This window comes from Cebidichthys violaceus, unplaced genomic scaffold, assembly GCF_023349555.1.
Source record: "Cebidichthys violaceus isolate CVI_PGR_0920_01 unplaced genomic scaffold, fCebVio1.0.p SCAF_10, whole genome shotgun sequence".
Classification (NCBI taxonomy): Eukaryota; Metazoa; Chordata; class Actinopteri; order Perciformes; family Stichaeidae; genus Cebidichthys; species Cebidichthys violaceus.
Genome location: NW_027176263.1, coordinates 3734113 through 3838033, shown reverse-complemented (window position 1 = coordinate 3838033; position 103921 = coordinate 3734113). Strand labels below are relative to the sequence as shown.

The window sequence follows — 103921 nt, the reverse complement described above, 5'->3', positions numbered from 1 at the left end:
AAAAAGCTTGTCGGTGGAAATGCTGATTCATTCTTGTGGTATGACAAGACTAAATGTTGTTGGTAGGGATGCCATTGTTTTGGCAGGCATGTTATTCTCAACCTCTCACACCCCAAGATTCGCCCCTACAGTGTAAAGGTGTGTACATGTGTGGACACGCGTAAACTTGTTTGTATATGTAATCACCGCGAGGTGGCATGTGGGGACACGATTGTGTGCGTCTGTTATCGTGGATGCAGTTGTTGTTACTGTTGTTTCACTCGAGTCCACTAAATGTACCGTAGCTGTTTGTGTGTGTGTGTGTGTGTGTGTGTGTGTGTGTGTGTGTGTGTATGAGACACACACCCTGGCCTTGCTGGAGTTAGGGCACATGCCTGTGGCCTGTGTTAGCCTGTGGTTGGTGTAATGATGACAGGCTCACACACACACACACACACACACACACACACACACACACACACATACACACACGCAGATTCCAGGACCCCCACAAACATGACTTGGCCGAGCCTGCATGGTATATTGTACTGCTGACAATGCTCCCATTACTCTTAATTACTCTGAAGAATGGACACTAAATTGTTTAAATGGAGTGTGTCTCTGTATGTCTGCCTGCCTCTTTGTCAATGCATCGCTCTTCAACAGTGGAACAAGTATTCAGATCCACTATTTCAGTAACAATTTCAATAACACAGTGTAAAAATACTCTATTAAAAGTAAAAGTCCCATATGTAACTTCAGTGATAGTTTTTAAGTATATTCAGCAAAATTATAAGTACCATTCTCAGGTAGATACGCAGGTAGAATGGCTCCTGGCAGTGTTATATTTTCATATATTATAATGGTGTGTTATTATTACACATATACTTACATGTAAACAGCAAATTTCAACTATTACTATTATTACTGTTGGGTAGTTTAATGTGCTGTTATACAATACATTGTATTTTATATGCTCATTATGACTTTTCGAAAAAATCTTTATCTGCTATGTAACCGGTAGTAGCAGCCGCCAGATAAATGTTGTGGTGAAAAAAAAGTACACGGTGTCCCTCTGCAAAGTAGTTAATTAAGAAGTATAAAGTAGCTTAAATAGGAAATACACAAGTTAAGTACAAGTACCTCTGAATTATACTTAATTAAAGCACTTGAGTACATGACATGAGTTACTTTTAAACACTGATCCTCAGATTCAACCACACCATGTCTTCCTTTGACAAACTTAAAATTAATGTCTATGGAAGTAAACAGAAGAAGAGGTTATCTGGCTCGGTCAGATATCAACAGCATCTTGTGTTCCTTTTGATCTGACATGAGAATCAAGAAGAAAGTACAGTAATTTCCTCGCCATCTTCTAATCTAAACCGGTCTAATTACAGACACCATGGTGTATTTGGGTGGATTCATAGCCTACACATTAGAACACAGCCGTCGCACAACAGCCAGGAAATGGGGTGTGCTGAGCAATTGGATCGACTGAGAACCAAGATCCTTTTTTTTTTGTTGCATCACAAAAACTGCGGTGCACCTCATTTCATGAATCCTTGTGTAGATTGAGTAAGATGAAGTAATTAGAGGCTTTAGTTTGGATAGCTAGCTATCTGCTCAAGCACATGAAGGCAGGGAAGTAATAGTATAATTAGAAACTAGCCAGCAACACCAAAGGGTTAGGTGGCAAACACTGGCCAGGACACACATACTTTGTTATTACCCCTTTGCAGTTATCATTAGATATGGCAGCATCCTGTCCTGTTTTTTTTTTTTATCTTTGTCTGATGACATAGCCCTGATGGACCATCGTCTGTTTCTATAGCAGGATGAGGCCGGTTGAGGCTCCAGTAATGACTCATCAAAGTTTGTTGTAAGTATCTTTTTGGAGTGTTTGTCTGCACATATTCCAGCAGCTGTGTGTAATGAGTCTGAGAAGCATATCTGGGCCAAACATTTAAACCATCCACTCAGCCTCAACCACTGATTTGAGAATTCTGGGCTACGAGTTAAACACCACCAAGTGATTGTTCAAATAACTCTTGCTTTCCAGAAAGGGGGGGGGGGGGGTTATTATTTTGCAAGAAACATTTCCCACTTGTACCAACTGACTATTTCGACTAAATGGTTTGGAGCCTAACTGCTGCAGAAGACTTTATATTCAATACATTTTGAGTGAAACCTGAAATAATTTCCCAAAAGAAATTTCTTTTGTTATTGCTTTTTTTTGTAACACAGTAGATCCAAAATCTATTGCCAATAAATGATGGGCAGAAAGAAGGAGTACGGTTATCACATGATGTTTAATAAAAACAAATATATTCAAATTTTCTATTTATAACATTTCTTATAAAAAACAATATACATAACACATTTACAAAGCATGCAGCACCATGTGTTTATAATACTAGTGTTGACAGAATGTAATAGCTCAATTAAGTGCCACCTTCAGGATAATATTTACAATACAGTAATTTACTGCAATAACTGAGGCTTGAAGTTCCATAAAAAGAAACAAAACAGCTCTGCCATTACCGACGACTTGTATCGATCTTCCCAAGACTTCTGAAATGTCACTTCCTAACTTCCGACTCCTCATTTGTTGATGGGGAATTGGATCAGTTCGTCTTGCACTGTTGCATCCCTCTGGGTGTATCACTTTTCCAGGAATCATGTCTATCCTTCCGGGTGCTGTTTGTGTCAGCAACTTTGGCAGGAAAGAATGTCTTAGGTGTTGGGTGTCTATGCGTGTGTGTGTGTCAGCATCTCTGGTGTGTGGAAGGCTAAAAAGTGTTTGTCAGTGTCTGTGACTGATTTGCGGGTTTGCTGAATGTGTGTGAGTGTGTATTTCTGTCTGTGTGTGTGTGTGCACGCTTTGGTGTCAGCGTCTCTGACAGGTGTGTAGGTTCCGGGCTGCTGTCCTGCTGACACTGTGGTCTTGCTCTACTTTCTCTGGTCGGCAGGCCAGACCGTCGCCACAGTCACAGCGCTGGAACAGCTCCAGGCCGTGGGTGCCTTTCCTGCGGTGGCGCGTACACACCTGGCCCACCGTCAGCACGGGCTTACAAATGCGAGACCAGAAGTGTCTGGCGCAGCACAGACTCTCAGAGCAGTCAGCAGATCTCAGGCAAGTATCCCCCTCCTGGCCTGGAGATAGAGGGAGATGAAAGAATGTTACATGATACAGACTTTACTAAAAAAACTGCTTGTGCTGTTTAAAAAAAAAAAAAATGGAATAAAGACTGATAATTCTTAACAGGACACTCACCTTTTGAAGCATGAGGCTGATTGCTATGGGCAGTAGTGGGCTTCTTGGCGGGACGCTCCAGAGTGTTGTTGTGTTTCTGCCAACCAGTGATGATGGATGCATCTGTACCATCAATGTCATTTGCCTGGCAAACACCTAGAATGGTCAAAAGAAAGAAATTCAGTTAGGCTCTGTATTTACCAGTCACTAACATACAGACAGTATGACTGCAAGTAAACTATTCCCAACAATCAGAATTATCATCAACAACTTGGTAGATTATAAATGTCAGTAATTATTTCAAATGGGATGCCTCTGCTCACCGTTGCTGCAGCGGTTTCCTGCACAACACATGGAGTCCCGTGCGCAACGCTTCCGGCTCTTACGGCAGGGCAGACAGGCGCCGCGGGCGTCGTTGCAGAATTCATCACCTCCACAGTCTTCATCATCAGTGCAAACACTTGACTGCTAAAGTTTGATAGAAACAAAAGCAGCGTGTCATTGGATATTAGATATAAAACGTTACACAAGCGTTAACGTTTGTCACTGCGCGCAGAACTGACTTTTACGCACGGAAAAGCGAATTACCTGCAAGGTGTCCACGGGTAATTTCTGTGCCATGCTACCGGAGGGTGAGGTGCGCGGACTCGGACTGACGGTTTCGGCGCCTTTGCCAACCGAGGCACCGGGCAAGTTTTTGATGGCATTGGAGTTCACCAGGACTGTCCCCGCGTAAGCGTCCCCAAGATATCCAAACAGCGTGAGACACACAGCCAAGAAGCGATGCGCTGACGGTAACTGCATGATTCTCCTGTTAAATTCTGCTGTGTTGCCAAAACACGGAGAAAAAAAGATCCCGTCTGTTTTGTTTAAAAAAAAAAGTGGCTGAGTGACAAAGTCCAACGGGCCCTTGAATCCTGAATCACAACGTTTCCAGAGAGTTTTCGGCACGATGCTGTCGGAGCCTCCTGCCTCACAGTCCTGGGATGATCTCTTTATACATGTGGACCTGTTTGTCTTCCCGCCCCTCGCTGAGCACAACAAAGGCGGAGGGGTGGAATTTCAAAGAGAGCTCCCCGTACAGGACTGCGTTTCACAATGTGTGTGTGTGTGTGTGTGTGTGTGTGTGTGTGTGTGTAATGAAAATGACCTGCAAAGTCTGTATTACCATCACTAAGTAAAAAAAAAAAGGTATTTCTACAAAAAATTAAAAAAAATTGTCATGGTCCACCAGTTTTGTGCCTTCTGCTCTGTTTCAACACTGACTTAAGAGCAGGAAAACAAATGCGATAGTCTCACCGCATTGATATAACTCCTATAATATACTATGGTTTTGTTTCCGAATAAACCATTCATGAGACAAAAATATCACGTATTCAGATGACGAGTTTTCATTTGTTTTTCCAAAAACATTGGAGCCAACAGTTCGCCATTTATTAATTATACTTTATTTGAATGACTTTCTGACTAAATTAACTTAAAACAACAAATGCATTTGCTGCAAAATATTGCAGCACAATTTATCTGACACGTGATTTCTCTTTACAGCTGTCACAGAAACTCAAAATGAGGGATGGTTTCTTTCTTCATGAGCTCCGTTGCTCTTCTTTATAAAACGCTGTTTGGTTATTCTTTGACATTCAAGTAGCCTGCTACCCTTCGGCTGTGTGAAGACAGCGATTGAAGTTCCTCGCGTCGATTAACTGGGTCTACTTCATTTGATCCTTCTGATTGCAAAGGGGGCAATTATTCTCCAAAGTGTGCTTGATTACACCAGTGGCGGACATCAATGTGTGGGATATGCAGACCATTAAGGGGTGTGAAAAGTTTACCGAATTAATGGACTTCCGTGGCGAGGCCTTTCAGGGTTGACTGGCACTTTGAGATTAAAGGCAACTCTGATCTGTCCCGCTCTCTGGCCCTTCGGGCTCCTCGGCTGGAAGAAATGCGCACCCTGAAATATTCAAAATAAGTCTTAAAAGTGTTTGTTTCACTTCAGTCCACCAACCACCATCCAAGTCATATAATTCCTCCCTTTTATGTTCTCTTGAATTAAGTCACATTTTGCTTAAGCAGTGATGTTGAATCTCTGAATTTGCTCCTGGGAAGTGAAACTGCATTCTAGGACTCACTTTGTTTTTGTTTTTTTAGTTTCCGATATCCAGGTGCTGAAGTTCGTGATGGGAAACGAGTCCTTTAGTGTATCTATGAAGATTTCTTGGCACTTGGACGTCATCTGCTGGTCACGTAGCTTACGTTTGAGTGTGAGGATGTGTGTGTTTGTGTGTGAGTGTGTGTGCGAGAGAGAGAGCGAAGAGAGAGAGAGAGAGAGAGAGAGAGAGAGAGAGAGAGAGAGAGAGAGAGAGAGAGCGCGCGCGCGAGAGAGAGAGAGAGAGATAGAGAGAGAGAGAGAGAGAGAGAGAGAGAGAGAGATGCGCCATAGACACCTGACAAACGGCACTTTGCACGTTTGAATTGCTGTATGTCTTTTGAAGTGGAGCTTTTATCTCCACTTTACTAAATGTCAGTGCTGGTAAGGTGAGCTTCTTTGATGCACTTTGATCCCCTTTGATCTCGCAGAGGTGTCACCCTGTTGTTATGACTGAAGCCACTTCCCTGCCCCCCCCCCCCCTCTCCAAACAGATTTGTTGTGCGAATAACACCGCGACCAGAGAAGCTGAATCATCTCCACTTACCAGTAAGTGGATGACATTAACCCAAGCACCGATTACTAGATCTCAGGCAACCTTAACCGGTTCACATCAGGCTGAGCTGGTTGAAGGGAGATCCGTCTTACCTGCAGCTCCCTCTAGTGGCAACGAGCAAACTGTAACGTCTCCACAGCACCCACTTTCAGTCACTCATCCGAGTTGTTTAAAATAACGTAAGAGACAGACAGCACTCAAAAGTATTGTTTTTTACTCTATAATTTCAAAAATCTTACAGGTGGCACTCTGCAAAATGAATTTACAGCAGAATAAACAACATAACACAAGGCAAATATCAGGTAACATTGCAGAAGGCGGTCAATATCAGACTCAAAACCAGTGGTTTGTAAAATGATGGCATACATAAGGCTTTGTGATAAACATAACCTGCCCTTAATACAGCAAAAATACTTATGGTATACCCACAGAACTAAGATTCCTTAGCTCTCCATCGACATCATTCAATGAGTTATATCATGTAAATGTAAGTGTGTCGGTCTGTTTGGCTTCCTGGGATGAAATACGAGTTGAAGCTGTTATAGAATGAGGATTTGGATGATGATACATTACGATTAATGCCATCATGCCGTCAATGATTGTCAACAGTGGTAAAGAGGAATGATGCTTTTCCAATCTATGAAGTGTTCCAAACTGCAAATCATTCTCGCTTTCTCTACATGCTCAGATTTCATGACTGAAACAGGTGATGGATGGATGGTCCCTCCAAGCTTTGATTTACAGTTCACTTTATATCAGGCCAGTAGTGGTCGACTTCATGAGACCATTTTAGAATGTAGAGACAAGCATGTCATTGCAGGCGTATCAGGTATGATCTATTTTTTTCCCATAATCTAATATAATAATGTTCCTGTGAGAGAAATCAAAAGCAGGAATTGTATTTCATATGCAGTTTTGTCAGCCATCAAATGAAATTCTCTTTCCATGGTGAATAATGTATTTATTAGATATAACAAAAGGATGAGAAGCAGCCATTTAAGAGGACACACGTTTTTTGAGGTGTATATGTGTTCATGCAGCATCGAATAGGACTTGCGATGTTAATTTTGTATGCCATTGATTTAAGGCACTTACATTTATTTAGATTTAATGCTCTGATTTTTGGACATGAGAGGTGATGAGCTGGGTGAGAGATTGTGGAGCTAATGGTCAAAGTTGTGAGTTTAAAACAATATAATCATTATTTCTTCTTTGTTTTTAGGAGACATTTTTTTAAATATCCGTAAAATGAAGTTAAGTCAAGATAGTCTTAAGATTATGTGAATCTGGTCTTTCGCCTCTCAAAATGAGGATTGTTAATTTATATGGATGAACTCAACCTGTTTAAAAACCTCGAGAATACCACTTAGCACAATGTAACATGGTGTCAAGTGATTTCAAACAAATCTTCACTCAAGTTTACAAATTGACACAAAGTCTCCAATTTTCTAAAGAGGGAAGTCAAGTACGTCACAAAGGAATCGAGCACAAAAAAACACTTTACAAAACAAAAGCTAGTACTGTCATTTCACCATTGCTTACTATAATTTATCAACAGCACCAAATACATTGAAACCATGTTCACAGTTATGTCAGAACTATACAGGGGCGAACTGAGGACGAGGCATTTGGGTGATTTAAGAGAAGCATTCATATGAGTGATTAAAAGCATATTAAATAACAAAAAAAGAGTGTAACTTCATTCAATGAAGTTTCAAATTAGCTGTAACTGCTAATTTATTTTTCAGTTAATGGTCTTAAGTGCATAATGACACATTGCTTCATGGAAATACCAGCTGCTATTTAATGTATGTTGGTGTGTGTTTCATTAAATATTAAGCAGGGCACTTTTAAGAGTCTCTTTCCACTGAATGCACAGTGTTTGTGCTTTTCAAGGTTAATCTCATAGAAAGTATTTAATTTCGCTGTGGTCCTGTGTGTGAATGCAAATTCAAATACAAGGTTCCGTGCATGCTGTATGCCACGAGGATGTTAAATTAGAAGATAATCAGAGACATTCAGGTTAGTCTTGAGCACTTGATACCAGTTTTACTTGCAAACTGTGGTGTGTAGACCTCTGGAAAGTATCGGAGATTGCAGCAAGCAGCTGCACGTCAGAAACCAGGGAGCAACTGCAGTGACATCTTAAACGCTCCACACATTTCATCAAATATTGCGGAGAAACAAACACAGAAAAAAAAAAAAATCTATCATCGGCCTCCTCTCTTTTTGAGCAGTCCACATTTTTCACACTCTTATTTATCCTTGAACCAAAACTTAGACAAACTATCGAACATTCATCCACCCGCTAAACATCTTTTCCCGTTTCAAAGGGAAAACTTGGCTCCATTATCAGCCTATGTTGTGTGTATATGTGTGTATCCCTGCACTTTCTTTGCCTTTAGAGCCGAGTGTAAGACAACACTGAAGAAGTGCTACAGCAGTTCCATTATAAATGCTTGTTCCAGAGCCACAGTGAAATAAAGGCATATCGGTGACCCAGAGGGTTTGCCATCCATCCGTTTATCTTCTTTTCCATATCCTCTCTTTTTAAAGCAGTTTTCTTTATTTTTTTACAACACAACCATGTCCTCAAGACAGCCTCCAAGCCAACAAAAGAAGAGTTTCTTTTGGTTTTAAGTCGAGAGGAGGACTTCAAAAATCAACGTCCCAGCCAGAGTTGTCATCAGGAGGCGGGTCCTCGTTGTCCTCTGGGAAGCTGTCAAAGTTACTTGTGTCGACAGCTGATGTGACCTGATGGAAAGACAGAAGAATTGTAAACAGAATGACTAAACAAGCAAAACATTTTTTTATTTTGAATGTGAGATTAATTACAAAAGAGCAACTAGAAAGAAAATGATGTGGAGTATCAGCAGTGTGCACTTACATTAGGGATGATAGGAGGTGTCAATGTCCCCTTCTTTAAGCCCTCCCAGTTAAAGCCCTCAAACCATCTAAAGGAAAAACAGCATTGCTTCTGAATTCCATGTTTTATTACAGTTATACTGGGAGAAATGAATAAATAAGATGATTATAATAATTTAAAGAAAGGCTTACTTGTGCTTTTGAATGTCTTTGACACCATTTTTCAAGTTTCCCAGTCGTTCAGAGGGATTATCCCTGCAATGGAAAAAAACAAAAAAAAACATATGATGATTCAGCGCACAGACCAATTAAGTGAATTACTCTGAGCTTCAACTATAGCTGGAAGCGCCGACACTCACCTGCATAGCTTTTTAATTAGGTTGGCAGCATTTTTGGTAATTTTCTTTGGAAATTCGATCATGTCGATGCCTCTCAAGATGATGTTGTAGGTTTTCATTGGATCAGGGCCAGAGAATGGAGGGCTACATAACAGAGGCAAAGATTGTTGTCTTCTTAATAGTATTTCATTTGTTGTAGATTTCTATGGTGTTGTGTATGATATTGAAACCATATATACCGTCACAGGGAACACTTAAAGGAGCAGTGTGTAGGATTTGGTGGCATCTAGTGGTGAGGTTGCAGATTGTTAACATGACATGGTTTGTCAGCTCTTGGCTACTGTAGAAACATGGCGGCTCAACACAACGGACTAAGTGAAGAGGACCTGCTTGCTATGTAGATGTAAACGGCTCATTCTGAGCTACAGAAAACTCGACGGTTATTAGTTTCACGAGATTATACACTAATGAAAAAATCGTTATCAATACAATTTTATTTCTGCAAATCCCCCTAAATCCTACACACTGTTTCTTTAAGATATTAGTTTTATGGACATGCCCAGGCTTGTGTATACCTGCCAGTTAAGAGCTCAAACATGAGGATTCCTAGAGACCAGTAGTCGGCTGAGATGTCATGGCCCTTGTTCAGAATGATCTCTGGTGCTACATACTCCGGCGTCCCACAGAAGGTCCACGTTTTCTTTCCAAATCCAATCTTCTTGGCAAAGCCAAAGTCAACCTAAGAAGAGGAAAGGTTTTGTTCCGTCAGTCAGATGAAGTTGAACAAGATTATGAATTCATGTCATAACAATTTCTTCCTAATTTGTATCAGATCATGTACATGCTTGTGTCTAATAATGGCAAAGTTGGAAATGGTGTAATTATTTCAGTGTTGCAGTTTTCACTTGATGCTTTGACATGATGGATATAAAGAGTTGAGCAGCTGGTTGCTGCTCTGCCAAAAGCAACAAACTGGTTTCTCCAGCAGGAGAGAAGGGAGTGGCGGCCCCCCAAAAGCCACAGAACTCGACTAAACCTCAATTATACTTTTCTTTATACTTTAATTATACTTGTATTTACTGCCAACATGAGGCAAGTGTACATATTTCATTTGATCCTTCATGGTAACATTATAGGAAGATGAAATTTATCTCACAAAAGACACAGAAAAGGCAATTTCTTTGGGTGGTAATCCTTTAATGGTCTCTTACCAGTTTGGCATATCCCCTGTGGTCCAAAATAAGGTTCTCTGGTTTGAGGTCTCTGTAGATGATTCCTTTGGAATGCAGGTAGGCGAAGGCCTCCACCACACAAGCTGTGTAAAACCTGGTGGTTGAGTCCTCAAATGAACCCCTGGCAACACAGCAGGACAACAGATACTTGAGGTTTTAGTACTATTAGTGTCACTGAAACTCTATTCATGTTGCGGTACTCACGGATAGCATCACTCGCATGAACAGAAATATGACACAGCTAAAACAATTCACTTATATTTGACCCGGTGAAAAAGAAGCTTACCGGTCTCGAAGAATGGTCCACAACTCTCCTCCTAAACAAGCCTCCATCAACATGTAGAGGTACTTGCTGTCCTTGAATGTTCTATAGAGTCTGGAAACACAAAAGCCAATGTTACCTAAAACAGCTTTTAAATGCCAAAAAAAAGATATGGTAATTGCACTTATCTTTGGATAAGTGCAATTAATTAATATTCCAAAGTTAAACTCTTACAAAATGATTGCTGACACTAGTATGTGCACAGTACATTTAAATAAAAAATCTGTATGAATGCTTTTGAATGTAATTATTTTATTAACACAAATGCAACCTCCAGTCAAAGGCCTCAGGTACCTCTCTTTTTATGGCCAGAAATAGAGCCGTTTTATTAATACTACTAGACCTTTATATACCTTTAACTGTATAGCGTGTAGAATAACAACAACTCTCATGTGCTTTCTTATTTTCTTTAAGGGTCACAAGAGATTCAAGCATCTTCCAGCATACACAGAGAAGACAACACAAAGCATGAGCATCACAGTTAGACACACAAGCACTCAAAGAATCAGGTCCTCTGAGGCAAAAAAGCATTGATTCTTGTGACATGAATGGAGAAAAAAAACAGTCAATGAAGCTGCTCAGGGGGTGTACCTAACAATGAAGTCAGAGTGGGCCTCTTGCATGATGAGTTTCTCTGAACGGATGTGCTCCTGCTGTCTTGTGTCGACAATGTGCCGCTTCTTCAGGATCTTCATGGCGAAGGTTTTGTTCTCATCGCTCTTGAGCTGAACCTGCAGTGAGGAAAAGAAAGACATTGAAACACAAAGATGGGCTGCACATTAACCTGCACAGCTTGTTAAGATGACTGTGAAGATGTTACTGTCAATGTGCAGCGCTCCCCCACCAGCTCAACGCGGCCAAATCCACCAACTCCCAGTGTGTCGATGATGTTGAAGTCAGCTAGGTTGAGGTTGAAGAAAAATGCATTCTCTGCTTCATATCTGTGGTGCCGGGAAAAGACGGGGGAAAAAAGACAGAATAGGAAAAGGATTAGAGATGAAAGAAGAGATAATCCACTTTCAACAACCTGAGACAAAATATCTGTGTGCTCATTTGTTTGCAAATCTTAGAGGGTTTAACTCAGAGTAATCTAACAAGGATGTTATTGAGGATGTGGGTTGTATCAATAGGAACAGGATGTGTTTGAGTTTAGTCCTCTGGTAAACCATTTTGACCTCTCTTTAAACACATACTGTCTGTCCCCAGGTTTGATAGAAAAAAACAAAGATGGATCGTCCGGCACACAAGCTCACTACTCATCTGGCTCTGAAGACATGCGTCGGCTCTGCTACCGAACACCCCAACGTGGCACTGCAGACCTGCACATGTCGGCATTAAAAGATTGCTACCTCGTGTCCGACCCGTATCCCCAGATGCCCTGTGTCTTTCTCTGGTTATTGTTTGATGCCGACAGAGTTTCATCAGCTCAGTCTCTGGATCAGTGGGCTTACGACAGTTCTGAGCCCGGACAGCCTTTTCTGGGTCAGTCAGAACAGACTATCGCCCTCAACATCAGGCCTTTTCTTAACCAAAAGCAGCACAGCTGTATTCCACTGGTGGACATTTACCAAAAATACCTCTACAAGGAATACTTGTTTCGGTAAGTCAGAAGTCTTCCTCCATGCTGCGGCAGGGATTAAGTTTATTGACATAAAAGTTAAACAATGACTCAGTTCTGGGTTCGAATTTGATAAATAAAATGGCAAATGAGACTTTACTCTAAGCTCATGTGGCCATTTGAGATGTGGAAAGAGGATTTTACTCAGATCCACCTGATACATCGGTTACACTGCAAGCCAGGACAACAAAACCCTTTCCCTAAGCTGCATACCAGCGGGCACCGTGAGGGCATGTGTTGGCAGGTCACTGAGCCACGGTTTTCTCAGAAACACATCGGGTTTCTAGGACAGTCACTGTGTATTTGTGTTTAAATAGGCACTAATACTAGCATGTAAGATTTGCAGGTGATCCTTTTATCTTTTTCTCCCCTCCCATCACCTGGAAGCAGGCCCAGAAAACACTCCAAATCCACAAATCTGCTCTGCTTAACGAAAGGATGGAGAGATGCAACCGAGAGTACATGCATTCCTACGTGTGGAACAGGATGATTAATAAGATCGTGATGCCTGACACGTGCGCATACATGGACTTACGAGCGCCCATAATGAGGAAGGTCTCCTAAATTCTGTCTCGATATAAAAGGGTCAGGAATGAGGGGATCATTTTACATCATGCAGGCCATTAAAAAGGTTTTAAAGTAATAGTACAATCTGGCCAACAGATGGCAGCATTGCTCCATAAGGAGCATCACGGTAAGGACCAAATACTCATTCTATCTCTGCTAAGGATGAACTCTTCCTTAAGTGAATACAATGTGACAACCTTGAAACCAGCTGGTGAAGTTATCAGAGCACTGCAATAAATGGAAATGAATAGTTTTGTTACAGGAAAAAGATTTCTCTTAGCTCAACGTCTCAGCCGAGGACACAGAGGCTCTCTGGTAGTCGATGTATTGTGGAGATATCTAGAAAACACTTGTATAGATTTTTTTAAGATAGACACAGAACCTCACTTGTCTATGTCCATGGCTGAAGAGGCACTATGGAATATGATACTGGCAAGTAGATCCAGTGTCACTGAAACCATACAGAAATAGATGTAACCATGACCTTGTAAAACTAACACAGAACTCAGCTGCATCCTACAATAATGTAATTTTATGTAGTATGTTTTTTACTATTGTACATACTGTATATTTTAATTATTATTCTAGGATTCCTAACAACATCAGACAAAGTAACTGCAAATGAAAACTAGCCTTTCAGCTAACTCGTGTACATTTACATTTGTATGAATGTTGATTAATGCACATTGTCCCTTTTCAAATAAAGACGTTAGAATTGAACCCTAGTAGGTTACACATAGGCCTTTGTGTATTCTGAGGTGCCTTGCATGAAGTTGAACTGTAACTTATTACTGTTAGGTGGAAAATCTGTTACTAACACTGCATTACAAAGTGTTCCTATGCAGGTCAAATAGCACCCCGGTGGGTGATAATCTGTATCAGTGAACGGATGAGATCATAAAAAATGATGCAATCCTCATGTGTCAAGTGTGTGAGAGTGTATTTGGGAGTGTGTGTGTGTGTGTGTGTGTGTGTGTGTGTGTGTGTGTATGTGTATGTGTGCTATTGTCCTCATTTCCTTCGGTCTAGCCTGACTCAAGAGAGAGGAGAAGACAACATCTCTGACCTTAAAGCTGACTCTCATTAAATGTCATTTTTATTTACCAGTAATTCTCGCTTATTGAACTGCTACACCTGCTCAACAGACACTGGACGTGGTGAGTCATACTGGGTTCATATTTTATCATCAATCTTCATCATGCTGGACGGGCCATGATTAGCAGTGAGTGGAAAGTAAAGTATTTATACTAAATACAGGACGTTCTGCAAGTTTCATAAACTTAGATTTGAGACATTTCATTGACAGTTTGAAAGGAAAACAAGATTAAGTTCATCACAAAAGTAGCTGTTGACCTATCAGAGGATAGTTTAAATTACTTTTTGAATTTGAGAACCAGAAGTTTTAAGGAATGAAATGCAACAGTATCCCTGACCGGATGCAAACCAGGGATGTTGCTGTTTGAGGTCGGAGAAGCTATAACCCACGGCCCAAAGTTTTAAAGACTTTTGCAACTGTATTCAAGACGAGGTGAATTTAGATAAGATAACGTAATATATTTTTCTCTCACCTACAGACTCTCCACTAAACAAAATATTAAAATCTATGCTTTATGCATGCAGAAATACATGTAAAGCATTTCAACAGAGACTGATGTATTGGCTGTACTTTATGCAGCGTGGAGCTCCTCCTACAGAGAGAAGCAGCGACTTGATCAAAAGCAATGTGCACATATAGCATAGCAGTGAGGTAGTCTTTGAAGAAAAGACCTGTCAACCTCACAGAGAGCAGCTGTAGTAGCTTACTGTGTAGTTAGAATACTGCTGCTTGGTGCTCATCCGCTGTGACCAATTAGAGATAGTTTCCATCACTATGGGATCCTGACTCAGGCTTTCCTCACTAAGAAACAAATGTGCTCTGTTGGGCGGGGAGCACCAGCAAGAGACGACACACACACAGCACGCGGCAGGGAAAGATACCTTAATCAGGGTGGAAACGTCTTTGATGTGACATATTTTAGGGAGTAGAGGGAGAGAGTGGCTTTTTTTTTCTTTTTCTGATGAACTTCTGTAGCAAATAGGGTTGATTATAAGGTTACAAATGGCCATGATGTGTTTCTCATTTGCATGAAATCAGTCCTAAATTACCTCTCCTACAGGCCTGGAGAGGGATGGGGTAGAGAATGCACATTGCAAGTCACTTTCTATCACACATATTTGCTGGCAATCATCGGTGGTAGTGAGCCATAAGGGGGACCTGGTCAGGGCTGAATGCCACAGGCAAAAACCAATGCGACCTCTTCCATAATACCCGTCCCCCATTGTCTTCTCTCTTTCCTAAGTGCCTCTGTCCAACACACTAGGGTGTTATGTTCCGCTCTTTGCTGACTAAATTCCACTGACTTGCAAAAGATGACTGACACTCTCTGCAGTCAGCTAGAAATCGTCGGACAGAAGTCTGATCTGCTTTGTCCCCCGTGTTGTTCTCTCCTCCCTTAGTCCCTCCATCTACGCCTCTCTTTTCCTCTCTGGGGCGATAAGCTGTTCCTTCTCTCTCGCTCTCTGTAATCTGTCTTTACCGGGTTCTTGTTTCTCCTCACCTTGACTCACGACATAGCACCGAGTGAGCGAGGTATCAGATTATGCCAATATGTATAGCTGCATCTACCCCAAGATGCCCACCTCATTGCCAAGGTGCCTTCTATAGGGCTATTCTCTTGTTTCCATAGCGACGATAAATAGAGTACATATCAATTCCTCCAGAAATAGAGGCGAAGGTCATAGCCTCTGCTTTCTGGCCTGCCACATGGGTATTGTCTTGTTATATAAGACACAATGCATTAACAGTTGGCCTTGAGCGTGTTTCTTTATAAAATGTTGCCGCCGGTGGGCAGTCACAGTGTGGTACAATGTTTTAAGGGTTTATTGAATCTAAAAATTACTCAAGCATGCCCAAAGTAAAAAGATATATTTGCATAGTGGGTATTTTAATTAATTCATGCACACCAATAAATTATAACTGCCTTACTTGGCTTTGGCATCAGCATCCTCATGGCCTTTAGTGGACACATCCTCCAAACCTCCAATCAGGTGCTTGAATGAACTGAAACACAGACAGCAAATGTTAAAACAGCAAACTTTTATGATTTGTTTTGTTCGAGAATTTATAGTAATTATTCAATGTCGGTTGTACACTACAGGCGATCTGTATTAGTAGCTGGTGCAATATATGGCCAGACTGTCATTAAAAACACTGCCAGTCACTATTAAATATTCATCAGTCTGCATTTACTGTGGAAGAGATGAGAAGACGGAGCAACCTCGAAGAGGTGTAAAATAGTATGATAGCAGACATGGGATGAGTGGGTGTGTCAGAGACAAGAAATGTTTTAATGAACGAATTATAGAATAGAAAACATACCCTGCTGGAGGATAAAAAAAGTCACTGGGTATTATGACCAATAGACATAAAATCCCATGACAATATTTTCTGTTCTTTACATTATTTTACTGAAAGAAACCATGTTCTTTTCAGGCCACAATAATACAGCTACAATAGTGAATAAAACAATTTTCGCGCTGGATATACCAGAACTAAATTAATTATTAGTATGACGACAGAGGATACAAACATTAAAGAAAGTTTACGATTAGAGGTTGACTGCAGAATAACAAGCTACATAATAAGCTAATTTGCTGAAATAAAATCCTCCAAAGTTGCACTTCTGGGGAGATCTTGTACATGAAAAATAATAACTACGCTTGGGCTCATTTCTATCTGAAGTATGGCTGCCTAGAAGAACAAATAACTAAGACAGTTTTCATGCAAGGCTCATCAAGCTGTCAGCCAGACGATGTAATACATCTGTTTTTTTCTCCTGTTGAGACCGTAATGCCTGTAAGCTGGGACTGCTTCCACGCTGAGCTTTTCCTTAAAGTGTTTGGCTGCTTACAGTTTCTATTGCAGTAGCAAATCGGCGACTCCCTGCCTTTTGTTTTCATTCCCCATCTCTTTCCAACTGTCTCCATCTCCTCCGTTTTCTCCCGTAATTATCCTCATCTTACCTCTTAGGCTGCACCGTTTCGTTTTGATGCATGCACGGACATAAAGAAAACAAATACATGCACACAGAAGGTTTAAATACTGTAACTTAGAATCTGCACCAAAGGTCTCTTGGCTGGGGGACACAAACACACACAATGAGCTAGTTTTGGGGGCAGTGAGAGCATTAGCTGCTCGTATGACAGGCAGAGTGAAAGGCAGTGATAATCACCTGTGCTAGATGACTCACTCACTCACTATCCCCTCTGCTAGCCCTGAGGATGCCGTGATCCCTGAGGCTAGAGGGAGGCCCTGGGTAAACTGATACCATCTCCTCCCTGCGCCCAATCCATCTGTCTCTCTATTCTCACCACAGGACTTAATCCCTAGATAGTGACCGGAGATAAACTTCTAAAGGATCTACATTTTTAAGTATAACAACATGATAAGCATTGTACTAAAATACCACACCATGCCACTGCAATGCAAAGCTAAAAATGTGGTTTTGCTCTTTGATAATCTCCTGACAAACACCAGTGGAAAATCAGCCCTTGTGAGTCATTCCTGCACACATTTGGCATAAACTGAAATTCTTTGCTGAAGTTGATTTAGGATTTAACTCACATGACTTCTTGGCATCACTTGAAAAGCACATCTATTCATTTTAGCTGTTTGTGTGATAAGAAAACTTGCATGAGAAAATTTGAATGAGAATTCGGTGAGTCCTGAACATAGAAGCTGGTCATGACGTGATTGCCTGTTAGGACTCCCAAATGTTGTGAGCAGACACTCAAACAAGACACTGGAGGTGAAGCTAAAGGTGATCCTGGAAAATGCACAATTCATGTCTCACATCACGTTTATTTAATTTGTAGAAATATAACGTATTTCACGAAAGCTTGATGTTTTTTGAGTTTGAAAATTGAAAGTAGTGACAACTAAATGTATGCCATGTCCATCCATAAGGTGCAGAAGTGGGTTTATGTTGGTGTCTCAGTAAAGGTACCACCAAGAAATTGTCCTTGCATAATCATTATAAGCAAAGCAGAGTTCATGGGCTTGTTTTGCATGGCTGCTCATGGCAGACCACTTTAATGCTAATGAAACAAAAGGATCAATAATGTATAACAGTCATTATGTTTCTTGAGGGAAAACTTTAGTGATACTCACTCTCTGTCGATGACTAGACAGGTGACTGCCTCTGCTGCAATGACGTTGGCTGTCCTGATGTCCTCCCTGAACAAACAGATCATACAACACAATCAGACATGAATACACACTGTGCGGCTGTTATTAAATCACATTATTATTGGTTTTAAATGTTTTATCACAGCTGTGATGATGGAAACAGTCAAAACCCTCAACACCTCCATATCAATGATGTCCTATTCAACTCCATTCACTCCATAAATGCCACTGGCACACAATGAAAGCATTACTCTCAACGGGCAACACACATCGCTGCATGATTGGCATTACTCTTTATTATATTTGACATCAAGTTCATCTTCCTCTGATGACGATGACGATGCTTCTTCAGAGGAGTCGCCCCAACCGCACGAGTCCTCAGAGTCTGTATCCCAAGAATCCATCCTTCAATGTGAAAGATTTTCCCACGAGGGATGAGCTCTAACTCTGAACCAGCGCACTGCCCAGGGCAGCCCTCCAACGAAAGACACGTCTGTCGTACTCGTACATTAATCTCCAATCCAATTGTAGTGTTATCCACTTTACCGCAGACTAAAATATTACAAAAAGACAGGAAATTCTTCAGGGGATGTCCCACAAGCAGATTATTCCGTGCCCCATTTTCTATTAAAAAGAAATATAAGATCATACTCTGTATGAATTTATTATCCCATTGGGGAGCAAATAAAAAGCCAAAACAGACTCTGCTCTAGATTCGCAAAAGTTGATTCAATTAAATTGAATTGCTGACAGTAGCTGACAATCACTCTCTGCGTCTGAACTGAACTCAGACACATGGCAGCCTATTTCAATGAGCTGAGGTGACAATTCCTCCTCATGCCATGTCAACCGCCTCTGCCTTCCCTCCTCCAAACACACCCCCTTCTCGAGCACAAACTCACACACATACCCTCTGCCTCACTCTTTCGGCTGACCCCTTTGAATAAAAGGGCACAGCTGGTGGGGGAACAACACATTTTGAAAGGTGAGGACTACAGAGGAGACGAGTGGAGAGGAGTGTTTGTCAAGGGGCAAAGGATACATTGGGGCCCTCGCGCTATCATCGCTAATACAGTATTTCATTCATGTCTGATAAGCTCCTATGGCCGGCATCCATGCTCTTAAAACACAATACTCTGGCAAACACCGCTCCACCTGTTCTTCTGTTTGCACACAACAGGATTCAAAACCATTTGAATGAGCACAATTACAGTATAACCAGGCTAATGGGTGAAAGCACTTGATGTCCCCGTTTGGATGAAGACACTGTGTTACACAACGGGGTTGTCACTATTGATTATGTGTTGATTTGTTTGAGGAACAATAGTCATGATGATTGACAGTCAGGGGGAATGATTTTTCAAGACTGAGGTGGGAAGAGAAGATGTGAAGAAAAGTTCTTGGATTTGTGTTATTCATAAAGGGAGGCATAAGAAACCCTCATAAACGTTGGTCTAACTGTATATTGGAGTTGAATATTGTATCCCTTTTATCCAGATATAGGTCCTTTCATAACTTTTCTGGTAGTTCAATAAATAGTCTATATGAAATAACCACAAGCAATTGACAAATGAAAAGTGATGACTATTTTCTCACTTAACTAAGAACTTTAGTGCAAAATGAACACGAATGAATTGTAGAGAAACAATAAATAAATATTTCCAGCCATACACTAACTATGTTTACATGTATGCACAAAAATACAGAGTAATCAGGTTAAGATAATAGTTTGATTTAAGTACACTGAGCTAATCCAATAAGCAGAATTTTTTGAACAATAAAGCTGAATTAATGAACGTAAAAGAACTGCTCACTGCCGTTGGAAAACACTCGCAATTTAATTTAACCAACATTTGCGTTCACAGTGGGACTTCACACATTATTCTCTACTATTACCATTATGTCCTTAGCTGTATGCACTACTGTATTGTGGGGTAATGAAGCTGAGAGGTTGGAGAAGCTAATGAGTGGAAGGTGCCAGTTGGAATCCATTTTGTTAATTGCATTGAACTGAGTGGGAATGTAATGTGTGACCAAAACCGAAATCTTCAAATGCTATACCCTCAAACTATTTCACCAGCTGAATTCCTAGCCGTGTGGTAATGAAAGCAACTAAATAAAAGAAACAATATTAGTTTAATTGGATGATTATTCAAATATTCAGAAGCTGAATAAGGGGTCAACTTGCTCTGGCTGTGTCCCAGCTGTGAATCAGCCTGCTGTGTCAAAAGCTTTCGACCCTACTTCTACAAATTGACTTGCCTGTCGAGTAACTTGAAGAAGCTTTTTAATTCATGTCAAATACTGTATGTATCCAAGGACAGAACAAAATTGCTTATTCAATTCTGAGAATTTATTAGTCAATAATTCAAGCATGCCATGGATTTAAATAATTTTAAATAAGTTTTGTCATAACTTTAAGTTTAAGAAGCTTATGCAACATATTTTCTAAATGGCCGATATTTAAACAAGAGTCAAGTCATCAGACACAAACGCATCCGTTTTCTCATGATAATGAGCTACAACTACAGTAACAATCTGTTACACAAGTTAATTTGTCTCATAAAAGAAAGCGTACAGTATTTGTGTAATTCACTTACCATGGTGATGGAACAAGACAACACAACACAACACTTGAGCTATATTGAAATAGTGATTAAGCATGAATTATCCTTTAGAGACCGCAAGGGTTTCATGTTAGAGAGCAGCTTGTTACACCTGTCCCCTGCTGCTCGAGTGTGGCTGAGGAATAGAACTTAGTGTGCCATTGCGTTGATGCTAGCGATGTTCTATGGGAAACACAATCGCTAAACAATATGTGTCAGAATGATTAATTGCATGCTTCTGAGCCTAAGTCATCTACTAAGCCAAAGAAGGCTCTGCAAGTGTTAATTGCAGCACAACAAGGAACGCATTTGAAAACAGACACGCACTCGCACACAGATGCACAAGCAAAGGCGCACTAAAAGCAGCTGCATGCTGTGTCTGGAATGTCCTTTGGACGTACACAGGAGGGAGCCTGTGGTGTTGATTTCCAGTAGATAGTTGAAATGAATCTGGTAATTGGACAGTGATCTGGTGTTCCGGGAAGGGGGTTATCAAAATAACGTACAGGCTTGGAGGCTGAGAGTGGGGCAGTAGCTACGGGACTGCAGTGAGGGAAGTAACGCCGGGGTCAGGACTGGGGCAAGAACAAGAGGTGGCTGGGACACACAGCCAATAATTTGTGCTTCAACTCTGTGACTGGCAGGTATTCAGGTGGGCCTGAATAGTTGTGTCACAGATTTCTATTAAAGCACTTACCGTGCCAGTGCTTTTGTGCAGCCTTTTTCCATTAACTACAAAATTGCGCATTTTACACATAATTGCAAAGTATGACCACTTTCCAATTTTTCCATACCAGACATTTTTACATATATGAATATATTTATCCTCCTCTTTCAGGCAGCCACTGTCACACTGGTTGGAAATGATTCATTAAGAACAACCCCTTGATATGCACCATCTCATTTTCAAAGGTGCCTCAACAACAATACAACATGAGCACAATTAGACAAAACATTAACACAAAACAAAACAAGATATTCAAAAGATACGAATGTGACAAAAACATACAAAGTAAACAGAAATTAAGTAATAAGACAAAACAAATTAGGAGGTCAAACTGAGAATAGACCATTTATTCATAGATTAGTATGTAATAAAGAGAGTATTAAAGTCATTGATCCCATTAAGTAATAAAGTTATAAAACAGTTATAGAGACGTTATTACTGAAATATGTACAACTGATCCAATAATAAGAAGACAGGGTATTTTTTAACATGTGGACAGATGATTTTGATCGGATATTCACAGGTAGATTATTCCAATCAGAGGGAGCTTGAAACCTCCTGATTGGTGCATTTGTGTTGTTTTTTTCTTCCACATCCAAGACTTAAGTGTTAGCTGCTGAAGATTATTTCAGTCACACGTTATGCTGTCGATTAACCAAACACACTACAAACTGATAATGTGGAATGGTTACTCTTGAGTTTCGAGATGTCTGAGCTTGCCACAGACACATGAAAACACTAACTGGGAACCAGTGTTTCTCCTGTATGGAAATTGTTTCAGTCTGACATAATGGGGCATACTTGTGAAACTGTTAGTTATTTTGTAAATTCAAGTCTCCAGCTGAAGCTGTTTTCAGCTCTCCCCCCTCCTCCATCCCCATCTTCACTTGGGTTCCAACATCTGAAATCCATTTTTGGTCTGCGAGAAAGACTGAATAAATAGTGCCTGTTCATACCTGCATATCAACACAACAATTGTGCATGCAATAAAAAAGGCGCAACATGGAATTCACTTTGACAAAGTACTTCTCTAGCTGTCTCAAAAAAGCTTCAATTCTTTGTTGGTTTATTTGCATTCTGTAATGGTATGAACTGTGAGCAGTAGCTGTATAAAATAACAAATGTCTTCAGTATAGAAATCTATGGTATGCTTTAGAGCAAACTAAAATATACAGAGTATACAGACAGGAACATACAGCAGCAATGACAAATATACAGATTTGTAGTTAATAGCAGATGGCAGAAGGTAATGCTTTGACTCGTGGGGGATGAGCTATTAAAAGACTGAGGGTATGGCTTGGAGTGAAGAGAGATGGGTGATTCTACAAAGCAGCATGTAGACCAATCAGCACTTCATCACTTCAAAATGTAGCATTGATTTCAATGAGACCATTGTGTTGCAGATTGCCCTGGCCAAAATTATGTGCAAGGCGCGGACCAGGTGTAATGATACCCTACAGTTATGGTAGCACTTCTATTGTGCTGAGCTAAATGTTAACATAAGCATGCTAACATGTTTAAAATGACAATATTTACATGCCAAGGTTTAACAGGTTCATCATCTTAGTTTAGCGTGCTGTGATAATATTTGCAAATTAGCACAAAACATAAAGTACAGCCAAGGCCGAGCCAATTTGAATTAATGATGGCACTAGATAATAAGTTTAATAGGCAGTGTGTGTGGGACTTGGTGGTTTCTAGCCATGTGTTGGCAGATTGCAACCAACTGAATTCCCCTTCGCTCACTCCTCCCTTTCCAAGACAGCGGTAACATGAGCTGCAGAGTGTAAAACCTCTAAGGTCCTTTAAGAGATTGCCGAAGTGATTACAAGTTATCTTGAGAGGGACATGAATGTTAGTGCCAAATTTCGAGAGTTTATTCAAAACCCCAATATGAATCTCATGACGGCAGTACAGGAAAAGTCAGGGGGTCACTTAATACAGTAGGATACATCGTCTTGAAACCATAAATGTCTGTACTCAATTTTAGGGCAATACATCCACTAGATAGTTTAGTCTGGACCAAAGTGATGGACTCACCAACACTGATTGTATGGAAGTCTACGAGAAAATGACCATACTCCTAACTTGATTTATTACCTCAGTAAACATTGTAAACATGTGTTTATGTCTCAGTCGCTAGTTTCAAGTCTTCTTCAAAATGAAGAAGACAGCATGAAGTTCATTTAGTAAATTATGGTCCCATTTAGAGTAAAATAGACAGAAAAACAGGGTATGCTTTAGGGCGGGCTACCTTGTGATTGACAGGTCATTACCAGAGCTGTATGCGGCGTTTCTACCACGACATAACTCCTCCGCAGTCCAAATACGGTCACTTCCATTCACTAGTTACAAAAAAACCCAAGTGGCAAAGGGAGGCTACAAAACCGCAGTCCACAGACCAATGGGTGACGTCACAACGATTATGTCCACTTCTTAGCCACTGTCTATGGTATCAACAATGTATGTCTCATCTTCTCACCAGTACCTTTAGCAACATGCCCACACTAGCACAGCCTCTCAGGGTGATTTATCAGAGGGCTATATTGTTTGTCTTAAAGTGGTCTGACACTGACACCAATCACATTTCTGTCTGTGACATTACACTTTTTTTTTATCTCTCACTCTCTATTAAAACATCCCCACAAACACACACACACACACACACACACACACACACACACACACACACACACACACACACACATACACACACACACACACACACACACACACACACACACACCAAGTACACTTGGGTGAGGAGGTCAGGGCACATATTGTCTGTGCTGTAGATGGATCTACACCTCAACTGGGAGTTCACACTTCACCATGACAGGAAGAATGTGACACGAGATATGCTGTTGATCCATCTTTTCCTGGAACATCCACCAACTGTACTGAAGCATTCATTAAGGGCTAACCCTGCAGATAAGACATGTAATGTGATATTTTCTTCGGCTGTTATAATGTACACACAAGCCCGAACAAAATCATTATGTCTGGCACTGGCAGGAGAACAGACTTTGATTTGTAAATATGTTGTTCTCACAGATCAAAGGCAAAGTCTTCAGATGGACACAGTAGCCTTTGAGTAGGGGCTATTGAGTTTCATGAGCAAGGGCACACACAGTTAACTTCTGATTACAAAGATGGCCCTGCAGAAGAGCCCTGTGATCAAAAGCCTACTTCGAAGATAGCCAGCACCTCAATGATGTAAATTTACCAGACATGCTTGACCATCAAAGGTGGAGTTGAATGGGCTTCTCTCGCTCAAGACACTCCAAGACAAAAGGCGGTCAGGCCAAAAGAGGATAACAATACCAAGCAGATGCAGAGGTGGAGAGAGATCTTTGTTTTAGTGGGATGTAGAAAAGGTACAGTTTTCTTGAATAAAAAAGCAAAGCATGAGATGCTCTTGAAGGTGCTTTGAAAAGCTTTTCAAAACGGCACACTACTATTCTGGGAAACACTAAATGTATTGATATATTCACGGAGATGCGTGACATGGCATGTATTTATATAGAGTTGTATGTGTGTTGTGTGTGTGTGTGTGTGTGTGTGTGTGTGTGTGTGTGGACATACAAAATCATCAGCGTGATACATCAAGATTTTTTGCAGTCTTTCTTTTTAAATAACAATTAAGTGAAATCACTGAATTCCTTGAAAATTCAAACAGTTCAACACAAAAGTAGCAGAGCTGTTAAATCCATAATAGATTAGTACTTGGTGTCATGATCTCATAAATCCAACAGCAATTTTTTTTTTTTTTTTACATCTCATCAGTGTAAAGTTTTGAAAGTCTGTTTGGAACAACCTACTCCTCCCACTGCCAAGAGATCAAGCTTCCCGTGCCTCACATGTTCTGCATGCATATTAATGCTCTGTCGTATTTTATATCCTACGGTTGTTAGCTTTAACATACGGGAAGAAGCCCAACCATCTGTGCAATTCCAGCTGTCGCCCGAACCTCACATCTAACATCTGGAATGTACTTCTTAAAAAATCAAAAAATTATTGTTTTACAGTTTCGACAACACATGCTGGCATTTATTTTTCACAGGACACTGCTTTGGTTCAATTTAAGTCTCTTTGTGTTTGAAGGCGTTAATATATGCTCTCGAGATGTGATTGTTAAGGGCTTGAGATCTAAGATCAGGAGGCTTTCACATTCATCAGCCACAAGATGGCAACATCTACATTTTTTTCATGTTGACACTGTTGGCCGTGTGCTTGCACGCATTCAAATGTTCTCTCATGAGTGCATATGCTCTCTGTTTCTACCTGAGCCCCCACAGGTATAATACACTTTTCTCTCCGATCCCTCTGTTTTAATAAAACATTGTGCACAGAGGCACACAGTATAAGACAGGACAAACTGCAGGGTAAAAATATCCCGTCGGGGCACGGTGCTTTGATGCCAGAAGCCACATCAAATGTTTTTATTACACTGAAGTGTCCTTTCAGTGAAAGTATTCGAGAGCTTGGATGCTACTGAATGTTAGCAGTACGGCAGCAGTGAGTCATCTGATCCCGACAGTCTATAAAGCCTGGTTACTTCAAACTTGCCTCAGTACATCTTCAGAGCTAGACATTTCTGGCCGAGGTGTCTAAAGTATATGATGTTTGTATTACATGTTTTAGTTTACTAACTGTGTTAGTAACAGCCACAATGCTCACATACTTAACACTCGTGTTCATCAAAGAGAGGGATTGTTACAATCAGGGACACCAAGAAGATGTCCATGGCCCAATACCAATGTCCACCCAAAGGCCTTAAGCCCTGGACCCTCAGGAACTTGACTGACGTCACCTGGTAAATGGTGTGTGGCATGAATTTCATCAGAGGCATGAAATGGTTTGAATGCTTGTGGGACCGCACTTTGCAGCAACATATCCAGTACCTTGACAACACCATAACATGTTCTGTACAACTGTGGGTTTTTATTTGATCTTTTTTGATGCCTGATTTCAACGTCTTCCATGTGCCTGCCTTATGAGACGAGAGTTAATTGTCAAATAATCTATTTACTTGTTTTTGTCAAAACAGCTTCAATAAGCAAAATTATAAGAAATGGTTGATATAATATAATAATAATAAACCAGGTGTGTAATATAGCTTCTGCTAACATTCCAATGATTTCAAGTCTTTTATATGTACTATCTTATATTCTTAATGTTAATGTTTCTGTCTAAATTTAATGTTACAGGCTGAACACCCATGTGCCATCCTCTTTGTTTACCTTTATTTTTTCTATGCTTTCTACGTTCCCCCTAGTAACCCGGTGATTAACGTCACAATACTATGAATTGTGGGTAATTCTCACAGGCAAAGGCTGCACAAATGCGGACTGAGGGCTCAAGATGTCTGTGAGAGAGCCCTCAAGCACCTGACGATTTGACAGTGGGACAACTCTAAGCCCTCAGGGACTTTGCGGCAACACGCCTCAAAGTCTGAGTCTGTGAGTGTGGAGATTGGGATTGGGCCCTTGATATGGCAACCAAGACAAGGAATGAGAAGAAAAGACAAAAGAATCTAAGAGACATATATATATATATACATTATTGTCTAAATGAAAAAAGTCTCCAGCTAAGAGCACACTATATGACAGACACAAAAATCCACTCAAAATAACGACTTTTACCGTGTAGTTTCTGTGTGACTAGCTGTTTGCAAAATATAGCACAGACGGGTTGTGACTTGATGTGGTTGTGAGGGATCTCCACTGTCCGCTGAACATTCACACTGTTTTTTTCATTTGATTTGGGCAAAAATAGAGCTTGAGAAAGAGGAGCATGCATCAGTAATTTGCTCTCATTTTTACTTTATGCAAAGGGCCTTGGAGGTAAAATAGCTACATCTTTATGCATGCTGTTTATATAGTTTTAGCAAGGAATACAATTCCATAGCGAATCATTTGTAAATGTTTGCGGCTCAAAGTGTATCTTAACGTATTTTCAGTTGCAGAATATATACTATATATATATATTTTTTTTAAGTTTATTTCAGTGACTGCCTCGGTCTGATCAGGTCAGACTAGACATATTTTACGTGATTCAGAGACAGATAAAATGTGACTGGAATAGCTACAGTAAATCAGGGCTGAAGTTGTGTAATGTGTGGCTTGGGCTTTAATATCCAGACACTTAGCAAGTTATCATGCCACTCAGGACGAGTGAGTGGTGTGAAAAATAGGGACAGACAAGAGCTGGAGGCTGATGATAGCAAATTAAAAAGGATAAATGCACGTTAAGTACAAGAGGGAGGATATTAAAGAAAGGTTGCGAGCGAAAACTAGAAGGGAAGAGGGTGACAGAGAAGCAGACAGAAACAGCGGGAGAACAGAAGATTTAAATTGGAAGAGGCATTGTTATTAGGAACAATCTTACCCTTGCAGTGCTTTCTCTCCAAACCAGTCTCCTTTTCCGAGGCTGCGCAGGTAGACAGGCTCTCCATTGGGCAAGTCTTCCCTGGTCACATTAACCTGGCGAAAGGAGGAAAATGCAGGCGGAGGAGAGTTAAACAGAAGAGTAGTGTGACAGGGAGGAAGATGTGAAAAAAGAAAAGTGATGAAAGAAGGGTTGATGTATAACAGTATGTGTGGCAAGTAAAAGAGAGAGAGGACATTTCATTTACACATCGCTCCAAAAGAAAGTGATAGTATATGACTTCTCAATATGGCAGGTTAATCACACTATTACAAACAGGATGAGGGGCGCTGGTGTGACGGATATCTCTGTTCATGGATGGTTTGTTACAAATAGGTGACTGTGAGCATCTGGAAGACGCCGCTGACCACTTCATTAGCCAGACGACATGTGAGTGATGGCACTGTGCCGTGCCGGTTGTCTTTACAAATCAAAGTGATGGTAAGTAGATTTTTAGAGGAAGAGAATGGAGACAGTCGTTTTGCCAAATGTTTTGCCAAATGAAGGATCTCGTCTTCATCCATTAGCCAGTTCTGCACAGGTGTAGCAGCATATCCAGCACCAGCAAACTGTCACAACACCAGAGTAACAGTGTTAATATTCAGGATTTAATAAGATCGTGTGGGGGCAGGGGAGAAAAAAGCAAAAAGAAACAAAAGATGGTAAAAGGTGTAGTCCGAATAGCAGGTTTTGTGTTTGTTGTGAGATGCCAAAATGTTGAGGCATGTCCTCTAGTGTCTGTGGTTTGGCTGGAGACAGTTGTGTGGTGAGTGATGTGGAAATAGCCAAAAATAGCGAAAAGCATTGATAAGATCAGGAGCGTGTCCGCTCATGTCTGCGTCAATGTGTGTGTTTTCTTTTTTTGATGTAGTTGTACTTTGTGAAGTGGGATCTGTTTGGGGTCAAATGTAAGTAAAAAAAGACAGGAAACATAATGTATCTTCATCCTTTACAATGACAGGTACATCCTGGAGATGTCAACTGTTAGAAAATAGTACATAATAACTGTGAATTGTCCCATTCACTGGGATTTGTGAGGGAATTTGATACATATATATTAAAAGTAAGACATGTTCAAATTTTAGCATATGTGGATTTAAGAGACTGAGAGAATTATGTTGTTAACAAATCCACATAATGATGATGAGGAGGAAGGATACATGAACAGTGTAAGGAGCATCAGAAGGAGGATAAACAAGATGAGGACGAAGAGCAGAGAGAAAACAAAGGAGGAAGAGTAGCTGCATCAAAACATGTTAACAATACAAGCACATGAAAGCCCACCAACGGTGTTGATGCCGGACGAGTCAGTGTGTCATCTGTGCTCAGTGTAAAAGCCAGTGTTGATGACAGAAAGGTGAAATGAAAGTGACTCCATCCTCCTTTCTAGATGCTCCAAGAGCATCTGCAGGAGATGATGACAGAGGCGGCCTCTCTCCCTTATCTCCAGATGATTGATGACAGCCAACTTTCACCCAAAAATACTAGCATTTTGCTCCAAAAGAGAGGTGCCTGTTGCCATGTGTGCCACAAGACCCTCCGTTGCGATGTCATGATGATTATTTTGTTGGTAGGCTAGAAGGACAGTTCTCACCTTTCCCTTACTGATGATGAAGAAGGTGTCTCCTCTGGCCCCTTGTCTGATGATGTACTCTCCATCTCCATAATGTGTCTGTCAGAAGAGAAGACCAGAGAAGAGACGTGTTATTCAGGCACACTATCATTCTTTTGTCTCCCTTCTCACATAGGGAGTGAGACCTCTCACTCCACGGACCAAAATATACCCTTCAGAGGAAGCGAGGCTGAATTGGCTGCAGTGAGCAAAATAACAATTAGATGCTTTTCCTTGTTAATAGCAGAGGCTGGCCAGCTGTCCAGGTGGGTTCTCTGCTTTCCACCCACTGCTTTCTTGGAAATGCACCGTGACCTTGAATGAGCATGTACAGAAAACGAGTAAATAGAATTAATAGTACTGCATCAAATCTGAAGGCAAATCCCACCTCCTTCCCAAGAGCAAAACTGATATATCCATCCATCAATCCATTTTCTACACCAAGTATTCCTGTTGAGGGTGGCTGGTGCCGGAGCGTATCCCAGCATTCATTGGTTGAGCAAAGAAAAACACTTTCACAAAGACATTCCCTTCTTGCGTTGAAAATAACCTTTAGTGCCAGATAAGAAATGCATTTGCTTGCCTGATGCGTGAGATGTGACACAACTTCATATGATGTGAAAAACCTCTTGTGCCATGGAGAAAACTGGATACCGAGGTATAACATGATTTATAGAACCAAGGCACAAGAAGCTAAAGGAGTCACTAAAACCCTTATAGGGGATCTAAGGTTAACAAGCATCAGTTTTTGATTTTCATAATGCATGTTCTGGTGGAATTTTGACGTTACCAGCAAACTGTATACACACAATATGCTGCACTAAGTCTAGACTGAAGACAGAGCTCACTATTTCCTGTACGATCATAAGCAGACTCCACACTGCAGTTGACATTTGCCAGGTTTCTATTCTCACACTATTTCACCTACGGTACCTCACATCTTACTTCACACAAAGCACTGAGTGTAGGATTAATTTCCGCTGTGCGTCACTCAAGAGTAGAGCTTCTTTTTGATAGTAGGTTGCAGTTATGATGTTTAGTTCAGGTTTATCTATTTATATCAGGCGCCCCCTTTTCTCAAGCATGTCCTCAAGGAGAAGAAAGCTGAAGTAAAAAAAATGACTGCTCTATCTAATCAAAAATCAATCACAGACTGACAATGAGTTATTATAGTAGAGGACAAGACATATGACAGCATGATGGATTTAGTCATATGTGGACCACAAACCTATAGGACCTCTGCTTGTAGAGGGAAAAACGCAGACTCTTATTTAAAGATAGAAGAAACATTGGACGTGCATGGGCCAAGTCAAATGCATGCACCCCTGCTTGATTGTTTATGGGATGACAGCGATCAAAAGTCTATAAATCTGATAAATACAAATTCAATCAACTACCCGACACTAATATCTCCCTCAGTCAACAGTGCAAACACATTAATCAGAGTACATTTAATAGTCATTTTTAGAATGCCATGCAAAACATCTCATTTTCACAGGGTTAACATGGTGTGTTCTCCCAGCTCACTCACACATGTCGTCCCTGTACCAAGCCAAAAATGATTATCTCATTAATTGTATTGCTGGCAAAATAGTTTGCACTCTGGCTGTGAAAGATTTGATTACGGAAATGTGAAGGTTGTCAGACAAGACTGTGGGTCACTAGCCATACATCGCCACACAGGCTTGTTTTAGGTAGACAGAGATCTTGAAAATCCCAAATCTGTGAAACCATTTTATGTTTGCTTGCATTCCCCAAAGTTCCTTATAGCTGTGTTTCTCCCATTTAACACTTTATAATTCAGCCGTTCACACTGTTTTGATGTGGGTGGCATAGCTTGCAGCCTCCCCCCAATGATGTACTTTCCCACAACCTCTTTCTTTTCCTTCATGGAGTTGTCCTTTGCTATAGAAGTCGTTGTGTGAAAGCTCATAGATTTCCTTTTCTTGCTTCTCTTGGCCATCAACACCCCTGCTAACCCTTCTATGACACTGACAATTACAGCAGTTTAAGTCAAACCATAGCAGTATGTTCATATGCAGTAAATTTTGCAGTGATGCATTATTGATTAGTGGACAATTGACAATTGGTTACATGACTTTATGTATGTTACATGACTTTATGTATGTTTATCAAGTTGCTGTAAACAGGTAAACTATTTACACTATTACCTACATTACATTACAGTCATTTAGCAGACTTTTATCCAAAGCGACTTACAATTCAGTATCTATCTACACACCTATCTATCTACGGGAGCAATTTTGGGGTTAAGTGTCTTGCTCAAGAACACATTGCATGAGACTATTGAAGCAGGAGCCGGGGATCGAACCGCCGACCCTCTGATTGAAAGGCGGCCCTGCTCTCCACTTATCCACACCTAGTCCACCACCCTAGTCAAACCTAGTTTCATTATTTGTATATAATCCCACCTGATGGCAGTAAAAAAATTGTAGTTCCAGTGATACTGAGTAATTTAGTAATTCTGTATCAAAGCATGACATAGTTAATAAATCCTCAGATCCTTTTTATTTATCATTTTTCTACAATCTAAAAAATTGTGTTTTAATTGCACTTGACTCAAGAGGCCGATATGAGTGGATAGTCTCCCACGCAATGTCAAGTGCCCCCGAGTGTGTGAAAACAACAACATGTCCAAAGCCATAGACAAAGAAAGCTCTTGCCACAAATTTGAAGCTATTGGGCTTATTTGATAGCCTACTGTTGTCGTCACTGGCAGTGGCACGTTGTAGTTAGAAGTTAGAATTTATTTCAAAGAAGGTATTTACTGCAATCACCATAAACTATGTGGATAATCTTCTAAAGCACAAATATGAAAGTCTGCATTTTAAAGTACTACACAACTATAAACTCCTAAAAACCAGCGTGAACATTACATAGTTATCCTCTGGATGAGTCTATAATTACAAAATTCTGTCACAGATTGACTAATCAATGACCTTTATCTTTTCTTAAAAGCAAAAGGATCTGGAACAGATTCATCTTACATAATTGATTGCACATATACAAACATCGACATTGAATAACATAAAAAAAGTAAGCAAAGGCCATCTTTTAATGCAATTCAACATATTGAAAGCCTCAATGTTAGCAGCACACATCAAAAGTGTAAATGAGAATGTGTTTGCATAACTAAAATATGTTGGCAAAAACATCAAACGAACATGCACATGGGTGGAAAATGTGATATTGAGAAACATCTCATAACACACATTGAAATCAGCATGAAAAAAACAGAGGACGTACTAATTATTTGGCATATCTTAGACATATTTCAACTGTTGTCCATTTGAAAAACATGCTGAAGTGTTTCAGGTCTTTCTTTGAGAATTGGTTTACATTACATTATAAAATACATTGTTCACTTTGTGCCTATTAAGTGGTTAAAGTAGGTTACCATGGTGACATTTAATGGATGTCTTACATTATCAAATAAAATGGATTACGATGTGCCTCAGCTTGCTTAGATTGTTTGCCCCTCCCCGCCCTCATTGAAACCTGAAATGGCTTCTGGCAGCAGTATACTGACTTCTTGTACAGGTTCATGAAATTAACTGTCAGTTAGTAGGTGGACTATTCGGTTTAACATCAGCACACTGAGCACATACTGAAAGAGCAACAATTACTCTGAAATCCCAACTATGCACACTTCCTTTCTTTAATTCCTCTCCAAAACCTGCACCTGCCTTCACCCAGAGCTCACTATCTGGATTATGTCCTCATTCTCCTTCTGGCTCACCGCTCTCTCTGCAATAATGGAAAGGGCATGTATGGAAATCTATTAAGATGTGTGGAGTAGGCTTGTGACATCTGCTTTGTGCTGCAGGTGTCACAGGCTTTGGAACAATGCACTTACCTCCTCAAGGACATCGGCAAGCTTGCTCAGAATATCTTCCTGCAGGTCGTGGAATGTGGGAACGCTGCAGGAGAAAAAAAATAAAGCCTTTAGATCGAAAGGTTCCTACATATGACGTATATTTCTGATTAAGACTTTTGTTGTTGTTGTTGGAAAAAAAAGATGTAGAAAGCAGCGTGGATGGCAGCTTAGTATAGGTATTGGCTTTGAAAGCGTTGACGAGAATCAAAGCAGACCCTTGATCTGTAGAGAATAGCATAAAAACTGGCAACAAGAAGACATCAAAATCAATATTATGCTATGGCAGTTGGCCTGTATATTGTATTACAGATGGTGCATATAAATATTTCAGCATAAGCTAGGCAACGTGTCTAGTTACTCAGCAGGGAATCAGATCCTAGGTTGAATACACCAGTATGAGGCCCTAATGTTTGTTCAGCTTGCTTCCCGGCAGCCTAAATGAACCCTATCTGCCTGTTATCAAGCCTACTAAATAAAACTGGCCCAGTGTTTATCAAGGAGTAAAATAACCCCTGTTGGTGAACAAAGGGCATATCTCCCTATATCATCTCTCACTCTGTGTGTTCCTCCATCTCCCTCTTCCCCCTCATTTTCCATGCTTTATTACAGTAATCTCAACCATCTTGCCTTGGCCCCCAACCCGGGCCCAAGCCGCTGTGTTCATCCTCGGGTTGTTGCTTCCTCCACAGAGGCTCTAGTTAATCAGCTGACCCTACTTCACATGAAACATATGGAGTTTCGATCCCTTGAGCTGCGAAGCTGTTGTCACAAACAAAAAGCCTCTGTTGTAGTAAAATTCCAATCCAACAACTTAATTGTGTTGCAGGAAATTAATTAATTATACAAGGCCAGCGGGGAAGTGCCGTTTCGCTAATTTTCTTTTTGATCATTTGAAAACATGCTAACATCACTACACTCATGGCACTGTGCCATTGTGAGTAAAGCATAGGACAACCTGAAATAATTTCTCTTGCAATCCTGGGAACGCCGAGAGAAACCAGCACTTCTTTGAGGTCTGATTAATGCTTTCCCATGCTCATTTCATGCGCCTTTTCACATATTGTTTAGCGGATGGCTGTCTGCTTTTATTCCATGCCCCATAGCTAGACTTTTACCTAAAGTGGAAGGGCCAGAGGGTAGATTAATAGCCCACCAACCTTTTAAAAATATCAATTTACAGCAATATGCAATTTTGTGAATCTAGGTGGTGTTTGTCAGTTCATCACACACTACCCCCGCAGTTGCTCTTCTCGGAGCAATGTGCTGGAGCGATTTCTAATACATGCTAGAAAGAGGTAATGAAAAAGGTCTTCCCAAGCACACTCATTTCCTGTATGTAATATCATGTGGGATTTCCCCGTCAGTTTTTCATGTGTTCCTCCTCCACAACTTGTGAGAGCAAATATACAGTTGGACAATTTACCAGTGGGTAGAAGACTTAGGGACCAGCGTGTTTGTTCTTACGCATGAATTAAGGACAGCTCTTTTATTAGATTTGCTTCTCGGAAGCAGCACATATAATTATTCACATTACAATAACAAATGATGCTATAAATATCTGATTGCCCCCCCCCAGCTACCCCTTTATAAACCAAACACACATGAAGTGAGCCCAAACCAAGTAATATCTATTAAATATTTACTTATCTGTTGAACTGTTATATAAGAGCTGCTGAGAGGCCTTAGCTGCCATACAGTACAAGCTCATATACTTAGTGAAGAGATAGCAAGTATCTTTCTTTAGTCAAAGCCATCACTAAAATTGCTTCAGTCTTATATGAAAGTAAGATTAGTAGAGTGTTTTTTTATGTGGTTGGAAATATATTTTTGGTATTAAATGTCTTCCTTCGTGGTGAAAGGGTACTGAGGATACAGCAAAGTGGCTTTATTGTGACTGACCTGCAAATGTCACAGACTGTTACACTATCCAGTGAGACTGTCCTCGCCAGAAACAACGAAAGCATTTGTCATTATGGTCAAACACTTGAAGCAACTTGTGTTTATGTTTCCCAAACCGGCAATATCTTACATTACTGTGAATAATACAGTCCGCTCTCAGAAGCAAAGGTGGAATTAGTGTGACATTTTTATACTGCTGCAAAGGCAAATGAGATAAAATTTAGTTTACTCTTGCCCTTACATCTAAGGGAAGAGGTGAAAGGCTGGGTGTACAAAGGGTTTGACTTTGACTATCAGTCTACTACGAACAGTAAAGAATTGTATCTTTTAACCATGTCTGTGATCTTTCCTTATCATTAATTAGGTAGTTTAATTTCCAAAACATAACTATACCTTTACCTTAAAGGCTGCACATCAGAAAAACGAGCATAGGAGTCAATTCTGGAACAGTCAAACGAGTTGTCTTGGAAGATACTGACGTTTTGTAGTTTAGGTATGAGGATGTGTTGGAAATATCTAGTGAAAAGTTGGTTTCCTGCCTGCCTTGAAACATCTCTGTCAAATAGTGTCAGAGTCTGATCATGATTACAGTTATTCACGAGGCCTCATTCAGTGGAAATGATCCTAGGGCAGAGTGTGTGCTTTTATCACCGGCAACTTTAAACACAAACAGAAATATACTGTATGAGAGGAAAAGAGAAGACAATAGAGCAGCTTCTAATATCTGCCCCGAAAACACAGTCATGAGAAAATGGTGTGGCATTTGAAATATAGGGAAGATGTGATATAATATTCATAATTGGCTTGATGAAGACCAAAGTGGATGAAAGAAAAACAGGAAAGTCGAACAGAGACAGGGGACAAGAGCGATTTATACTAGAATTGAATCTCTCATGCATCCTGATCACTGCTCTCCCTCTGTCTTTTGATGGGTCTTTCCTTTTATCCTATACTCCATGCCGGCCTTTTAAGTGATAATAGGCTTCTGGTGGTTTGGCTGCAAAGCTCTCCGATTGAGAAAGGGATATTAAAGGAAGATGATACAGTTACTGGGTATTTTTTCAGTTGGATGAATGACACCTTCAGTGACACACCAGAAATTAATTTAGAGTTAGATAATTTGTTAGCAAAAATGAATAAGGAATCCTCAGGGAAACAACTCACACATATTCTCCTTCATCCATTTAGTTAATTCATTCACGGCATATCTAATCAAAGTCCTATTCAGGGACATTTGTCTGTCGTTGTGGGACAATTAGGGTTTCTCACCTTTTCAGAAACTCCATATACTCTGTGTGCTTGATGAGACCCGTCCTCATCATGATCGTCTGAAAACATTGTCGGTCGATGGCCCACAGCTTCACGTTTGTTAGAGCTGGAAAGAGGAATACACAAGATAAGCAATGTCGAGAAAGACAGTTTTTACCCTCAGGCATTCAGATTAATTAAACAGCACATGTTACGCATTATACATTCGCTGCAACAGCTTTATGCATGCACATTATGGATATAGTGAATATCCAATGCACTTTAAAGCATTTGATATTGAACTTCAGATGTGAGAAGAATAGTTGTGTCATGGCATGTAGCATGTGTGAGTGAATTCAAACTAGAACCCTATACTGAAATCACTGCTCAGAGAGAAGGCGGGGAAATCTGTGGACCTTTATGTTTGGGTATGTTTTTGTCGGCAATAAGTTGCATCCAAAGTGTCGGGGGAAAATTGTTTTCATGTGACTTCTAATTATGTATTCTTACTTAGATTCTGTGCTCATGTGTTTTCTATCTAGTTTGAACTTTGGCTATTGTGCAAACAGGAGCAGAGTTTTCTGCTTCTCATGGGAACCAAAGGGGGGCAACTTCCTTGGTGGTAGGGCCTTATAGGAAACAGATGGTTACCTGATTTTGTGTAAACATCCCTAGGCCACAGGGAACTGGACAGCTAGACTTTGATTGACATGTAGTTTCTGCTGAGGGGGGGGATACTCCGCTCAGACAGGCATTTAAGAAGGGCCTTCTTTGCAGAGAAGGGAGAGTCTTCCTTTGTTCTGCCATGGGTGAAGGAACGCTCTCTGCTATACAGCTGTATCGTAACCTATGACTCTGTTTATTAATCTTTTTAAATCTGTTCACTCTGATGCATCTGTGAATGCACATTTGAGCCGTTTATGCTCAGTTAGATTTGTCTTATTTGTTTGTATTCTTTTTATAATTTTTCTATATCTTATCCTGTAACAAATACTTAAAAGACAGAAAGCTTGAGATACTTTTGATTTCTCTCAAGGAAATACTTTAATTTCCACGACACAAAGGTTTTCTTTAGCTGCTGATCAGGCCTGCAAAGCAAACAGGAGGAATGCTGGACACTAAGTCTTATTCAGCAGTTGGAGTTAATTGGTATTATTGAAATACTTTGCATGGGTGGCTTGCTCCAAGTCACACTGCAGCGTTGTAATTGGTTTAAGGTCAGGAGTCTGACTTGATTATGCTCAAGTTTTTTTTATTATTTCAACCCCTGGAGTTACTAATGACTCTTTGTATTAACCAAAATTGTAAAACTGTGACGAAAGTTATGTTAAGTTTGTCTGTACAATTTCTTGAAAACAATTTTGAATTGAATGTTCCACCAATAATTGCAATCTGCGTTGGCCCGAGGCACCAACTCCATAACCATAATACTCTCTATACATGCAGTAGATGGAGGTTAAAGAGTGTTTTTCTTTGTTTCAATATCGCACTGTGTCTCGTTTGTCCACAGAGCATTGCTCCATGAAGCAACCAGGTAATGTAAGACAAACATTACACATGCAGCAATATTGTCTTTTGAGAGCAATAGTTTTCTCTGCATGGCAAAACTCATGTTTTGGCGATTCTGTTATTGTGGGATTTAGTCGGTGCAAGAGATGCCCAGAAAGCATCGCTGTTACGCTACATTTTTTTGACACCTCCTTGAATAATAAAGTTCTCTTGGAGCAATCCTCACAGAATGCCCAGTCCCTGATCAGAAATGGTGCTGAATCGCTTGCATTTTTTTCCCATTCCTCTGCTGAGTTGGTGATTGATGGAGGCGTGGGTCTTTCAGAATTCCCTTTCTTTCCATTTTCAGTGTTTTTTGAGCCTCAGCAGCTTTGAGGTCCTCTGTAGTCACTTTTAATCAGAATGTTTCACCTCGACAGATCTCTGTTGTGAAGAGCCGCCCCTGTTGGAACCAGGCCATACAGGTTTTCATCAGAGCAGTGGACCTCTACCCACACCTGCATGTCATTATATTTCCACATTCAGCTCCATTTCCCAGAAGAAATTGGCTTGTTGGGGCAGAAACTTCATAACAAAACATGTCAAAACCCCATATTTCAACTGTAAAGTAACTTCCAGAATTCAGTGCTTCACTTTGTTAATAGCATTTCATGGTAATTATTTCAAAATTACTTTGGAGTATATCCCCGGGTCATTATCTTTTGCAAGAAGTGCTCTCATTTCGACTTCACGGCTTCAATTGTGCAGTTATACAGTGGACTGTTAGGGATAATGAAAAGAGAGAGAAAATCTCCAGTCTGACCCCAAAAACTGGAGATCCCCAAGGAGCCTTGTGGCCACAGGGACATGTAGTAATATTAGAAGAAAATTCATCAGATAAGAGTCAGACTGCTTGGTATTTTGTTTTGAGTGTCTGTTGCAGAAGCTGATCGTTGTATCTCATCCTCCCAGTCCGACACATATTTAACATTAGTTTTTAAGATAAAATCCAGTTTTGTCAATATCAAGGTGGTATGTTCACATTCCTGTGGACAGTGTTCTGTCTTTTTGTCTTATCTGTGTGTTTATTATCTTCTGCAGAAAAGACGAAGCCAGGCTGCAACAACAAATCAAGAAAGCATGAAAAATCAATGGCATTGACCAATAAACAGCCACTAGCCTGTAAACCAAACTTATCCTCAAAAAAATATTTTTTTTACAGAATAGTATCCAACCCCATTCATTTCAATGTTGAACCTGACCCAGGGAAAGACTTTGTCACAAAATCAAAACAGGTGGATACACAAACTCTTTTCCCTCAATTCATCAGCCAGAATAACATACAGCTTAATCAGCAGGTCTCTTTTTAAGTCACGTTTGATTTTAAAGTGAATTGACTGCTTTTATTAATTTCATTTCACTTTATTGTTTATTCTGTCTCAGTCTCGGCATTATCAAATGTGTTTTATTATGAGTGTGGACTTTATGGTGTCCTCATGTCTGAAGCACTAGACCAAACAAATTTGCCGGTGTTGGATGATAAAGCTGATCTGAATCTGTCAAGTCACAGTGCAGGCCTGGGCCTGCAGTTTAATGGGCATTCTCTAATAGTGTGTATTTGATACTGCTACACTTAATAAATGTGATGCCCACTTGCTCTCTCTCACACACACACACACACACACACACACACACACACACACACACACATACAGCAAACCAGCGTATGTTTCTATCCTTGTGAGTATAGAGATCTACCTTCAGAGAGTGAGGATATTTTGGGATTCTTGCCAATTGTCATGTCTTCATGGGAATATTTTTTTTTTAGGTAAGGATAATAGCTAATGTAACTGACCACTTTATGATAATGCTCAAGTTGAAATTGTCTTTGATAACCTGTAAAATACTGGTAATTTAAATATAGCTGCATGAACACACATACAAAAACGCACAAACTCTTATATTCAAGGTATTTATGTACACACACACACGCACACACACACACACACACACACACACACACACACAGTGAGTGAACACACTCTCACAGACACCACAATTTTTCCTCTGCTGACCAAGAGTTTGGCTGCAGTTTAAAATAGGGCCAAACCACAGGAGAAATGCCCTCATTAAACAGCCTGACACGGTTTTTGGTCAAAGACACTTTCTCAGAGTGGGAACCCCAAAACACACAAAATGTGTTCAGACACAGATGTGTGTAGACACAGACATGCAGACATCCTTTAAGAGCGCACACATACAACTTTGGATATCATAGTATGGCAGTGTTGTCTTTTCTTGGTTTTAAAGGCTGCATTACAATAAAGTGATGAAATGTCATGAACATATCAGACTGCTCTAGCTGTTATATTATTTGCCTTAACCTACTTAATCATTATATCCTCATTACTGGAGATTATTTATAAAAAATCTCATTGTGTAAATATTTTGTAAAAGCACTAATGGTCGACCTTATAATATCGTTGCAATATTGAAAGAGGTATTTGATCAAAAAAAATTGTGATATTTGATTGTCTCCACATCGCCCAACCCTACAGACACACAAAATGAACAGTAAGCAATTATCTAACACATTAAGTAAAAATGTAAAACTATACATCGTGAAATACGGTCAGTACAGTGGATAGGAACACTGATATCAGAGTCCAAACACACATGTTCCACAATTATTTCCCCTCTTTCTTGCAAGCTTTCCAAAGGCATTGTTTTAAAAAAAAAAAATACTCCCTATCTGGATATCGTTATCTTTTTTAATCAAAAAGGTTATTTCTGTAGGGGTGATGATGGACAAATGATTCCAAGGTAGACTGAGGGCCCAGCCAACCCGGTATATGGAGATCGGTCTTGGGAGAAATTATTAAGAGTAGCCCTCTAATTTGACCCTGAAGCAACAAGAGTGGGAGGTTAGACATCACTATGCAGTGTTCAAAGAAGTGTTTTGGCGTGTGGGAGTGTTGGGCACTGGGAAATAAGATATGTAGGGAGCCTGCAGCGCACCGCAGTAGGTAAACGTATTATTCGGAGGCTTGAATAAATTGCGGTGAGACTCAGGGAGCTAGTTATCCTGTAGTGAGGGCGCAGATGAATGTCATAATGCTCATGGGCTGCCGACCATTAGCTTCACAGCTTTCTGAATGCTCGTATCACCCCAGGCAGTGCTGGAAAGATAAGGGGTGTTGTCTGTGAGTTGTTCCAGTTGGATGGGGCTTTAACAATCATGCGATGGTGGACTGTAAATGCATGCGATATGAAACCAAAGTGTATATAGGGGTAGACAAAAAACAAGAACACATGTGCAATTTAATGCAATACAACTGAGGCTTGACAAGTACTTTTTTAAAGAAAATCGGTGGTGAGCATGTTGCTCTTGATTGCATTGTATTGTTGTTGCATCATATTGTAACTTATCTGCTGTTGTCATGCCCACTTCATGTAATGCACATCATATTTAGTCTTAGCCTGAGAACATGATCATTAGCATTTGTCAAATTTCAGTCGTTTCTGTTTTGCAGTAGATATGTATGTTTAACATGTGTCTTTCCGTTGTCTTTCCCCAAAAAAATGTTTTCGTGCAACACACATTGGCAGCATTAAGGAGTGTTGATGCACGTCGACTGAGACCTGTAGCAAACATGCTTTCATGCAGACAGAGGAGGTAGTTTGAATACTGTAGCCAGGATGAGCCGATTCCAGGAGCCAAAATGATCAAATTGCTGCTATTGTGAAAAGATGTACCGCAATTGACGCTGCGAAATTGGCCTCTTGACGTGCCTCCATCCAGCGTTGTGTGGACGTACATAGACAAAAATGGGTGCATGTCTTTTAATGTGTCATGTGCAACAGGTGTGTGTTGCACTTTATTGTTTATTACTCATCTCAAATATCACATTAAGATAGCTCATTCCAACAACGGCTGGTTTTCGTAAGTGCATGTAAAGTGTGTAATTGACAATTTTGAATTAAAAATGCTGCTCCCTAAATTGAAAATCACTATAACCCTGCGGATTACTGTTTAACACCTATTTTCTCTTTGCCCCTTGAAAGCTCCTCTAAATTGAATGTAATCCCACCTCGGAGTAAAAGATGGCTATTTATAGCCATTCTGCCAACAGCCGAGAACGTTATCATTAGCATTTGTTCGTGCTCTTCTTTTCCTTCCCTCTCCTTGATGAAGGGATTGTTATTCCTGAGCCTTCAATTTATCCTAATTATTTGCAACAATAGATTGTTGATTGTGAATACTGGCAAAACTGGACTACTAGCTCCTTTGACATGCCAGGGGCACAAAAGCGAGGATCTGTGTTTAAACTTGAGGAAAACAGAGGTAATATACATATTGATGTTGCCACATGATAGAGTGCAGGACAAGGCCATCCCCATTCATTTGGCCCAGTCATAATTCATTGTAACTGAATTGAAGCCTAGGGGATTATGCAAATGCTCCATGTGTGTTTGTTCTTGTAATCTAATTTTGACTCATTAAATGACATAAATATAGAATGAGCTCAACAATGTTTCTTCTCTGTATTCGGGTCATGACAGTTTACATCCACAGAGCGTGGATGTGGGGGGGAGGGGGGGTTGAACACATCAGTACTTGCATATGTTTGTTACTGTGACTGTAATTTTGATTTTGGTCGTGTGCCGTAAGTTTTAATGGTTTAAGAATGACTCAAAACTGTCTACGTCTGGCCCACGATGATTAAGCTGAAGTATCCACAATCCTTTCCAAAAGCACCACAGGGCTACATGAAAGTGGTACTTAAATAAAGATTAGACCAGAGTCTCAAGCAGTGAAGTGTGTACAGAAACGTGTACACTCTGATGGCAAGACAAATATTTGTTAGTAACACAGTAAACACAGTGTAATGCACTGCTCAATGTACGTCACTGTGTTTACACTACAGTAGAAGACAGATAATGATATGTATTTTGACACAATATCGTTGACAACATCATTGCCACATGTAAAAGAACATTTATTAGAAAACCTTGGAAATGTTAACCAACATGTGTCTTTGGTGCCATGTTGGTTATTAGGATGTGTTCGGCTGTGAAATATAATTTTAGCACTTGTAGATTTTTAAATTGGGGTTACACAGCTCTGAGACACATGTGGAGTGGCGTCTCCAAACTAATTAGTGGGAGCACCCACCATATGATTTTCACCCTGGAATATTGTTTTAATGTTTGGGTTTGTGGGCATTTGAATTGGTTTTCACCATCACTCTAAAAAGTTTTCTGTCAAATCTGTGACTTGACTCCTCCTGCAACTTAATTTCTCTCATTAACATTTTTTCCTAAACTTTCCCCCTCTTTACTTCCTAGTAATGTCTAAGAAAATGAGAAAATCAACCGGTCTTCCTCTCACTGACTCAGAGACACACACACACACACACACACACACACTTAAAATCACAGTCACGTGAACTCTACTCCTTCGAGGCCTCCCACATGTCTTGTTTTGGAAAGCGTTAAGAGAGCGATGCTGTCAGGGCGGCAGGGTGGAAGAGTCTAATCTCTTTTCCCCCTAAGTCATTAATAATATCAGCCAAGTCTGATTACATCTGGATGAGCTCTTTAGAGCGTGAGAAAGCAGGACAGGTCATTTACGCCAGTGTCACAGAGCCCAACGAAAAAGAAAAACATTAGAGGAATTCTCCTCATAATTACAGATCTAATTATTATCAATATTGAGGCTTAAAGAAACACAAGACAGTGTAGGAAATAGAGATTCCTCCTTGTTATCTGGAGCATTGCATGTCTGTAGGTAGGGTGGTATTGTGTGCTCTTATGACAGGTTTTACAACTCAGTGAATCCCAACATGGAAAACTAGCCGGCTTAATCAGATGCCGTCTCCAGCTGCCAGTTCTACCAATGCTCCCATGTGGGAGACAGGAGTCCATGGACTTGGAGCAGCAGCTGCTTGAGAAATATTGAGCTGAACGACATGCCACCCATGATCCACCCACCACGCTCACCCACGTTGTATAGAGGAAAACCCATCTTTTGTTTTAGAGAATAACAGATTTCATTGCTGTAACATTCAGGGATTCTATTTCAGCTGCAGTGACATTAAAATTTGTTTAATTTCAAAACCATCTATGTTCAACCATGTCCACCGTTAAAAATGAAAAAGACCCGACGTGTGGGAGTCATAATATCTAAATGCATTTTAAATGCATAAATCTAACAGTGAGCACAGACAGTATACATTTCGGTTGGAAATTTCATGTCAAGAGGCTGATTGAATAGGATATAAATGGCTCATCTCTGTAACATTAACAAACCTCACTCTCAACCTTTATTCATCAATTACAGCCTATCTTGTTTGGAAGTTCATCATAAACATGCACGCATTTAGAAGACTGGAGTTTTGGTGTCGGACTGAAAAAGAATCCCGTTCATCCATCTAAAGTTAGCTCTGGGATTTAAGATTTGATGATGTAACTGATATCTGAAGCAAAGCAGTAAATATTTCTTATTGCCAGCTTGTAATCTTATGCATAAAAAAAGCATTATTGTTGAGAAGTTAAATTGAGTTGACCTCATCATAGTCTCTAATAGCATCTACTAAAGTCACTCAAGGAGAAGCGTCTGGAGAAGGGATGTGCTGTCGTTAGACAATCATTCATGATGGGTGACATTGCCATTACCTTACGCAATTTTAAAAACAGTGTTGACGCTTGAAGTTCACAGCTAACATTTCAAATAAGCAGAGGGAAAGAAATTTACAGAAGGACAAAGTAGGGGAAACGTGTAAACAGGAAGGCTTTGCTCAATACCAGCAAAAACACAATTTATAAGGAATATATAAAGGAAACAGGTTGAAATGGAAAGTACTGTGGAGCAGTGATTATATATTGTATTGTACAATGAGATAAGTGCAATCCAACCTTTTGAGTCATAGTTAATGGACTTGAGTAGTATTGACATTCATAACAAGCGGGGAGAATGTTATGTGTGGTGCAGAGTGAACGGATTATAACCCTCTAAAAGATGGGAAAAACAGGCTATAGGGAATAAAAAAAAAAAAAAAATTATGTTATGTAATATATTTTAATATAATATGTAAACACATAATATTTGTGGGCGAGTATTGTAATTATGGGGATAAATTAGTGAAACGGCAAAACAATACAATGCCAAAACCGTGATAGTGAAATACCATGTATTTAAATTTCTTTCATTTGAAGTATCTGAAGTCTAGAAATAGAGACGGGGAAAGGAGAGCAGCCAAGAAGAAAAGTGAAATTTCTCTTTGAGGAGTAATTCATGAATGGTAGAAAAGAAAAGAACAAAGTGAATAGGAACGAAAGAACAGTGCGTTATAATAAAGAAAAATGAAGCAAACTGTTAACATGTTGTTCTTTCTAAAAGCCTCTCAATACATTTTCAACAGGCTCCTGTCTTTTGTTAAAAACATTTCCCATGAACAGGAATTAATCTTTTGTTCTTCCTACTCAGATTTAATTTCATGGTGTTATTATTGAAGTACTGCTATCTGAGCTGATGACTTCAAAAAGAGGAGAAACAACCACGGCAGCATCTGAACTCCAATAAAACATTACCTTTCAGCATAAGTTGCTTCGTCGTCGGTTTGTAACATCAATTTGAATTGTTTGTTGTCCTTATCGTCATATGCAAGCTACCAGAAACTATTTGCCACAGAGGAAATCAGTTGGAATAACCTGATAAGTTTCAGTCTGCCCGGCTGTAGAAAATCAAACAGAGGAAATGAAGTGTGTTTGCTATTCATCAGCATGTAGGCTATTTTAGGCCCTGGTGCAGGTTGTATCAGGTTACAGCAGATGACATAATTCTCTATATATCTGGTTCTGTGGACTACTCAAACTCCACAATGAAATCTGCCAAATTAATGATTTTTCAGGGAGTCAAATATGTATTTCCTTGTATAGAGAAATGGGGGCGTGGCAGTATGCTGATTGAAAATAGCGGACATGTGCCTGTCATTTTAGAATGATTCTGATTCACTAACATGCGCACGGTGGTAAGAATTAAATTGGACAGTGCACGTGTGTTCTGTATCCCGATGGTAATTTTGGTGTGTGCTTATTTTGTGCACAAACAAAGAACATTTCTACGCACAAATTAGTGAATGAGGCGCATTGTCCAATTGTCCCTACATCGGTCCAAACTTTAAAAAAGTAACATCCTCTTAAGTCACAAGAAATCCAGACATTAGTGTGTTTAGCTAATCCTTGTCTTTGTCTTTTTGTATAATTTAGTTTAAATCTGTATCTATTACTTGTTTGTGCTATGTATGCATACTGTGGAAAATAATTTCCTCCTTGAGGACGAATACTAAACCATCTGTCTAATTGCTGTAGATAATACCCTACTGAATGACTAAACCGTAGTGTCTACAATAAAATGATATCAAACTTGTGAGTTCTTGTTTCAGTTTCTGTCAACAAAAAGAAATAACTTGCGTCATTGTTGCATTTCATCAGGTCTTCTGTCAGTCAAAGCTGATGTTTTGAACCCCGTTGAGGCAAAAGCATCAGATCTCCGAACCCAAAAATACCGAGCGAAGCCGGAGTGATAATTCCCCCCACTGCTTTGCCAGAACGTGATGAATATATGTTTCTGCGACTGTGTGTGAGTGAGTGACTGCATGCCAGCATTGGTGCGCATACTCATTGTATATGTTTGTCTGCCACTCTTGATCTTTTTTTATTTCTTTTTTTATGAGGCAGCAATTATTCTGACATGAGACTCTTTACTCTGCAGGAGTCCTGGATTCAGCTCAGGTTCTGAAACTGAGAAACTGTTCGTTATAGGAGGAAAAGATGCATAACCATGCAAATATTAATCAAACTAACGTGTGGCCCTGATATTACAGATGGCTTCCTCTGTTCAGTGATCTTGTGTGATTAAAAAGAACAATTCTGCCATGTTTGAAATGTAACATATTACTTTATACATGTCAACGTCAAGCGCACACGTTAGTATATCTCCTTTGCACACTATCTCCAACCTGCTGGTCAACACATATAAAGTGTTATTATTCTGCCACCAACAGTTAGTTTCAGTTTAACAGTCTGTTGCTAGTAGCAACCAGTACCAGAACAGCCTAAAGCAGTTTATGATTGGTACATCCACCGTTTTGTTGTGACCATATTGATAGGTATCTTTTAATTCTCTAAATGCCATTGTTGGACCATCATTTGTACTTCATTTCCTATAGCATCTTGTTAGCTTATAGTTATCTTTTCCATTGTGACACTTTGTTTCCTCCTGCAACCCTGTCTCCCAGAAATTGTGTTTGTATATAAAACATTTGCAACTGCAAAAGTGTTTTTAGAGTCATGTAATGCCATCTGAATTATATTTTATCAACATAATAAGTAAACATTTTTGATGGATATATCTGGAGAATGTTTATTCTGAATGTGGCAACAAAACAACATACTTAATTGGTTTTCCCTGCAATGTCTGCACTTACAATATATTATCTGCTTGTAGCAACTATCATAAATGCATTTTATGGGTACAATTAGGCGGTCAAAGCACTTGGTTAAGGCTAAGGAAAGATTGAACTCGCTGTTCACTATTGAAATAAAATAAAATGACTTGCCATCCCCTGTCTTCAACCTCTATAGGAGGTGTGTTTAGCTTGCTGCAAAGCCCTAGCACCTATACATATAGAGAGGGCAGAGGATATATTGTTAATAAATTATAGAAAATACCACATCTTGTTCACCATCATCCACTTCTCACAGGGCATGAAATTAAGCTTGGTTTTGGGAGGATGGAGGTCAGCAAATAGAAATTGCATTGCCTCTCAGTCAGTTACTTTAATTGTATTGCTATGGTCCCAAACATCAGGGCCTCTTCGCTGCCTCAGACCAGAATTGGCAAGACACAATTTAGTTGATGAAATTGTGAAGACAGCAGGTGGGAAAGGAAATATTGTGGGCAAGATAGCACGTAAAACCTATCTTATAATTTGTTCCCCTTTTTAGAGGTATTCCTGACTGAGAAGTTACAAAGTCAAATCGGATTGCTCAAGTCTTCCCTATAGTCGACTGATCTTTGAAACCTTTTTTTTCCCTTGCTCATTGATCCCCCTCTGTTTAAGCTGTATCTACAGAAAACAAAGAGGTACAGCTCTTTAGCCTGCTTGCTTTTCATGGTTGTAAGAACAACTTTTGGTCTTAATTCCACTTCCTCACTGTATTAATCCACAGACACAGGGGAAACAACAAGGAAGTGAAGGGACAGTCACCAGGAGACGGAGAATCAAGCCTCAGACAGCTGTGATATGTACTGTTTGCGCAGCTGTTTCTATACGCCTCCCCCAGCTGATTTTAGAGATTCGTTCATAAATTCAAAATATGTCTAGCACTCTGACAGTGCTACGCTCTGATGCGAGTCCTCTGATTAATAAATGTTCATGTATTCCTCTTCTGCCCTTGCACTCAGTGCCAGCCATACAGCTTGTTCTGGTATGATTGTATTTTTCAGGTAACAAATGACAATCAAACCTTATAAAGGGGAAAGGTTAGTCACACCTTCTCTCCCAGATTTGCTCAACAAATAGTGACTAATTGCAAAATTGTATGTATCCCAGACCTATCTGGGTTTTTTGCACTGGGAAAATCAAACAAAGTAGCACATTTAAATCTGTAACAGGCATCTTGTTTCACACTGATTCACTTTAATTCTTAAGGCTACATTTTCTACATTGTGTGAGAAACAGCTCCCTTACAGAATTTCCACAGATGAATCAAAAAGTTCCTAAGATCAATAAGTCCATTAAACAGCCAAAGGTGTGAGTCACACATGCCCCAGTTTCGTCTATGGAGGATTATCTTTCATGTTCCTCTCAAGCAACATCTTCCAAAGATCACTATATGTATCCGAGAGCCCGTTAACACTTAGCATTTCAAGTGTTGTGTATCTGGATCAAATCCAGATGAGATTTAAGGCACTTCCATTCACACCTAGCCACATATATGCGCCTCCGTTGGCTGGATCACGAATCTGATTGCAATTCATCTTTTCACACAAATCCGCTTGTAAACCTGTGTCAGAAACACCGGAAGCCTAAAAACCATTACACCTGTTCAACATCTGGCTAGAATGCGTCTTGGGAGGTGATTCGAGCAAACCAATTTCAGTCCATCTTGAATTTTTTTAAGATCAGATTCAATCGGCCTGAGAAGCATTTAAGGAACAGTGTGAAGCAGTTAGGGGGATCTACTGGCAGAAATTGAACAAAATATCAATAACTATGTTTTCTTTAATGTATAATCTCCTGAAAATAAGAATCGTTGTGTTCCACTGTAGTTCTCCTACTTGCTTGGCATATGGGAGTAATTATGAACTGCAATTCTTAGCAAGACCTGCCCTAGATAGATAGTTGATGCAGAGATAATTGATTAAAATCAGGCATTGACCGTGAGTAGTTAGGGTCAGGATAGCCAAGGAAAAGTGGTCAAGGAATAGGACCTGAACCAATCAAGTTCAGTACCTCTGCAAGCATTGGCGCCTGGCCAATCCTAGCGCTCGAATAATACACAGGGTCGGTCTTGAGGCAGTGGGATTCATCATAGCACCACACAGGAAACATTTCAGTTGGTTGCAATCTGCAACCTCGCCACTGAATGCCACCAAATAATACACCGCACCTTTAAGTGACTATGTAAATACGGTAGAAGATTCCAGACAAGTAGCGCCTGATTCACAGCACTGCTAAGAGAAGCAGCTCAACAAAGTTGCCCACGTTCCCTCAGTGATACATTGATACTGGGCTATAACTTCACGAGCGACTAATAGCTTGTAAAACAGGAAGAAAGACAACAACAAAATAATGCTTGAGTGCAGAGAGCTGTCCTCAGTTACCCTGATATTCCCCCAGAGCAGACTGTATGTTCTTACTTTCAGCCTGTCCATATTGTCACATGAAACAAGAAAAGCAGTCGCTTCAAGCTACAACTGTGGGGCGTTTTTTTGACTGACTGACTGTATATTGCTGCTGTATGAAGTTGCCTCTCTGGGTGTTTTAACCTTTCAAGCAGTCTAAAACCCCTGAAGAGCCTCTAGCTCTGGGATCACACCTGCGCTCCAACCGAGTATCACGACAACAGCAGCAGCAGGGGCCCTCAGTCTCGAAGCACACACACACACACACACACACACACACAGTAACAACATTTAACACAGGCACTTACACACAAACGCACATACAAATTAAGATGCCTTCATTGAACTAAAAAAAGCCACATTGTCAAGTTAAAGGCACCAGACAGAAATACAGACGGGAACAACCTTGACTTCAAACAGCTGGGTGGGGGCTTCCCTGTCACCATCACAATGTTGCCACCACATTTCTTGCTGCACTGTGGCAACAGTGTTACCATGGCAGCCATGGAAACAGAGAAGATTTTTCTCCCGCTCTGTCCTACTGGAATTCTATCTACCAACGCCATTCTTTCTGTCTTCTTCTCTCTGTCCCCGTTTCTGCATTTCATTTGTTTTACCAATAAAACCCTTTATCATACGGCAATAAATCACTCCTGAAGCTCTGCATACATCTGCACGGAGTGATGGAAACAGAATGATTGTGTCTCAACTTTTGCAACAAAATATCTGAGCAAAATTACAGATATGTCAGTCAGAGCAAACGAGATGCCAATTTGTGAGTCATTAGTATTTCCCATTGCTTTGTGCGATTTTAGATGTGTTTTCTTCGCTTGTCTAATTTCTTGTCTGAATGCCGACGTGTAATGCCTACTCTCATGTTTACATTTGCATGTTTTGTCTTTTGATGCATTTGCATGTCCATCAATCTCTCATTTCCCAGCTCTTGGTTGCCTCTCTAATTGTGTTGAGTAGCCTGCAGCAGCAGAATAGATGGTTCCTCTGTGCTTCTTGTTAAGAGTGCACTCGCTAGCTTTTCTGATTCAAAGAGCCCTTATCTCCAACTCTTCACAGCCCGGCCTAATAATGGTGCTCAGGTTCCACACACAACCACCTTTGGTTCACAACAAAGAGAATAATTTGTAATTTATCTTAAGAGCTGCAGTGGTTTTGAATCTCCAAGATATTCATTATATGCAATTAATATTCTTAGCATACTTAAATATCCAGTATATTACTCTCTGAGCCATCTGTCAATTGTCTCAACAGTACAATGTGTACCATCTTCAGCAAATGTGGCTCTTCTCTCACTTACTACACTGCACTTGTATATATACATACACACCTTTATGAATTATAGCTACATAGCACTAGCGTTATTGTACATCAATGAAAATAAGCAAAGATGGAAAGAAGCTGGCAAATTACAAATGTGTCTTATGTGAGTTTTTATATTACATATAAAAATCTGAAATTAAAAAAACATTAAGTGTTCCCCAGGTCTTTCAAAATTTGACATTTACTTTTTCATATATCTGTAACTAGAATGTATCATAAAGCCTCACATTTAAAAAGATTACTACACAACCTGACGCTAATGTTTTGGATTGCAGAAACACTTACTGTGGGGTTCTGCCGGTGCTGTCACTAATTTCTTTTATCTATATTTTTTTAGCACCACCGAATTACCGAATAACGTAGCTGGCTACTCGTAGATACAGATAGCTAGAATGAGGCTGCCCACCAGGCTGCATTTAAACTTCATGCTGCTAGAAAACATGTCCAGCTGATTATATACAGACAGCATATACTCAGCTTATAAATGTTCTGCAGGAACAGAAAAAAAGAGGCAAACTGCTGCAAAGCGTTTCAGCAAACTAATGCTTATGCTTGCATTATATCATCAGCTAAATAATGCTTTTTGCTTAAATGTTAAATGTGGGTTACATAGTGGCTAACGGTTGCTAATTAGAATGAATGTAAGACAACATTTGCTCCAATATACGGTATTTCCTTCGTTGACATGCAAAACTTGTATCATTATGGAGGACACATAGCTGTGTCGGCGTTCTAATATTCAGCTGAATTCATAGGCATATTTCAAGTGCAAAGTGAAAGTGCTCATTCTGGGTTTCAAAAAGCACAGAAATAATGCCTTTTGTTTGGAGGGTGCTTTTATATTCTGCACTCACTTTATTTTAATCTTACTGTACACAAATTGTATAAAAAAGCTGCTGTTTTTCTCTGCTGGCGAGGCAAACAGCCGGGGCTTGGTATTCTGCGCCAGATTCAACATGAGAGTCCCCAAGAGTGAGAGGAGGCCATGACTAGGTACTGATGTTGAGGAATCATACTGCATACTGGTCAAAGAAAGGCTGGAGGCAATCTCATATTTCATTATCAAGTCATGTGAAAATGTTAAAGAAACGTTGTTTTCTAAATAGTATGATTTGCTTTACTTTGGGAGTTCAAGTGCACGAGACTAGGATGGTACACTGACAGCCATACAATCAGCATGTTTTATTGTATAAACACAACAGAGTCCCCAGCAAAGGGCACCATTCTCCACCAGTCATAATGTTTAATAACTTGGTGTCTGGTTCTCCTAGGAGTCATACCTGTTACTTATCTAGTTCTGCCAAAACAAGGTTCACTGGGAACAGGGTGATTCCTGAGACTGAGCAGACGTAGCCTACTACACACACGCTCACACATTTACACACACTGGGCATGCACATTTTCCTCTCTCAGATTGATTAGAAAGACGACTGTTTGCTCAATCCCCCGGAAGGAAGGGTTTTAAACAGCTGAGCTATCACTCTGTCACAAGAGCCATTCTCCAGAAGTCTCCAGGACAATGCTGCTGCTGAGGTTTAATTTTCTTTCTGTGATTCCATGATACCAAGTGCTTTTTTTAGTAACGTGTGTGTGTGTGTGTGTGTGTGTGTGTGTGTGTGTGTGTGTGTGTGTGAAGGGATACTGACGCTCAAGCACTGGGCTTGTGCTCGCTGTCAGGTGCTGTCTAGATGGTGTTTGAGGGTGCTTACTAAAGCTCCTAACATTCAGTAGGTAAAGATCACAGGAATGAATGCAGTGGGGATAAACAACATGATCTCAGCTCAGACTCCAACGGGGCCTCCGGCAGCGACCAGCCCGCTGTGGAGAGACCCAGATCTGGCTTTGCTACCGCATTCAACATGCAGTTGAGACTCCAGCGGGAGGAGGAGAGCTGAGACAGTATTGCTGGGCCCACTGGAGGGAAGGGAGGCGTAGAAGAACTAGAACCAGGACTGAGCTGACGGTTAGACCCTGTTGCTGTTACGGTTTTCCAAAGGGACTCTGTTGCTTGGGAACACACTTTGTCCGGAGGGGCAGCCAAAATCTACACAAAATGAAAGTTCCCCGTAACAGCTTTAAATTTGGTTTACTGGGTAAAAGTCCCATGTCTGCCCCATCCATCCACCCCGACCTCCTCTGTACGCCAACTTTGATTAAAACACATTTCTATTGACCAGACAATTGGTGTGTCCACCCCAACAAAGGATCCTCGTTGACTTTCCATTCCACGTCATTTTAACACAATACGAGCCACCACCATCTAATGTGCTGTTACCAGGTGGATGTTATTTCAGATCAAGCTGTGAGACAAAGATAAAGACGATATGTAAACAGGCCTTAAACTACTGGCAGTACAGCTTTTAGGGCTCTATATTCATGAGACAATGCTGCATGTTGCAAAGTCCCACTGCTTAACATGTACCCTCATAAACAGAAAGCCTTTAATCCTAAAAGACAGCTTCCGTCATGGCTTGGATGGCTGCCAACTATATTAATTAGGAGATAATAAATGTCAAATAAAAGTAATCATAAGAGAAAGGAAATGTCGATTGGAGATAAATCTCTGAAGTATATAACGTTTATGCAAGGACTGGTTGGCATTAATATGCATCTAATACATTTATACATTAGAACCAGTACATCAGCGATTCCCAACCTTTCAAGTCTGATGTAACCTTTCATCGACCACCTGTAAATATATTTTAAACTGGATGTTTTTTTCATACAGGTAATTATGTCAAATTTGATCTTTCTGCAAGACGTGGTGATCCTGGAAATGTTGATGTTTAGGCTCAGTCTCTTTTTTCCCCCTTTTCAGCAGCCTTGGTCAAGTTAGAGTGGCAGAAGCCGGATGTTTCAATCATTCTGCTATTTATTTAGACTTCTTTGCACACTTGGTAACTACTTTTAATGCATTCTCAATTGCACCATGGTGTTACTGTATGGTCACAACTGAGGGGTTCTATTATAACTGTTTTTTGGTTATTGTGGCTGAAAATATATATTAGCATCGCACCAGTTTATAACGTTATTTGTGTGTTTATTTTCCTTCTAAACACAGATATGTGGCTATATCTTTTTGGTAAATTGTAATTGCTAATGAGTTGAGTCACTTTGGCTGCAGAGGAACCCACTGGGGAACACGTATTCTCCTTTGGGAGTGACTGCAATACATTGTCAAAATATAAGAAATAACAAACTCCATTTCGACTTGTTTGGTGGGCAAAAAACTATAGCTTGCCATGCAAAAGCTCTCATTTAGTTTCCAGCCAACTACTAGCATTTTCCATTAGATTCCCCCCCCCCCCCCCCCCCCCCCCCCCCCCCAACAGACTACTATGAACAGCTGGAGCCTAATTCTCAAAATTACATGTGAGTATGACAGCGATGGCGTGCCAGTGTAAAAAGTGGCCAACCCATATTGGGACATTGAGCATCACGAAAATAAATACTTGTAAAACCTGACTGCACGATATAACATTTGCTGTGTGTGTGTGTGTGTGTGTATGTGTGCGTTTGAGAGAGAGTGAGTAACAGTCTCTGTCACCCAAAGTGAGAAATATGTGTGTGAAATGAGTGTGAAATGAGTGTGTGTGGTTGTGTGTGTGTACTGTTACAGTATACTTGATGGGTAGAGCTGAATAGGATTTCCTGTCAAACGCACGCTGCCCCCCACCTCATCTGGATCCCCCTTTAAATGTCAAAGTACTTTTCAACGTGAATTATGACATTGTTTTTATTCCAAAATACAATTTAGTGCATGTTTAAGTATTCATATGCATGTGCAACTGAGAGCTCTGCTGAGTTTCTGCAGAGACGTCTGAGACTGCTTTACAACCACTGTCATTAAGATGGAGCACACTGATAATCAGTCTGACTGATTATGTTAGTAGTGACTGGCAGTGGCCTCACCCTCTAAGAGAGGACGAGTCCAAAAACAATGTCAGGATTCCCGACACTTGTTTGGTGCTCCTATGAATAAACAATACGCTTATTTGTGTGTGACACGTTCTGGTATCATATTTGTTAGAGCCATAATGTGTTTCTTAATTTTCTATTTTATTTGCTAATAATAAAAAAGACAATATTTTAATGTGAGGATACCTTTTTACTGTTTACTTTTACTGTTGAAACAACAAAAACCTTTGTTGGTCCACTTTTTAAAAAATACAGACCTTGAGATTTAGAAGCTATAGAAGAAAAACAAATTTAAGATGTCAAAAGGTCTATATTTATAGTGTAGAATGTTTAATAAGGGCCACATCTGCAGACTGTGCTTGTGATTGGTTCATATTTAGAGCAAGTATGTTTAACAGAGATGACAGCTTGTTGGCAAATTTAGATGGAACTACAGAGCCTGCAGAGTAAAGTACATAGTGTTTGAGCATATTTATGGTGTAGTTCTGACATTATTTATTTGTTAAATCAATCAATAAATGTAATCTGCAGCTATGTTAATTGGTTATTTGATTAGGTCATTTTTCAATCAAAAATGCCAGACAGTACCTACAGGTAGTCACAACTTCTCCAATGTGAGGATTTGCTGCTTTTCTCTGTTTTGCATCACTGTAAACTAAATATCTTTGGGTTTTTGACTGTTAGCTGTAAAACAAATGAAACATTTGAAGACATCACTGTGGGCGGCAGAAAATTGTTACAGCCATTGTTCTCTATTTTTTGACATTTAATATACAAAACAAAGAATCAAGAAAAATAATACAATGGTTGCTATTAGCCGAGTTAAACCTTTTTACCAATATTTTTGAAGTTTGCAAATATATTCTTGCACTCTAAAGTTAAAGCTTTTTTCCAAACAAAAGCCTGAGTCACAACAACAATATAAAAATTCTTGCTTTCCTGCTGTTGTCATGTGGCGCAGTGATGCTCACTACAGTCGACTGCTGCACAGCTTCATGCCCCACCATGCTGAATTGCATCCTGTTATGCTGTCTCAGTCTTCATGAAACAGTGACATTTTGATGCTATAAAAGAATATTTTTAGCAGAAGGCTACTGTCCGTCAGTCTGCAGACAAAATAAAAATACCAATTTTGTCCTGCTTCCCTTGAGGTGGGTCCCTCATTTTGTTGTCACTGCTGTCCAGCTCTCTCTTTTGTCTCACTCCTACCCCTTTCTTATTCTCTAATCGTCAGCCAGCATCCTCCCAATTGTTATCATGTGAAAATGATCTGATGTGAATTTGATGGCAAGGGGAACATTTTTCTCTCAGGCTGCATATGAAATCCCACCTCATTTGCCAGAACTGGCAAAGCCAAATCCCAAATGTGTCCACAACTCTGCACTTAAGTGTCTGTATTCTGAAACTAAACACAACATATTGATTGGTGGAGCTTGTTGGAGACAATGCGCTACTCAAAATGCTCAAGTCAGGGCTTACTTTACAGGATCCATTTCTCTTGGGAGAGTCCAAGCAAGTGCTCACACGTGAAATCCCCTAAAGGCTGAAAAGGAGGGGGGTTGGTGAAAAGCAAATATCTTTGTCAGTCCCTCCGGGGATTTGTATGATGTGCAAGAATTAAAACAAATTCAATCAATCCTCGTATTACTTTGAAGAGCTTGCAACTTTGTCTTATTAGAATTGTGTAACTGGACAAAAAATTGCACATTTCTGCACACAAATTGTCCAAATCAAAGTGTTTTTGAAACATTTTGATAATGAAACCTGTATTATTGATTTAGTGTGTTATTTGTTTGTTTTACGAAGCCTTCTGCTTGTATGTTATTCTAATTTAATAGACTACATCTATAATTTTTCATATTAGGCATGTTTCTATAAATCATGGATACTGCTCATTCCATTACTGCCAACCATTTTTCAAAAATGGGTTATTTCTTCTTTCCAGACGATCTGGTTTCTATTCATACCAATGTGGTTTGACAAACAACTTCCATCGAACTGAAAATAAAGTGTGTGATAGACAATCAATCACAGTGAATATTGTGTCTGCTTTTATTATTGTCAGAGTCGTGTTATCCCATTGTTGCAAGAGCAAATTGATTTGGAAAGCCAGCAGACAGACACTCACTGTGATGAATTTCCAAAATCTAGCCAGTTTCAAGTCAGTGACTTTCTTAATGTCCTGAAATGAATAGAAACCAAATGAGGCCTGAAGGATTATAGGAAAGAAACAATGAAAAATCCCAAAGTCTTTGGTATGCTTTGGGAAATAGTTGGCACTAATGTAAAGTTAATGGGCTAAAATATGCTGGTATGGCGCTTTAAGACTAAAACAGTTCAAGCTCATTTTACTGTTGTTGGAGTGAATGAAATCATGTTTTCATGTTACCTTCAAACTTCAAGTCCAATTTTAAACATTTGTGATCACAAAATGTTGCACAATGCACCACAAGTGAAACAAACGTCATAATTATGTCAGCTACTTAAACAAATTGTGATGGTAAAGCCTTCAGGTGTGCTTGATCAGTTTGACTGTGTTCAAATCATAACCGCAAACAATTTCTTTAAATTAGTTATTGCACATAATGGCTCATTGTTGTCTGTGATTATTGGAGACAGCCTCCAATAATCTCATCATTATCACAGTTAGCAATAATGTCATTACATGTTGAGTTTCCTTTGCAGTTAAAGGACAGAGGGGCACACTTTTATGGAGTCCACATTAGCAGGTTAATCATCTAAATTCTACTGAGATGTAATTATTCATGCATATGAAACCATGCAATGTATATTGAAATTACAGTGAGGATATATCCTCCTACAGGGTTCCAAGAGCAGATCAAATTAAGTTAGCTGATTGGAAGCTGATCCCTCATGCACACTCATCAGGTAGTTGCATGATTTCCATTGAAAGCCGTCACTTCTAATATCCTATGTCACGGCTGAATTCAAATTGAATTTGTGTAAAGACAGACATTAAAACAAAAGACGACCACCCTCTAAGGCACTGCCACTGACCCTGCTAGACTGTAAACACACTTCTGCCTATGTAGACAATTACATCATTTGTTCCATGCAGAGTTTTTATGAAGCTGCCACATCACCGGCAAAGCGCTGACGTACACTTCTAAAGATCGGGAAAGAAAGTTCATGCCGGTGGGCTGGTGGCAGGCAAAAGGATTTACAAAAGAAAAAGACAGACGCACTGTCGCCTGTGGGAAGGGGAATATTTTATCCCTTAAGAGCTCGCTCATCTCCCTGTGGGATCCCGTTGCCATAGCAATGGGAGTCGGGAGTTTCCGCCAGGTTGGCTAGTCAGTGGTAGGTGATCATAGGACATGAAAGGGGTCAGAAAGGGGAGTGCCACCACCATCAACCTTGGTTTCCTCAACGCTCAAACTGGCGCTTCTTCGCTTTCGTCTACAGGCCCGAGGGACCCCAACTGCCCTTCATGCAATCATTCCCACCTGGGTCACATGAAAAAATCCACCGCCCCACAGTGTGTGGAATTACTTACCAGGCCAATAGTGATTATGCTGAATTATGATACTGTAAGTGCCAGCTGGAGCACTTACCCAGACACTTGTTTTGAGCTGCATTCATCTGCACAGAAACGCTTTCACCCGTGACACCTTATCTCACCATTTTGTCCATTTAATATTCTATCCAAAGACATGTTTCCAGCTATTCCCTATTTCCTGCCTGACATAAACACACATATTTCATCCTGACACACTCTCTTCTAACACGTTTCGTCTCAAATCTGCGCAGTCCACCATCTGTCCTGTCCTTTCTCTGTCTCCCCTCCTTACTCTATTAGGCTGACTATTCAAATCACCATTCTGATAGACCACCTACTCACCCACTGTGCGTCCTTGATAGCGGGAGCCTTGACACATGAAAGAGCAGACCTTGACATGCACCTCACAGGGGGTCTAGCAAGAGGCTGGAGTGTTGTGGAAACACGGAGGGGGACGATGAATGTTTCATCACGACCGAGGAACAATGCTATCTGTGCTATACAGTGACTGTTTGATCAACCTCTTTGTGTCAACGCAAGACAATGTTTTACAGGCAGAAAGAGCCCTAATCCTCCACACCAAGGGGGCAGATTTCAGTGGACCTGGGTATGTGTGTGTGTGTGAACAGGTGACATGATCCGTCACCTGGGGAACCTGTGGACATTCAACACAGAATGATGTGAGCACTTTGGATGTTTTTCCAGGTGTCTGTGGAGACTCACTCTTGACAGTGGCGGTCCTGGTGCAGTTGTAGAGAATAGCAAGCTCTCCAAACACCTTTCCTGGGCCCATGGTGCAGAGCTTCAGGCTCTCCTTCGTCACCTCCACCTTCCCATCTGAAAACATGCAAAGAAATACAGGTACGTCATTAAGCATATTTGCTATTCAAATTGCACATTCATTTTCCTGCCTGATTACCCAAGCGTGAGAGTCCTCTGCTACATTCAATATGTGCAGCAAACAAAGTTTCGGTGAAGAAATGGAGTGGATGATAGGTGTCTGGGGTCTTTTGCTGCATTTTTGGGGGCACCCAGCCAGTCCCAATGACTCACTGGGCTGGAAAAAAATAAGATTATTTTGCAATGTGGAGTTTCCAAAGGCTACTGGCCTCCTACCAAGCTTGTACGTGGCCCTGTTAAACAGCAATGCAGCAGTACCAACGTGTGAAAATTCTACTTAAAGCTTTACACTTCATAGCTCACAGACACAGTATGGTACGGACCAGCATATTCAAACACAAAGAAAGCTCTATAATATAACTACTGCAGCAAGGATTGATTCACAAAGTCACCATTAAGATCAGATCTATTTCTGCATTAAAAAAGCATTGCCTACCATTTAACTTCTTTTGAACTTATTGATCTAATATATTCCAATAACAATAGTTTTTTGCAAACAAAATTGTTAATTGTTAAAAATCATGTTAAAAAAACATAAAGTTGGAATCATGTGGCTGCAGAGATACACGTAAACGTCTTGGCGAACCTACGCAGAGAAGGGTGTTATCGGTAGCCAAAGGTTGAAGAGGAGCCAATGTGCACACCTCCCAAATCTCAGCAAGCTGACTGTTTGGTCCTTTGGCGGGAAGTTTTCTTTATTTTTTCTTCACCATATTACCGTCACAAGTGAGCAATACTATGGTGAAATGTACGCAAAGCAGACCATCAGAATCCTAAGTTCTGCAATGCACGTCATATCGTTGCTCTTCTCGTCAATGTCCCGTCCGTTTATGTTTATGAATCCAAATTCTTTCATGTTTGATTTTTCACGGATGAAGCGGCTTATTTCCACAATCACCTGGGTGAAAGTAGCTGCTGCCACTCTGTTTAGAAAAGCTACATCAAGCATTTATACTTTCCTGGAAACTCAGCATTCCAGCAGAACCATAACTCTGACTCACAGAGAGCAAAAATCCCAAAGAAAACAGTTAAAGTCGGCTCTAGGCTACTGGTGAAATATGGCATGATGATAAGAGCAGGCGAGTCATCCAAGGAGGAAACAGTTTGACACTTTATCTTGTTGCAGAAGGCCGTGAACTCCTTTGACAAAAAAGCCTCCAGAAAACTTGCCATGTGTCGGGACTAATTATCTTCTCCACTTTGTGTTTGTTCCACCTTATTGGAACGATAGTGCAGCTTTTTCATCGTGGTAAATAATACATCATCCATTAACACCCAGCATGAAACTTTACACGCAATTTTCAGCTCTTAAACTGTTGTCACCATCATACTGTCTACTTCCCTGCTGTTTTAACTGCCCATGTTTGACAGCATTTTTTTTTTGTGTCTCAGCTTCCTGCAACACTCACATTTCCACTCAAAGGGAGACACGGCTGGAGATCAAAAAACCTAACTGGGATGTCTTGCCATTCAGCTTTTTACCAATGTGCATCTTTCTTTATTATCAACTTAAGAGCTTTCTTAAATAGATTTAAAAACCTCTTTCAGTTTAGCATGGCTCATATTAACCAAACTGCTTTCGGAAGCTTGTTGAGTCTGAATCTAATAGATTACAGCTACGAGTGCCATGCTTTCGAAGTTTGTTTTTCAGTGCACATAGAAAAAATATGAAAACACTACAATTGTAGATTGTAGTATCTTGAATTTCTCATTCTATTTTTTATACTCCTTCCAAACAAACTCATGTTTCTGCTTTCATGAGCATGAAATAGACAACTTCCTGTGCACATTGGGATTTCTCTCAGTAAAAAGAGGGAACACATTTCATAAACCAAGCATAGCAGAATTCATTTTTGTACTGTCAATCAAGTTTTGCAAAGTAATGACTGTTATTACTGAGCTTGATTTGCTGCAAGAACACCCATTGAGAATCGATGAGCCCAACATATATGTGCCAAACTAATCAACGGACTGTGAGGGCTGTTGAGATGATTGATTTGAGTCGTCGCCTCCCAAAGCCCCTGAGCCCCTTTTTCAGTTTGAAAATTGTAAGCAAAGACAAAACCCTGTGTGTTTGTTTGTTCATCTAACCAGGTGTAGAAAGAGTTCGTACTGATTTCTGTGTGAGGGAGGAGACTGTCCATCAACACTTGTGAACCCTCTTGTGCCTCTTAAGCCTTGCCATATCACAATAAGCAAAGCAAAAATGGTTGGCTTTGATCCATCAGTAGCAACATGGACATTTTGTTTCAGGAGAAAGAAACAAAGTAAGTCTCTGCAGTGAACTAGATGCAATGTACACTGTTGTTCAAAAGTTTGGGATTGCCTGCCACAAAAGCTTGATGTGTTACAGTCTGATGGCTGAGAGGAATGCTCAATTTGTTTCAAATCGTCTTTCGTGCATTATTAAAAGATTGTAGAATGCCTCTTTACAAATAATGTTATTTTGTATGAAGGGTTTTGTACATGGAGAACAAAACGCTGTACAATAAATACAGTAGTTCAACCAGACTGACGATTGAAAGCACAGAAGGAGACAAAGATCCTTCTGAAACAGTTGAATACGAACAGAAGAAATCACCAGTCATTGGTAAAAGAAATGAGCTTAGCATTATAATGTGGGCAGATTTAAATAGGAACAAGTTCCTGTTTCAGTGTCAAGTGCACAATAAAGCCACTAACAAGATGGATAATTAACAGGTGCGTTGCTTAAGGAACGCACATTTTATAAACGTCACAATAGAAATAGAAGGTTAGTGTAGGGTTAGAACTAATGGAACTAAGTGCTTGCTTGGACGCAAGCTCCATGTGGTTCAATAATGATCCAGAGTCACTTGTACGTTTCTGGACTGGAAAATTAATACAAAATGAGGAAAAAATGGTTCTAACAATATTCTCCCCGGTAACACTGTGGGGACATTGACTAAAAGTAAGTTTTAATAATTGAATTCTTCTACTTTTGGGGCCAAAACTATTTCAGATGTAAATAATACATTTGGTGTCTGAATAATACTATCCTTTACTATATTATTTAAGGAAAGAAGAAAAACATCAAGTGACTCAAAACGTTTGCAGTTTATTTCTGTATCAATACAGATAATGGCTGCCCTTCTCAAAAGGACACAACACACAGAGCTTCATTAAGTGCAATGAAGGGCGGTCTGAGGTTTAATAACAGCAGTGTCTTGTGGATGGGTTTGTGTAAGGACAAAGACAACATAAGGGAGCAAAAACGTAACGCTTGACTATGGACAAAGCTAATCATTTCCTGTGGATGGCCATGTAATTAATCCCTGAGAGAGGTGAGTGGAGCACAGTGCTTGTTTTGGACAACTTGCTGGCTGAAGGCTGAGAGGGAATTGCTAGGAAATTAGGTAATCCAATTACTAAATGATTAGCAATATAGCAAAGAAATTGCTATTCAGAGGTCCCCATGAATCTATCCATACACGCCTGACATGTGATCCAGCTCATTTCCTGTGTTTGTCCTCAATAAAACCTGTTGTATCACACTTCTTTACTACAATAGCTCCACAGTTACTTGTAATTCTCCTCACATATGCAGGTTCTACTCAAATCTCATTCAAATAGCAACGCCACAGGCAAATACATGCTCTCTCGGGCAGTCGATCTGATTATCTGATATCAAAGTACAGCAAATTTACATCTCACCGAGCCATTTAACAACAGCCGTTTACTGTCCTGTCTATAGCAAATTCAAAACGCAATAAGAGGAAGAACAAAAATATGCATCAAATTCCACCTGTATAATGTTAACTGCCAATAGGGATTTTTTTTTTTCCTGTCAATGTACTCTAGCGTGTATTCTCCCCCTGAGGTGGTGTAGCTGTGTTAATGGCTGATCATTTGAATGCACACAGCGGGGCATTAGGACAGACGGATGGAGCAGACTTCCCTCTGGCTCAAGATCAGATGCGATTCTGGCTGCATTCCAAATCAAAAAGCTGCTGTCTTTTGGGTTGACTTTATCTCACACTGGTGCTGAAGACTTCACAGATGAAAAGTCAATACAAATGTGCTCCTACTAACCCTCTGACAGGAGTGATTTAAATAATCCTCTACGATCCGAAGGATATCTGACCAAATTAAAAGATATTTTCTATTAAGATATCTGTCTTTTAGACTAAAGCTCATGGCTACGATTAACACAGTTAAATTAAAGATAAAGGCATTTTTGTAATGAGTCTACTCAGCTGTGCCTCTGTGAACTGCATGTGACACAATGTCCTTAAAAGGGAATCTGTTGATTTCCACGTAAAGTCTTTCACACTGAGGCCATTAGGCCGCTTCTATAAATAAAGTTGTAGGGGTCAGGCGCAGGATACGGTTTAATTCTTACTTCCCTTCATTGACAGTTTCTATGTTTTTCAAGCAGCACAAAATGGACATCAAGAAACAGGATGTGGGGGAGTTCAAAATCCCTAGAGGATAACATAACATACAACCACTATCCCATCTTGTTGGGCCGTGTTCTTCCGCCACTGCTCAGAGGTTTGATTTCCCGATACTATCCCTATCCATTAGAGCAACACTGAAAGTAGATCAAGCAGAACATTATTGCATCCTGCTGCCACTGGAAGAACGGGATCATTACCACTGAAGGTTTTAGGTGTTCAAATTCTAAAGTTGACACTTTGCAAAAGGGACTTCAGGTCAGTAATGATATATCTGTGAGAAAAACAGAAAAACTGTTGCGTTCTCTCTGCCAGTTTGAATGGTTTTGTGGAGAAGAAGCCACGAGAGGAAGAAGACTGATGCTGAAAGCTCTTTTTGGTCGAGCGTGGGATCTATTCATCAGGTACTGAAATGGCATCGGAAAATTCTGAAGTTTAAACATTACCATCTGCTTTTCATTTGTTAAAAAATAGATGTGGTTTAATAAAAGATGTCAAAAATCGCAGCCCGTTGAAAAGTTAGACTTATATAGGCCTGAAGTGTTAGCCTTTCATTTTGCATCTGCTCTGAGCTGTTATTTGTGTTTTCACCTTGTTTTTCAAAGAACCCAATGTGACCTCTCAAAAAACACTTTAAGCAGAACAAATATTCATAGCTGCCCAGTCATGAAAAATGGCACACATGAATCAACAAAGTGGGCAGCCGTCAGAAAATGAAAAATAAAATAAATAGATCTCAAGATGAAAGCAACAGCTCTTCGTACTTTCAGAAAAAAAGAGTTATTGAAAGAGCTGGAAATCAAAATGATTGTGTTTGGGTTAGAAGATGTTTAATGGCTTATTAAATTAAAACATGTTTTTTGTTAAATTGGCCATGCCTCCTGATCACAGAACTGTGACGATGGAGCATTCAGGCATAAAGCACGCATTATTTTTCTCTCCAGTTAAAAACAAAACAAACCCTAAAGTTTAAGAAAATACGGATTGTTAACTGGAGCCAACAGCAAGAACGAACACAAAGAGAGAGAAAGAGAGTCAGGGCACTGTTGTGTTATTAATCGGGGAGGGTGGCTCAGAATGGGAGAGGCTTGTATTAAGTTTAAAGTGCCCCGGTGCTGAAAATGACAAACACTGAAAGTTGTTGTTTCAGAGAATCCCTGTGTGTGTATAACTGCAGGCGGAAACAATATAAGCAGCAGGATGATGCTTAGCTGGTGACCGCCAGCGTTTGAGGTGTGTTGTCTTTGATTTGTAGAACGCGTATGTTGAGACACTCTCAGACAGTGAGTGGCTACCTCCGACACACGGTTGTGTTGGTTTTCTTTATTTTGAATGGGCAGCAGCAGCAGGGTGCAATTCTGCTGTCACAGCTAACAGCTAGATCCAATCCAACTAGAAAGCTGTACCATACGCTGCAGGCTGCTGCTGCCGCTGCTATCTACTCTGTTCATATCATCGCCTAGCTAAGATATTCTTAATTTGTTTGTTTGTTTGTATATTTATCATATTGTTTTTGCAAATTTTAATATTTTCTATTTTTAAATTATGTCTTTTAATATTGTTTACTATTGTTTACTGTTTATTGTCACGCACCAATCACCAAGCCAAATTCCTTGTATGTGTAACGTACATGGCAATAAAACTGATTGTGACTGTAGCTTAAAGGTGCAATGTCTAAGTTATGGCCTGAATTTTAGTTTAAAATGTAAAAAAATGAACCAACATTATCAACAAAATGTAAAAAGGTCACAGTTTTGGTGCAGAAATATCTACTGAAATTAGCATGCTAACCGATTGGGTCACGAGAAGGAAGAAGTAGAACTGCACGGAGGGCTTGTCAATAATGAATCCATGGTCCGTGTACGGTGGGAAAGTTAGTTAATTGGAATAAATCTAAAGTGGCAGAAACAAGAAAATCACTCCCACCCTCGCCTCATCCTCCCGATCGCAGAGAGACTGCTTTTCTGGGAGCAGAGCGTGCTGCAGCTACGCCCGGTTAGAAATTAGCTCAAATTCAACACCGGGAATCTGACCTCAGGGGACTGCCCTGACTCCCCCGCAGGATCAGCAAACCTTCTGTAGCTGCCGTTACACAGGTTAGACCCAGCGCTCCACCAGCCCGCTGTGAATCCTAGCACTGAGGTCTCCCACTGCCGACTGCTCTCCTTCCGGCAGGAATAGATGAAGGTGTGGGTCGTTTTCTTGTTTCTGACCCTTTGGATTTAGACCCCCAGTCAGTGGCACCAACACACAGATGTCTATCACCGACATTTATTCAGCAATGTGCTTGTTTGCTTGGATTGCTGTTTGTTTTTTTAACTGATGACCGAGGTGAAATGCTGCCCACTATTGCTTTGTACCAGGTGGCTAGGCCAGTTTTAGTTTAATGTGTTTTAAAGAGGTATTAATTCAACTTTATTATTATTCTGGAAGCTGCCGTTGGTAGTGCTGTTCTTAGAGTTATACTGACAGGTGTTTATTTTTACTATTTTGTCCACCCCATTTATATCAATGTATGCAGGTTAAATAACAGAAACATCTCTCTGTATAAAGACAGTTCAGCAGCACAATAAACTACAGCCTCCAAAATGACCACACACTTGAATGAACAGTATGAAACTAGTCAGTTTAATTATGTTATACTGCTTTACCATTCTCTAAATTTGTTTGCATCATGATGATGTGGTTAGAGTAGGTGGAAAGCTGCAGCCTATAAACATGAAGACAGTTTGATGTTTACCCAGAGTCCTCCATCCCTGTTCCACAGAGCGGTACGTCTGCATCATCTCCAAAAAATAAAGACCCTTATTGACTGTCATCAGCTTTCTGTCAACAGACTTGTGGAGCAGTCTGTGAAAGCTTCTCCAGCTTCACGAATCTGTAGATGGAGGGAGGAGAGTGCAGTTCCTATACTGTGCAGCGGAAATCCACTTATGTTGAAAAAAAGTGGTGCAAAAATATTTCTTCAACTTACTTCAAGATTCTTTGTGAATCTCATCGGTCGCTGTTGCGGTCTTGTCAGTGTTTTTCCTCAAGACTCCCATCATCAAGGTAGAAAAGCAGAGTAGAATCAAAATAAATTCCAGTCAAACATTTCCTGACTGACTAATGTTGCACAACTTTCATCTGTTATGGCTGGAGTGCACTCAGTTCCCTTTCATTTGTTTTTGTGCACCACCATTCCTTCTAAAATGACGAGAGCAGACAGTTGTGTTTATATTCACCGCTTTACATGTTGGCTCTCAGTTCAAACTGGCTGACGTCAAAACACTCAGGAACAAAAAAAGGCAAATAAAAAGGCTGTGAAAATGTGAGTGGGATGAGAGATGTAAGAAGGCAGCGCTGAAGAGAAACAGAGGGAAAGCAGGGGTGCCGACGCAGGAAGACGAGGACGGACACCTGATGCTATAATCGACACTGAACATCGTATCATTTGAGATGAGAGCAATTCACATTTTTTTCAGTTCAACTGAGGCACCCTCATGCAGGGCTCTCTGCCATCGGCACAGTGGGAAATTGCGCTGCAGTTCCCGTACAAGTGGCTGTGAGACCTAAAGACGCAAAAAAAAAAGTGCATCGTCGATGGGATACGAGGGCCAGCTGGTTTCATCCTATTTACATCATTTTACCTTGGAGACAGGGATTCAGCAAGAACACAGAGTAGGACCATGTCTACCTTTTAGAGCCTGTCAGCCTCACACTGTAGGCTACTTTCACACAGTTAGAGTAAGAGGACGTGTGAGGTGAGACACGACAGTTAAATTCCCTTGTCGAGAACCCTGCTCCTATCTCTTTTTTCATTAAAACATTGTAATAGTCCTGGTTCCCTCCCAGCTAGTCTCCTAGTTATCAAACTCTGATTATGGCTGTTGTTTTGACAAGTTGATTGATGGCTTGAGCAGGGGGCAGTGAAAATGATCATTTTGTATTCACAGACAAAATCACTGTGTTGTAATTAGCAGTTAGCGTCCATGCCATGTGCATACTGCAGCGTTCCTTTTATGCAGACCAGACTTAATTAGACAGCGTCAACATCAGAATACAAATTAATATGGCATCTGAAGTACTACAATAATGGGCCCCTCTCATTTCCGCAGCCTTCTCCCATTTCAGTAGCCGCTGTATCGCTGTAGACATGAGAAGGCATTTGCATGGAAATTTGTATTCCCCGTCAGTGTTGTCAAAGTGTTGGGGACACAATTTTTTTCACAAACATACACATTGAATATTTCCATGCATAAAGGGACACGAATACGCAACAAGACCAGGAGTCTAGTCACGCTAGTGGCTCTGTGAGGGTGTACTGCACAGCTTTGAGTTAAATGCTAACATGCTAATGTTTAGTGGGCGGAATGTTGACAAAGTTCTGCATTTTATTTAGCATGTTAGCACATTCAAATTAGCACTAAACACAAAGTGAAGCTCAGGCTGATGGGAAAGTCATTAGCTTTGTAGGTATTTGGGCAAAAATATTCTGACTTTCCTCCCCCCCGACCGATTAAAGATTACATGCTGCTTGATGGGCTGAGAATTGTTTAGCTTTCTTGGCTGATGTAATCATTTCAAAATCTCTTAATTAATGTAAAAAAAATGCTTTGTTAAGCTTAAAACAAGGCTGTTTTTTTTAGTATCGCAAAAGTTGAGATAATTAAGATACAACAGCGATATGCTAGCTTATAACAGTGAATTGTACTTTGCACAACACAAAATGTGAGAATTTCTATGCTGGAGTGGAGAGACATTGGAGGAAACAATCAAAGTTTAAAAAAAAAAATATCAAAGAGATGAATTCTAACACGGCAAGCTCAATAAAAAAGTCTGAGTCAGAGAAGAGTAATTTAAAAGAAACCCTTATCTCACAGTCTCCTGTAAACCTTGACTCCAGAGACACTGATTGATGAAACTGGCCTTTCCAAGCTCACCGTATTCAGTTTTTCTCAATAAAAGCCATGAACACAGACCAACTTTCAAGATTTGACATCGTCACACTGTCCTCAGGTGAGAATGTTTAAAGCCAGAGCGCACAACATTTCCTTTATTTCTGCAGCTATTTCACCTGCATATATACAATACGTGTGTGTGCAGTGCATGTGCCAGTCTAAGGATGAATGGAGCAAGTGGAGCAAATGCATCCCCATTATTTAATCAGGGGAGCAAAGTCATAGTTTTGCTACCCCACGTTTTGTCTTTGTGAAACTTATCATCATACAGTCCCCGCAATCACGTGATAATATTAAAGCAGCCTATATAGATGATCATTTTAATACTGTCAGCAACTGACAAAAACAAGTAATCACTCATTTTTGATGAATGATGTATGTTGAATGAACCCACTTTGCCCACTGACTCCAATCAATCTTTAAATTGTACTACAACAAAATGTCGGCTAACTTTGCTAGCCAGCCCACCAAACATTAGTTTGATGAACAGACAGAATTCAGCGGTGGAGATGGGACGTTTGCAAAGGAGCCAATTCAAAGCGTCAGCTCTTTAAAGTGTTACATGGCTATTTATATCCTGCATATTTGGGGTTTTCATAGCGTCCTCTAACTATCTAATCCAGGCAAGCGAAGGTGTCCGTTTTTTTCTGACCTTATCCAAGAGGTTAGATGGTGTAGAAATGCATGAAATTTGTTTTAAATTAAAAGAATTTTGGGGACAGGACCTCCAAAAAACCCTGCCAAGTACGTATCTTTCCAAGTCTGCTCCCCCATATTAAAACACAACCAGGGGCCCATGAAAGGGAAGGGCTCCATCCATCACTGTAGCAGAACATATTACTCGTACCCTATCTTGTATCCTCAGTGTGAACCTCAGCAAACACACAGTTTATCTAGTCACAGCAGACACTCAGCATCACTCCAAGTCTATGGCCACCACCTCCACTGGCACACACACACACACACACACACACACACACACACACACACACACACACACACACACTCAATACAGTACAGTTTATACAGTATTTAAGTCAAATCAAAGAATGGAGTTTCAAACATACATTTGCATAATACTTCATGGTGTTTGTAAGCGTTTGTCTGTGTCTGCCTTTTCTTCCTCCTCCTCCACTCCTCTTAACACACACACACATACACACACACACACACACACACACACACGCACACACACACACACACACACGCACACACACACACACACACACACATGCACACACACACACACACACACACACACACACACACACACACGCACACACACACATGCACACACACACACACACACACCTTCCAACCTCTTTCCAGATGAGGAACTCTCTAAAGCGGTGTTAACCACAAAGGAGTGATGAAGGCTCAGGGATCATTCACAAATCACACATTAATTCTTGCTCTGAGATGTATTCATCAGCCTCTGCGGAGTGAAAATGGGGATCAATTCTTATCCAGGGATAAAAAAATGAAGGCCATCTCACACTAAAAGACAGAATAGAAAGGGGGTGTATGGGAAAGAAAGGCAAAGAGTATCAAGAGCATAGGAGAATGAAAATGAGGTAAGATGGACAGGTGTGTGGGTGAAGAGAGACAAAGAAGAAGACAGTTGTAAAAAAAAGTGGAAGTGATGAGCAAGTGGAGAAAGATGGTGACAAGAGGACAGATTGGGGTCAAAGTCGGTAAAATGTGAGGAGGAGCGACGGTGGGGAAACTGGTGCATGTCTCTGGTTTTATATTTGAGCATTTTGAATTGATAAGTTAAACCTGTGTGTGTGTGTGCGTTTGTGTAAAAGTGACAAAGGGAAGGACTTCGAGGCAGAGAGGGCAAATGAGAAAAGACACTTGCCAGGCAAGAGTATTTTCACTAGTTCAGGGCAGATGGTGCACTGCTCAGCGTATGTGAGATTATTAGTCTGCAACACACGCATGCACACCATTTGCACATAAATGACACATTAGCGGACGTTTTATTCATCTTGATAGAGGTGTTTCAGATAATTTGGCTATTGTGTGTCAGCAAATGCTGGTGGATGTTTACCCACCTTAAAATCCAACAAGCCACCTGAATGTGGTGTAGAGTGTTCTCACCGCTTTTCATAAATAATAAAATAAATTTCTGATATTGCATTGAATTAGCCTTTGCATCTGGTTCAAACTCAGCTTTCAATCAGAAATCAAATTGTAAAGATGCTAAAAAGTTCAAATATCTTATTTTTTTTATTTCACTGTAATTGATTTTTCATGCCTCAACAGTTGCAGACAGTCATGTGAATAAAGAGGATTACACACGTACATACACACGTGCTGTATAGATTTCTAAAAGGTGTAAGAGTATTAATATCACTCTGTGACATTTCCGGCTGCAGCAACATGGAAAAATATCATTACATGTGTTTTCATCTAATAATGTGCAATTTGGTCAACCTAGTTCCTCTGCACTTGCTTCCACTTCATTTTAACGGGGAGGGGCAGCCACACGTAAGTGGACAGATAAAGGGCAACTACCTGATCCTGGGTTTTGACGTGTGGGAGATAACTAGGGGGTGTGTTTAAATGCCATTCCAATTACAGACCCCTCACCTTTTTCCCAGATGACGCCTTCATAACCTCAATAGGGTTATCATGAGAGCCGACAGAGTGCCAACTATATGTGGCTCAATCGCGTGGTCATAATAGTATTGCATGCCATGTTACTAAGAAACATACACGCACACACACAATGTCAGTCCTCAATTCGATTTTATATCCAAGTAGTTGAAATTGAGCTCCCCTGAGAAGCCTTCTCAAGCAGACGGGGTGAGTTTGAGCCTCAGCGGTGGGTTAAGGTTCATTATTAAACTACAATTGGCTGCTGTACAGTGCTGTCAAGATACAATAGGCAGCGGTTGTTGTATTGAATGTGTGCTACATGCTGTATTCTCTGGGGCCAATCAACTCAAATTCTGTGAGCATTTTGCTTTCCTGGGCTGCATTAGTTAAGTTGCCAGGCAACAATGTGGTGCAGTGGGTTTGTGCGCTCACATTTCTGTAACCCAATGCATTCTCTATCTCCATATTAGCGTATTAGTATGCGAATATATCATAATAATCAGCCGATAGTTTATCAAAGGCAGTAGCTACAGTACTAATTTGCTTCATGTCCTCTCACACATGACACTGAGTCACACTTGGGTGCCCGTGTTGATTACATCTCTATACTCTGCTCAGAAGGAGACAGGTGATCATCTCCCTTTACTCTGCCTCATAGGCCAGTGAGCACAGAGGGCATCTCTCTATAGACTCCAGCCTGTGGCACAGTGAGAGGATGAGTCCTGCTGTCAGACAGAGACATTCATCTGTTGTATTTCTTCAACAAATTAGTCCACTTGATACTTGTTCAGGTGGTAGACTGGTTGTTCTTTTGGCTGGTTGCCATTAAGTTAATATTATTTTGAGGTTGAAGAACTATTTTATACTGGGGCTGATGATGAAGTATAAAAACAGATAAAATACTGAATGTTAAAGGGAACTCTGGGTATCTGTTTTCATGTCAGGTTTTAATAACTCAGCCTGTAAGGTAGTGTACAAGGTGACAGGTTAGATAAAGTGCTAGTGGAAGCTACAGGGGGATTATTAACAGGATAAAATATGCTGTTTATATTTGATTAGAGAAGCAGATCAGTGTCAGTGCTCACACACACAGTCATGTCTACCAAGCGTCTTGAGTGTCAAGGAGTCAAAAAACCATCAAATACTCCCCTTCGAGAGAAACTAGTATCGAGTCACAGTGGGTAAACATCGCCATTCATTGTTATTCAGAGGTATATCTCAGTAAAAGCAGCAAAAAAAAAAAAAAGGAAAATTGAATGACAGGAGTAGTTTGGCATGAGCCTCAAAACAGCACGTTCCTTTCTGTCATATTCAGACATTAAAAGGATGCCATTTAAATTTTTCTTGAAGAAATCTGTCAAAATATTATATTTGTCTTGCCTAAGAGCAGGTCAAATAAAATAATTGGGACTCTATCCAATTTGTGTTAAGAAAGTGTCAAATCCTAGGTGTCTTTTCAAATCCCCTGAACATCTCCAGCTGAATAAAATGGTCTACAGTGCATCAATGGTTGCATTGAATATGGTAACCTGTCAGAGGACCTGTCAATGTACTGCGAACACCTGGGATTTGGAGCTGACTCATACAGTAACATTAACACTCTCTCCTCACTTTTTAGTCTGTCCTCCCAGTAAACGTAGTAAAGATAAGAACACATGAGGGCAGACAGCTCGTTCTCCCAAAAAGATAAATAGGAAAACAAATACATCATTTATAGTCAGTATCACCTATGCCTGCATCCTCCAGGCCAGGCTTTTTTTTTGTCAATGAATGCACTTGTGCTTGTTTCCCAAACAGGGTGAAAGAAAAAAAAAAGCAAAGAAGGAATCCTAAATTGAATTCATACCATTCATATGTAAATGACAAGTAGTTTAAAAAAAAAAAGTTAAAAGAGACCTCATACATCCGTTATCATGATAAAGCTGACAAAACTGTTCGGTAAAGCGTTCCTCTCCAAGTGGTTGTTATGTGCAGACAGAGAAGTACAGGCCAGATTTTTACTCTTATATTAACAACACCAAACCATTTAACTTAACCATCTCAAGGCCCATATCTAGAAATAACTAGAACTGAAGCAATTCAGTTGAGCTGTTCTAAAAATGCCCCAAGGTCTCTTGTTCCAGCTTCTCAAATGGGGATATCTGTTGATGTATTGAATGTCATGAGGTCTTGAACCACTGGTGGGACAAACATGCCATTTATATCTGTCAATTTGGGCTGTGTGATGGATATATTTCCCTATTTGCTTGCATCGTGTAGCCCAAATTGTCAATCAATTAACTATATAGGCATATTAATCAGTAATGAAAATAGTCATTACTCAGCCCTAAACATAAATATATTGTATATGAAACCTAAAGCTAACCTTTAATGCTGGCAGGTCAATCAGTTTTTGTAACTCAATCTTAAATTAAACTTCAAATACGAGCCTATTCTGGTATCAACACAAAACCATTTACTTTGAGTCTTTTTTTCCTTCTTTTTCTTCCCAAGCTAACAGGTGAAATGATCACCATTGTTATTGCAAATTAGACTGAAATTAGATCGATCATGTGCCCTTTATATTCATTGCATTTGCATTTTGGGCTAAGCTCAGTTTTCCATGTGTTCATGCCATCCGAACTGATCATGATATCAAAGCTAAGGACTAGGCTGTGTCACACCTTTGACAGGCATACTCTGTGTACTACTGCAACAGGAGCCAGGGCTACCTCTCATTAGATCAAGTTGAGTAATGACTATGAATGAAATCAATGGGGTTTTACTGTCATGGCAGTACTTGATAGTAATTGGATGTGATTATACTAGTTATTATCATCAGCCACCTGTACGGGTCTTCGTGGACGGCACATCCAATCAAAAGCGTTTCTCGTCTCCATGGAAACGTGAGAGCTATTGTCTCAGTTGCAATCAATATGTTAAAGTGGACCGTCAGTTACAGCTCAGTGGATGCCCAAAATACAGCAAACGTTCATTAAAATCGATGGCCTCATCGTAGAGCCAGAATCCATTCTGTTTCTTCAGCTCCTGTTTCGTCTGATCTTTAATTATCAGCTGCATCTGCAACAAAAGCTAAATGCTCTGAGGTTGTTCAAACAGGGAGGCTGTGATGTCTTTTCTTTATTACAGGGGGAAATACGTTATGCATATGTTTTCGTAACTTAAAAAAAAAAATGGTAATGATGTAACATACAATGATTCTATTTTTTGTATTGATGTGGTTTACTTGTGCCTCATTTGGTTGCGTGATAAACAATGTCAGCCGAGTGGCAAAGCGTTAATGATTAGCCTGCCAAGTCTCACTAAGAAATGACACCAGTGGCTGAGCAGTGAACACTCCATCTACTCGAATAATGATGTACAATGTTGAGCACGCGCAGCAGTATGTTTTACACGGCGTGGCACAGTCAGACATCCCATCAGCGTGCATTAAAAAGTCACAGACTATGATGGGCCTCTATAGACCTTGACACAAAGTCGTCAACCCCTGGGCGGCCGCTTTTAACATTTGCTTTTTATGCAAAACAAATCGAGGCCAGTTAGGGTGAAAACTGCAGGCAAGGAACACGAGAGAGAGAGAGAGAGAGAGAGAGAGAGAGAGAGAGAGACATGCAGACGAACAGAAAGTGGAGCAGAAGAGAGTTTGGGGCCGCAAGAGAGAGCCGACAACATTCATTGAAGATAAATATGTTAAGCTTCCCTTAAGGATTACAAAATGGAAATCAATTAACCAAACATTTGATATTAGTGGCACAGAAGCACTGTAGAATTGAAGCCCTGTTTTAATTTATTCTACAGGTCTTTCCCCTCACTGTCTGAGAGGAAATCACGAAGCCCTTCAACAATTATTTCTCTTACAGATTTGTATCTTGCGTTCCTCTCTTTGTGTTGCACTCAACAGGAACTTATTCATCATGTCAGTGTGGCGCTTGCTCATTTGTGACCTAGCATGACGAGTCACCTCTGATACAATCGACTTCTCACAGCCTTCATAACAAGGAGAGCTTAAAATCTATTCAGTACCTATTAAATGCAATCGTTAAAAAAAGACCACACATTTTTTGGACCACCAGCTCAGCATCTGGGGTTCGTGCCTTTGCTTTTTTTGGAAAACCTTTTCCTGTTTTCATCCACAACTCTTCCAACAGAACACGGTGGACCAATAAACAGGGATGTGGTTTCAAATGTCTTTCATTGGTTGCCAGCGAATTAAAGACATAATCCACGATTTGTTTTGTACAGTGCCTAATACCCAAATTTCAAAATTTGCTCTCAGGTGACTTTTGTACAGGCCACAGTTGTGTTTTGCATTTCATTTGCATGTTGCCAGTTACATGTTAGACTCTTTACATATCTGACTCTCTGCAGTCAGATATGGACGACAAGTGCAACAGTGATGTGAATAGAAGCACTCAGATCCTTTACAGAAGTATCAATACCACAATGTAAAAAATGATCAGCGAAATGTACTTCTGCAGAAAAATGGTCCCTGTGACTAATATACGTATAAGAGTCTACAGCCATTCTAGCATCTCTGTGAGATGAAAAATCAACATGCTGACATGCTCACAGTTACAAGGTAAACATGTTGAGGTTTAGCAGATATAATGTTTAACATGTTCACACATGTTAGCGTGCTATAATTTGCTAATTAGCCCAAAACGCACAGCGTCCAGGAGGCTGATAGAAATGTCATCAGCTTAGCAGGTATTTGGTCATAATGTCAGAAGGATTCATCCTCTTTTGTGTGGGATTGTCCTGGTTTCAAGCTGGTTGTCCTGAGTTCTAATATCTGTAAAACACTCTCGACCACATTGTCCCCGTTTTCACACCGATTAAAATTATATTATACTTGTTTTCAGCCCTCACATAAATGTTTGTTATGCTCTATCCTACTCATTATTACCTTACCCAATATAAAAACATAAACAGTGTCGGAACTCATTACTGATTTGTCTGTATGTGTGTCAATCAATCAGTGTTTCGTTGTTAAGGCTGTTGCGTTGACGCTTGCGGCTCTTTCTGACAGAACCTGACAGTAGGCTAACGGTTAACTGTCACGCTGCAGAGACAGTCTGTCTTTTCTAAAGAGCTCCAGGAGGCTTACTCCTTCCTTCATAAAGGCCGTTTATGGACACATTGCAAGAGCACATTATCAGTCACGTACAGTGGAAATGCCGATATAAAAGATCATATTAAGACGGCCCGATAGCAATATACAATAGCTGGCAGAAAATATGTCCCAGTCGGCCATTTAGCAGGCAGCCTGCACTTGTGCACACTGGCTAATAATGTCTGTTTAGTTTTCAAAGGGTATCTGACAATCAATAAATATGTTATATTACACAAATGTAATCCTTGTATTTTGTGTTTACGAGTGTTTATTAGACAGTTTTCAAATAAACTATGTTCTGGTGGATTTTGGGAGACAAAACATAACTTTTTCGTCTGCTGAGGCGCTGTCCATAGTGTTGAAAGGTATGCTCGGCAGGTGCGCTGAATACTGAAATAATTGCTCCCCATCCTGATGTGTGCGCTTGCATAAGCGCATACATGTGCGGTAGACTTAAGGTTCCGGTTTAGGGGTTTGACCATTTTGGTTAACCTAAAGTAATACATTCTGCTTTTGTTTTATTGTGCTTAATGTAATTACCCTTTATCCGTTTCTCTAAGATGGCAGTAGAGAGAGAGAGATCTCTGGTGGTCTACTAATCAATATGACTGATTCAGCTCCCTAATACAATAACCTTTAAAGTCACAGTTCTTAGATGCGCCACAAAAGGTCTTTGAATTCCGACCCAGTGACTCACTAAAGACCAGATAAAGACGGAAAGCAGCCATAAAACTTCTGCTGGCATCCCAACACAGACACCGTCTGTCTCTGGAGCCCTTTCATATGTGACAAATCCTACCTGCCTCGACTTGAAGAGAATGTATTTATAGAATTATAGAGTTGTGATGGAACTGAACTTACAAAAAAAAAGTCTCTTAGTTTAGAAAATTTGCTCTCTCATTATTTTGGTTCTACCTTCCCACATCTGGAAATTGTCTTTCCAACTCAATAATTAAAATAGTAAGTGGCCGACCTGAAACAATGGGGGCAACAATCAATATCAGCATTTTTCCTAGTAAAGTATTAACCTTTAAATGCCACTGGCTATATACCAACCAATACGATTCAAACTTATGGCTTTTCAGTTTCTTTATTCTCTACTCCTTTTCTTCGTTCGGCCATGTTGTTTTTGGTCTAGAGGAATGTATTTCCACCGTGAAACATTTTCAATCCATATTAGATCATTTACACCGTGATTGATTGTATGTGAGAGCTAAATGCAAGTAATTAAGGTTTTAAAGAGGCAGTGAGCAATGATAGTAATTTAGACGTTATATGTATTTTCGGAGAATGTCAAAGTTCACCTCTATGTAATGATCAGTTATATGGTGCAAGCACTGATTGAGGCTATTTTCCCGGAGGTCAAATCTATTGTCATTGACGAGGGCTCTCTGAACATTTTGTAGCGGTATCGGTTGTGCGAAAATGCCCTTTCAACAAATCCCATCAGCGCCAGGCAGCGTGGACTGTTGTTCTAGTCATCAGAGCTCTCACACTGTATCATCGAGGCTCATTTTCAACAAAAAAAAGATGAGTATAAATACCCCATGCTGAAACAACACCGCTAAAAAAGAATGAAATAGAAAGGATCCCAGCATCCCACAAAATAAAATCAATGGGACATGAGTGAATCATAGAACATCACAAAGTGAAGTTTTGAATTTCAGTTCATCGCTCTGCAGAAACCCATCAATAATGCCCTTTCATTTCTTTTCTGTCATTGTCATGCTGGCGCTCCTAAAGCTCGCCAGACACAGCTCTACAGATCTACTTGAATCGGTTTACAAAGAGTTGCCATTCTTCTTGGGGTAAGTCTACTCTTTCTCATTGTGGCTTGCGTTTCATTTGCAGGATAGATGTTTACATTGGTGCATGTGTGCTCTTACCTTCCATGACGTAGACCAGTGAGCCCACATCGCCTTCCTTAATGATGCAGCTGTCCTTTCCATACTCCACAGGGTACATGCAGTCCACGATCTCTTGAATCTGCGACAGCTCCAGGTTCTTCATGAAGTCATTGTCCAAGATGGCCTCCTTGATCAGATCCTTGGACCTGAAGACAAAGGCGAAACAAATTGAGACCATCACTGTGCAAACACAGATTCATATGGCGTTGGTGGTTTTTATAGTAGAAAAACATAATGAGATAAGATTAGGTATATCAATTAGTATTAAAGAGTCTAAATGTATCACACATACACACATACACACACATCTCAAGTAAAAACCTTGGTTGAGATAATATTCTCTGAAATCCATAGAAGGATGTTGAACAATTCAACAGGCAGGTATGTTAATTATTTCTAAGGAAATTTAAAATTAACTCAAACTGCATAGCAGCTTTTCAAAAATTGTATCCTCATTTCTAAGACGTCGAGATGAAACCTTTTAGTTCCCTCTAAATACATCTCAATACATGCGTAATGGAAGCAAGTTGTTTCGATTCAGGGGTGCACTTCTGAATGCCAAAAAGGCCTCAGACTGTGGAGTCATTAAGACATTCCACAGGTAAGGCTTTTTTTGCAATGTCTTTACAAGGAAGGGAGAAAATGTAATTAACTGTAAAACGTGCAGTCACGAAGGTGCAGCTCGGTGCACAGAGCAATTTGTCAGGCGGCTTTAAAGGGGACATTATGTCAAATTATCATTTGGAACGAGAGACAATTAGATGCTAATTATGAACCATCAACGGAGGAGAGACATTCGTTCATTCGAGGTGTCCATGTGTTGAAAACAAGTGAACGAGAGCCAAGCGTAGCGAAGGTTCAAACCGTCAAAGCAACAGTCAAAGACGTGTCCAGAGACGGGAGAGACATCTGAAGCCGACCCGTCTCCAAAAAGTAAATTAAGATCACTCATTCATTGAAGCGCTTAATCATCTGAGTCAAAGTTTCTCATCTGGCCAGTTTTGACAGAGTGTCAGCTGGACGAATGAAGTTTAAAAAAAAATTCATCAGGGTTAATTCAACAAGGAGTCTCATCTTGAGGAGCTAAACTTGTATAACCTAAAAGCACTCTCAAGCTCTTGCGAGTAGGATTCAAGGGCACTGGTGAACTGCCTTGCCTTCCTGCGCTCTGTGCCCTTTTCAGAAACTGATTTCTGGGCGCATTGTTGACGCTGATCACCCGAAGAGCTTAAAGCTAAAAGGGCAAATAACCTGGAAGGCATTTATGAAGCAGTGCTCCCACAACACAGAGGCTTCTCTGACCTGCTGCCAGCCCTAAGCAAAGCGCTACACAAAACACACAGCAACACAAACTTTGAGCTCTTACACTTCAGTGTCTGCAAACCTCCTTCTGCACATTTATGATGCAAGGTTATGTTTTATAGTCAGTGTCTTACTTCTCCTCAAGGGCTTATCTTGAATTTATAAGGTCACACGACCGCTTCTCCCTCAACTCTTGAGACACATCATCAAATCCGTGGAGAGACACTGGTTGCTCCTTCAGATGAAAAACGGCCAAAATGTTCCGCCCCAGCCAGCATCTACACATCAGAATTGTTACAGCATCAGCTGAGTGATTAGTTTTGGTTTGAGTCTCAAAATGGCATGCTATCAATAATATAAAAAAACGAGATTCTCATAATGTGTGCTCTGTATTCATAACAGTCTGGTGAATTTTCACTAAGGGTTTCAAGGCCAACAACTCTGCTTTTACTCTCTGAGAGTAGTGAGACTAGGAGCTACATTACTAAAGACCAACATTAGCTAGTTGTCACAATCTACTGGGAATACACAGATTACTTACTTAGTTATTTTAAAGTGCAAACACTGGATTGATTGGATAATAATCTCAGTGGCAGGCCAGAAATACTAGTATATTAAAATGTCACCATGTAAATGCCACTGTACAAAAGTCAGATTTTCAGACAATGCCTTCTAATAGTAGCATCATTATCCCAGATTTCCCCGTCATTTTTGGACATGCCTTTTCAGCATTTACTTCAGGGAACTCATTTGTTAGACACTCCCCAGATATGAGAAAGAAGAAAGAGACAGAGGGGTAACAAGCATCCAAAGTGTCAGGATTTTCATCTATTTGAACTTTAGACAGTGCAGCAACCAAGATGATCCAATGGTATCTTATTGCGCCCTTGGGCGTCAGAACAATGTACTCCTGGGAATTGATAGAAGAAGGTGTTGCACCTATTTTTGAATTCCCGTCCCACAATCTATGTTCTTCAAACTTCACTTTTTTAAGCAGAGACTTAAAAAAGAGATTTAGATTTAACTACTGCAGTGCCCGTTTATTGCTGTGGTATTGCTGTCTGCAGCTTTCTCCAGAACCGCTCATCCAAACAATTCACACTCAACAATGCGCTGCCTTGGGTCCTGAGCAATACACCTGCCATTTCTGCATCACACACCCAAGTCACGGTCAGAAACACCGGTGAAATACGCCCTGGCCCTGGTGGGTTTTTACCTGTGAACCATACATTATTGTTGTGCCTGGGGCCCCAACTAAAAGGGCTCCAAACAGCAACAGATTTTTTATGATATGAAAATGTTGTTACAATTCTGACTCATTGTACCCCAAAATAATTTACAAAAGGCACCCAAGAATGCAACTGACTGTATACTTCCACTTGTTGTACTACTAAATTAGCCTGACAGAGAAATGTTTGGTTATGTTGCAGATTGAGATATATATATATATATATATATATATATATATATATATATTAGTGCTGGGCAACAATTAACATTTTTAATTGGAAAGAAATCATGCGATTAATCATGATTAATTGCACTGCTGTTAAAAAGCACCTTATTTGTTTAAAGTGTTTGCAAACCAAATGTTATTGCACTTTTGTTCATATAACAATACTTTTAAAATAAAAGTGCGCAATACACTACTTTTGAATTCATTATTGAACTTTGCGCATAACAATGCAATTAATCACAAAGAAATCATGCGATTAATCGTGATTAAAAATTGTAATCGTTGCCCAGCACTAATATATATATATATATATACCTTTACAACGCCATTCTGTAAGGACCCGGCCTTGCTGTTTACTTCCTGTAAACTGCATTAACAAACTGCTTGTGTTGTCAAGTCTGAAAAGGTCTATTCAGGATTATATTTGTATCTATGAGAAGTGAAAGCTCAACCTTGAACCGAAGTTCAAAATGTAAGTAAAGTTACATTGTGCTGATGTGGCTCTCTGTCATCCTTCACTTGAGGTAAAGATAGATAGATAGATAGATAGATATAGAGAGAGAGAGAGAGAGAGAGAGAGAGAGAGAGAGAGAGAGAGAGAGAGAGAGAGAGAGATAGATAGATAGATAGATAGATAGATAGATAGATAGATAGATAGATAGTTACTTTATTAATCCCACAAGGGCAATTTTTTTTGGTAAAACCGTTAATGTTGGTAAGAAATAATCCTTGTGAAGGTGTAATTTACAGCCCATATCATTAGGTTAAGTCCTGCTTATAGTCAGAGCCATTAATAAATTGACCTGGTGATAATTGCAGACTGGACAGCGATTATAGTTTGATCAAGATCTATCTTGAGTTGAGCTTAATGCAGTTTCTAACAGAGCAATGATCTGAATAACAAGGATTATAGATAAAACATCACATAATGTGTTGTTTTTATTTTGTGGAAGCATTTTTTTTTTTTAGTCAAAGGTGACACAATACAGATATGATGGGTTATAGTGAGACTTCCAATTCCCCTTTGCCTAAAACCCAGAAATGAGCAGTTTAAGCTTGTTTTGTTTGTACTAAGATGCCTGCAAAAAGGTCTGTGGTTAAAACAAGCGTAAGAGGTTTTAACGTTTTTTTTCAAAGACATAATAAACATTACTGAGTACCCAACTCGTGAAATTTTAAGCTTTTAATATGTCCTAAAAAGGCAGTTGCTAACAAGTGGCTAAATGTGACTATAAAACGTCATCACGGCGACTAATCCGCCTTAAGCTTTGTGGTGGTTAAGTCATGCAGCGGTGGTGTAGTTTGTTTTTAGCCCAACGTCAGCTTTTTACTTCTGCCGATTGCATTAACGCCTCAAAAATCATTAAAGTGGTGTTAATTTGTGATGATTATCTTAGTGAACAAAGCGTGTAAGTGTCATAAACGTTTGTTCGCCACAGAGTTTATTTTCTGCAATAATCCAAAATGTCGGGGGAACCTGTGCGATGTTAACTTCCGGATTGTCCTACAAAAATACGTCAGCACTCTATTCAAAGAAGGTGTCGCTTGGCCAAATTGCTCCAAATTAGACAAAGCACTTCCTCAGGTCCCCAGCAACACACCAGCTAAGTATGAAGTAGATCGGAGGGACAATTCTGGAGATAAATTCTTTGCTTTATAGATGTTGGCATCTGTCATTAGGTTTAGGGAGTGATTCTTAATAAAGGTGTGAAGTGACATTCTGGACTGTGATGATTCTTGTGATGTTCCAACTGAGTTAATGATGCTTTAACTTTGCTTAATTGTGTCCGTTTTATGGCAGAACTCTGCATATCATTAACTTAACTAACAGGAACCAATTGGAAATCCATTATTTCCCCAAATGGACCTCCAGTCCTGTGGAAATGTGCCTCGTTGACCCTCTTTCTGTTACTTTACTCCCAGAAGATGTCTGGCCTTCTTAACCCTGATCTAGACCCCCCGACTTGAGCCTCTGATAGCAAAGTTAGGCAACGTCTTATAACCAGACCCTTATAAAAACATCTGCCTTCCTCTCCTTTGTGAGGATGATATATTTGCGTTCGTCCCGTAGTGAAGTTTAGGGCTGAGGCAAGTTCAGCCTTCCTTAAAAGGAGAAAATATGCTCTTTTGGGAGGAAAAAAGAAGAGGGGTGGCAGAAAAGTGGGAGAGGCTAACCAAAATAAGAGACAGACAGAGAGAAAGGGGTGGATCGCTTATGTGTGAGGAATGGTCTATGGGTCTTGTAAAGGAAATAAAGTGAGTGAGAATGGAATAAAAATCTAAACATTTAGCTAAATCCAACAGACATTAATGCTACACTTCAATAACCAAAACAAAATGAAAATGTAATGGAGCTGTTTTCATCTCTTGAGGACGCTTGCGTAAGTTATTAAAAAGAAACGTTTTTTTTCTATCTAGTGATAATAATGATGAACTAATAAGAAAACTGTGCTCAAACAGGCTCAAGTCATTTGCATTAAACAGTCGGCTTCTCTCCAATCATAATTTTTCATGCATCTGCTTATCAGAAGACGATTAAATGTCATGAAAAGTTGTGGTTTACGCTATGAACATTAAAGCTGTAGTTGAGAGACTTTGATGGACGTTCAAACTACCTCTCGGTTAGAAGCAGTTCATTTTGAGTTCCATCATTAAATAATTTTTCACCTTCCCTGTGGGGATCAATCATTCTTTCCCCATCGTAATTGACAGATGATTACATTCAAACTCCCTAATGGCTGAGACATCAAAATGGGTTGTTCAAAAATGTCAATATGCAGGACAATGGTTGTTCTTGAGGGTTTTCTTTTTTTGCAAAAGGCTGATAATAACAAATCAAGGTCTCCCTAAAAGCCTCTTTGGGAACTCTCTTAATGAAAATATGTATACACAATAAAAGTTCTCAAAAGGGTCTCACGCTTACAGCGAGGCAAAGAAAACAAAAACACAACACAAGGAACCTTTGTGCTTTCTGTGTTTTTAACCAACGCACAGAGCTGACAGCTACAACAAAGACTAATGGCCTTTCCCCGCTCAGATAAAAGAAATCCCCCTCATGTTTGAATCTTCTTTCATGAAATCTGTGGAGCTTCATTTGTTTGCGTGTCAAGAGATAAATTACATTCATACCTGACACATCTGATCTCTCTGCAAAGTCTGAAAACAGCAACACAATGACAGCATTATTTCGTATAATGGATAAGTAGATATTAAAGCAATGATTTTAATTTGAACACTCCATTCTGCTCAGTTTTTTGTGATTTGACATCCCTAATATGCATTTTCAAAGCTGGATTTAGTTTTGAAATATATGGATTATATTTAATATGTCTATTTTTCAATGCGCTTGCAGAATGAAGAGTAGATGTTTGTCCTGTCCACCAGGGGGGTAAGTGTATTGATTCATAATGCACAACCTTCAAGTTCAAACCCGACACACAGCTGGATTATTTCACAACAGATGGCTATTTTAGTGCCAGTTTCAGTTTGAGTGCCAGACCTCATGTTGCAGACAGAGCTGAGCAGGAGAGAGATGTTTGGGGGAGAGTTTGAAAAGAAGAAAGAGAGAGAGGGAACGACAGAGAGAGGGGGGGGGGGGGTAGTTCTAGACAAATCATAAGGTAAACATGCACAGGGAGCCTGTTAAGACTGCCTGTCACAGAACCTGCAGCTTGTATAAAATTGACACTGGTACATTAGACAAAGCTGCCGTCTCCGGCTCTCTAAACCTATAATTCCCATCACTGGATGGCATTTCATTTTCTCTCATGCTAGGCTGGGATCAGGCTTATTGATATCCAGCCTTTTATCACCAAGCTGCTGATAATCCTATTGATAACTGTCACTATCATGACAGTTTCCTTACATTGTTTCTCTCATTTTAATAGTTGGCGACACCATATCACAATTTCCTTATATCCAGTGTGTGTGTGTGTGTGTGTGTGTGTGTGTGTGTGTGTGTGTGTGTGTGTGTGTGTGTGTGTGTGTGTGTGCGTGTGTGTTACAGAGCACCCCCTCATCCATATTTGCTACAGGTGCCGTACCTGCTGCGCCACACGTAACATTACGCACAGGAATCAGAAAGGTGACAAAGGGTAAAAGAACTGAAGCGCAACAGCTACTGCAAAAAAAAAAAATATTATGAACATTATGCCTTTATAATTTGGACACCTACTGTGGGCTTTTGGGGTAGAAAGGTAGGGTGACATGGCTAAGATCCTGGATGTCGAAGGCTGTGGGTTCGGCCGAAATTGCCTGCCTCTTCGTCCGCTGCTGCTCGTGCAGCTCGTTCTGCTTGTGGACCTGCTGGGTCGCCGGTTTGATAACGGAGCGGTATTTGTCCAGCTCGGTCTGTAGTCTCTGTATGAGCTCGTCTTTCTGGTCGAGCTCCAGCTCCAGCTCGTCGATGAGCGCGTCCCTCTGCCGCAGCTCCTCGATCTTCTCCTGGAGCGCGTACTGGAGGTCACGCAAGGTGCCCATTTCAGACGGCGACGAGCGACTTCCCGATAAGTTTATCGAAAGGTATGGAGTGAGTCTTTGTCCCCTCTCCTCTGCCACGCTGCTCATAAACTTTATCCGGCATGAACAGCGTCAGAGGATGCAGCCCCTGTCTCTCCTGTAGGGGGGGGGGGGGGGGAGGGGGGGGGAATCCTCGCCGCTGTCCGTCACTTGCGGTTTTTGGGAATGTAAGCGAAGGTATGTTCGGTGGTTGACGCGATTGCCAAGGTGAGCCCGTAAAGCGTCTCTACCACTATCACGTAAAGTTTGCCCTCTCTCTCTCTCTCTCTCTCTCTCTCTCTCTCTCTCTCTCTCTCTCTCTCCCTCTCTCTCCCTCTCTCTCTCTCTCTCTCCCTCTCTCCTCCCTCCCTCCCTCGGCGGAGAACAGTCCTCTCCGAGTGCGTCAGGCTGCGACCCGGCGAGAGCGCATGGCGAGGAGGGCGCCTACAGGAATCCGTGGCACAGTGCAGTCTGCCACTCCAGAAAGAGTCGCGCGCTCGTCTCACATGAATAATGGACTCGGTGAGAAAAGCTACTGCTCGGAGAACTGTGGCATCATACATCGGCAGATCGCCCCGAGGCTGCTGGGTTACAAATAGATGAGCACCGGAGCCTTAATGGAGGTTGGCGGTGATGGAAACTTAATGACCCTCAGTGTTAAAATAAACAACGCGGGTTTTTTTGTTTTTTCTCTCTATCCATTGGGGAAGGAGACTGCATGTATTGTGTCGGACTACCTGTGTGTTTTTGTCTACACGGACAAAAATGCAATGCTCCATATTTCAACCAAAATTATGCTTTAGGCACACAGTGTATTTTAAAGTGGAAAAGAATATTTCCGCTTTTCCAAAATCCCTGTCCACTATTCATTTTGGAGACTGATTCCATAGAGGAGCAAGTGAAGGTGCTAAAGGCGAAAAACGACAGCAGCAGCAGCACCAGCAGACATGAATATGCCAAAGATACAGAGGCTCACGACTCTCCATAGCAGCTCCGCATTCCTCATTTGATCATGTCTGCGTGGACTGTGCGCGCTGCTGGTGTCTGTCCACATTATCCCAATGAGTCATCTGAAAGCTCAGCGAACAGCATTTAGCCTCATGCGCCCTGGACAAATTCAGACGAGGGTAAACTGCCAAGGACAATCTGATAGGACGAGGAGTCACAGCAGCGATCACTACGCTGAGAAAGGTACAGCAGGCTGACTGCGAGGACACAAATGAGAGTGAAGGAGATTTTTAGCTGTTAGGATATGTGTTTTGCTTTTGGATGTAAATAGCATCTTTTTCCTGACGAAAAGCGTGTAAACATGGAAACCCTAGAGAGAGATGGTTGTTCTAATAATAGATCGCAGCTGCCCTCTTGTGGTGGGATAAAGCGTCGACTTAGGCAAACAACAACACGGTGGCATCATGCCTCTCTGCTCTGCAGGCAAACATGCCCAACACTTAATGATCCTATGCTGTATGTATCATTGCCTTAGTGGGTGACTGAAATAGGTATAGCTTGTACTGTGTGAAATGAACAATTCCTTTTCCCATTGCAAATACTGACATTAGTCCTGTGTGCAATAAGTAAAAACAAATGTAAACCTGCTTTCAGACATCAGAGGAATAAAAAAGTATGAATGAGATAAAGCAACGGTGAGGAACACCTGTTTAACAAACGATTGTGTTTATTGTCTGTTTGAGTCATTAAAGTAATACAAAGTAATATAAGTCAATCAGGTGTGCCAGCATTGATGTGCTGTCTGTCCTGCCTGCTTGTTTTGCCTATATGTGCATTTGTCTTGTTCAGTGTTGCTATTTTCCATTTCTGATGTGTATGTTATGTGCCTCAGTGTTATATATGTGCTTGTACTGTAGGTGGGTTTGTTCTGCTCGTCTCTAGTGTCTTATGTACACTTTTCTTTTGCTTATATGTGTATTGGTTTTGTCTATACGTTACTGTCTGTTTATCTATGAATTTGAATTTGATTTAAATTTTTGTAACTTTAGGCTGCCTTCAAACATCTGGCCGGGGACAGCAGATGAAAACTAGCCTCTCTGGCTAACTCTGGCTCACTTACAGTTTGACTGTTGATTGGTGTGCATTGTCCCTGTAAAATAAATAAACAAACAAACAAATAAAATAAAAGTAAATTTTTCCATCTCCAAAGAGGTGGTTTAATGAAGACAAGGCAGTTTTTCTCCTCTGAGCCAATTAAAAACCATCATGTTTTCTTTTAATCTCTGTCAAGGGAAGGGTGCAGGACACAAAGCCTGATCAGCAGTAAAGTTCCATACGTATCGGTAAACTGCAGGTGCCTGGAGACTTCAGGCTCTCTCCAGTCGGGTTGCATCCCCACATCCTCCCATCGTCAAAAGGCCCTCCCACTGTCCTTCAAAGCACCTCTGCGCTTTAAATTTCACCTCTCTAACCATCCAGCTCAGCCCTTTTCCTATGCAGATCAATAGAAACAGGATCCTTTGCTCCATGCTGCGGTAATCCGATGAGCAGGGCGGGACGCCGGCTGGTGCCACGTCCTGACTCTAATGGGGGTCACACTGTCTCCGACCCCGCAGCGGACCAGCGGGCGCAGCAGCGCAGGCGGACCCCCCTCCTCCAGACTGACTGGTGGCACTGAGAGCATTCATGTCACCTTACGAATGCAAACAGGTTTACTTCCGTTTCACTGAACAGATTGCACGGCCATGTGCAATTAACCTAGTTAACCAATGAAGGCCCATCCAAGCACTCATTGTGCCTCATCAGCTGGGTATACTCATAATGAGCCCTGAGGAAGGTTGAGAATATGAGTAGTATTCTTTGAATGTAGCTTGTTAGTCATTGTTTCTGAATGAACCTTGCTCATTCATGACCTCCGCACTTCATTCTTAAGTATTTTTGTTTTATTTTTCTTCCCTCAGGACTATTTCTGAGGACTTCTGTGTTTGTTTGAATGCACACTGAGCACCAGTTAATGAGTGTAAATGAGGAACCCACCCTGTCTGCGGGTTAATAATACAAATGAAGACTGGAAATTGTCTAGCCATCCTAATAACATTAACCTCATTGTCTATCGCATTAATTCAGTCAGGTTTCTGCCTGTGTGTGTGTGTGTGTGTGTGTGTGTGTGTGTGTGTGTGTGTGTGTGTGTGTGTGTGTGTGTGTGTGTGTTATTGTTTGTGTGTGTGTGTGCGTGTGCATGTGTGTGATATCAATATAGCAAGTAATTAATCCTGCTGAGATTATTATAATAGGAATGAGAAAATATTAAAAGATGAGGACAGAGAGCGTCAAACTTTTAGCTGGGAGCAATTACAGCAAAGTGAAAAGTATGAGATAGCAACTGGTTACTATTCAGGCTCAGGTCTGATTTGAAACCCTCAAAAATCAGAACAATCATATCAAGCTGAGGCTAAAACGAGCACCTAAAGGTGATGAAGGAAGCATATGGTCAAACAAAGCGTTTTTCTAATGGAGTATTAAATATCCTCAGACATGCACTTCGGGTCCTCAGCGTCCAGCTACTAAAAGCCAATAATGCATCGCACTTCCTCTTGTCTGTGTCCCGTGGGACTGCCTTGATGGATCTGATCAATTAGGAGCTCTTTCTGAAGCTCGCCTTAGAGCTGCGTCATCGGCCGCCAAGAATGAAAGTGCTCGTCCATTCATGGCAAACGTCTCCATCTCCCATTTAGGAAGAAACAAAAAGTAAAGGTAGAAAACAGACAGAAAGAAAAGCTTTGTGGAGAGAGAGGACACGGAAGTACACAAGCACATATGAGAGTGCATTTGAGTGTGTAGAGTTACCATCGACACATGCACATTCATTTTTGAAGCATATTTCTATTGAGAGAGAGTTGTGCTTCCCAATTACAGATTCACACGATCAATGGCAAAACATTCTGGTTCTGGTAGTGAAGAGAGAGAGAAAAACACTCAGAAAGATATTTTAAGACGGGACACAAAGTTGGCACATGGGCGTCACGGAGCAAACAAAGCACAAATGCCCGCTCTTACCAGTCGGACTTGGCGTATTTCCGGAACGCCTGCCGTGACAGGTCCTGGTGCGTCTGAGGCTCCGCGGAGATGCCCTGCGCCCTGCGGGTCCTTGGTCCAATAAGTTGAGCGCTGGGCAAGACGGACTGACATTTATGTAATTTCCTCTTCAGCTCCTGGATCTCGTCTTCCCTGTCCGCCAGACGCCTCTCCAAGTCCCGTATCCTCTCCTCCTTCAGCAGCAGGATCTTGGCAAAGTCGTCCTCCAGGTCACTCATGTTGGAATCTCTTGACGTTAAACTTTGCCTGCGATTCTCCGCGATACGGGGCAACAACAAAAAAAGCGAGTAAATCTCCCAGTAATCTCACAGGTTGTGAAAACGGACACAGATCCCCCCTCCCTCCCCTCTAAGTACGCGCAGGATGGTGATGTTCCCTTCGCTGTCCACTTGTTTATTTCAGGAGAAAAGGAGCGCTGCGCTACAGTCCACCAAGCCTCCGGGGAGCCGCTGATGATCCTTCATTGAGAAACCAATTACAGCAGCTCTTTCTCTCCGAGGGACGCGGGCAGGCCGTCAAACTGGGCACTGAAAGAGCCGAGGCAACTCCTGTAGTTCACCGCCTCTCTCGCGCGCTGCAGAGGAAGCCCAACGCTGCTGCTGCTGTCAGATATTTGTTTACTATCTATATGCACGATCCCGAGCCGTCCTTTTGAGCGCAATGTTAAACACCCACATCACCTCCCCCGACCTATTGCAAAAAAAACAAAAAAAATCAATTGTCCCGTACCCGCACTCCTTTGGTAGGACAGTGGACTGGACAGTAGCTGGTTTGCAATGGTCACATGATGTAAGCACACATCGGTGGAGTGAAAGCAATGAGACAGATGGCCTTTATAGAGGTTGCCCTTCAGCATAGATGTGAAGATTCGTTTATTTCATATATGCATGTTTTTGTAGGATTAATGCACCTTTCTTTGTCGAGGGGATTGATCCTTATCTGAACTTAAATGATTAAATTAAATGAGTTTGTTTTTTTAAATGCGTTGGATATAAAACATCAAATTAAACAAAAAAGTATATAAAGTTACATTTGAAATCTTGACTTGTTACAAAATGGATGATTCAAAGTTGCAGAAGTGTCTGTTATCATGATGCATCCAGCATGAAGTAAAGTAATTACACGACCGATCCGGAGCCCGTTGTCTGCATGATTAGAGTAATCAGTTTCCATACTTTGGCAACAGCAGCTCATCACTTTCATCCTCGGTGTGCTGCGCGGACCGAAGAGAGTTCAGTAGATCATCGCTTCTCCCACTGTAATATTAATCTCCAAACCCAGCCTGTCATTTCTATGCACCATTTTTCATTCTGCTGCCTAAATCTGTTTCAACTCAATGAATTCATTGGGGGGGGGGGGGGCTTATGGGTGCTAGGGGGATGTTTCATTAAGATTCTGAGTTAAAAATAGAGTGAACAGATCTTCTCTTTGCTGGTGTGGCTCAACATATCTCACCCTTGTCTACTTCTTGCATTCATATTCTTCCAGCTTCTTATTGGGTGAGGGATGAACGCTTTTTAATACGAGTTTTAATACACACTGTTTGACATTTCCTTTCCCCCTTAACTTAACCTGCAGCCCTCCTAAATGCATCCAAGAGGAGCATATCACCATAACTGGTTGTAAAACCCTCATCTCCCATGTGACACTTGTGATGGCCAGCTTAGCTGATGAGCATTATCGAGTCATCGTGAAACACATATGATCTGCTTCTGTGCTGTGAGTGTGTCACATGTCTCGCAGTAATGATGAGCAGCGAAGTGAATGCACTCGGCATTCAAAGACAAGGTGAGGACCCGGGTCGTGTTGTTATCAATGTGGAAAACAGTGATCGATTAATTATGTATGCAGCAGACACTGTGCCCATTATGACAGTGGAAAATTAAGTGTCTCTCTCCGTGACCCTGTCCATATCTACTGGGAATATGGGTGCACTGAGAAAAACCACTACTGACATCATAGTCACAAAAAGGGCATTCATGCATTCAGACAAAAAGATGCAGAGTATCATCAATCTAGAATGTCTTTGATCTTATGTCATTACCACAATAAATACCCCCACCATTGGCGCCCATACACTGTGATTACATCATCACCACGACTATATCAGCATCACTGACCTAAGAGGTGCATCTGTGTTGCTACTCGACTATTCCCCATGTTTACACAGAGTGAGTAATGCTGCACTACCAGTTCTAGCTTGTGTTGTCAGAGCACTACACGGGTCATCTCCCTTGTGAGTTCTGGGAATAGGTAATGGACGTCAAGGATAACCCCGCTGCACCCTGAGATATGTGCTCTGACTGCGTTGCGAGAGTGGCCGTTCATGGGTGCCATTGAGTTCATGATTGCCGAGCATGGCCGCGCTGTAATAAAGGGCTCCATGTGCTCGTCCATGCCTTGTTTCTGAAGCGTCTCTGGGCAGAGAAAAGCCGGTGCCCTCTCGTTCTCCTCAGGGACAGATCATCTTACGGAAGAGACGAGGGCAGACATTAGTCACTGTTTTCCTGTAATACACTCTCTCTCTCACACACACACACACACACACACACGCACATGCAAACACACACACACACACACACACACAGAAGAACTAGAGAGAGGTATCTTGGGTATTCCCAGACATATGCTTGCACATCATTATCACCCACGCACACACACTTGCATGCAGAGATTTATGTAACCATTCACAAAGCTGAACTCCCTAGACACACACACACACATACACACACACACGATCATGCCAGTATGGAAACCTTAGACGGGATTACTGTAAGTGCAACGGTAGGAGAGGTATGCTGCTGTGTCTCTGGAGTATCGTCCCCCTTAAGCCCCCGTTGTCTTTGATACTACATCTGACTGTGCTTTCGGTGTCTCTGCTGCTGTCCCAGTGAGACACCACCAGCTGGCCGCCTGCCTGGGCCAGCCATCCCAGGAGAGGTGATATGAACGCATGGGAGAAGGTGGAAGACAGAGAGAGACATCCTGGGACGAGGACGGGAGAGATGCTTTAGCCCCGGGGCAATCTATTTCTGAGCCTCCCCAGTCCCGTAAAACACTACACAGCAAATCCTGCACTTTAGCAGCAATATCATCACAAAGATGTAGTCTCACATCGTAACTTCATATCCAGAACTGCAGATTGATCACTCCGCTCACACCGGAGATGGGTAGAACATAGCTCAGGAAATTGACCTAGCAAAACGCAATGATGATACTAACTCCCTGCTTTCCTGTATTAGCACTATCAAACTCAGGTGACCGTTTAACGTTTCCTGGGCCGCAACTAACGATTACTTTCATTATTAATTTGTTTCTCAATTAATCTCTGTGAAGATCTTTGGTCAAAGCTAGCTTGACTTCCGGTAGATTATATAATAATCATCTTGTTTGTCTATAATCAATATTTTTATATTAACATAGAACCTAAATCCGTATGGATAAACCCGAAGATAACTCCTCCCCCGACTTTACATTCCCTTTCAGCTATACATTCAGTTTACCATCTTTTTATCTTTTTACTGTTTTGGTTCACTCAGAGCTGTTTCTACAGTTTGTGGCTTAGTGAATGGTGAAAATAGAGCGAATATTGGACTTACAGTCATCAAGTGGACAGAAACACAAATACAAGTGAATGCTGATGTTGCTGCATATGGATGTGTAAAAAGGCAAGAGTGTGCTATTTCCTCATCACCGTATCACGTTTATAAAGATGTAATATGTCAGTAGTTTACAGTTTGTTTCCCCTGCCCCATATGGCCAAAAATAATTATTAAAACTGATTACTCTTTAAAGAAGTCTCGTTGCCTTTGATTTAGCACCTCCAGCTATCAATTAATCATTTAATCATACAACCCATAAAAACTATAAATTGTGAGAATATTTTCCAGAGCTCAAGTTGACATCTTTAAATTGCTTGTTTTTTCCAACCAACAGTCAAAAACAAAATGATATTCGGTTAAAAAAAAAAAAAAAATCTTCACATTCCAGCAAATGTTTCGTCATTTGTACGTCTGTTATGGGAAGGGTAAGATGCTTTATGTAGCTTAGATGGTTGGATGTAACTGGTGAGGTTTCCTATGCAACAAAAATAAATGCAGGGCAAGATGGATGTTACAAATACTAATCAGTCAATCAACACATTTTTGACTGCTTGAGCAGAAAAAGTCTAATTAGAAAAAACAAATATATTGTCTCAGAAGATGACAGTGAGTGTGAGAATAAGCTCTAGTTCTGGTGTGACGGAGAGAAGAAATGTGTCTGTGAGGCGAACAGGAGGTCACGGGTCACTGGTTGGAATGCTGCATTCCCGTCATCTTCCAGGTGTGCTGGGTGACTAACAGTGTAAATGACCTCAGTCATTTGTACAATGGCCCTGAGAGCTCAAAGCACTGCCACAAACACGAGCAATCGACAATTTGACAATGCAATAAGCAAGAAACACAGCAAAGAAACAGAATATCGACAAATTGAGAAACACAATCACCAACTTGACGACATGTGTAGCAAAAATACAGGAAACATAAACCAATCCAGAAACTTAGGTTAAACATTCTGATTTCATGATTCAAAATATGTTCTATACCGTTAGCCAAACTAGCCTCCCAATTCATTGAAACTGGCAAAATATGCTGGCAAATACACACAATTTGTTAATCTGTGAGCTAACTGGTATCTTTTACAGTTTTTCTGTATATCTCCATTTGTTTGAAAATGTGGTATCTATCCATCCAACGTATCCTCATACAAGAGTCTTTTCAAAATTAAAGTTTGTCTTCACAGGAAACAACTTTGTTAGATTTCGGCAACACAACTGCCTCTTTGGGTTTGGGGAAAAGGTCATGGTTTGTCTTGAAATAACTACAGAAGTTACATGACAATAAATCAACGCTGAGACTGCTGGTTAAGCACAGGATATGAACAGTGGTCTCCCAAATAAAAGTCCAGGACTTTACCCAGCCATCTACCCTAACCTCCTTGTTTGAGCAGTGTTTGTCGCGTTGTATACTTTCTTGTTGGTGATTACATGGAATATAGCTGAGTATAGCTGCGGACAGTATGTTAGAACAGCTTCATATTTGCATTACATTTTGTTATGCTGTATATGTGTTGTCACATTAGAGAACATAGATATGCTCTCTATTTTGCTGTGTTTTGTCTTTTTGTGTTTGCTTTAGTTGCATGTGTTGAGCTCTCAGGGCCACCGTACTCTGATGAGGTCTTCAACCTTGTGACAGAGGGACTTTGTCTCAGAGTTACATCTTTTGTCAGCAAAATGTCAACTGAAAATAACAGTTTAGGGTAATGAATTATTCATATCTAGCAGACAATGAGTATTTCATTTCTATGTCCTTCGTTTTAGTGATGCAAAATAAATTGACTTTAGCAAATGAAAAGACTTTGTTGACTTTGCTGTCACACTCTAAATCCACCGATGTTTCCTAGTCATGATAAGTATTTTGTTCTGAAGGTGTTAGCTGTATGGACAGAGTGGACACTTCAGGAGAAAACATACAACAGCCAGACAGATATCTTCATCAGCTCTTATCCCTCATGCCTGACTCCAAATGGCTCCATAATCAGCTCACCTTTCTTGAGAAAATGGATATTGTGCCCCTCTGCACTCGTTCAAAACCGGATTATTTTTTGCTCCCCTAACAATTCTCGGGTGAAACAGAGGTGTCTCTTTTCACGCCTGTCCCAAGCTGTCTGACACTTTACCATCAAGGAGCAGCGACAAAAAGGTTGTGATGTTGTCATCACAGGAAAAATGGACTTTTGGGATTCCTGCATGTCTGATTTGTGGTGTAAATAATGGATATCTATTCATTTTAGTCACAGGCATCTCTGTCAGCAGAGCTTGTTTATCTCACTTTGCATCAGGATTGAAATCCCTGCACTCATGGTATTATTGATACCCATCTTGAGTCATGGACAAAGCCCTGGATGTATTGAATGAAAAGGGACATGTTACATAAGCTGTGGAGAATTCCTCTCATCTCTCAGGCTGCGAGACAACAAGTAGCCGTCTTTCCTCCCCAGCTGGCCGTGCAGCAGCTGCACTAAAGCAACAAACTAATACAGCAGTGGAGGTGGGATGTAATTGATGGTTTTGAGTGGAATGAAATGACCTCTTGACATCTTTAGCTCACCTCAGGCCTCTCAGCCTCACACATAGGCCGACATGGATGCTGCCTCACTCGCTCTCTCTCTCCATTTCTGTCTCTCATCCTTTGTGTTTGTGTTAGCGAAAGCACGTGTTTGACAAGGTCGTCACCTGCGACACATTTGCGATGAATAAGCGCCTGAGAGGATGAGCTGCTTTGACTGTTTCTTGGAGCTCGAAGCATGTGTTGCAAAGCGAGGTAGTCCGTCGCCAGAGAAGCTTCTTTTTCTTGTGTAACAAGCTGTAAACACACCTGAGATATGAGTCACATCACCGGAGAGTTATAGGATCTACTAGTGTGCCATTATCAGGCTGTTAACAAGGAATGCGTTTAATGGAAGCTAGTATGAGAGAGCACGTTCCTCCCCCTGTGTGTAAACCATACCATATGGATGATGTATGCCAGGCGTTCTTCTGCCAGGGTCAGGGAATAAATACGCACAAAGCTTTCACATATAATGAGTTGATTCTACACAGAATTATGTAAATGAATAGCCCCAAAAGTCTGATGATTTTAATAATTATTCAAAAACATGCTCTACTGATAGAAACATCCATTAATGGTAAAAGTACTGTTGAAAATAATGAAAAAATATAAAGTTAAGATATGAAACCAAATAGTCTTCTGGTAATAAATTGTTTGTCATGTGAGATATCTAATGTCATTTCATTATATATTTTTTAGACATTACAGAATGATACTAATGATATTGGTAATCATTCATTTTATGTATTTGACAGGGACAGTGCTCAGTTTGTTTGGTTTACCAGAGTTAACTATAAGCTAATTTACATCTATAGTCCAGGAAACAGAGATAAGAAAATTAACACATTCCAGCAAACAGGTCACTGGGGACAATACAACTTCAGCCCAAAATGTGCATTTCTATTGAAACATATAGGAAAACATTCAGCTGTTCTTCCTTTGAGTCTCATATTTGATAAAACAACAACAACTGTGAGGTCAGTTGAGTGTTTGTGCCAAAAAGGAACTGAGAAATGTGAAAAATATTTTTCCTCTTAAAAATGAGATTGTTGTAAAGCTTTTACAACAGTTGTAGTGGAGTAGAATGAAATGGAAATAGTTAAGTAGAAGTGCGCTTAAGTACAGCACTTGAATAAATGTTTTGCGTTACATTCCACCACTGGATAGCTAGAAGTGTAAAATCACAGCTATCGGACCCCTGAATTCCTCGGCACATGCTTTCTCTGCAGGGATCCTGGTGAACTGAGCTCGCTTTGCACGACCAGTGAAAGGACAGAATGTGAAGTCACAGCGGAGGCTGGTCCAAGCATCTGCAGCTAGCAGGGACAATCTTGCAACAGCATGCCTTCACTTCAACAAACTCATAAAGGTCTGCCCATCTAAAGACAGACACATGCGGTCAGAGGGACACGGCAATAAACCAGTAGGAGACCCCCAGGGCCCTCGGATGCTGCTTAGCTTGCTGCCATTGTGCAGATTCTCAGCCTGTCACTGAACAAAACCCTTCTCAACATGTCACCTAAAGACCTACAGTATGTTGAATGCTCCAATGCCTCTTATGGTGCTTTAATATCCCAAACATTGACTTGAGGATGTGTCATACCAGTGCTAGCATTAGCTCTGTAGGAGAACCCTCTCCTGGTTGAGCACGGTTGAGCCTTACACCTAGAGGGCCCCCGCATTCCTGGCTCAGCTGGACATTCAACAGGCCACCACCTGCGGCATGTCAACAAACTGCACGGGGTTAACAATCCCCCCCTCACTGTGAAACCATTTACCATCACCCTAACTGGAAGGTGCTGTAAAAAAAGTTGTGTCTCAAAGCACTTACAGGACCTGTTAGTGAACGCTGTCCAGCAATAATAATAGAAAATAGAAACATCAGAGGCAAAGAGAGGAGTGATTTAAAAGTATTTTTAAGATATACAGCAACACAAAGCGAAGAACAGAGATCATGCTGCATTTACAATAAAGTGAATGTACCAAGAAGAGATGTTGAGGATACAGTTGACGCTCAAAACAAAAGGCTGATGTCTTTGACTGACATTTGCCTACAGTGCTTACAGTGGGGGAAGGAAAGACACAGTGTCTTGTCTCAGCTGTCACTTCAGAGCCTGTGGTGGGAAAAACGTGAGAAAAACAATGCCCACACTCTCAGTCACCTCCACAAGCTGAGATCCCCTCTCCACCAGCAAAATAAAACCACACTGGAACATCTTTTGTTCTCTTTGTCTTGTCCTTATTGTCTTGCGATTTGGTGTGAGTCAGTGTTTCCCTTATTCATCTTGTTGAAAAGATTTGACTGACTGTGATACAAAAAAAAAGAAGACACAATTAATTTTCTTTGGCAGCTGAATGCAACAATTGACTTTGATGTCTAATTTAAGAAACCTTCGAGGTTCACTGTGGATTAAGTACAAATGTAATTTCCCTATTTGCATAACAAAGACTAGACTGATTGATATTAGTAGAGATTGAGATTTTATCGCCTGATCTGCGCTTCGCAGCAGTTGCCTAGTAGCCAGCGACGCCCTCTTCCTTTCCAATCGACATCACATGGCGCCAGAGGAGCTCACCCAGAATAACTGCACGGGCCTCCAGGGGCAACCGCTCACTAATGTAATATGCACGAGCTGAGTGGCCATCTATTTCTTGGATATCACAGATAGTGTGTGAGAAATTCACAGAAACAGAGAGACTTTCTTCATAGATGCTTGGGTGAATCTGTGCCTATGTTGCGTAACAGCGTACAGTAAGAAAATCTGACCATGTTTTCTGGATGAGCGCACATTACTGTATTGCTGCGGGGAAAAAAAACAAACTGGTGGATGACTCGGCCCAAAGGAGCGCTCGGAGGTATCTGGTAAAAAATCAGGCATGGCTGCCAAACACTCCTCGTCTTCATGTTCCAGGCGTGATCGCTCTTCATTTGCGTGTGCTGCAGTAAATCAGCCATGCATGCCTCCGTTATGGAAAAACCTTTGACCTTGTGCATTCTCATCAAGACAAACAGCGTCACTCATCATCCGCATAGATTTAGATTGCAGCTGCAGTGTTTCTCTATTTTCTAGCATCATTGCTTCTGAGGCCATGTCAGACGTATATTTAATTTTTATCTGATCTCTAGTCGGGTTATTTGTCACACAACCCTCTCTTCCTTTTTTTAATTTTTCATCGCAGAGCGAAAGGTAATGTTCCTACGGCCAAAGAAAGTATGATTACTTAACAGAGTTTAAGAGGATCAGGTACATGAATCAGCTTTTTAAAAAATGCAATAAAGATGAGACCTGATTTTACAGGCTCTGCCTTTGAGTTTTTTTAAAAACCCTGAATGGAGCAGGTACAGAACATCAGAACAGTGTCTCCTTTGAATATCAAAGATTACTGATTCAGAGTAAGACGTTGAAATTAACAGTGGTCTAGAGAAGATTGTTTGATGGGTTGAGATCTCTTCAGCTGAACTTGTCACAAATTCCCCTTCATATTAGTTTGTTTTCATCCTGTCTGCTTGTTTAATGAACTGTCCTGTCATTTCAGATCCTACCATTCACACCCAATCACCTCTCATTCCCCTCACCTGGTCCTCCACACCCCATCTCACCTGCAGCCCATTCCCTCATTAGCCCTTACTATTTAGGTCCCCTCACTTGCACTTGTCCCCTGCCAGATTGTCTTGTGTGCTATTGCCAAGCTCTCCAGCGTACCTTAGATATCGTTCCTGATCAGTCTGTTCCGACCCTGTCTGCCTGTTATTCGACCTTGGATTTGTTTGCCTGTTTGACGGACCTCCCGGTTTTGACCCTGCCTGAACTAAGTAAAAGAACTTTACTTGTATTTTGTCTCAGAGTTGTGCTTTTGGGTTCTAGTACCTGTAATCCTTACAGAACTACAGATCATATACTGGAGCACCTCTTTAGTGCTCCGGTATATTCCTCAGGGACACTTGTGCTCTCTGGCTTTAATAGCCTCATCACTCCCTATATATGGTCAGTATTTTCTCCCTGGTCATGCTGTGACTTACTGAACTAACACGTACAGTGTCACATAAGACTTTATATAGTCTGAATTTATTGCTGACACTTCCCCCGTTTCCCCATCTGCTGACCAAATCTTTGGACTTCTTTCCAAACGCCATCCCAGAGCTAACAAGTCACCATGACTTGGCTTTTGATGTTAGAAAATAATCCACGTGTAGCAGTCGGTCACAGTGGGGCTTGATACAGAGCACTAGAATACAAGAATCATCGTCAGAGCTACTCAGCAACACACTGAGAATAATCAAAGGAAGACAAAATAGGAGGATGGAGGCTTGTGGCTTTCAGTCAACATTGCAGTCGGCTGCCATCCTTCAAAATCATTCTCTATTGATTTACTCACTGCTGACTGGCCTTTCAATGCCCGTTCAGGTCTGGATTTTTCATTGTGGGCTTTTACAGGAAGTTGTGATTTTGTCCAATGACCAGCAAGAAGTAAGCCAATAGTTTCCCACAATGCCTTGAGAGCCAAGAGAGCCAGAGAACACACTGCTGCTGTGGATGCCAGGAGCAACGACTAATGAAGCCCAAGACGCACTGGATTCAAATATCAAGAGATGTTCTGTGTACCAATAGCCAGCAATAAATCACAAAAATGTATTGATATTCTTATATTACATTAAATCTGCTCGAATATAATGATACAATATTTTGACTGTCTAGTGTGAAAAGGATCACTTGATGAACTCAGATTTGTAGTCCCCCTCAGATCTACGGAGCTTTGTAACATCTTTGAGCTGGTTGTTTTGGTTTTATGGCCCACATTTTTACATCTTTGGTTCACTCTCACCGCTTTCATCAGCACCATTTCCAGACCCAAAGTTTACAAATTTATGTTTGCTAAATTAGAGACTAGCTGGGGAACATAGTGGAGCATTTAGCAGTTAAAGAAGCAAATATTTTTAGTTGGTGGAGACCAAAAACAGAGTTTAAAAGAGTTTAACTCCAAATGAATGCTGATGTTGTGCCATATCTGCTGTGTGTAAATAGGTTGCCAATATGATAATAAACCAATATCACATAACATTCATATTAAGGTTGTAAAATGTCAATGTTGTGTTCACAGCTTTTTGTACAAAAAAATAATTACTTAGCATCCCATGAAAATTTAGTTTTTGAAAATTTAGTTTTTGCCAACCTCCAGTGGTTTAACATTGTTTACCTTGATGCAGTGATGTACAGATGTACCCCAGGACCCTGTGACATCACTGTTGGGTGTGGTTACAGGTGTAACAAAGCACATTCTTCTGACCGCATCCAACTCAAACATTGCTTTCTAACCTGGTGTCAAGTTACTCTTAAAAGAAAGGCCCATACTCATACACATTTTCAAATAAGAGGAGAAACTAAATCCACATTACAGTGATCAATAAATGCCACCAGAGCCACAGCTCAGGAGCGGTGTGGTCTCTATCTAAATTACACTTTGACAACAAGGATCTGACGATAATCAGGCTACCATCTGCTCATCGGAACATGGCCCGTTTCCAAAATCCATCAACAAAAATAAACCACTCAGTAGCCAGAGATCAGAGTGTCCCTTGAAGGATGATGCATTAAAAATCGGCCTCACAGGTATAGCGGTGAGAATACAGAGGACGTCCATATCTGCATATGCCAGGACTGGTGGCGAGGACTGTGGACAGATGTCACAGAAACTGTTTCCAGAGATTCCCCTCAGTTGGCGTGAGATGACTTTTGACTTGATACTACATCACTCAGTATGTCGCTCTCCCTCGGAAGGGAACCCGCTCCAAAACCTGTGAGATTTATAGAAGGGAGAGGAAGCAATGTCACAAGCCGTGACCCGACTTATCAACACCGTCTAAGCTGGAGTTTCTCAGACTCTCTTAGAGCACAGCGTGTCCCGAGGGTAACCCCCACCACTGAAAATCACCTTGTCATATTGGCTGTTATGCCAGTTACTGAGTCACCAGTCGAGTGGTAGATGGAAACTGCAGTGCAATTTCAAGTGGTCAGAGGCTGGAGGGAGAGTTGGTACAACTGACAGAGCATGGTGAGATTAACAAACTCTGAAGCGAGGATGAACTTAAGTGGTTAGCAGGCGAGGGATGGGGGGGTCATTTCATGGTCTCTTAAGATTGTGTGTGGGGCCCTGATGGTGCAGAGGGTGGCATTACATCTCACCGATAATGGTGTGTGTGATGAAAATAACTATCATCGTTACAACTGTCTTTCAGCAGTAACAGGCTCATTGGTTCTGGGTCTGGAGTGCTTCGATCATATCAAGTCTCTTGAAAGAAAAGCGTGCTGTTGTCGGAGGAGGATCGTGTTTGTTTCTCTCTTGACCTCGCCGCGCATCAAAAATGTTTGACAATAAAAGGGATATAAAAACACATCTTGCTGTTTTTGAGTGCTGATATTTTAGCCTTTTTTTTTTTTGCAGTCCTTCAAATCCGTGCCTGCAGCAACGTGAACCAAAACAGCACAGAGATTATTAAACTGTTGTATATTAAAGCTTGGGGTCAGCAACATTGGAGAAACCAGCAAGATTTTAGAATTAGATTTTAGAAATCATCCAACCGAAAGACCCAACACAGTTCTTGTCAGAGCATTTGATTTATTGCTATCAGGATGTAATGAGAATTTCAACAAATATAACAAAATAAGGTTTTGAAAAAACATTGCCAACCCTTGCTGCAAATTGGCAACAATCAATATTTTATATTAACATTGTATCAGCATCTTCAGTATCTCACAGTGCGTTTCAGCTCATTGTTTAACTGTTTTGGAGTCTTACTGCTGAACTAAGCAACTGTTTGCCATCAAGTTCACAATATCGACATTAAAAATTCTGACTTGATCAACTATCGTAGATGTCAATCAGAGGAGGATATTGCTCTCCTTCACACGCTCCTCAAAAACACTCCACAGCATTAGACAAGTGATTGCAAACACAGAGAGGCATGTGGTGGCATTAATGTTCAAACCGGAAACTTCTTAATCTTCATGAGACATCGAACAGTCAACAGGCATTATAATTCAGGACATGATTGTATACACCATGGCAGTTTTATTAGCCCAATCCTCTCTCTCTCTCTCTCTCTCTCTCTCTCTCTCTCTCTCTCTCTCTCTCTCTCTCTCTCTCTCTCTCTCTCTCTAACCACCCACTTTCCGGGTTCATCCATTAATAGACAAAACTCCACTCCAGCAGCATTATCTTCACAGGCTAAGTATGGTATTAAGGTGAATGACCACAGCACTGCTGAGAATAGACTAGTTTGTTTGTGTTCACATTTGTTCACATTGTGAACCCATGAATCAGGCCGCTGTTTCTCTTGGCTTCACGGCCTTGAGGGGAGGATATGATGCAGTGGTGTAACTGTAAAAAGATAACGTTTGTATTTTCACATATTGAGGCACAGGCAGTAGAAATGTTGTTCTTTAGGAAAAATGATTGATGGACGGCGGAGCGGAGCATGGAGAGCGGCCAGATTGGAAAACAGGCGGCTGCAGACTGGACAACGACAGCGCAACATGGTAACACATTATTCATGCTGTAAAATGCAGAATATGATGTGAATAAAACCTCGTCGAGCTGAGACACACGGTTCATTTTAACACCCCGAAATTTTAAATCCAAAGCAAGCTGACAGTAATTAAGAACACAGTCTGTTTTCTGTCCACAGTGCAGACCGCACACCTGCATGTTTAAACATATTTTCAGCCACATTAAGCTCACTCTGGCCTGTCTAATGAAGTTCAGCTGAAACGACAAGATGTTTGGAGCAGACTCGCTCCTCGCTCTCCATCGTTTGTGTACAGTTGTAGTGTGTGGGAGTTTTGGGTTTGGCTGGCCAGAACAGTCTCCCCAGGGTGCCAGCAAATTCTCC

The 103921-nt window shown here is 40.7% G+C and overlaps 2 protein-coding genes across 3 annotated transcripts; both read right to left on the bottom strand.

The window, feature by feature from the left end:
* Nucleotides 1–2346: 2346 nt before the first annotated feature.
* LOC137877396 (dickkopf-related protein 1-like) lies at nucleotides 2347–4437 on the bottom strand. Its single transcript, XM_068717291.1, has 4 exons — nucleotides 3824–4437; nucleotides 3559–3703; nucleotides 3257–3391; nucleotides 2347–3135 (listed from the first exon to the last, which is right to left on the bottom strand). The coding sequence occupies exons 1-4, from the start codon at nucleotides 4037–4039 to the stop codon at nucleotides 2870–2872; spliced, it is 762 nt and encodes a 253-aa protein (XP_068573392.1). The 5' UTR covers nucleotides 4040–4437; the 3' UTR covers nucleotides 2347–2869.
* Nucleotides 4438–6137: 1700 nt separating this feature from the next.
* LOC137880118 (cGMP-dependent protein kinase 1) lies at nucleotides 6138–90201 on the bottom strand. 2 transcript variants are annotated; one of them, XM_068721267.1, is made up of 18 exons: nucleotides 89843–90201; nucleotides 78562–78728; nucleotides 59427–59540; nucleotides 36550–36655; nucleotides 33361–33424; nucleotides 29466–29543; nucleotides 27833–27927; nucleotides 18092–18157; nucleotides 15908–15982; nucleotides 11542–11638; nucleotides 11289–11428; nucleotides 10662–10751; nucleotides 10355–10496; nucleotides 9719–9882; nucleotides 9165–9287; nucleotides 8998–9060; nucleotides 8828–8894; nucleotides 6138–8694 (listed from the first exon to the last, which is right to left on the bottom strand). In XM_068721267.1, exons 1-18 carry the CDS (start codon nucleotides 90097–90099, stop codon nucleotides 8596–8598), a joined length of 2007 nt encoding a protein of 668 aa, XP_068577368.1. In that variant the 5' UTR covers nucleotides 90100–90201; the 3' UTR covers nucleotides 6138–8595. The 2 variants fall into 2 exon arrangements, with proteins under 2 accessions (XP_068577368.1, XP_068577360.1); XM_068721259.1 differs by lacking the exon at nucleotides 89843–90201 and adding an exon at nucleotides 85515–86129.
* Between the last annotated feature and the right edge of the window lie 13720 nt (nucleotides 90202–103921).

Excerpts from the sequence above, each read along its gene's own strand:
- LOC137880118 (XM_068721259.1), bottom strand. The coding sequence starts at position 85,906 with ATGAGCAGCGTGGCAGAGGAGAGGGGACAAAGACTCACTCCATACCTT. Across the intron at positions 9,883-10,354 it reads ACAGGGGATATGCCAAACTG|GTTGACTTTGGCTTTGCCAA; the intron begins GTAAGAGACCAT and ends TCCTCTTCTTAG. Across the intron at positions 8,695-8,827 it reads CACCTCCTATCATCCCTAAT|GTCACATCAGCTGTCGACAC; the intron begins GTAAGTGCACAC and ends TCTTTCCATCAG.
- LOC137877396 (XM_068717291.1), bottom strand. The coding sequence starts at position 4,039 with ATGCAGTTACCGTCAGCGCATCGCTTCTTGGCTGTGTGTCTCACGCTG. Across the intron at positions 3,704-3,823 it reads TACCCGTGGACACCTTGCAG|CAGTCAAGTGTTTGCACTGA; the intron begins GTAATTCGCTTT and ends ATCAAACTTTAG. Across the intron at positions 3,392-3,558 it reads AGGAAACCGCTGCAGCAACG|GTGTTTGCCAGGCAAATGAC; the intron begins GTGAGCAGAGGC and ends TGACCATTCTAG.